Below are 139832 nucleotides of genomic sequence, written 5' to 3' on the forward strand. Positions count from 1 at the left end.
AAAAAAATTAATTTTGTAATGGGCAGTAACAACAAAAAAAGTACTCTTTGCCTACCTGAAAAACAAAAAAAAACCAAGAAAACATTTTGTAACAAATACCTAAAAGGAAGTGTGCGAGTTAATCACATGAAGGTAAAGAGAGGCTTGGAGGTGCCTTCCAGACAGAGGGAACCCGTCTGAGCAAAGGTTTGGAGGCTGAAAGACGGCAGCGTGCCCACACTATAGAATCGAACTCAGGGCTTCCACAACGGATCCCGGGCAGAGTCCTTGTTCGCCCCACAGGCCATAATAATTATGTAAAATAGCACTTTTCCCATATATGGTACTTAATTTCTGTTCTGGTAGGATGACATTGGACAGGGAAAACAGCTCGCGGGGGCGGGGTGTCAGAATCCCGGACCTTTCCAGTCCACTCCCGCCGGGCCTCGACCCCGCCCAGGCAATGCACCAAAAAAAAAAAAAAAAAAAAAAAAAATCCCTGCGAGCCTCCTCCTCCTCATTGGACTTTCTCTGTGTCAATCGTCCTCCTGGAACCTGGCTGTCCGTTGGACCCGCCCTAGGAGGCGGGGCTCCCGCCTAGGAAGCGCGGAGGAAGGTGGAGAGTGTGGTGGTGGGGGGATGATGAATCCCCACTTATTTGGGCCCATAGGCTCCGCCCATCCCTTTTTACAGGCTAACATATCTGTCCATCAAGAGTGGGAACAAGCTGGAGTGGGTGAGACAGCTAGGGGGCGGGGGCGTCCTTCAGGCTCCGCCCCGGAGCCGCGGAGAATGGGCGAGCGGCTGAGAGGGCGGGGCGGGAAGGCGGCGAGTAGCCGAGCTGGGTGCGGTGAGGCGCGCAGATCACCGCGGTTCCTGGGCAGGGCACGGAAGGCTGAGCCAGGTTGACCTGCTGCAGCTCCCGCCTCGCGCGCTCGCCCCACCCCGCCGTCGCTAGAGCGCTCGAGAAAGCCCTCTCGGGAGAAGCAGCGCCTGTTCCCCGGGGCAGATCCAGGTTCAGGTGAGCAAGCCCCACCGGCCGGTCCCAACCCGGGGCAGGCGGGCGGGGGCGGCGGCGGGGGCGGCGGCTACTGGACTCGCGGCGTGTGGGGCGAAACGACCGACGTGTGGTTCTCGGCCTCCGCGCGGCCGGCTACTGGCGCGGTCCGGCGCTAACGCGGCGGGGCTGGGCCGGGATACCGCATCCTTCCCTGAGGGGCGCCGGGACCCCTGCGTGACTCTCGGGGAAAGCGCCTCTGGAAGCGAGGCCTTGGGGAGCAGAGGAAGGCTTCGGGGCCAGCGTTCCCCGGAAACCCTCGGTCTCCCCCACCCCCGCCCGCCTCACGCCTCCGGCGGGGCACCCAGGAGCCTCGACCTCCCCCTGCTGCCCGGGCACGCGCCCCGCCCTCGCCTCGCCCAGTTCCCAAGTTGGGCAAACTTTTTAACCCCTTCCGGGGAGCCGCTGTCCCTTCGACCCAAACGGGTGGGGGCAAGGTGGGGGGCACGGGGCTCCGGCTGCTTTGGAAGTTTCCAGGCCTTTTCGAAACGGAGGTAACGGGCAGGCGGGGACCGTTTGGCAGCTGTCAGGGCGTCCTCCTGAGTCAGAATCGGACAATCTGCTGCAGACATTGCACTCGGCTCAGTTTCCGCCCTCCGCTCCCGACTTCCTCATTCGCTGGGCTGCGAGCGAGCGGGCGCGAGGGGACCGAGAGAGGTGCGGAGGGGTGCGCGGGGAAGGGCGACCCCGCGGGACCGGGCCGCCAGGCAGGACAGACTCCCCCGCTCTCCCACAACCCTTCCACCTTTGACTTCTGACTTCTGCCCCGAGAGGAGGGCCCGCAGCGATCGGCTGGGTCCAGGCGCGCACCTGATTGCGCCGCACCTGGGGGCGTCCGGCCCGGGTGGGAGTGGAGGGAGCTGGGTGCTGCTCCTCGAGGACGAGGCCTGGGCTGTTGCATGGTTGCTGTGTGGGCCCGATCCAGGGTGTTCTACACCCCCACCCGCACTTCCCTGTGCGGGGGTGCTCGCGCCGTGCTGTCCTGGGGCCACCCCCAGGGCAGGACCGCAGCCCCTCCCCCCCCAGCGAGCCCCACCGTTTCGCATGGAAACGGACGAGGAGAAGGTTGCCGGCTGTCTTGAGGTGGCGGCAGGGTGAGTGCCAGGGCTGCTGTCTGCGGCCCCACCTAGCCCGTGTGAGGAGAAAGGTTCCTGGGAAGTCCCACGTCCTGGGGACGGCGCGTCCTCCTCGGGGCGCTCGAGAGGCCTGGCCGCTCGCGGTCCACTGCGCCCTGGCCTGGGTTTTACAGGGTTTCAGAGGAACTTGGGTGACTGGAGGGAGAAGAGAGCCCTACGGGCTTCCTGCAATGCTGTGGCCGTTTCTCACCCCACTGTCTGAGGCCCGCCTGGTAACTCACCTGGTGGCTGACTTCCTTTTTGGGAAGGAGGGAGGCTGCTTTCAGGCCTGTTTAGACAATCGCTTGATTAATATTAGTCAATTTATATACCAGGCTGCTAGGGGTGAGAGGTGGGTACACAGATGTGTAACTGAGCAAATATTTAACTGGCTTCTCGGTGCTGGGGACTCTGCCAGGTGGTGGGGGTGTGAGGTTGAGTAAGACCTGGCCCCTGCCCTTGGACGCTTAGGAGAGAGCGGAGACAAATCTGTAGATGACTGTCCTGTGAGGTGAAGATGAGAGAGACCCCAGAAAGGTACTGTGAGTCGTTGGGATTGGGAGAAAAGAGCCAGCCCATCCTGAGGCTCGAGAGTTTACATTCCTCAAGGGGAAATAGTGGCCCAATGACTGAAGTACAAAGGCAGCCTGTGATGAGGGTCCCAAGCATGCCACAGACAAAGGACTCGAGGAATTCCGGAGAGGGGCCACTTCTGTCTGGGGCCAGGAGGGAAGCTGCTTCGAGGAAGTTGCACATTGCAAGTTTGGCAAACTGAGGGCAAGCACTGGGTGTTGGAAAGTGAGGACTCATTTAGTGGATAATTGAGGGGCAATTAAAAGCATCAAGAGATTGCTCGATGTAATTTGAGAGCCGCTGTGCCCCCCAGATGTCTGCGGGGTGACACCAAAGAGCTCTACTCTTCACTGTCAGCAAGTCCTGGCGGTGCTTATGGGCAGATCCAGGTGCCCCATTGGCAGGCTCTGCTTGGGGAGGGGCAGCCTGAGGGGTGTATTCTGTGGGGCTGCTTGTCAGAAGGGCGCATGAGGGGAGAGGAAAGAGAGGGTCAGGGCCCCGGCTTTCTGTTCTTTATTTTTAAACTTTTTAACCTAAGGGGCTGGAGATGGGACAACTTCCCTCTTGCAGGATGAAGGTCGCATGTTAATCACAGCCTGCCTTTCCGCCTGTTCTTGCTCCAGAAAAAACAAAACAAGGATCTGTTAGCTTTTTAAAAGGAGAAAAGCACATTCAAAAAATGCAGCATTGTTGTGTAGCCTGGTAGGGTATTGCTAGAAACCAGGCGAGCTGAGCTTTCTTCACTTCCTCTTGTAGCTAATCCTTCAGTAAAGTGCTTAAGACAGCCCTTACCAGCTTGACATCTTTATTTCAAAAGGAGAGGAGGGGTTGGCTGTTGTTTCCCTCGGAGGCGGGCCCTACCCTTCTCTTGGAGGGGGAGACAGAAACCCAAAGCAAAGGGGGAAAAAAAACCCTTGCTTTAACAGCTTCCTCCCAAGCATCGTGTTCCAGAAATATTTAGAATAACAAAATCTGTGTGTCGTCTTAATTAAACAAACATCCTAATTTGCTGAGCATAAAACAGCATCTCTGCCCGCAGGGGCAGGAAGTGCAATTTCTCTTTGTGCAGCCCCAGAGTCTCTGCCTCCCGGCCTTAACCCTTGATGAGCCTTAACCCTTGGTGCCCTGGGCCCCTGGGCTCAAGTCCTCTGGTGACAGCAGAATGGAACCCTGGCTGCCCCCGGGAAGCAGTGCTCCTGTGACTTACAGAATTCCGCTCTGAGAGCTGGGAAGAGTGGGGTCTTGAGCTTTGGAACTAGGCAGAGTTCCGATCCTGACCCCACCACTTCCTAGCTTTACGACCCTTTAGGTAAGTCACAGAACCTTCCCGAGCCTCAGGGTCCTCTGTGTCCTCCTATTCCTTACCCGTAACATGGGAATCGTGACATCTACCGTGCAGGGTTAGATGCGAGAACAAAAAGAAATAAGGTATGTAAAGGGCCTGATCTTTTTAAGAAAATATATAAATGTTCAGCTTTAACTCCGTGGGTTGTCAGGGGGAGGAAACAGTCGAGGAGGGGTAGATGGTTTTCCTGGCTCAGTGATCTTTCTGCTTCTGAAAAGGTGTGCTTGGGTGTGTGCAGAAGCCCAAGTGGTAACAAAAGTGGTTCTGGGGCCCATCTGCCGATACTTTTGGATTCACTTGGTGGTGAGCTCATGCTGAGCATCCTTGGTCCAGGGCCCTGGCCTGGGCAGAGGGTGTGCAAAGCAACTGCGGTTTCAGTTCTAAAACATGGTTTCCCATGATCTAGGACACGGCCAAAGGGTGGCATGGAAAGGTCATTGTAGTTGAGTATCTGGAGACCTGACTTCCAGCTCTGGCTGGGGAAACATTTGATTTCGGTAGCAAGTGCCATTATCGCGTATGAAGACATCACACCAGTTTATGTGCTCACTAGTTATGCACAAGAGCACGAGGGAACTGAAAAATTGAGGCGTGTTAATTTCTCCAAGTTTCTTAGGTACTCTCATGCCCCGTTGATGGGAGGAGCATACGTGGTAACAACTGTCTTTTTTTGCAGGTAGTTTGACAGTATCTGTCAAAGCATAGTCCTTCTGTCTGAATTCTAGGAATGCATCCCACAGATAAATGTGCAAAAGGTGTGAGGATATTGTTTGCAGCATTGGCGTAGACAAAGACAGGAAACAAGCTCACTGTCTATCAAAAGGGTCCAATAGATCATGGCACCCCTGTACAGTGAGAATCCTTACAGCCCTGAAAAAAATAAGGCTGATCTAGATGTAGTGATATGGCATGCTTTCCAAGGTATGTTGTAAGTGGAAAAAACTCGACACGATAAAGTAGTATAGATGGTGTTCCCTTTGTGTGAAATATGCTATGTCACCTGAGCTCTGCACGGGAAGATGCCGAGACCCTGGGAATAGTGGTTGTCTGTAGAAAGGACCCAGGAAGCAGGAGTGGAGGCCGGGGTGTGTGTGTCTGAGCATTTCATTTCACTAAATGCCTTTTTATACGTATTTCCCTAAAATAGTCAAAAACTTAAAAGTTTCGTATTTTTATTACTTATCTGGCCAGTCTCGTAGGTCTCAACTTTCAAATGCATTGCTCTAGATTCCAAGTTTCATATTGAGTGCTTACTGTATGCAAGGAAGGAGGAAAGGTTTTAAAAATGGACTGACTTGTTCTTGTGGTTGGAACATATTTGGGTACTGTTTTTTCCTCCATGATGTCATATCACCAGAGTAACCCCTTAAACAAATGTCTACTCTGATCTATTCCCTCATATGCTGGAAAATGGTAGATGGTTGCTTTTTCTTTGCTGTATGAGAAGAGGAAACCTGCAGTGTGTCTGGAAAGTATTTTGGGATAACCTTTTGCCAGGTTTCCCACAATTCCCCTGGCTCCAGATCCCCCGAGGTCTTTTCCTGGGGAGCCCACCCTGAACAGAAGTCGACACCAGGCCTTTATTCTCTTGGGTCCTCTAAACTTGGGGTCACTGCAACCACTGGTGTGCCCCTTCCCACTTTGTCCCCAGTTATCCGTCAGACATCTGGCCTGTGGTTTTTGTGTATTAAGAACAGTGGAAAAGCCCAAATTCCTGAGAAAATGTGATCAGAAAGGTATTTTGAATTGGGGGGGGCCTCCATTCTCTCAGGGAAGGCGGTCTAGTCTTGGTTGATGTGGGTGCTGGAGAAGCTGCCAGCTCTGCTGTCTGCTGAGTGGGCTGTTTTCCGTGGCAAAAGCAGCGGAAGACCCCTTTAGGGTCTTGGGCAGGCCTGTGTCCCTGCCAGGCTGCCTCCGGGCCTCCTGGAGGAATGGCATGAGTCACACATGCGTATACAGAATGAGCCTGGGTCTAAAATGGGCCTACCACCACATGGGTTTGAAGGCTGGAGGCTGGCTATACCCCCGCCCCCACTTCGTGCTTTGATGGTACCAAATATTTGGGAAGCAGGAGGGGAGCTGCCCTCTTGTGTCTGATGCATTTCTCTTTAAAAAGGAACTTAGGCAGGCCTCTGTTGGAATTTCTCAGGCCCCCATTCTGCTGACTAGTTTCTCCAGCCTGGAGTGATTCAGCACCCAGAATGGGGCACAGCGCGCTGAGCCCACAAGAGGCTCGTGGCTGGCCTTTGGCTGAGGACAAGGCCTTCTGGGGAGCTTCTCCCCAGCCTGAGCCTCCGGGTCTCGCGGTGGCGCCTTCTGTAGCTGCCTCCTTCCCCAGCTCTGGTGGCTGCTCCACCGGGAACCTTCCCCCTGAGGCTGGAGGGAGCTTTACAGGCCCTTCCGGAAGTTGCCCCTGAAGGGTGTGGCTTCCTGCCTGGGCAGGTTGGGCCTCGGCCTGTGGGGAAGCTGAAGGTGGAGCTGATTTCCCCCCACCTTCATCATTGCCTTGGTGCTTCTCAGGGGTCCTGGTCCTTGGGGCCCTACAGTACTGCCCGGAGGACTAAGGGAGGCCCCCCTATCACTTCCATGGGCATTTACATTTGGGAACTTGTGTCTTAGATTTCTTTTCCTTTCATTTTAACTCTAATTCTAAGTGATTTTTCTAAAAGAAAAATCAACAGGACAGTAAAACCCTCCCTACTGAATTTGCTTAGAATTAGGGAATGCCTGAGTTGGAAAGGATCTTAGGGATAGTGTAATTTTTCTCCCCCAGTTAGAGGAGTGGTTGCCCAAGCTCATCTGTTAGTTGGTAGAAGAAAGCTTTTGGCCCCTGGTTTCACTCAACCCTGTTGCCTTTCTTTCAAAATCATGTGGCCTTATTTAAAAGTGTTTTTGAACTGTTATCATCCCTTTTATATACTGTTTAGCCAAGCAAGACATACTCAACTCCTTTAATCTTTCCTCAAGAGTCTATTCTTCCACACCCTTAATCTTTTTCTTTTTTTTTGGTGGCGGGGCACGAGGGTTAAGAAATGGGGTGGGAGGTGTTTCGGGTTTCTCTGAACTCTTTCCAGTTGGACAGGGCCATTCAGGCTGAAAGTTCCCACAGCTCAAAAATCAATATTTCACATGGGGTAGAGCCAGGCACGGGGTTGGGGGGGGGGGCGGCTTACAGAGAGCGACCCTGGCTTCCACTGTCCAGGAGCCAGTCCTGATTGCTAGTAATTTTAAGTGATTTAATGCCGTGGATGATTGATTATTGTATTTTCAGTACAAAACTCATAGTAGAGGGAACCAAACACGGGCTTTGGGGTCAGGGGGACCTGGGACCAGATTCTTGCCGTTTCTCCTACCACCTGTTACACTGGAGCCTGTTTCCTCATCTGCACGTGGAGATGGCTGCTTTTTTAGACTTGTCATAATTCGCATAGAAATATATGCAAATTGTTCCAGTTCTTTTTTTCTCCCCTTCCTCTTCCTCCTTTTTTCATGTTATCACCAACATCATCAGGTGGTAGGAAATAGGTGTTCGGGTTTTAAGGATTTTAAATTTGTCTAATAACCCTGTCCCTTTGAGAACAAGATGTGGGGACTGAAATGATTGAGGGGCCTGCTGGAAGATTTCCTGGGCTTGGATGCTGAGGTTTTCAAGGCCTGCGACCTTTGCATCCTTCCCACCACACAGCGCAGTTCAACTTGTTTCGTCTGAGCTGGTTCAAGCCTTTGAAAAAAGGCTGTCCCCAAGCCGGAGAGAGAGGCACCTTTATTTAGAGTTGTCTGTGTTTAAAAGCTGCCGCATTTCCTGTGTTTTACAAAGTCACTGGGCTGGACAAGGCAGCTTCCTGTCTGATAAACATAAAGACGAAGCGTTTGGAACAGTCGGGGTGACTTAATCTAACTGGTCTGGAAGGGGGAGAAGATTGTAGAACCTAATGGACTGTGAGAACCTGGAGGTCAGAGGCAGCATCTTTTTTCCTCTCTGGCTCCCAGGTTCTTGCCTGGTCCTTGTTGAACGAGTGGTGTTTAGGTCTCATTGGCGCCATTGCCCGTAAACCTGGGGACTGGGAGGTCCCGGCAGCCAAAGCTTTGGAGTGACATTTAGTTAACGATCTCTCCCTTTTATAAACCGTGGATGCAAGGTACTTGTCTGGGAATCTCAGGGTGAGAAAGGTGGTGGCAGGGAACCATTTTCAAGTTTCTGCCTATTTTGTAATATTTAAGAGCCACCCCATTGCGCATGAGGGTGTTGATCCCAAATTTCTCTGCCAGGTCAATAACAAAGACTCCTGGGGTCCTGCTGTGTGGCCTGCAGGGGCCACGAGGAGGACGGAGAGCCAGCCCTTGTCCTCAGGAGCCTTACCCTCTAAGAGGGACACTGGGAGAGGGATTTGCCCCAAGAAGTAGGCCCGTGCTGCCCTGAGCGACTGGGGATTGCTGAGCACTCTGAGCAACCTTTCTGGGGGCTCGACCTGCCTGGGAGGCGGAGGAGGGAAGGTGGGCAAGGAAGGAAGAGGCTCAATGGCAGGGCGCTGGCCTGGGAATCGGGATGCCTGGGGGAAGTCCGCCGTGATAATAATAAAAACAAGTCAACTTTTGAGCATTTGCTAAGTACCAGGCCCTGTGCTAGCGCTTTTACAGGACTTATCTCCTGTCTTACCTCATTCTCATGAGGTAGGAAGTTATCGCTGTGTTACAGATAAGGAGCCTGAGCAGGGATTCAAACTGCAGTGTGACCTTATAGATGCCCTTCACTCCTGGGCTTGATAGTGAGGGGTTGGACCGGTCCCCGAGCCCCTCCTCCCTCCTCTCACCAGTGGCCGAGCATTAATGAAAGGAGGAGAGAGCTCGGGGCCGTGGTGGAAGGGGGCCTCCTGCTCCACAGTGCGGTTGGCTGCTCAGAGCCAGGCTGCCTGTTCCATAGTGTTGCCTCGGCTACGGACTTCACCTCTAACCTCCACTGGCCGTTTCTCCAATGTGTGGGGTTGGTCCTAAGGGAGGGCAGGTGAAAAGACCACGGCCGGGCAGTGTCAGTGTCGGCGGCTCTGCCTGCCTGGGCCCTGGTGGCTGGGCCCGGGCTGGTCTTCATTGGGGAGCCAACGAGCCAGAGTGCCCGCCGCCACCTGAACCAGGGGGCTCTTCTTGACCTCAGCCCACTTGCATCCAGCAAACTTGAATTCCTTCCTTCTTCATTTGTCCGTCTGTCCACCGTCATTCAGTAACTACTCCTCAGAGCTTATTCCGGGTGCTAGGCACTGGGCTGGGTGCTGGGAATATGGAGGTGAAGGAAGCAGGGGCCCTTGTTTCCAGGAGCTGATGGTATCCTGCCATCTACAGAGTGCCGGGGGCCCAGGAGGGTCTTAGAAGGCTTCCTGGAGGAGGCGGTATCTGAGCTGATACAAAAGCAGGGATGTGGCACAGAGATGGGCTGGGACCTTTTTCAGTCACTCAGACTCTGGTGGTGCTTTGTTCTGGGGTGATTCAGGTCGCTGAGGCCCTCTGAGTCACGGGCTGATAAAAGATATCCTCTCCTCCTGTGCCCAGCCCCTCTTACAGCCTCTTATATAGCCCAAATGACCCATTAAGGCCTGTGCCATTTCCTGGGAAATGTGGGAGTGTAGGATTCCACTCCCAGGATCTTACCCCCTGAGTGGCTGCTGGGGATCCTGCCTGTGCCCCCTGGTATGTGGTCAGCATGCTCTTCCCAACTGAAGGACTTGGGGTGAGAGTTTTTTCATCGAGTGTTGCGAGAGATAATTGTTACTGGAATGGTTCCCTTTTTAAAGTGGAAAAAAAGGGGGGCATTGTTTATAGCACCAATAGTATAATAACTAAGCTTGCAAGAAGCAAATTCACCCCTCAGCCTGTCTACAGTTTGCGTCCTTCAGGCTTCCTGTCCAGATCCATACATACATGTGGTACAGAACTAAGCAGAACAGGTACTCTTTCAGTGCTAGAACACAGTTTCCTATGTTACAACAATCTCCACAATTACTGTTTTAATGGCTATGTTATGGTACACAGAGGAGAAGAACCATTATTTACATTGCCAGAAAGTTCCCTGGGTTTTATTGACTCTTTTGGAAATTCACTAATTTAGCAAATATGTCCTGAGCATCTGGTCTAGGGCAGAAACTGCTCGGTGGTCGGATGTAGATGACTGAGACATCACAGGCCCTGCCTTCAAGATGCTCACCGTCCAGACCCAGGGAAAAAAACTGCTTCGCTCTGGTATTGTGGTTTGTGATAGACGTGAGCCCAGGAGAAAGTGGCAGCTCCGTGCCCAATTTGGGAAACAGGTCAAACCACTTTGTCATTTGGGTGAGAAGGCTTAGGAATGTGGACCTGGGAGATCTTTCTGGGCTAATTGGAAGATCTACAATCCCCTGCCCCCTTCCCAGTAGTTCCAGCAGGAGGCCTGGGCCGGAAAATGCCCTGGGAGGAAGTGAGGAGGCAGAGTCTCCCAGGGCCTGGTCAGCGGGGCGCTGGGGAGATGGGGACCGTGGGTGGGAGGCAGCTGAGGGTGGAGGCAGCAGGTGGCTGAAGTGGGGTGGGGTGGTCTCTGAAATGTCCAAAAGCCGCTGCAGGCTGCTGGGCCTCTGCTGTGGCTCATTGTAGCAACACGTTGCAACAGTATAGTTTTGTTGTAAAGAGGATGTTTCAATCCTAGTGGCTGCTTTGGGCCTAGGTATTTACCACAGTAAGGGTTATTTGCGGGTGGGCTGGGCAGCCCATGAGGGGAGAAGATGGCTGGTCAGGAGCCTAGAAACCCAAATGCAGTGTCTTTGCTCTCGTGTTTTCTTTCATTCCCGAGAAATGGCTTCCTTGCCGGTGTCCTTTCCTCGTTCCCACCCCCCACTGTCCTGTCCCCCCAGCCCCAGCTCCTGGCTCCAGGGAGCCGGACCTGACTTCTGCTGTCTTCCTAGAGAGCAGGAGAGAAGTCAGTTCTGAAAGGAGCCAAAAGCTGTTGTCACCCACCTCACCCACTGAAGGAATGCGAGGGCCAGTGGTGGACCCCAGAGGTGATCTCTGGGACACTTCCGTGGTCTTGTTTGTGTTTTGTCACCCTCGAGTCCCCTCTCCAGCCTGCAGTGGGGATTTGGTTCAGTCCCACCCAGGCCTCTCCGGTTTGAGGTTTGACTAGGAGAGCTCTGTCACTCAATGGCCCCCATTCAGTACACACTCAGAACACCGAAAACAAACCCTAAACCTTAACCTAGGCTTGTTTTTACATATTGACTTAAAATCAGTAATAAAACTAAAACAAGCTGGGGATGTCCGCAGTGGGTAGGTGAGAATGTTCCCTTGTAGCTGAGGTGAGGTCCTTTGTGTATCTTTTTAATTTGTGTCCTGTCCCCTTGTTTACATTACTGTTGGCTGGTGATGACAGGCTAGAGAGTGTCTTGGATTTTATACTATTTTTAATTATTTGCTGCTATAATATTGGAGGGGAGAGAGCTGGGTCTAAGGAATAGAGAATTAGATAAAGCAGAAGGAGGTAGCAGCGTGTGGGAAGAGAGTGGGTGACTTGAGGAGCAGCAGCTGGGTTTAAATTCCATTTCACACAGTTTATTCATTAAATATGTATCAAGTGCTGGGATACAGGATTGAGTAAAACCACCAAAGCCTCTGCAGTGAACATTCTAGTGGGGAGAAGCAGGCAGCAGCCAGAGAAGCAAGCTCACCGTGGCAGGTCCGTGTGGTGGTCAGTGCTGAGGATAACAGAGTCCCACAGGCATCGGACCGAGGACCCCAGACCCGGCGGCTTCCACATCAGCTTCAGCATCCGAAACGTGTTGTCTCACAGTCTGGAGGCGGGAAGTCCAAGGTCAAGGTGCCGGTGGGGTGGTTTCCTCTGAGGATTCTGGCTTTGGCTTGCAGAGGGCTGGCTCTTGCTGCCTCTTTTCAGGGTCTTTTCTTAGTGCATGAGCCTCTGTGCTCCCCACCTGTGTATCCAAATGTCCTCCTCTTATAAGGACAGTAGTTGGATGAGGGTCCATCTGAATGGTCTCATTTTAACTTAATTAAAAACGCTATCTCCAAATATAGGTCCTGGGGGTTAACACATCAACATAGGAATTGAGGGGGGTGGGGGACAACACAATTCAGCCCAGAACAGGGGAGAAAGGAGTGGGGGGGGTTTGTCAGTGGAGGATTCTCTAAATCCAGGGACAGTCGCCTGGTTCCTCCAGGTGTGAGGGATGAACTCGCCAGTATTTTGTTCTATTTTACCAGTTTATTTAACTGCTTTGAGCCCCAGTTTCCTCATCTGTAAAATATGGTGAATGAAACCTGTCTCTTGGTGTCCTTTGGGGAGCTAAGCCTTTCATGAACTCAGTTCATGGCAGACCCCCAATAAGTCAGTCCCATACCTTCTCCTTCTGCCCCCCTCCCGCCCCTGGCTCACCAGAGCTCCTCTTCCTTCTATCCCTCTTTCATCCTCTCTGCTCCCGAGCTCCACTTCTGATCAGGGTGCTTTAATAACTGGCTTCCTGGGATGGCTGTGCCCAACTCCCAGATGGCTCTGCTTTCCTCACAGGAGTGATGGCACCCCCACCCAGTTCGTGTGGGGCCATGCGTTCTTGGGGATGGCCTCTCCCCTCTGAGGAGCCCCAAACACTGTTTTCACACCAGCATGAAGTAAGATGTGGAGAAAAATGGTGCAGGAGTATACACGTAAAACACCCGTTGCTGGCCAGAGTGTGGGATGGCTGCAGGGAAGTCTTCCCTCGGACCGGTGACGCTTTCCACTTCCCTGTGCTGGTCTCGCTTCCCCTATTAGCGGTGTTGCCATGCCCAGGCCTTGCGCTTACTGTGTGCTTGGGAAATGGGTGAGGATGTTCATACCCAAGTGTGGGTCACATAGATCCTGCTTCAACATCAGCTCCGTCACTTAGCTCGATGTGGCTTCTGAGGCTTAAACACCATGGCGTGTGTATGCCTGGTACGTATGTAAATAGGCAGCGGGCGCTGGGGTCAGGCCCTCTGTCCTAATCCTGAATCTCCCACTTCCCAGATCTTTGACTTTGGGTACCTAACTTTTCTGCATCCTTTCTGTTTTCCTTGAGTGTAGAATGAGGAAAATGAGAACTACCACAGAGGGTTTTGGAACTCAGTAAAGTTGAGCTTGAATTGTTTATATGTTTTATTCGTACAAAGTGCCAGGAGGCTATTTATTATAAAAAAATCTATTTTTTTTAAAACCTATTTTAATCTTATTTTTTTCTATCACTATGAAGTTTGAAGTCACGCTCAGGTTATTGCAATTAAACTTTCCCAGTCCCATGAGGTTGGCGGTATTCGTGTTCCCATTTTATAGCTGGGAAAATTGAGGCTCAAGGAACCTAAGTGCCCCAGATAGCAAGTGAGAGATCTCAGATCTTCTCCGCTCCTCTGATTTTCAGGCCAATTAATTGCCGTGCATGTCTTCTCATCCCACTTCACCCATCCTATGGATAATGTTTGCGAAATTGGGAGGGAGTTTTGTAGACTTCCATGCTTTTGTACACAGTCTTAAAGCAGTGGTTGTTGAGGCCCGGTGCCCCACTGGCTCATGGTGCCAGGAATAAAATACAGCCCTCCCAGTTCCGTCCGAGACAAGTCAGTGGAGAGAGGTGGAGGTGGGTGGCCAGGTGTGCCTGGTACCTGCAGGGGACTTGAGCTGTTCTCCCTCAGCTTTCTAAGGCCTCCTTCTCCTAGCCCACCAGCATGCTGTTCTCAGCCTGCCTTCTGCCCAGTGCCGGCCGGGCCTGCCACCCACCGTTTCCTACGATTGCCAGGGTGAGGAGGAGGTGGCTGTGTCCTGCCAAGTACTCATGAAAAATGCCTCATTATGGGATTAATGACTTGCCACTGAGCACTGGAATTCACTAGTCCCCATCAGCTCTGAGACTTCTCACCTCCCACTGTCTCACCTCCTTCCTCCACACCTACCTGGCGTGCTGACGTCCTTGCCAGCTGTAAAGCTCCTGTCAGGGAGGAAGGACTTGAGTGCCCTCCCAGGTTCAGCATCCTTCCCTGCCACTTCCTAGCCGCGAGCCTCGAGCCTTGAGGACACTCTGGGGATACTGGGCCTGGGGCACTGCCAGGTTGTAAAGCCCTGTGTGTGCAGCCCTTCGTGGTATCACACACGCAGGCAGACCAGTGTGTTAGAGAGGCTGAAACAGGATGGCCTCCTCTTCCGGCGAAACGAGTCCCTGCTTTAATTATCCTTAGGTTGAAATCCTGGAGTTCCCCCCCTCCCCCCCCCGCCCCGCCCCACCCCCCTCTGGCTTTCAGACAAGAATCTGAAGAATGTGATACTCCTTTGTGGACCTGAGCAAAGATCAGGGGGCTGGGGCCGGACTCCAGCTCATCTGGCCGTTACCAGGCTGCCTTTGTTCTCCTGGACCTGGGACATTCCGAGTTGGTCGTGGTCAGGTCAGGAGACACTGATACACGACAGGGCGTTCAGTCCTGGCTCCTGGGTGGGATCTGCAGGGACAGCTGGGGAAGGGCGGGGGAGAAATACTCCTCTCCGACCCCCAACACTGCTGTCTTAGGGAAATCAGGTTAAAAAGGGTTTGCAAGGGAAGCGCCGTTGTGTTGCAGAAGGGCTTGCTGTCAGCCAGGAGGACTGCTTTGGTTCTGGTGACAGAAAACCGTGGGCCACCTTTGGCTCTTCCCTTTCCTGACCGATGGCTGCGTGCTGTTTGTCTGTCCTCTGCCTTTGCTGCCTCCCTGCATGTGCTCTGAGGCTGTGGGCCAAGTCCAGGTGCAGACCCTGGAGCTGTAGTGAAACCTCTAGGGTACACACCCACAGCCACTCCCTGTGTGCCCTGGGGCGAGTCACTCCAACATTCTGGGCTTCAGCTTCCTCATCTGCAAAATGGGCTGCTGCGAGTAGATACCTACGTCACAGGCTTGCTGTGTGGGTTAGTGAGCTCTCAGGTGAAATCACAGAACTAAGCGTTAGTAGCTATTATTTGTCCACACAGTGCTGCGGGCTTTGTGACTCCCAGTTTACAGCCGGAGAAAGGGAGGTTCAGAACATTTAAATAACGTTCCCAGATTCCCTCAACCCGTGCGTGGACACTCCAGCGCTCACATCCAATCAGCCCGAGTGGATCTCACATCCTCTGGGGGGGTGTGCACACGTCTGTGTGTACATGTCCGTGTGTGTGCACAAGTCTGGGGGGTGGGTCACACCCTGGGCAGGGTGGGGTGGCCCCTAATCTGGCAGTTCCCTGGGCAGGGGCTGCTGCTTCTTCCCTCTGTCGGGTGCAGCTGCAGCCTGGGCCCCTTTGGAACCGGCCTGTACTCTGGCACAGGAGGGATTCCTGGCGGGTGGTAAAGTAAGCAGCAGCTAGGTTCCTGGTGAAGGACGTGTGAGGTCATCCGTGTGGCCAGGCTCCCTGCTCAAGGACAGCGGGGTTCGCCTGCCTTTCAGACCAGGGGCCACCACACAGGCTGCTCTAGGAAACTGCAATGTCATTTTCTCTAAAGTGTGAAATAAGTGGTTTTCTTTCTTTTTTAAAATATTTATTTCTGGAACCGGGTGAAGGGTATTTGGGAGGCGCAGTAGAGCCAGGCGCTCTGGCCTCAATAAGTGGGTTTTATCTTCACTCCACGGATTGTATTGGGGCCATTTTCCCCAGGGAAGCTGAAGGCTCTGGGATGGTGCTTGACCACTCTGGCTTCTCTAGAGAGTTGGCTCTGCCCTACAGCCTGTGTGCCCAGCGCTGGCATTGGGAGAACAGGCCTGAGGGATGATAACGGAGGGAGGAGAGTTTTGGATGTCTTGTTCCTGCAGTCCAGGGTGATCCAGAGCCTGGGGAATGGCCTCCTGCCCCCCTCCCCCGCAGCCCGAAGCCTCTGCTGCCCACGCAAACTCACTGTTGGGTTGTCCTGACTGCAGCTTTGCTCCCCCAGGCCTCTTGTGAGATCCTGCTTCACCCTCTGGAGGGTAATGGAGGAAGAGACTCCTTTGTCTTTGTTCACGTGGAGAAGAGGCCACTCCTTTGTGTTTGAGCTTGTAACCAGGGCCTCCTAAAAAGCCCATGGGCTGAACTTGGGGGTCTCTGTGAATCCCCCTCGGATGGTATGCAAAGGGTTCACAGCCTTCAAAGGGTTCCTTGAAGGCTAAAACTGTTGAGAAACACTGATCTAGAGAGGTGAGAGCTTTGGGTTTCCTGTTTGTGGAGCGAGTACATGTGCATGTAGGTGTGTGTCAACATACGGATCTGCAGGGTATTATGGAGGCGTGAGGGTCTGCTCATCACAGCGGTAGGATATGCTGCTTGACCGATAAATACGTGGAGAGCACTTTCCCCAATCTCACCTCTGTAGCTTAGTGGTCTTCCTCTCCATCTGATACTTCTTTTTTTTTTTTCTCCCCTTCTTCCACCTTCTCTCCCACCCCCCATCCAGTTCAAGCCGTTGTTTTGCAGTCTAGTTGTGTAGGACGCAGCTCCCTGGCCCAGGCTGGTGTTATGGGCCTTGTGTTCCCCCGGCTGAGGCAGTCGATCAGCCACCGCTCACAGCAGCTCACGGCCGCTCACGCCGGCTGCCGGCCACTCTCGCTGGCTGCCGGCCACACATGGCAGCACATGGTAGCCCGTGGCAGCACATAACAGCCCACGGCAGCCCAGCTCCAGGGAGAGCCATTGTTCACAATCTTAGCTGTAGAGGGCACAGCTCACTGGCCCATGTGGGAATCGAACCAGCGACCTCTGCGTTAGGAGCACAGCGCTCCAACCAGCTGAGCCACCGGGCTGCCCCCCACCTTTTTTTTTTTAAGGAGGGCGCATCTCACAATGGCCCATATGGGGATTGAACCAGCAACCTTGGTGTTATTGGCACCATGCTCTAACCAACTGAGCTAACCGGCCACCCCTGTGTGATACTTCTTGTATTAAGCCTTTAATATATCTCTTCTGGGTATCTCTTCAGTGTGGGGCTGGGGCTGGAACTGGGGCTGGTGCTTGGAGAATGGTGATATTTTTGACCGTAGGAGATTTGATCTGTTCTAGAAACGGAGGAAACTCGGCTCTTCTTTCTTTCTGTCCTTGTGATTTTCTACCTGGATTCCAGGTGTTCCAAGGTAGTTTTCTCTGCCCCCACATCCGGGCAGGTTGCGCCATCCCCTCCACCTCTTAGCCTCTTAGTCTCTCTTTTTTAAGGAGGAAGGTAGGGAGCCATGGCTTCACTGAGGTTGGGATCAAATGATGGGAGCAGTGGGAGAGGAACACGTTCCCCACAGAGCCTTCCTTTGGCTTTGGCTTTGACCTTCTGCTTTGCCTAACCTGTTGTGTGATCTTGGAGGAGTTGCTGGACCAGTCTGAGCCTCATCTGCCCAGTGAAGGTTGAGTCAGATTGGTGTTTGTCAGTCTGTCAATTGAGACTCATTGGTGGGTCATAAAATTACCCGAGTGGGTGGCAACCAGCATTTTTAGAAATGAAATAAAATAGACTCGAATGGAAAAATAGAGTATCATTTTGTGAATTTCATTTTGCTGGACATGTTTTATATTTGTGATTAAGTTTTTAAATTAATTATTATTATTATTTTTTACTGTGGTTTGAGATGAATGAGAACATGTTGGCAACCCCATGATGAGACGCTCTGGCAGGTTGGCTCAGCTCGGACTGGTGGTTCCCGTCTGCAGATCTGAGCTGAGCTGGGTCTCTGCCACTCCAGCTGAGCCTGTAAATGGAGCCCCTTGCAAATCAAAGTCTTTAAAAAGTTCTTGACAAAATTCTGGGAAATGAGCTACATTCCTGGGGTGGAATAAATCATGTTGAGTTAGGCTAGGCAGGATGTGACTTCAAACCCCCCAAAGTGGGCTGTGTGAGGGCAGCGCTTGGGACTGACTCATTATGAGCTCAGTGGCGACACAGACTCCTTGAGAGAAGAGGCAAAGATTGTGGGGGAGGGGGGCTGGCGGGCCGGGGCACCACCAAGCACCACTCCTCGTTAGCTCATTTCGATCCTCACAATAGTTCTGAGTTGAGCAGTGCTCCGAGCACATTGCAGAGATGGGCCGGCTCTCGTCTGCTGCTCACAGCTGTCCTGGGGTGGGGGGCTGGTAGCACCTCCGTTTTACAAATGGAGAAACCAGCCCTGGGGGCCAAGTCAACTTGGCAGAGTGAGTTCTGCTAGTTAAGTGATGGGTCTGGAATTCCACAGCCAGTCTGGCTGCCTCCTGAGTCAGGTTCTTTCTAAGATGCTGTCTGTAAAAGTCATGAATAAGTTATTACCGTTTGGGAGGTCTCCTTTCAGTGATGAAACGCATTAGCAGAGCCACTTCAGTGGCCTCTTGGTCAATTCAGGAAGGTTGTTGTTGACCCCTGGCCAGTGGCATGTCTCTCAGAGACAAAAGGAAGATTAGTGAACCTCGGGTTTAGCTGGCAGGGTGGGTGAGCAGAGGGAGGGCGGTGGTGTGGTACCGGAGGGCTGCAAAGAGCCTCGGTCCACTCCAGGCCTTTGCTGCTCCCGGATGGCGGCAATGAACCCCAGGAGTGACGTATGTTGGGAAAGTAAGATGTGGGACTATTGGGTTTCACGTTAGGTGCTCGGAGAATGGGTGGCAGCGGGCCTGTTGATTCCATCCTGGAGTTTGGACCTCGTGGGAGACTGGAACCTTCCCCGTTATTTCAGTCCATGAGACATTATTCAGCACCTACATGTGGGGCAGTGGGCACCCAGCAGTGACTGGGGCCCTTGGAGCTCCCAGGCCGGTGGGACCAGGGTCAAGGTGGCTGTAAGCAGCTGCACTCTTCTGTTTTGTTTTGTTTTTGTAGTATTTAAATATCACTCAGAATAACGAGCTGCTGAAGGCCTCATAGGTTCTGGGCTGAGTAGTTTTCAGAAATTGTCTTTAGTTTCTGATGTCGCGTTGGGTTTCTCAGCCGTCACCATGTGGACGCGGGAAGCCAGCACTTTCCCAGCGAGACAGCGGCCGTATAATTAAGTCTTTGCAGTGAGGTTATTTTTCTGCGTTGGGTTTCAGCAAACTGTGCTCGCATGCTTGAGGAAAGGAAAACCGTGCTCTCAGCAGGACCAACGGGAAAGAATAACTTCGCTTCGGAACCTGAAGGGTTCAAGTTGCCCCTTGTGCGTGTGTGGGAAGCTCTAGTGGGAAGCTCTAGCGTGCTCCGGAGATGCTATCTGCAGGAGGGCAGGCTCGGGTGTGCTCGGCGAACATTCCTAACGGGCAGGCAGCCAAACAGTCGTCAGCCTTGTCAAACCTGGGGGCGAGTCTGAGGGCAGAAGCTGTGCCTCACTGTTCGGGAGGGGACATTGATTGCCCCCTGAAATGACTTGCTTCTCTTGGCAGTAGCTCCTGGGCCACTGCGTGGAAGCTCATTACCCGGTAGGTGAAGCACAGGTGTGATCTCACTATGCAAATATTGAGCCACTTAAGCGCCAAGTCAAGGTCCAGTGAGGATGATTTAGCCATGACTTAGCCGCTGAGCCCCAGGTCCAGCGGGCGGGGGGTGGGGGGGCACGGCCTCTTCCCATTGAGTGAAAGCTGCTTAACCTGTTGCTGACGTGCCTACCTGCCTGCCTGCCTGCCTGCCTCTCTCTCTTTCCCTCTACATTAGATAAGAGGGGTTTCCTTTGGAATGGTGATCTCTTGGGTAGCCAGGTGCCCGGATGACCCAGTGTGAGCTGTAAACCCACACATTGCAGGAGTTCACTCAACAAGCGTGACTGAGGACCCTCCCTCCGTAGTAACCAGGGCTCAGGCATCATTCAGCACCTAAGTAGGGAGACAGTCCCTGCCTTCAAGGAGCTGTAGGGCAAAGGTGAGGCAAGCAGAGAAGCAGTGGTTCTGAAACAAGGCAGCCTGGGGCAAGGAGGGACAGAGATGGATAATATACTGGGGTGTCGGGAAGGGCTGCCTGTGCCGTCCAGCAGCAAAGACTCTTTTCCCTCATGTAAAATCACTGGGTTTGGGAGTGGCTGTACTGTGAGCCATGGCTAGACTGCAGGGTGTCTGGGAGGCATTGCGGGAAGGACTTGGTGGGTTTCTGAAGGCCGCTCCCGGGGATCTTTCTCTTCACGTGGGAAGGGCTGTTGTTCTGAATGGGGCTGTCTTCAAGCTCTAACTGCTCTCTGCCCTGACTGATGAGTTGATTCATTCATTCATTATGAAATAGCTTCCGTGCCCCACGCCGTGTATCTGTGGCCCTGAGGACAGGGGTGGTATCTCAGTGGAGGAGAGAGACCCTGTCGGGCACTTTGGTTTGGGGGTTGCAGGAGAGCTGTGGGAGGAGAGTTCCTGGGAGAGTTGCTGGGCCACTTGTCACTCAGGAGGACACGACATTGTGGGCCACTGGCTCCCAGGATTCTCCCTGAGCCAGGCTGTTTGGGGTAGTAGATCAGAGGGTGAAATCTGTGCTTCGTTTGTCCCTCTCGTGGCATTTAATCATTTTGTCTCTAGCCTCCTCATAGAGTTCTCTTTCGTCCTCGCTTCGGTTGGCTAGTCCTGGTCCTTTCCAACTGCTGACCTCACCCCCTTCAACTGAGGGCAGGGAGGGTGATCCTTCTGAAAAAGAAATCGGATGATGTCACCCTGCCCACCTCCCACCTCTGGTGCTGGCCTCCCCACGTCCCTAGAATAAAACCCACTTCTTCCACATGGTGATAGATTGGGGTACGCTGTTGTGTTTATCCCCTCCAGCCTCATCTCCAGCTCCCTGCCCCATTCCTTATACACATAGCTGGAGGGGAATCTATGCCCCAAATTCTGGTGTCAGTTTTGAAGGTCTGGGTTCTTTGGGTGCAGGGGAAAGTCAGAATGACCACAGGCCTCCCCTTCTGTAGTCAGGCAACAATGTTTCTCAGTGTTCCCTCGGGCTTTCTCTTTCTCTTCGGAGTCCTGGGAAGCCCCTCCAGGGACCTCTGAGGAGGGAAGGGCAAAGAGGGTGGGTTCTGGGGCTCTGGTGCTAAATTCCTCTCTGGTCCTGCTCTGGTCTGGTTTCCTTATCTGTGAAGCATCAGCACAGGCTGGGGTTGGAATACTGCTAAGGGAAACAAGTCCCAGCTTCTTCTGTAAGCAAACAACATTCCTGAGGTCGGGAGGGAGGGGCCCTCTGCCCCCTCCCAGTCCTCTGGGCTCTGGGCAGCTGGGGGACCCTCCCCTTTCCTAGTCCTCAGAGAATGAGCACCTTGGGGTGGGGGGTGCTGTAAACTTGGCCCTGGATGCCGAGTGGCTGACTCTCTGCAGATAAGTGTCCTCTGATAGCCCTGGCCTTTATACTGGGAGGCTCCTGTGTGGCCATTACCGTGTAGGAGCCTGATAGCAGCTGATGGCTGCAGGTCACACAGCTGGTCAGTGCTAAGCCAGACTCAAATCCAGCTCTTCTTCCACTGACCTTGTGCACGTCCCACCTGACCTGTATTTCCCAGGTCAGTATCGAGAAATAACCTGCACAATATTCCTGGGCACTAAGCCTTATTGGACAAAGCAAAGGGGGTTTCCTTACCGCAGGCTTCAGGACCTTTCATGTGCGTCGTGACCCTGTGGGATGCCCTTGGGTGGCAGCGTGTCCAACTTTCCTTGGCCATGAAGCCCTTTTCCCTCATGCAAAATCACTGTTTAGTAGTCACCCTACTGTACCATGTTCGCTGTGGACTGACGTCACCTGGAGAAAGAGTCACCAAACTTCTGGAAGCTTTTCATGGGCCCCGGGTGTCATTCTAGGGAGGATTAGGACAAATGAGGTCAGAAGGACAAGAGAGGCGAGTTGGGAGGGGAGTTCCTGGTAAGTGTTGGATTCTGTGCTGGGAACATTCTAGAGCTCGGAGATTGAGGTGCTAACAGCTTCAAGGGCACAGGGATTGTGAGCGGGAGATTCAGACCCAGGTACGTCTGACTCCAAATTCATACCCATTCCATTCCATCATGGGGCATTCTAAACATTCATCTTGGGATTTGAAGGATCAGTGCCCCCCACGACAGTGATTTTTCTAAGGTCCGTCTCTGTTGAGTTGGTACCAAAGATTGGTGCCTGCAACACATGCTTGGTGTTTGCAGACCGAGGGCTCCAGGAGAGGCAGGAAGGGCAGCCTGAGGCCTTTCCATGGATCCCAACAAGGGCAGAGGCCCTGGCAGCCCACGCCAGCTGAGCTCTTGTGTGGCGTGGCAGGTGGCAGGGGCCTCCACCTGGGTTAATCAGGGGACACTTGAAGGTTCCAGAAAACTGAGTTGGTTTATTCAACCTTATGAAAAGCTTCTTGGGGACCCATAAATTATCTTTATTCCTATTTCTCTTTGTGGATTGAAAGCCCCAATATGCTGTTATTCCCTTCTTGTTTTGGAGGATATAAAAATGAGTTCATAAATGGCCTAGGTTCTGTCACACATTAGATAGTTGTGACCTGTGGTTGCTTTCGCCTTGGGTCTCTGTATGCACTTCAGCTTTCCAACTCTGGCCCTCTTGGCACAGCCCAACATTTCCCGGCATCTTACTGACCTTCTCCATCACTCTGCCTTCCTCGTCTTTGCCTTGTTCCTCACGTCTTCATTCAGGAGACGTTAAGGGGCCCTGCTCTGGATCGGACATTGTGCCAGCCATTTGCGTTCAGGATGGATGAGACCCCGGCCCGCTCTTCAGATCAAACTACACATGGTGACAGTTGAGCTGTTTGATTGTGGCAGTGGAGACAGCGCCAAGCGCAGAGGGGAGGAAAGTCGTTTTGCAGCCTCCCAGAGGAGAGAGCATTTGAGCTGAGATTGGAGATAGGGTTCCTGGCCAAGAGGACACACGGCTTCTTCCAAGGCCTGGAGGCACAAGCGGAGCGGGATGTGAACAGGAATCCTTACGTGGCAGAGAAGAAGGGCAAAGGGGAGAGGAAGGGCCGGGAGCCTGGGAGGAGATTAATGGGCCGACTCATAAAGGGCCTACTCATGCCAGGGTGGTTAGAGATTATTCTGGAGAAGATGTCGCCACTGAACTGTTTTGAACTGGTGATAATATCAATAAAATAGGAAATAGCATGAGTAGAAATGGAGCTGCCAAGTCATCCTGAAGGCACCTCGCGCTGGATTTGAAGCAGGTGGAAGGAAGCCTTAGGGGAAGGGCAGTAAGGAGGCAGCTGTGCCGTCCAGAAAGGGGCACGCGCGGGCCCAGACTGGAGGGCGCACAGTGATGGGGTTGGCAGAGTGCTTGCTGGTCGAGCAGGGAGCCACTTACAGGGACTGTGTTGGGTGACCAGGTGGACCGTCTGTCTCAGCGATCAGGACCCAGAAGAGCGTGAACGCTGGGGGAGGGGAGAGGAGGGTAGCAGGGGTCAGGTGTGACGGTGCGCGCGGTCCCCCAGGTGGAGGTGACGTCTGCTTCGCGCTCAGCGGCCTGGGGACAGTTCTGGAGGGAAACACTCATCTGGGTAGAATCCCTGGGATGAATTCTGATTTCCCAAAGTGACTCAATACATAGCATTGATGGCCTTCCCAGGTGATGACGGCGGAGCTGGCACAGCACGGGGCAAGGCCCCCCGCGCCCCAGAGCGGCTGCTGCATGCCTGTCTCCCATTAATCGCCTGGACCTCCGGATGCTGGTGAACTTGGCTGAGCTGCTGTGGTGGAGGCTCTGCAGGAGGGTCATGCCCTGCCTGGGGGGGCACATCTGCCTCTTGCCTGATTCTTTTCTGGAAAGTTGGGCATTTAAGAATCCTTCGGGCCGGCCCGGTGGCTCAGGCAGTTGGAGCTCCATGCTCCTAACTCCGAAGGCTGCCGGTTCGATTCCCACATGGGCCAGTGGGCTCTCAACCACAAGGTTGCCAGTTCAATTCCTCGAGTCCCACAAGGGATGGTGGGCTGCGCCCCCTGCAACTAGCAACGGCAACTGGACCTGGAGCTGAGCTGCGCCCTCCACAACTAAGACTGAAAGGACAACAACTTGACTTGGAAAACAGGCCTGGAAGTACACACTGTTCCCCAATAAAGGCCTGTTCCTCTTCCCCAATAAAATCTTAAAAAAAAAGAATCTTTCGAGTACAGTCCAGTAGGGGGTTCTGGGCAGACCATTAAAATACAGTGTGTTACAAGGGACAGTCTCTCCTTAGCAGCAGTACCACCCGTGATTGTCATTGTTTGGGAGTCATTGGGCTCTGGGAGTCATTTTGCTCTGAGGACATCTTTGCTTTACAGAGATTTGGCTTCTGCGCTTCAGAGTTGGGAGAGTGTTTATGAAGCAGAGGTCTGAGCTCTGTGCAACATTTGCTCTTACCGGGTTTCGCCGAAAATAAGACCGAGTTGGACCATCAGCTCTAATGCGTCTTTTGGAGCAAAAATTAATATAAGACCCGGTATTATGTTATATATTATATATAAGACCCGGTCTTATTTTACTATAAGACCGGGTCTTATATATAATATAATATAATATAATATAATATAATATAATATAATATAATATAATACAATACCAGATCTTATATGATATGTAATATAATTCTAGGTCTTATATTAATTTTTGCTCCAAAAGACGCATTAGAGCTGATGGTCTGGCTAGGTCTTATTTTCGGGGAAACACGGTAGTAACCCCTTCAATTAGTGGTTCTCCACCTTTGGCAATGTCTGCAGATACCTGTGGTGGTGACGCCCGGGGACAGGGTGCTTATGGAGTCCAGCCAGAGGGGCTCCTCAGTGTCCTGCAATGCACCGGCCAGCCCTCCACAATCCACAACAAAGACTTATTTGGCTCCAAACACTGATGGTGTTGAGGTTGAGACACTGTGTCTTATCTGATCGCATCATTTTACGGTTGGTGAAAACCTGCAGCATCTTCTCCCTTGGCCGGGAATACTTTCTACCATCTCTTCCCCTCCCCCGTCAGTATTCTCCCCATCGTCTAGGACCCAGTTAAACGTGTCCTCCTCCATGACACTCCCCCTTGAGCTTCCAAGTTTCCCATGAATGACCCCTTCCTCTGCGTTTCTGCAGCACGTGTTTGTTCTGCCTTCCTGCAGAGTCTGGCGTAGAGCTGGCTGTTTGCACGGTCTTCCCCCTGCAGGGAATGTTCCACAAAGACAGGTGTTCTGTCTCCTTGTTACATACTGTTGATGAGTGTATGTTGAGTTAAACAGCATACACTTGCGAGGTAGGGAGGGTGGCATATTACCTGCATTTAAGGGTGAGCCAGAGAGGTGGCATGTGCCCAAGGTCACAGGCTAGTATTTACTCTTAAGCCAAATGGGAAGTCTATCTAATGGGCGCCCACCGTGCTTGGTGTTGGGTGCAGCAGTGAACAGGAAAGAAAACCAAGGAGTTTGCTTGTGTCCACTCTGCACTCTACAGTAAAGCCCCCGATTGGCAGTTCAGTGCTATGCGTCATCCCAGGACATTGTAAACTCCCTGGGTTCTTTATACCTTTGTCACGGTATTTTTTGCATATAGATCCTCAGTATGATGTGGTTGATTGAATAAGTAAATCTACTGGGTTTGAAAATGTCTTTATTTCAGCAGCTGCTCTCATAATGGAATCCGGGCACCTTGGTAGTTTCGTTTAACTCCAACGCAGTGGCTGTAAGGAGAAAGAGAAGGGACATGTTCACCTGTACTCTCTGGGATGCGGGCATGAAAAAACAATCAGAAGCCTGCGTGCCTACATCAGGGATTAAGCTGGAGCAGGGTTCCAGGGGCTGGGTCCATTTAAGGTGGAAGCGTGAAGAGTCCGTTGTACAAACCTGTACCATAAGGAAATGGGCTTTGCAGCTTTGAGTTGGCAAGTGAATGTGTGTTTTACTGGTTTGCTAAACCAGAGGGTTCTCAGTTCTTTTTCTCCCCACAGCCCCAGATCTCTCCCAGGGAAGGCATTTTAATTGGAAACTGAGCAGGGCATGGGAGCTGAATGGGTCTGAGTTTGAACCTGGGTTTTGAGCCTCGTTTCCCTTACCTGTAAAGCGAATACGATGCTCTGTACCTTGTGAAAGGATTGAGGCGTGAGTGAGGAAACGGAATGCTTTTGAGCAGGCTCTCAGTTCTGGTAGCTTCAAGATGGGTTGGGCCGACTTGGAAGTTCCAAGCCTAGAACTTGGCCCCTGGAAGGCTTTACATAATCCTAGTTGTCTAGGAACGGGACCGCTCGTAGTCTTTGGACCAGTGGCTTGTCCAGTAGAATCAGTTCTGTCTTCAAGGGGCTGGCAGTTTCTCTGCAGACAAGCACACAGCTACTAAGTAAGAGGAGAACCGGAGTGGGGGAGGGAGGGAAGGAGGGAGGGGGTTCTATGGGAAAACAGGAAGGAGTAAAAGGTCCAAATGGATGTTTGGGGGGAAGGGGAGAGACAAATAATCTAGGAATTACATTTTGGGTTGAAAGCAGAGGTTTTTGGTTAACCTATTTACTGTCAGTAGTTTCATCATTTCCTGAGAGTCCTAATTTAGCCTCTGGTTGTGTCCTCCCGATTATGGCCTAAAAAGGCAACTACTTGGGTTTCTTGGAGTTGGACTGGTACCCGCAGGAAGCCGCATGGGAAGGGCCAGCTCAGCCTGATCTGGTCTCCAATGGGCGCTGCCTTCTTTCTCCTTAACTCCTTGCTGGCTGGAGTCCTGCAGAGTCCCAGGGCTTCCCGAGGGTCCCTCAGCCGAGCCACGGAGCTTTTCAGTGAACAGCTTTCTTAGTGTTGGTATGGTTGCTACCACGCGGATACCCTGCTTAAGTGGTGGTGCACGCCAGTCAACCCACATTTTGGAAAACATTTTGGTAACACACGTCAGGGCCATAAAAATGCTGGATGTTTTTTGCTCCAGTAACTCCACTTCTGGGAGTTTATCTCAAGGTGATCCACCAAATGAGAGGGGAAAAAACTAATAGCTAGTGTTTTGTTTTTAATCACTTTGGATTATCATGCAGCCATTAAAAATGGCCAACAACCAGGCCTGGGAGCTAGGAGTCCTAGGTTTGAGGTTCTGTATCCTTAGCTGTGTGACTGAATGGAGTCACTCTTACAGCCTCTGCACTGTCACCTGGAAAATGAAGCGTTTGGATAAAAATGATCAACAAGCAAACTATGGCCCTATGTGGAAATGGTCGTAAGAAGTGGGGAAAATACAAAAATGTGGAACTCCGCGCTCTGCCTCTGATAGTTAAAAATCCTGTGTTTCTATGAGCCAGGATTAGAAAGGACCATTAAAAAGAGACAGAGAGAGAGAGAGAGAGAGAGAGAGAGAGAGAGAGAGAACTGAGTATTGGAGGGAGAGGGTCAGGAATTTAGGGGGATATTTTTCTTTCGTTTTGAAATCCTTTATACTTGTATTACATGCAGTTTTTTAAAAAAACGTCAAGAGGCTATTTAGCAGCGGCCCAGGATGGGGCAGGGAGAAGGGGCTGCGTGCCGGCTGCTGCATTTGGTAGACTGCCTCCCTAGTATCTTTGCTCCAGTGGCCCGATTTCATTCCTCACAGTGCCTGGCAGAGGCTGCTGACTCCACTGGCATCCTTAGAGCTGAGTGGTAACCTGTCTGCATCCCTGGCTTCCCCACCGGGCAGCCCCTGGGGCCTGGCAGCCTCCTTACTTGCCGCAAGTGGAAACGGGAGCTCAGCTGCAGGCCAGTGGCCTTGACTGGACGTTCCTGTCCGGGTGGGTGGGGCTTTAAGGGCATCCCCACTGATTATCGTGACCTCTGCCGTGACCTCTGCCGGCCTCCCCATCAGTCCCGCTCATGTATTGATCTTGCTACTGCTGCTCCTCATGTCACTTCAGCAGAATTGCTGAAACCAGACGGTTTTGTCCTTGGCGTGGCCCAGCAGGGCCCCGCGGTGTTTAATGAAAAGTTCTGCTCAGAGAGGGCCGCTGAGGTGAGCAGAGACTCCTCAAGCCCACTGTCCATGGGGGCCTTGGCGCCCCTGGAGGTAGAGGGGTGCAGCCCTCTGTGCTAGTCCAGCTCTGAGGGGATGCAGTGTGTCCCCTCCCTTCTAGGAAGTATGGCTTGGCCCCTAGGCCTCTGAGAGCTGCCCCTTCCCTCCCACTGAGGCCTGAGGGTAGGTAGGGCAGGAGGAACAGGAGCTGAGCGTGGGGGGTGGGGGGGTTTCCGGTCAGCTGCTGCAGTGTTTGTGGCCTTCCCGCAGACCCACCCGTGAAAAGGCTGGGCGGTTTACCTGGATTTCCAGGGTCGGCCGAGCACCAGGGCCTGCAGCCTGAGGGAAGCCCAGGTGCTGCCGTGATGGCGGACCACCAGATGGGTTCTTTGCTGTGGATCCCACCAGGTTGGTGTTGCTGGGAAATGGAGTTTGACGAGGGCCAGCCCTTCAGCCATCCCTGCTGGCCATGATAGGAGCAGCCCTCAGGCCGGAGGAGGGAGAATGTGAGCTTGAATGTGCTCTGCTTTTTGACGGGCCACATGGTCCACACTGGGAGGCTCGTCTCAGCCTCCCCGCCTGCCTGAGAGGGCTCAGTAAATATTTGTTGGATGCTGTGGATGCCGCCCCTGTACTCCCCGTGTCCCACTCAACTTACCCACTTTCGGCGCAGCTCCAACGCCAGCCTGCCTGCTTTTGTGACATCCCAGACACAAGTGTGCCGGGCCGAGCCCAGGCCTGGGGGATTAGGACCCTGCGCCAGGACTGGCTGGGAGACAGGGCAAACGGCCTGCCATCTCCGAGCTTGTTTCCTCATTATCAGTTGGAGGTAATAAAAGCTCTTCCAGAGCGATTGATGGTTAAGTGAGGTAGTGAATAAAACGAGCCTGATGTTGGTAGGTAGGTACTTCGTACTGTCCCTTTCCCTCTTTCTCTTGGAGGGATCCCATAAAGGGCATGTGATGTCCTCAGGTGCCTTCACGGGGCTGGGGGAGTGGAGCTCTTAACCGGCAGCAGACTTAGGATTTGGGGGGACAGGGTTCAAGTGAATCCTTTTTGTATGTTGATGGGACATTGTCTAGTCCTTTATGGGTGTGAGGTCTGCAAACAGATTGAGAACCAGCAGCCTGTGAGACTCTGTGCTCTGCAAGGTCTGGAGCAGGGAAGAGACATGAGGGCGAGACTGGTTTTGGGAGCCCGGGGGCTAAGACTGGAGAGGCCGACTGGCGGTGGTCAGATGGGTGGCAGACAGGCAGGGGACAACTGGTATTTACTCCGGCACGGAGATGTCTTTGATTCGCTTGCATGGACTGGCCAGTGCGGAAGCAAGGACAGCCGGACATAAGCTGGTGGTGCCCTGGTGCTGCCGCCTGCCTAGACACCAGACCCCAGGCCCCAAATCCCCGCAGAAGACAAGGGCTGGCTGGGTGGTTTACAGCTGTCCTGTTCATGCCTTGTTTGCTGCTGCCGAAGTCTGGGCCCTGCCTTCTCTTGGGGGTGGTCCTTGCAGGTGGATGGTGCCTCTGTTGCTCCGAGAGGGGCTGCCAGGGTTTGCTTGTGCTGGGAATGTAAACCAAGCCACCAGCTGAGGGAGCTGGGGAGGCTGCCAGGCTCTGCTCCTTGGACTTGCCTTTCCTCCTGTGGCGGGAGCAAGCAGATTTCCTGGAAAACAGCCTCTCCTGGAGTGAGTCCAGGGGAGCCCCTCAGCCTTGATCTGGAAACCATTTAATGAGCCCAGATAAGAAGGCCTGGGCAGCCCAGACTTTTCCTTTTGTTCTCTCCCTCCCAAGCCTCCGGCCGCCTTGGCATCCAAGGCCCTTTTGGAATCTGGAAGCATGAAAACCTGTGTAACTCTGGGTTTGGATGTGGGGTCCTCCTGGCTTCCTGGGCCTGGGGGTGTGTGTGGGGGGACGTAGATCTGACAAGGGAAAAGCCTGCTTGTGTTGAGTTAGGCAGTGAGCTTCTGGACTGTGCCTCTGGTGGCCATGGGCTGGCTGTGTCCTAGACCAGGATTTCTTAGTCCTGCTTTTGGTTCACTCAGAGCAGCTGTCCTCGGAGCTGATCCGAGCCTCAGCCTTTGAGCAGGAATAAATTCTGTGGTTACACCATGGAAAGGCCACAGGACCAGGAGTCCGGAGTTTTCCCTGCGTGACTCGACAAGCTTTTTATTCCTCATCTGTAAAATGGGATGACAACATATACCTTTACCTACCTTACAGTTACGGGCTTGTCATGACGAGGATCTTTCCAGATATCGACATATGTGTGAAAGCATTTCATGAACGCCAAAACCACACAGGTGTAAGGGATTATTATTTCATCATCTTGATTTTGCGATTGAGTTTTCGAAAAAAGCAAACACACATGTGCTTAAGTTCTGGCCCACACATTGAGGGTTGCATTTTCACATTCGTGCCAGGAGGGAAGCACTCTTATTCTCCATGAGGTTTCCTAGAGCCTGACTTCTTTTCTTCTCGCCTTATTTCTTTGCGTTGTATTATCAAGATGGAATTAAAATCTATTGGCAACATATGGGTGTTTTATTTTCTTCTCTTGGTTGCCTCTGAAATAAGAAAAAGTTTTTTAAACTGGAAACTTCCATGTGTGGTTGTAGTCAGTTGCCTTTTTTTGGCTAATTAGAAACCTGTTTTGGTTGGAAGTTCTCTCTTTTTTTTTAAAGATGTTATTGGGGAAGGGGAACAGGACTTTATTGGGGAACAGTGTTTACTTTCAGGACTTTTTCCAAATCAAGTTGTTGTCCTTTCAATCTTAGTTGTGGAGGGCGCAGCTCAGCTTCAGGTTCACTTGCTGTTGTTAGTTGTTAGTTGCAGGGGGCGGAGCCCACCATCCCTTGCGGGACTTGAGGAGTTGAACTGGCAACCTTGTGGTTGAGAGCCCACTGGCCCATGTGGGAATTGAACCGGCAGCCTTCGGTACTAGGAGCACGGAGCTCCAACCACCTGAGCCACCGGGCCGGCCCAGAAGTTCTCTTAAATTGTGTGGTCACTTTTCCTGTCTTAGCGGGCATAGGATAGTGATGAATTATACCCCTATCTTTGGACTCTTAACGCTCATCATTTGGCATAGTAGTTGTTTATAGATTTGTTTGATTGTGTATTGATCCTAAGACACATCTAACCATTAATTTCTTACAGCCTTCCTGACACCAATTTGTTTTTTCAGGGATGTACATTTTTCTCCCAAAAGTAGTAGAAGCAAGAAAATTCTGGCAAATTGTACAGCCTGGTTATATAGTTTCCCTGCACTGGAATGCTATGCCGTTTGCACAGATAAGAGGAGAATGTTAACGTTCTTGTGTGGCTAATGGAGTTAGTTGTATATAATGTTCTCTTTTCTCTCTCAGGTCCTGGCTGTAAGTCACCATGGCGCAGCAAGCTGCTGATAAGTATCTCTATGTGGATAAGAACTTCATCAATAACCCGTTGGCCCAGGCCGACTGGGCTGCCAAGAAGCTGGTCTGGGTGCCTTCCGACAAGAGCGGCTTTGAGCCCGCCAGCCTCAAGGAAGAGGTGGGTGAGGAGGCCATCGTGGAGCTGGTGGAGAACGGGAAGAAGGTGAAGGTGAATAAGGATGACATCCAGAAGATGAACCCGCCCAAGTTCTCCAAGGTGGAGGACATGGCGGAGCTCACGTGCCTCAACGAAGCCTCGGTGCTGCACAACCTCAAGGAGCGTTACTACTCAGGCCTCATCTACGTAAGTGGGGCTCCGGGGCTCAGGGGCGGGAGGTTCCGGCGGCCCCACCCGCCTCAGATCCGGGGCGCCGGCCCTAAGGAATGCTGGGTTTTAGGAATGCCGGGCGGCGTCTTGGAATTTGAGCATCTCAACATCCTGATGGAATGCTCCCATAGCCTGACTTTTATTTCTTCTCTACGTAGCCAGAAACAACCAGAAGCCTGTTTTTGACCAGGTGTAGGGAGAACATGACACGTGTGAGGTGAGCTCACCGCTGGCCTTGGTCCTCAGTCTTGGTGGAGATAAGAAGAGTCAGGCCGCTGTGGGCAGTTCCTTGGCAAAGAGGGGAATGCCGTGACCTGATTCCCCATCTTCTTCCTCCTGCACTACCCCTGCCCTCCTCACTCCCCTCCCCCACACACCTGTGCGTGTGGCTTACTTCCCTGGGGATGTGCTTTGAGCAGAGGAAGACTTGAAGCGCCAGCCCATCCAACACGTTAGGCTGGTTCCATGCCAGGCTTAGAGTGCGGAGAACAGCACGTGCAAAGGCCCAGAGCAGGCAGAAGATGAGGCGCAGACTTTTCTCTTCCCTCGAGCTAGTGGGGCTGCATTTGCAGGAGGACGGCTCATCACTATTACGGAGACGTCAGATGAGCATTTTCCCGTCCCCTTCGTAATAGGCTCCAAGCTCTTATGGCCCTAGCGTCACAGAGTTCCTTCTAATGTCTCTCCCAATTTCTTCTGTTCAGTGTAAAGATGTTTCCTTCTGGTTTTGTTCTCAGTGGGGAAGAAATATATCTGGTTCTTATTATTCCTAAAACAGCTCGTTATTTAACTATTCTGTTGAGTTCACCCTGGACTCCTTGGTCTTGGAGCTGAATAAAACAGGCTCACCATTTTTTGTTTTTAAACCAGAGGAAGAAAACATCTCGAGATCATTATAACCCTCGCATTTTATAGGTGGGAAGACCAAGTCTTGGCCCCAGGAGTTTGCTTATGACCCTATGTGTCCTAAAGAGAGACGCCGGACTCATCCTGTTACGGGGTTGGGGAGCGGCTCCCAGAGAGTCAGCCATTTTATTTTCTATACAATTTCAGGGGTGACTTCAGCGCATGTTTCCCCAGGTGCTTCCCTTACCCCACTGGACTGGTACTTCTGAGTGCCCGGTAACGTGCCGAAGCCCTCTGTTGAGCCACGGGCCATTTTGGATCACCTGGCAGTCCTGGCCGGGCCAGACCGTGTGCTAGGACTGCGTTGTCTTGCTGACTGATGAACTGGTCTGCGATAATGAGGTCCTCATTTCCTGCCATTGATCGCCACCCTTTGGGGATGAGCTTGATACGGCAAGGGCCTATCAACAAGGAGATAACAGAGCTGTGTACCTTGAAAAGTCCTTCTGTAGAGACCAGCTTAGCCCAACCTTCTGATAGGGCCGGTGGGAAGCATGGAGGCCTGGAGAGGACGAGGGGCTGACGCAGAGTCACCCAGCAAGGTGTCGGCAGGGCTGAGATGGGCACGCAGGTTTCCCGATTCTCCACCCAGTTACCTCTGTTTCGCGGTGAGAATATTGTCTGGACCAAATTAAGAGCCCCTCCCCCTAGGGGTATTAACCATTGACATTCAGAACTAGTGACCTGCAAAAAAATGAAGGGCTTTAAGGAAGCATCCCCTGTCTCCCTGGGCTCAGCCTTTTACTGGTGTCACTGTTCACCGGGGGTCCTGTTAGAGCCTTGCTGAGCATGAAACAAGCGGGATGGCCTGCAATCGCTGATAACCGTTTGTGGTGGTCTCTCCCTGCCACAAATAGGCGTATTAGTTGTTCAAGCACATTCACTGTTGGTTGCTTCATCTTTTCTCTGAAAGTGTGGGTTCACTCAGTAGGCAGGCGTGGTGGGTAGGACCTGAGCTTTTTCTCTAGAACTCTAGCTGGAGGCATTAACTGCCATGTCTGCTCCTAGGCTGTCACCTCCCGTATGTAGTTCCTCCAGCCTCAGACCAGCTTCCTCCTAAGTGTCGTCACCAGAGGGAAGTTGATTGTCTCTGCAGTTGCCCTAATGGAGACCCTAGCAGGTGCAGAGCTCTGGGGAGAGGGAGATCAAAGCCACTCAGTGGGGTTGCCTAGGCAGGGGCTGCCCCCCATTCACAGTCCACCTCTCTGCACCCGACGTTCAAAATTGCGACACCAGGAGCCTTTGTGCAGCATGTTTGCCTGGCGTTGTGGGCGTGTGGCTAATTCTGTACCACAGCTGCTCTGTCTGTTTCTTCGGGGGGTGAGGCCCTGGGACGGGGCGGTCGGGCACAAAGAGCCTCTGTGGCCTGTGAATGGAGCAGCTTCCTGGCGTGGCCGTGTGGGAGCAAAGCCTCTTGCTCAGTGTCTCGCCTCCATGAGCATCCAGTGAGAGGGGCTCGCAGTGGAGCCTCAGTCCTCCCACCTGAGCTCCTGCCTACTCCCCAGGGCTCAGGTTGATCACATCCATCTGATTTGATGGCATTAGCCCAGAGAACTTTGAGACCCTACCGGACTCTCCAGGACCATCTGCCCACCCGGCTGTCCTAGTAACCTGTGCTACTAACCGCAGCCCCGTCTGCTGTCACCACCAGCTGTTCCCAAACATCTGGCTCCATGGCACGCCCTACATGTGTGGCCATGTGTTCTCAATGCTTTCATTGGGCTGCATTTCCTAGAGTGTGGGTTTTCTCAAACCCCAGGAACAAAGCTCGCATGTTTCTGAGCTCCTGGGGTGCCCTCGCTGCCCCCGGGCCTTCTGTGTCATCCCCACCCGATAGTCACAGACAGAAAACAGGAGTCTCGGCTATACGCCCCCCGTCCCTTCGTGCCCGAGCCGCAGGGTGCCAATTCTACGTGCAGATGGACCTCTGCTTCAGAGCTTTTCTGGTCCCTTGTGAAAAGAGTAGTTGGAGGGAAAACAAATGACTGATTATCCCAGGAAGGAAGGAAATTGAGGGCCCTGCATCCCCTCCTCCAAACAGAAGAGGCACCCGAACCCACTTGTTCATGTCCAAACTCAGCTGCGCTTCTGCACGCAGACCAGTGGATGGGGGTGGTCCCTCTGGAGTTCTGTTTTCGGTCTCACTGCGGCCGGGAATGTCCAAGTGCCATAGCCTTTGGCCTGTGCTGGGCAGAGCCTTTGTCCTCATGGCTGATTCCTGGGTGGACCCTGTCTGTGGGTTCAGCCACAGGATCCATTCTCAGTTCTGACGGGAATGGAGGGGGCAGGGTGGGTAGGGGCTGGGTTGACACACAGTGCAGCCCCTCACATGTTGGCTGCTATTAGATCGAGGGGTGAAACTGGACAGTGAGGGTGGAGGCCACTTTGTAATGAGGACAGCAAAGATGAGAGAAGCTCAGAGAGCTGGCCTCCATGATCAAGGGGGTCTGCACTGGGGGGCATGAGACCCGCTCTGCTCCCAGCTCTGCCGTTACTTGTCTGTGGCTGCAGGTGTGTGTGAATCACGGTGTGCGGCCACCTTCACGTGCCTTCTGGGCCGGTGGTGTGTTTTCCCCGGGGAGGGGGTTTGGGTTTTCCAGAGGCTTAGCTGTATCCCCCAACTGAACACTGTCATCTGGTTGGTCTCGATGGTCTCTCCCAGTTGTTGGGACTCTGTCATTTCTCTTTTGGTGGGCAACAGGGATCTTAGAAGAAAACATAGCAGGAACATTTTAGAAAAAGAATGAGTAGCCACAGGTTAATATGGATTTGTCTGGACTGATCTGTCTGTACCGTTGCCACCGGAAATTGCCCTCCTGATCTACTTGGAGCTCCCCTCCAGGCTACGCTGGGTGCTGTGCCAAGCACGTTGGCCTCTGGGTGAGATATAGGCATCTGCCTGTCCCCATTTTACAGACTAATACATGGAGGGAGAGAGAGGTTAAGAAATCTGTCCTTGTTGGGACTTGAACTCAGGACACTTGACTCCAGGGTCTGATTTTAACATGGTCAAGTCAGACTTGGAGTCCTGAGTGTATATTTGGGTGCCTTGTATGAAGGGTGTTGGGTGTTGATTAATTGGATTTCCCTTAACAGAAGACCTGAGTCTTGGAGAGGGCTCACAGGGGACATAAAAGTGGTCTTTATGTTTTTGAGAGATTGTCACGTGAATGTCTCTAGAAGGTTCCAGGGAGGGAGTTATCTGTCCGTGATCTTCTAGCCCCCAAAAGATCTAGTTGGTTGTTTAAGGAGCACAGTGAGTTCTCAAAGCTGGGAAAAGTTAGGCTTGAATATCTCCGAGAGTCCTTCAGGATAGAATAATTGGTGTTTCTACACAGCTTGTTCACTGCAGCTGAATCCTTTTGTCTTTGTGCATCTGACGATGACAAACACATCTCTTATTGTCCTTGATCCAAGTTTTGTAACTGGACTTCTGTCCGTGAAGCTTGCCACAGATCTTGCCCGATGCGTACGCTCATCGACAAGCAAAGCTGGCAGCCATCATGCCGTTGGGGGAAGACCCTCCCCGAAAGAGCAGACATGGTTCCAATGCCCCCACACCTGCAGCAGGGTCGCTGGAGCAGGGCCGGAGAGCGAGGGCTCCAGGGAGCGCTGTCTCATCAGGCTGACAGCCTCCGAGGCCGCAAATACTTTGCCACCGAGTTTGCATGCCACGGAGAATCAGACTTCCTAACCCATTCGCATCTGCTGCTCTTTTCTTTAGACCTATTCAGGCCTGTTCTGTGTGGTCATCAATCCTTATAAGAACCTGCCTATCTACTCGGAAGAGATCGTGGACATGTACAAGGGCAAGAAGAGGCACGAGATGCCCCCTCACATCTACGCCATCACCGACACTGCCTACAGGAGTATGATGCAAGGTGAGTGGCCTTCCCTGTGGCTGTCTTCACCTGCAGCCTGCTCGAGGCCTTCCTGGTCGGTGCCCGCTCGCTGGTCACAGCGATCCAGTGGCTGGATCCGGGCTAATGTGCACTGCGGGAAGTGACCGCGGGGTCCCTAAGCCGTCGTGTGAGTCAACGCCAGAGGCTGGCAAAGGACTTGTTTAGAGACGCTTTCATTGTTTTCCCAGTTTCTCATTCTTGTCAAGAGCTCCTGCACCGGTCCTCTCATTTCTGGGCCCCTTCTTCTACTACTAGTTACTCCCTTTCCTCCTTGGTTTTCACCTCTTTCTGGTTTCTCTACAGTCCGGAAACACGCTTGAGTTTTTCCAATTGGAAAAAACAGACACAGACTTTCCTGAATTCTGCCCCCCACTCTAGCTCGTCTCTGCTCTCTCTGCCCTGTCACAGTGGAGCTTTCTAGAGGAAGTATCTGTGCATGTCTGGCCCCACTACTTCTCCAGACTGTCCCACAAAGGTCACCCTCACTTCCGTGTTGGCGAAATCCATTGTACTCATGAGTTGTTCATTTTACTTAATCTCTCCCCAGCATTGGACAATCTCGACCACTCCCTTTCGAAAGCCCTTCCTTCCCGTGAGGTCTGCTTCCCCTAATCTCTGTCCTCCCCATCTACGCGGTTCTCTCCTGTTACTCCCCCTCCCCCACACATTGGTGCTGCTCGAGGTCTTGTCCGCTCACTCCAGTATTCTTCTGGGTGGTGGTCCCATCTACTCAAATGGCTTTAGCATCACTTTCTTGCTGAGGCCCGACACACTGTCACCTGATCACTTGCTCCCAACTGCCGTTTCTCCATCCACTCTTTCATCTAAGCCTGGAACCTGGCTCATCTTATGTTCTCTCTCTTTTTCCTCACCCCTTTTCCAAAGCCAGTCAGCACTTTCTATAGATTTTTCTCTCTTCATATTCCTGATCCTCTTATCCCCATGGCCCCACCTTACTTAGTTCAGGCTGCCACAATTTTTTGTCTGCATGATTGCTGTGGTCTCTTTATCTTCACTCTTAATAGACCCCTCCCTCTATGTCTCCACCAGACGGTCATCTTTCTAGAAGACAAATCTGATCAAATCCCTGTTCAAAATCTTGAAAAATCTTGAGAAGATGCCTCATTGCCTCAAAGATAACACTCAAACCCTCTGGTTGCCCATAGTGACCTTTGTAACTGGCCTCCTGCCTCCTCTCCAACTTCCCAGCTACATGGACCTCCTACGTCTCTAACTGGCCTTTCTGCTTCAAACCACGCACCTGCTCCATCTGCCTGCAATGACTGGCAAGTCCCTACTCTTTTAAAGTTAAAGACACAACTGAAGCAACACCGCCCTTCAGGGAGGATCTCTGAGCTAGATTTGCATCGGAGCCCTGGTGATATTTTATTCAAATATTTGTTTTTCTCTCCTAGACATTAGCAGGGCTCACGTTGCCTTTATAGTCTCAGAACTTAGCCAGGCACCTGGCATATGGTGCCATTTCCTGTAATTTGGAGTCTAGCCTGACTTCCAGGCAGGGCTATATTCTCACATCTTCTATTGATAGTGGTTTTTCATGTCCTATTCCATGTGTATTCTTTCCTTCTGTAAACTTTATAATCAATCTAGGCGGTGATGGTAATGAATTTTGTTGTATTAACTACCTTGTCTCTGGTTTAGTGGTTTAAAATGGCAGCATGTGGGTCTGTCTTGTACCATACATATAATGCTGTGGAGAAGGTGTTTCATTGCCAAGCTTGATGAAGTATGTAGGATGTACAGGTTCCGCCTAGCCTTTGGGTTACGTTCACGTCTATCAAAATTCCTTGAAGCCAGCCAGCCTTCTAGTTTTAAAGTAGGAAGCCTTTTTCAAAGTGCTAACTCAAGAACTCTGGTGGAAGGACATTCTGTGAGATTCCAGAAGAGCCTGTCCTATCTCTGGTGGTTCTGAGTCAGTTTTCTCCTGACTCTCTTAATTGACCAAATGCAAGATGTGCATCCTGGAGTCATCTTGAGCTCTGCCCTGCTGAATCAGGGCATGCTCCCAACATTTGGGTGGTGGCCTTGAACGAGCGGGCTTTCTTCTCTCTTAGGTGAGCTGTTACGAGAAGAATAAATGGCAGCGATGCAAAGCACGGCACCAGGAGTTGTTAGAACTGGACTTCATATTGAGGGGCAAAAGTTAGCTCTGTGGGTTGGAGATAATTGGAAAAATAAAAATAAAAGGAATATGCAGAGGGCTAGAGCTTTCCTCTGTGTGGACCAGGAGGTGTTGGCCGTAACAGAATGGCCTTGGTAGCAACCAAGGAGCTGCCCTAAATTATGAGGGCAAGTGAGCGGGTCTTTTCATCTGGTGGACACCAGGGGTAGGAAATTCATTTGCAGGCATGGTGGCCTAAGGTCCTGGTGCTTCTTTCTAACGTTCTGTGCAGGTGCTGGGTCCATGTACTTTCTAATCCCCAGTCTGAGAGGTTTTCACTCGCATTCAGCGTAATGTTGGACTTATGGCAGCTCTTTACCTCCCATGTTGACTGACTGAGGATATTTGCAACCCCCCTCTCGTCGTACACAGTTGACCTGCAAAGCAGTTAGCAACAGCTGTCTCGTTCTTGGGGCAGGAGGAAGTTAACTAACAGAAGTTGCCCCTGTTGTGACAAGATGGTTCACTAGTAAAGAAAGTTCCTGATAGGAGTCCTTGGTTCTCGCCTTGGGCAGGTTTCAGCAGTGGAGCCTCAGGGTCACAGGCTGTTAGGACGAGCTCCCCTCTTAGCACACGCGGCCCCCATGGCTTGGCGGCTGGGGGCGGGGGGACAGGTTTGTTCACTCACATCTTAAAAGGTACAACCAGACAGTTCCTTTTCTGCTTTTTCTGTAAACAAGAAGTAGAAAAAGATTTCTTCCCTGAGCTGACTGGCTTATGACATACTAACATTCTGGCAAATAGGGAAGTTGGTGGCTTTGGGGACTTTTATGAAATGAGTTTTTGACCCTTCTGAGGGACCTCCCTTTGTCTTTCATCTCTTAAATGTTCTGGTTTATCCGTAAGTCCTGATTTACGCCTGTTGTCCTGGAGTTAGTATTACTAGTACCCTCTTTCAATTTCAGAACCATTCTGGTTTGGATGATAAATTATGTGGTTACTCTGTGTAGGTCAGGGTTTCTCAGATTTGACACTAGTTACATTTCAGGTCAGATAATTCTCTCTTGGGGGGCATGGTACTTGTCCTTTACATTGTAGGATGCTAAGCAGCATCCTGGCCGCTACCCGCTACATGCCAGCCCACCCTCCCTCTCCACTTGTGACAGCCAAAAATGTCCCCAGACACTGCTGCCACATGTTCTCTGGGGGGCACAGTTGCTCCCACTTGAGAACCACCGGACTACGTTGCAGATTGGTTTTACTCTGAGTGCTGACTCCCATCCCTCAGTAGTGGCCTGTCTAGCCCTGTCCTGTGTTGGTAAGGATCTCAGTGCCAAGGAATGCTGGGATAGATTAGTGCTGTCTGCCATGGGCACAGGATGGGGCATGGCAGCGTATGGTGCCCTGGATTAGGCCAGGGAGATAAGAGATAGAAAGTGCTAGAATACCAAGAGTTCTAGTACATTATCCTGGCACTGGAGGCCCTGGCAATCCAGATGGGGAGACGGGACATTTGTTCACAGAGATCTGTGGCCGTAGCTACCGTGTTTCCCCGAAAATAAGACCTAGCCAGACCCGGTCTTATATTACAGTTATACCTCAGTTTCCGAACGTCTCTGTAGACGAACATTTCGGTTTACGAACGCCCGTAAACCCGGAAGTAAACGCTTCGGTTTTCAAACACGCCTCAGAAGTCGAACATGTCACGCGGCTTCCGCCGAGTGCAAGATCCTGAGGTCTAGCTGTCGGCTGTTTTCGAACGTTTCAGAACTCGAATGGTCTTCCGGAACAGATTACGTTCGAAAACCGAGGGACCACTGTATATTGTATAAGACCCGGTCTTATATTATATTAAAATAAGACCAGGTTTTCTATTAATTTTTGCTCCAAAAGACACATTAGAGCTGATTGTCCGGCTCAGTCTTATTTTCGGGGAAATACAGTATGTAACAAGACTAGTTGCTACCTACACCTGGCGCCAACACAACTGCAGCAGGTGTCTTGGGAGTTCAGAGGTGAAGGTGTGGCCACTGAGGCCCGGGCTGGCCGGAAAGGTACCGTGGTGGTCAGATCCTGTGGAAAGGCTGGCAAGTGTGTGTCAATAAGTGGTTACAGTGCAGCCCAGTTGTACCCGGCAGTTTTGTTTGTTGTTTTAATCCTCAGCCTTGGGTTTAATTAAAGTTGCGGTGACATAGTTGGTTCACCCTCCCAACCTTGGCTTTCCCGTTTGGTTAATTTGTTGTCATGGCCGTTAATGGGTCTTCCTGTCTTGGGGATTGAACTGATTCTTAGGATTCTGTAACGTGCTGAAGGCTTTGAATTGTCTGATGCCAGGAGGCTGAGAGACCATAAACTCTGTGGTTGTCCCTTCTAGGTAAACATCAGCCCTAGTGGGGAACAGGGATTGTCCAGGGCCAGTACGAGGGGCTGCCTGTGGAATGTGGGGGAAGCAGCACATGGGCTGTAAAAGGTGTGACTGGGCCGCCAAGTGACGCTCCTGGCTTCCTGCGGGGCCAGGCCTTCGGGGTCTCCCTCTGGGGATAAGAAAGTGTATGTTCTTATAGAAATGGCCAGTTATAAAATTTGACTTGCGCCCACTTATCTTTGGAGTAAGAGCAAGAAAGAAAAACACTCTTCTGTGTTAATTAGTTAGAATGCCAGGTTTGGTTCACTTTCAGTGGCTTTCTGGTATTTTAATGAGCTCCCAGGCTTCTGGGGGCGTGGCAGCAGGGCCTGCTTCCTTCCAGGCCTTAACGCACCCAAGAGCTATTTAACCCTTAGCTCTGTGCTAATCCTACCTCTGCTTCTCAGCGGAAGCGGCACCAGAAGTGGTTGTCCCCGCGCAGTTGCTCAAAGTGCCCCCGTGAGTGTCCACATGCCTCTCCGTGGTTGCCTAACCCTTTTGGGTAAACAAGGAAGGGTAGAATTTTCGCACTATCTTCACATCTGAGTATGACCCTTCTAATTCACAGGGAAAGGGACAGGCCCAGAAATGTTAACGGACTTGGCCCGAGGCCTGAAGAGAGCGCCTGCAACCAGGGTCTCCTGACCCGCCCTGGTGCCCATCCCCCACGGGTGCTGTTCTGTTGCCCCTCGTTTCTCTCCTGGTGTGTGGGGAGGAATTCTGCCTGGCCCTCTGGTGTGGAGGAGAAGAGGCCCTCCTTCCCCTCTCTCCACATTCTTCCTGCCCTGGTGCTCCGGTGGAGCTGTCTGCTTTCCAAGGTCTTTGCGAGAAAAAGTGCTGTGTTGGTGAGAGCCTGGGAAATGCTTCGAGGGTACAGTAAAGCATGACTTTGAGCAGACTCACCCGGCCAGGCGGCTGAGGAAGCCACAGATGTGATGACTCCACTTAGGCAGGAATGTGCCAGCCAGGAGGCTCGGGCCCTGCCAGTGAGCCCGACCAGCCGTCGGCTCACAAAGGCCCGCTGTCTGCAGGGAGGTCTAGCCGGGCCGTTCGCCCATGTGCAGGGGAGGTCACGTCGGCTCCCCCCGAGGGCTGTGCTCTGTGCCCGCACGTGGTACCCGTGGAGCTGAGTACCTATTTGCTAGTCGTAACCCAGTCTGGAGGAGGGTCAAGGGCCAGTCTGGAGAATCAGGTAAATAAACTTCAAGAAGAGAGTGAGCGTCCAGGATACAGGGGCACCCCACGTAGCCTTGAGGGTACTGGATAGCGATGGGCTTTGATAATGACATAGCCTTCTGTGATACGTCACCAAAAAGGGTCTTAGCTTTAGGAAGAAACTGGCCGTGTGAACAGGAAGTGTGGGGTGGAGAATAGAGCACGGGATTTGGGCTGGACTTGAATCGGAGTCTGGCTCTGTCACTTCCGATCGTGACCGGGGTCCGACAAGTCCACTTACTCTGACTGGGCTTTGTTTTCTCATCTACCTCCTGGGCTTAATGAAACGTACTTGGCTAGGTTATTATAAGAATGAAACAAGGTGCCTGGCCTGTGTAAGTGCCCCTGAGAAGGTAGCAAGAGGAGTCCGACAATGCAGGTTCTGAATTGTCCCCGTCTGCAAATCACGTGTTCCTTCAGTCCACGCTCCCACTGCTCATGAAGGTGATAACCAGACGCTTCCTCCGGCGGGCCTCTGACTCTCCTCAGAGAGCGTCCTCTGAGAGACTTCAGGCTCTGGGTAGCAGCACGCACAGGAAGTGACTTGTCAAAGCTGCCTTCCCTGCAGCGACCACGTAAGACACAAGCGTGTGCCAGCAGATACGGTCTCCAACTTGTCTGATCTTGTCCACGGACCCGGAGCGGGCAGCGGGAGGCCTTTGGGTCGACGTGGCCTCGGTGGGGCTGTAGGAGAATGTCGTGCGTGCTCTGGAGATGATTCTTAGCGTTACTGGACAGCGTCCTCTGTTGATAGACTGGTAGGGAAACAGAGGCTCTGTGACAAGCAGCCCCAGACCCACCCCCCAAACACCAGAGCCTGGATCAGGAGGCGCTTTCCGAGGGCTGACCCAGGAGGCTGTTTGTCATGCCGCCCAGAAGGCAAGACCAGCCCCCGGAATGCGGCTGCTTAATTATAATGCGGTCATGCTTGTCAGTCTCATTTCTATAAAATGGTTTTTCTAGAAGAGGAATTTGTGCTTAATGGATCCTTTTCAAGAATTCAGCTTTGGGCTTGTTTTTTTGGTTTTGTTTTTAATTCAACCCAACAGGCCTACTGTGCTTTTCTCTGGGCCGGCAGAAGTGGGAGATAAGAAAGAAGTGCCCTCTTAGAACCCAAGAGGGGGTGGTTTGGGGGTGGTTGAAAACTTGGCCCATGTCTCTTGTTACTGCTCCCCCAAAACAAACAACAAAAACTCACCTGCGAAGTGTAATGACTGAGCTGCTCTGGGCTTTCAACCTCCCGGATGCGTTCCTCTCGCGGCCTGGTGCACGCTGCTTACCGGCCCATGTTTCCTGTTCTCTCAAGTACTGGCTCTGAGACGCGAGGATTGTCATGTGTGTGGGATGTCAGGGCTGCCTTTGGAGAACAGGGTCGCTTTCCTCCCTCTGTCTGATTTCTGGAACTCAGATGAGATAAAAAATAAATCCCTGAAACTAAAGAGAGAAAAGAGAGCTGAAAGTTGCAGGGGTAAAAGTCAGGATTCTGTAAGTGGCTTCTGTAAAATTCTTCTAGTCTTGACCAAAGCTCTGGCCCCGTGTCCCTCTTTGTAATAAACTCTGAGGGCTCAAGGTGTTCTTTTGACAGACGAGCAGTGCTGGTTGAGGCTTAGGCTGTCATTCCAACCGGGCTTTGTGACTCTTGATGAAGATCTGGTTTCTCAAGCCGGGTCACAGATACAGTAGAGCGGAGGTCTAAGCTGAAAACCAAGAAAGGAAGCCATGCGTTCTCCGGGAGCAAATTCTGGCTAAAAGTCGCTAACACGCCTTTCGTTTCATTTGATTGCCCCTTCTCCAAGGCAACTGGAGCCCCTGGCTTCTTCAGGAAGCATCTTCATGTGCCAATATTGTTCATCTAGAGTGAAAGTTCCTGCTATTCTCCAGCAACTTTGACCCAACTCGTCAAAGGGGCATTTGCAAAGCCCATTATTCTGTTTGCAGGGCTCCAGCGGAAGCCAAGTTTGTCCTGAGCTTGCCTGGCCGTGTCCGTCTCCTTCCCTGTTCCCTGGCCGGTTGTCCTCCCCTCCTGCCTCCCCTTTCTCCCTGACTGAGAGCCCAGCCCTCTGCAGACCTGTGATCCCAGCCTTAGTCCTCTCTGCGTGGGACTCAGCCAGGGTGCCTCCTGTCTTGTCTTTTCCCCAAGGGGAATGTTGAAGAGCTGGGCAGAACTGACCTCAGGGTATCAGGTCCCTCCCCGCGTCCTGGTGGCATTTGCTGTGGGCCATCAGCTCTCACGGAGGGTTTGAATTTCCCTCCACCCTGACAAACCTGTCAGAGCTGCCTCAGCAGCATCCCCACACAGAGAACATTCTCGCTCCTGGCCCCGCCCATGGGAAAGGTGGATAAACAACCAGCCATGGTTTCTGGCAGGTTTGCCTGTGCCCTGGGCGCTCACCGGTGTGAGCTGCTGGATGCATTTTGGCTGGGAGACATTGGGGCCTCGTTTGCCCTCCGACATAATGAAAGCTAAGATCAGTCCTTTGGGCTTCTTTCTAATTATCAAGGGTGCCTGTTGGGGAGGTCTGCCCGTTCTCTGCCTCCTGTAACTGGGGCCTTGGGCCTCCTCAGCAGAGTTTAGACCACAGCCCTACCTGCAGGAGCGCGTGGGTGGAGGCGCTGGGCCAAGTCCGGCTGGCTTCTGGCTTGGGTTGCCGCCGACTGAGCGTCTCCCTGTGCACGGCCTGCCTTGTGCCTTGGAGAGAACGTTACTGGTGACCACGTTGTGTGCTGGGGCGGGGGGGCAGGCTGCCTGCCAGCAGCTTCATGACACAGGCCCCTGAGGCCCAGCATCCACCTACAGCCTCTGCTAACACGGAACATTATTTTGTACCTGCTTTTTCTCACCTCCCTGCTTTCCAAGTGCTTGTAACCCAAGCTCGTGAATTGGGCTGGCTTTGGAGAAAGGAGCAGACAGCTTGTAAGGCCCCGTGTGACACTGTGGGTGTGGATGCCCGTTCTGTGCGGCACTGAGGCAGCGCTGCAGGAGGCACAGCGCCCTGCCCTGGAGGAGCGCTGTGCAGAAGCCCTCGGTATCCAGAGGTTTGGGTTCTTGGCCCAGCTTGTGTGACTTTGATCAAGTAATCGGGTTTCTCCTGACCTCTAGATACCGCTGGTTGAACCAGGCGCTCTCTAGAGCCTTCCTAGCTCCCATGTTCTGAGCTTGAACCCATAGGTCTCTCCACATCTTATACTTGGTTTTGGCCCAAGTGCACTGGTACTTTGGCCCGTTGAGATCCTGAAGCTGTCCACGAGAGGCCCTTGGGAGAAGTGACTCTAGGCCAGGAGTTTGCTGCCCGTCCCAGGCCACAAGGAGCAGGGGTTCCCACAGTGAGCCACCCAGGCGTCTGCTCTGCTGTTGTCGTGAAAGACAGAGCCCTTTGGTGGTGGAAAGTTTCAGGCCCGTTTGTCTTGGGTCATCCTGTCAGGCTCACCCCATGCAGGCGTGTTGCCCAACCTGAATCGGCCCTTTGCAGTCATTTTTTTCTTGTTCTCAAGAAACTCGGTTGACCTGAAGATGGGTCTTGGGGGCAGGGCGCCCTTCCCGACGTGTGCCCAGAGAGTGCAGCTCTGTCTGAACCTCACTCAGGAGGTGTTATCTCAGCCAGCGCTCCGATGAGTCAGTCCTGGGCCACGGCTGTTGGTGAGCCAGGCCCGATCTCTTCCTTCTGTACTTCCTGTCGGGGCTGATGTCACCACTCTGTGAGCCTCGTGGCCTTTTATGGACAAAGAACCGGCAGCTCCTCTCACAGAGGAAGTGAGTGATAAGGCCCCCAGCATAAGGCTGCACCTGGGGTGAAATACCTGTGGTCAGGTGTTCCCTCCGCCCCCTGAGCTGGGGCCTTCTGAGTTAGCGGGGAACACCTGTCCATTAGGACCTCTGCTTCAGCTCGGAAAGGCCTCGGGGCATCTGGGGTTTCAAATCAAATCAGGAGAGGGAATGGCCTCTTCATTGAATATGGAACTTAAAACCTTTCTTGTTGTTCTGAGGAAGGTGAGCAGTGGAGAGCTGCAGGTGCAGGGGGCTCAGTGTTTCCAAGCACCTGTGCTGTGCCTGTGCATCAGGCACGCCCTCCCTTCAGTCGTGGGAGTGGCCCCGCCAGGGAGGCCTGCCCTCTATTCCCCAGAGGCCCAGGAGCCAGGCATCACGAGGGGGCGAGCAGCGTGAGGGCTGGACCCTCAGCTCTGGAGCAGGCAGCCCATGGCTGTCTCCCTCCCGTCTGCTCCAGACACGCGGACCAGTGGTTTCCACGTGTGCTCTGAGGAACCCTGTCTCCACCAGCTAAGCAGCTCTGGTTTTTGTCTCCTGCTTCATATTGGGGATTCGGGAAGATAGTATCTGAGGAAAGGCTGCTGTTTATTTTAAAAGCGTTGAAAACCACGGCAGAGAGTAATAATCTTGGCTGTACCCCCACCCGTAGCGAAGTAGAGCCTGGGCGGAGGGGTTCAGGCTCCGAGGTTAGGTGAAGGACCTCCATCCCGGCAGGGAGCCTGTTTCACAGAACAGGGTTGTCTCTGGAGGGTGCATTCCCCTGGTCCGGCCTGCAGGGTTCCTGTCTGTGTGTCTGCCTGCTCTGGTGTGGCGGAAGGAAGGGCGTTTTCAAATAAGCTGCAGTTCATATGGGTCCAAATAAGGACTTGAGCCAAAACAGCGGACTGGGCTGGACTCTTGGGTGTCCGATGTCGTGAGAGGACTGTGTAGGGAAGGGCTCACCGAGTGAGTGATAGGGGGTCTAGAATGCATCAGGGGTCTGGCAGGGGAAACTGAAGCGGAGAGCCGATGGGTGCTGAGAATTGTAACCATGCGCCTGCCAGAAGAGATGCGTCTGAGCTCAGGAACAGAACGGAGGTGTGAGAGGCGGCTTGTGCGAAACAGAGCAATGCCTGCCCTGTGCCTCCTAAGGTTACTCTGAGGCCACAAGGTACCAGACCCAAACCTACTGGAAAGAAAGCTCTTTCCGGATGAAGGGGCCACGGTGTCATTCATCGCAGGCAGGTGGATTTGGGGCACCAGGTGGTGGGGACACGAGGCGAGGCTCCCATCAGTTCTCTTGGCCAAAGCATGAAGTTTCTGGCAAAGCGATCAAGCCTTCTTTAGTGAAAAATGGAAGTTTGGAAGTGTTTCCTTTTAGGCTGTGTTGACAGTGCTAACTGGTCTTCAGGAATTAGAGGTGAAAGGTCAGAGGAGAGGAGGAGCTGGGGGGGAGGTTCCATAATGAGTCTGGTCTGGAATTAGAATCTGAAGTGTGTACAGGTCTGTGTGCATCTCTGTACACGTACCTGTGTGTGCACACGTGTGTGTGCCTGTGCTCGTCCACGCCCATGTCTGTGTTTATCCGTGTGCGTGTGCCCATGCGCACGCGTGTCCATGTAGCGTGTCCACGTGCTTGTGTGTGCACACGTTTCCGTGTGTGTGCCCACACGTGTGTTTGGGGGCTTTCTTTACTTCCTGTTGTTCAGCAGCACAGCATCTGACTCCTTTTCACACAATTAGAGGAATTCCAGCCATCCCAGCGGCAGTTCTGGGACAACGGTTCCTTCTGGAAGGGATGGGAAGGTTTCCTTTTATGGTAGTGTCAGCCACCGCTGCCCCAGGACTCACCAGCACGTGCAGGTAGAGTCTTGCCCGCTTGGGAGCGATGACTAAACATGTCTGTAGGCGGGGCCGGCCCAGGAAGGTGCAGTGAGGGAGGCTGGGGCCCTGGATCACCCTGTGTGTCCCAGATCCTGTCGGTCCCCACACTGCGCTGAGGGCCAGGCAGTGGGGCCTGCGCGTCTGCCCAGCCTTTGTCCCCGTGCTTCCTTCCCTCTGCCTCCTGCTGGTCTCGTCCAGGCTGTCTCAGCCCTGGCTGCGGCCACGCAGGACTCTGCTATGTGGGAAAGTCGAGACGGGGGCAGCAAGGTTGCTCCTCTGGGGCCTGCTCTGAGCGGCTCCACAGTGGGGCGGGGAGGGGTTTGTGTGAAGACGAGTGGCCGAGTTCCCTCTGCACTGCACCCCATTATTTCTTGGGGAGGTGGGGGAGGCTGCAGTAGAGGGCAGGGCAGCTGCGTCAGTGGGAGGTTTAGTTTCCTCCACCCCCAACTCCTTCCTTCCCTCCCGAGTGACCTGCAGATGGGAGAAGACCTGGTAGTAAATGCCCAGCCCGGGGTGCTGTGAGATCAGGTACCCCGCAGGCTCACCTTGCCAAGAGGCAGGTGACAGAGCCTTGTGTCTGCAAATCCGTCTCCTGAGGCCACGCACACAGGGAGCCATGAGTCACCCTCCCGGTGCCCGTCCTGTGGGTCTGGCTGGGCCGTGGAAGCCAGGGTGTCTTCTGGTGGCCAGCGTCGGTTTCTGTCCAGAACCAGGGCTACTGCCAACCACTGGCACTCCTGCTGCCCTGGCAGTGCCGCTGCCACCCGTCAGGGCGACTTCCTGATGGGCAGGGAACAGGCAGCAGCCGTTTGTGGACTGCCTTCTGTTTACAGGTGCCACGCGGGTCCGTTTATGTGTTATTTCTGTTCTTCAAACTGCCAGGGAGTTAGAAGCATATGTAATTTATGGATAAGGAAACGGAAACTGGGGAATTAAATACCTCTGTACAGCTCAAATATTAGTTACCGGTCAGGAGCCCAATCCTGGATTCAGGCTGATTTGACTTCAGGTGGGCTGGGGGGTGTTACGTGGGGTGGGATGAAAAGGGGGACAAATGAGTTCGTATTTTCAGCTGTTGCTTAAAATTAGACACTGACACAGGTCAGCCCAAAGGTCTTAAAGCATTTCTGTCACACTTAGCTTGCACAGTGTGGGTATTTCTGTTCCTCCTGGATCCAAGGGGGGTGAGTCCACAGAGCTGGGGGTAGGTGCCCAAAGTTCCCGACGGTCCGGCCTGGAGACCAAGTGGTCAACCACACTGGTCCGAAACTGATTCTGACGAGCTTCAGAAACTGATTCTGACAAGCTGTCTTTAAACTAACATGACTGAGTTTTTTCCACGTCACCACACTGGTGCTTGTTATTTACACCTGTGCTATTAGCCTTCATCCCAGCAGGAGGCTGGGCTCCAGGAGGCTGGGCCTGCGGCCAGGGCAGCATCTCGCCCCACGGCTGGCCCATTAGAAAGCCAGCCTTGTCTGCCACACCCCTCACCCAGCCTCTTAACTGACGCTCCTCGCGTAAAGGGGGACAGTATTTAAAACACCTGCCCCAGGCCTGCTGAATAGCCCGAATCCCCTGCTATAAACACACAGGGTCAGGTAGACTCCTGGAGAGCTTTACACAGATTGACTTTCTCGGAGGTGGGAGAGAGAACTATTCCTGGTGTCACGGGCGAGGCCGGCGGGCAGGCGGCTCCTGGAGGAGGGAGCAGCTGCCCGGTGGTGCTGCCACCTAGGGATGGCCCTCCTCGGAGTGAGGCGTCGGGCCAGCAGGTGCCGGCCTGGTGTGGCGCGTCCCCTGCACGGGCAGCGTCCCAGGCGGAAACGGGCCACTCTTCAGAAGCCAGAGTGGGAGGCTTTCACATGGAGTGGAAGTTAACGCGATGTGTCCTTTGTTTCAGACCGAGAGGACCAGTCCATTTTGTGCACGTAAGTGTTTCTGTCAGGGTGGCGGGGCCGGGTGTCCCCCTGATCCGCTCTTATCCTTGAGGAGTCCTGTCAAAACTGAGCTTGATGAGTTTGGGCCCCACTGCATGCCCTGGCCCTCCCCTCAAGGGATGGGCTACTCAGGCGTCCCAAGCATGAATGAGCTTTATTTCATGGGCAAAGATTTAAACGCCTTCTTTAAAGGAGCCGGTGGGCAGTGGGGTGGGTTTGTAGCAGAGGGAGAAGCAAGCGTTTTCTCAGCAGAGCGCAGGTGGCGGCTGCGGGCCCCTCCGGAACGCATTCCTTCTGGCTCGGAGCAGGTTGGCAGAGCAGAACTTGGGCAAAGGGACTTCCTGGTGGTTGTAGCCCAGTCAGAAACACCACCCAGTGAAGCCCTTCAGAAACCGGATTGGGATTTCCAAACTTCACGAGCTCACTCTGCCTACAGAACCTCGTAATTTCATATTATGCAAATTCCGTTGAAAAATGGATTGCCGTGGATGCTGGGCCTCCCACCCTCACCCTCTGAACTTAACAAGGAGATAACTAAACCCCGTTGCTGACGGAGTTAGTGGTACAGAGCACTCCTTCAAGTGCAGTTTCGAAGGAACATGTATAAGTGCCTTTGACCCCTGAGTTCACATCGCCTTAAGTGATTCCTAAGACATTTGGATGCAAAGGCTGCCAAGGGCTCAGGGCCAGCACTGGATGTAAGTTTACTGTCAGGCCTCTTCAGGGCCCTGGGAAGTGGCCCGAGTGCGTGAGGATTCCAGCACTAGCTTGTCCGCTTTGCCACCAGGTGTTGGGCCCCTCACTGGCGCCCAGCAGAATGGTGGGCAGTAGAGCCTGCAGTGGGGAGGGGGACACTTCGAGGATTTGGCCACATCTCCCTGAGAACTTCCTTGGCTCTCTTGGCAGGGGTGAGTCTGGAGCTGGCAAGACAGAGAACACCAAGAAAGTCATTCAGTACCTGGCTCACGTGGCCTCCTCACACAAGAGCAAGAAGGACCAGGTGAGTGTGGGCCTCCCTCCCCGCGAGGACGAGCGTGATTCATGACTTGGCTTAAAATGAGAGTGTTCGGGGAACGAAGCAGAGGCTGGGCCCGCTTTCATTGAGGCTGCAGTGTGGCTATCTTGGGAGTGGATCTGGTGGTAGCCATCCCATTTCTCCCTGGGCCTCCCAACTTTCTGAGTTGCTATGGAAACGAGACCACTGGGGGGTTCTATACAGCAGCACTCCTGGTGTTTGCAGCTAATTGCTGTGTGGCCTCCACCTCTGAGGTCGGAAGAGAGATTCCAAAACTTGGTTCTCAAGCTGATGGAGACTTGGCAGGACCTTGGGCAGGCCTGCATTTGACTCCCTGCTTCTCTTCCCTGCTGTTGAAATGCCTCTGGGTGGACAGCCCCCCAGCGAAGAGAGAAAGGGCAATCGGAAAGCCTTCTCACATCCCTTTTTCTCCCCTCTCCCTCTTGGTGGATTGTGGTGGAACTCAGCAGTGTCCTCGCTAGGTGAGCTGCACGTTTACTGCACGTTCTGCACCAGGAATGCGTGTTTTGATCATCGTGTGCCCTTGAATTATGTATTTTTTTCTAAGCAGCTTTTCACTCTACACCATTGTCACTTTCTGCGCCTAGAACTGTTCTCATAGGCTCGGCTCACTGACTGTCTTGGGAGGAGGAGGGGGGCTGGGTGTGACACACAGTGACCTCTCGTGCACTCTGAAATGACAACTCCTGCGGAATGGTTACGGACCTCCTCACCTAGCTGTTCTCAGAAACTCCGGTCCTGCCCGGAATTCCCCAGGCACATAGCAGCTGTCGTGCTCGGTGCAGAACCCTGACCAAGGCACAGTGGGCCGGGAATCTGCTCTCCGGGAACCCCACACGCTCAGTGCTCTAGACCCGATGGAGATGGCCGGCCCCTCACCTGCCACCACTGTGCTGGTCCCAAGCAGTGCCCAGAAGGCCCCCATTGGACTTCCCAGAGCTGGGGGTGATTGGTCAGAAGCATGCCTGTGTAGTGGTCTCTCTCTGTCTCTCTCTCTCAAGCACACACTCTTAAATTTCCCTGCGGAATCTAAATGTCCGTGGTGTCCCCTCAAGCTGCCAGGGGAAACTGTGCCATCTGGGTGGCTCCCCTTACAGGGGTGCTGTGTGCAGCTTCATATAAGTAAGTAGCGGTGTGTGTCTCTTTGCATGCAGACCTGGGGCGTGTCCTACAGAATGTCCTAATGAGCACAGTCTTCTGGAATGGAACCGAAAGTCATTTTTTTATGTGCCACATTTCTTAAGACATTCGGAATCTTTTTCCATGGGGCGTCTGGAGTTATATTTAGAAACTAATAAAGTTTATTTTGCTCCCTCTCTCCACACCCCATTTTCCATTCTTTTTAGGAAGCCTATTTTAAAAAAACAGGACTGTGAGGTTAGGAGTTCTCTAGCTGTGGTTTTCCATCTCTGAATTTGCAGTAAAATCCATTTCCCAACTATTTATTGGATGCCTAGTATGCGCCTGGATCTCTGGAAGGTGACCTTGGAGTCCCTGCCGAGACAGGAGCACAGTTACAGACCCATTGCCTTATTTCTGGGGCTCCATCTGCAGAGGAGAAGGCAGGCCCCCCACATTCAGACAAGATGGCATGTGGAGGGGGGTGTGGAAAGTGGGAGCAAACTTGTGACATCCTCTTTCTCAGGCTTCTGTGTGTGGTGGGCCCTTGTCCCTGACTCTCGTCCGGGGCTGCCTCTGGTTTCCGATCGCCGCTCAGGCCCTCCTCAGGCGCTCCCGTTGCAAAGGCTGTTGACTGGGTTGGTTGATTTCCTGCCTTAAACTGTACTACGGAGATTTCCCACACACAGCTGGACCATGAGACACTCTTGAACTTGGTTTATTGCTCTTGTATTCTGAGGCCCGTCATGGCATGCTGTGGCAAAGAGTGCTCTCCCCTTGCAGCGACTCAGTTGCTCACCCAAGACCGCCTGCCGGGACGTCCCAGACCTCACCTTGCTGTGGGAAGACTGGGCTTTGGCAGGGCCGCAGGTTGGCAGGGCAGAACTTGGGCAAAGGGACTTCCCCGGTGGTTGTAGCCCACTGTCAGAAACACCACCCAGTGAAGCCCTTCAGAAACTGGATTGGGATTTCCAAACTTCACGAGCACACTCTGCCTACAGAACCTCATAATTTCATATTATGCAAATTCCATTGAAAAATAAGACGCCTCTGAGCCCAAATAGGCATCAGTAAAGAAAAACCCCTAGGTTAGTCATCACCACTGTCAACAGGGAGCTGGGCTCTGGAATCCCAAATGGTTGTGCCCGAGTTGGTCTGGCAGGCCTGCGTCCCGTGGCAACAGCCTGTGGTCCCTGGACAGAAGGGCAGTGGCAGGCTCGGTCGGGGCCACACTCCCATCTGTCTGCGGGAATGGGAGCGGCTCGGCCAGGCTGGCCGCCTCGCCTGTGTTTGGAGAGGAATGTTTCCGTGGGTGGGGAAGGAGCACTCATCCAGATATGGCCCCGAGGGCTGCCTTGCTGACTTCCAGGCCCACCCGAGCCCCGGGGGTGGCAGCCCAGTGCCCTGTGACCACTGGTGCCAGGAGAGCCTGCTCTGTGGGTGTTTGACCCCTGCCCCTTGACCTGGCTGCTCTGACCCTCCACCAAGCTGTATGGTCTGAGATGAAAGACTCCCCAGCCCAGGGGCGGGGGGCGAAGGGGTGGCGGATCTGTTGGGCCCTTTCCGGTCTCTGGTGGACTTCCTGCATCCTCGGTGCTCTGCAGACACATCTCGTCTGCGGCAGGTGTGCCTGGAAGACAGTGGTCCCTGGCTCTCCTGCTACTACCAGCCGTCCTTTTCATCACTCAGGCAGCCTTTATTCCCGTAAAATCCTGGCTTGGCTCCAGCCTTGCTAATAAATACAGAACCCTGCCTGGCCCTCATGCGATCTTCTTTCCCCCTAGTGGGTACCCAGGTATTAAGGTGAACGAGATCTGTATTTTCCTCAGCCAGTGTCAGTTATTGTCTGGTCTGCTGGGAGGACAAGGGCTGCTTCCGAGGTTGATCTGACCTGACAGGTAGAGTCCCCAAGTGGGGCTGGGGCAGGGCGGGAGAATGGCAGTGACTGACAGGCGTTGGTAGAAGACTTGAAATCGAATTCCTGCTTTGCTGGCCGACAAGTACATAGCCTCAGGCAGGTCATTCCCCTTCCCTGAACCTGTTTTCTGTGAAATAGGGTTCCCTGTTTTGCTTACCCTGGGGATCATGAGTACCCTGGCATGGGATGTGCTTTGTCAACCACAAAGCATCGTGAGACCACAAGCAGAGTTTATCGGTGTTACCGAGAAACAGTTCGGAACCCACAGTGGGCGTTGTCGATCCCATGCTCAGTACCTGCTGTGCTGGGAGCAGGTTTGGGGGGTGGCAGGACGGGGCCAGCAAGGAAAATGCAGTGTTTGTTAGGACACGGATGAGAGGAGCTTGTGTCTCTTGTGGGTCTGTCCTATGGAAAGGAAACAAAATGTGGGTGTTGGGCAGGGATTCGAGGCAAGGAGGGCAGAGGGAGGCCAGTGTACCTGGGATGGAGACTGTCCCGAGACGGAGTGGTGTCTCCTCTCTTCTGGGTGCACGTGCTGCCCTCCAGCGTGTCCTTCGGGGTGGATTTGAGCCTTTGTGCAGGTTCCTGGAGTTGGGGGAGCTGCCCACTTTCTCTTTCTAGGGTTGCTGGTCAGTCAGTCCAGGGAAGTAAGTTCAAACCAGTCAAGGTCTCTGGAGGCTGGGCCGAAAGGTCGCTCGTGAGTGACACAGGGACCAGGCCGAGGCCATCGGAAGCCTCCGTTCCAGGCATGTCCATCGTGTAGACACGGCTCTGTCACCGTTCCCTCCGCCTGGAGGAGCAGGTTTGGCAGCCTGAGCCGCTGCCTGGCCTTCACTGCACCTCTGGGTTCCTTTCCAGGGGGAGCTGGAGCGGCAGCTGCTGCAGGCCAACCCCATCCTGGAAGCCTTCGGGAATGCCAAGACCGTGAAGAACGACAACTCCTCGAGATTCGTGAGTAGCGGCCGGCCACGCCCCAGCTTGAGGGCCAGAGGCTCCTACCCAGAGCTTCGGCGCATGTTGCCTTCCAGCTGGGTCCTCTCTCTTTCAAAGTGAGGAAGGGTCAGGCTTGGTGCTTCCTGGGCCTGCTGCGTGGAGCAGTCTGGGTCGTACCACAGTAGGTGGGCACCTGCATAAGTAGCTTATTCAAGGTGGCAAAAAGCCAGCAAGGGAGTGGGGAGCCCCAGCTGGTCTCCTTGATTGTCCTCTCGTAGCCAGTAGCAAGTTAGAGCTATAGTACCCCAGGGCCAGATCAGGCAGTGGGGATCACTTCTTCCCCTGTTCAGAGGAGTTTGGGCATCCCTGGGCCTTGTCCTGGTTCCCGGCTTAAAGCAGTGTGGCACTTCTGAGCCCTGAGTACCTGTGCGCTGTGGGTTGCGGGGCCCCTGGCTGCCAGACACATGAACACAGTCGCTTGTTTTCTCCCTCCAGGAGAAAAGGACTGGAGGATGGGGCATCTCATCTCTTCATTGTCTTTCTTTAGGGCAAATTTATTCGCATCAACTTTGATGTCAATGGCTACATCGTGGGAGCCAATATTGAGACTTGTATCCTTCTGGTTAATTGTAATACGAGTTGTTGGTCTGGAGGGGAGGGAGTGACCTTGATGGAGAAGCAGCGGCTTCCTGATTCCGGCGGCTTCCCCTTTGTGGGCCTGTTATGACACCTCATCTGTGGCATCAGAAAAGTACCAGGAGATGCTCATTGAAAACCCAACTCAGAGCTAGGTTTTTCTTGATTGGCAGGATAAAGTTCAGCCTAGAATGGGATGGAACTATTGAAGGTTACCCAGTGTGGTTCCCAGAGGGGTGGAGTTGGGATGGGTGCTAATTTATTTCTCTTCTACGCTGGCCTTATTGCCATTGCTGGTGGGAGTCTTCTGATCTCCACTGGCTCATGAGAAGGGGGCCCTTGGAATAGACAAGGCTTCCAAGAGTGAGAGCTGCTCTTTGGACAAGCTACATACACCCCTGGAGCCAAGAGAGTTTGCTCTTATTTTATTTAGCCATTTTGTGCCGTTCTTTGTGCCTGGTGAAGTTCAGTTGCTTTTCATGGGCATAGAGGAAAGTGGAGGGGTTGCCTTCCCTCCAGTTTGCACAACTCCTCAATGTTTGCAAAGATCTTTTGGAGAAATCTCGTGCTATCCGCCAAGCCAAGGATGAGCGGACCTTCCACATCTTCTACTATCTTCTGTCCGGGGCTGGAGAGCACCTGAAAAGTGAGTCCTGGGCCCACTGTCTGACCCAGGGGCTGCCGGGCACAGAGGTGCCCACTGCCATCGGGCTTCACGTTCCAGTTGGGAAACTAAAACACCAGCCTTGGGTGGGGGAGGAGAAGCCAGGATGAGGTCTGTTCTCTGGGCCATCCTAAGGACTTGGCCTTTTGTTTCTGAGCGCCCCCGAGAAAAGCCAGGGCAGGTCGCATGGGCAGCTGTGAATCATGGCCCCTGGGGCTCCACGCGTGTCAGTCTTGCATGCTGAGGAAGTCAGCGTTCCTGGCTACTCTGCAGCTCCTGGGGTATCCTGGGCTCAGGGGTGCCGCCCAGCCCCCCAAACGTCCAGTGTTTCAATGTTAACTAGAACCTCAGGGTTCAGCACGGCGCTGACTCGCCCTTGCCCTCCGCCCTTACAGCTGACCTCCTGCTGGAGCCGTACAACAAATACCGCTTCCTGTCCAATGGGCACGTCACCATCCCCGGGCAGCAGGACAAGGACTTGTTCCAGGAGACCATGGAGGCCATGAGGATCATGAGTATCCCAGAGGACGAGCAAATAGGTACAGGGCTGGCCCTCCTGTGGCTGAGGGGGGACGCGGGAGGCTGGGCATGGTGCCCCTGGGGCACCACAGCAGCCGACAGGCCTGGGGGAGCTTCCTGCTGGCTCTGACTCTTGGGGAGCCCTGGGGCCGGGAGGAAGGCCTTGAGTGTGTGGGAGACAGTACCCCAGGCTGGAGTTTCAGGGTTAGTTGTTCCCTGTGGTACCACAGGCGTTTGGGCAGAGGGGAAGGAAGGACAGGTGTCTACTGTCCAGGGCCGGGGCCCACGGCTGCAGCACCTGCCGTCTGCTGACAGTGGAATATCCTGCCCTGTCTTGGCAGAGTGTGGAAGGGGCTGGGGCTGGGGTCTTCGCCGCAGCGAGGCCTGATTCAATAACGTGTGGAACCTGCCTGTGTCTTCCCATTTCCCTAGATGGAGAATGAAGGGGCCTTGAGGCTTTGTCTTAGAAAGTTGGGGAGAGTACATTCGGGTTGGAGTTGCCTTTGCTGGGCCACAGACAATACGTAAATGGACGTTGTGTGGCAGTGTTGCGGGAAAACTATCAAACAAGGCTGTGCCTGGGCTAGAGGCACGTCCTCCGACCGGTGTTAGAAGTGTTGGGAGTATTAACGGAGCCCGTATCTGAGCATAGGGCTGCCCGAGCCAAGGTCTGCCGGAGGCCTGGGGACAGAGCCTCCCGGCAGGGAGGTGGGGGGCCCTCCACGTGAACTAGACCGAGGCCCCGCTCAGGGCTTCGTCTCCCCTGCCTGTTCTGAGCCACCTTTGCTTGCACCCCAAGGCCTGCTGCGGGTCATCTCCGGAGTTCTTCAGCTCGGCAACATTGCTTTCAAGAAGGAGCGTAACACCGACCAGGCCTCCATGCCCGACAACACAGGTAACCCCGTGGTCCCCGCCTGAAGGACGGGGCAGGTGCCGGGGTCGGGACGGGCTTGGGTGAACGTCTGGTAGGAGTCCCCGGCTGTACTCTCTAGTGTTGTGTTGTTTCTGACTGGCTGTCACTCGGTACCTTCTGTGAAACACACACGAGCTTCTTCATAGAGCGAGCAGCAGAATGAGTTAGAAAAGCTGTGATCAGAGGGACCAGGTTTCCTTCCTTCATTCATTCCTGAGACCAGACCATCGTCTGTTAGTCAGACAATGATTTCTGCTGTCGCTCCAGCCCAGTCAGTGCACACCTTACCTGTGAGCACAGTAGGGCCCTGAAACACTGTCACCGCATGTGCCTCGGCCACGGCTGTTCCTCTGGCTCGCTGCATATGACTCCATGGAAGTGATCAGCTGTAATGTGCCCTTCTTCATGGCTTTTCAAAAAACTTTACGGGTGGGTGTGTGGATTAAAAGATACTTCTGTGGGACGTGTGCTGTTCCGTCCCCTCGCACTGGCGCCAGGTGGGGCCGCCTCCTTTCGGTCCTACCTATGGGTAGGACCCACTTGCACTCGGGCGGATGTAGCCAGGACTGTGCGGGGAAGCAGTGCTGGGCCCCTTAGGACATGTCCCTCTCTGCCTTGCCCCTGGCCTGCACATGGCCGTTGGGTCGAAGGGGTGAGCTGGGTATCCGCCCTGTGCAGGAAGTTTCTGAGTCAGTTGTCCTGGTAATGATTGCTCAGTTGTCAGCACACATTTCTTCTCCCTTCCCAGGTTGAGCAGAGAAACTTGTTCTCTTAGGTTTAATTAAAACTTTTTATTCCTTCCTTCCTTACTGTTTGAAAAATATTAGCTGCCCAAAAGGTGTCCCACCTGTTGGGTATCAACGTGACCGATTTCACCAGAGGAATCCTCACCCCGCGCATCAAGGTGGGACGGGATTATGTCCAGAAGGCACAGACTAAGGAACAGGTACGCGTGCCCTCTGACGGGCCATCACGGTGTTGGGCACTGTCCCGTGGCTTCCCTCATTCAGTCCTCACAGCAGCTCGGAGAGCAATGTGGTGTTTACCTCATTAAGAACGTGAAGCTGACCCTGAGAAGTTCCGTAACAAGGCCAAGGCCACTCACCCAGAAAGGGCCATCCCTAGGTGGGGCCTCTTTAGGCTGCATTGGGCCTCTTGGCATCGAGTTGATGTTTAGACTGATTGGTTGGCAAGGTCTAGGCCCCGTCCTGTCTGGTCTAAAGAGAGAACTTGTGTTTCTATAGCACGGCTCGTCCTGTGCCAGGGTGGCGGCGGCACCTGCCATCCTCGAGGCCCATGCCAAGCGGCTGTGTCTCCACCACCTGCTGTCTTGCTGCCCGTGGTGAGAGATGAGCAGGAGCCTTTCCCTCAGCTGTGCTGCGCAAATGTGCCCGCCTCCCCCGGTAGCTGAGGTCCCTCCTGGCTGTTGGCCACTGTTCCTCTCGGTTTCTAATTTCTCTCGTGGCGATGGGCGTTTTTAAGGTGCTACTCAAAGGTCTCTCAAAAGTACTTTGAAGTTCAGGTTGATCAGTCCTAATTCCAGAGGGTGCCGTCCTCCTTTCCTCGTGCTGCTTTGCTGACATCCCGCAGGTGATTCTCTGCAGGGCCATCCCACCAAAGCCAAGAACACTGTTTTTGAAAGACAGCATGCATAATTATTACCAACTGTTCATTTCCCTAATAGTTAAAGAACCTTTCTTTTTTCCTTATGAAAATGCTGCACTCAACACTTAAGATTTGGAAAATACAGAGAAGTCCAGAGAAGGGAAGAAAATTGCCATACGTTCTCCTAACCCAGGGACAACTATTGGGCAGCCTTTTATTTCCTGCACAGGCTTTTCTTTCTTTTTTTTAAACTTTGGTGTCACCCTGGCTTTTTATTATGGAACCTGTTGAACATTTGCAAAAAAAGGAGAGAGGCTGGTGTAGTGAGCGTCACGGGCTCATCACACAGGCAGCTCCCAGGGTGACTAACTCACGGCCGTTCTCGGCTCCCGTTGTTAACCTTATCTACCCCCACCCCCTCACTGCATTACTTGAAGCAAATCTCAGGCGTCTTGTTATTTCTTCTGTAGATACTGCACTAGGTCTCCATTTATTTTAAAAAGGTCTTTGCAAATGTCTGTCTATGTCTACTATGCCCGAATTGTTGGCTCTTTAGGTTTCAGCTTTTCATAAATAACATAAATAAATAACCTTAAATAACATCGCAGTGAACGTATCCGTGCACGAAGCTTTTTTTCCAGCTTTAGGGCTGTTTCTCTGGGGCAGGGCCCCCCAGGGACATTACCAGCAAAGGGTACCGGTTGAAGGGCTCCTTGTATCTGACACTGCGCCCTCTGGGTCCCTCCCCGCAGGCCGACTTCGCCATTGAGGCTTTGGCCAAGGCCACGTACGAGCGCATGTTCCGCTGGCTGGTGCTTCGCATCAACAAGGCTCTGGACAAGACCAAGCGGCAGGGGGCCTCGTTCATCGGGATCCTGGACATCGCCGGCTTTGAGATCTTTGATGTGAGCGTCTCCCTCCTGCCCTCACGTCCCCCTCGCCACCTCCGCAGCCCCTGGGCTGCCTGTTCCTTGTCGTGAATGCTTTCCGGTGGTCCCACAGCAACTCGAGCTGTCCACCTCCTTCCCTGCACGGAGACAGGAGACATCCGCTGGGCGTATTTTAAGCTTAAACAAGTGGGCCCATTGCCAACCAGAAATGCTGGAGAGAATGGACTTGGTTAGATGGTGTTCTGGGTGGCGTCATGTGCAGGTGCTTTCTGTGGATTTATTCTTCCAGCAAAGATGTACTGAGGGTTGGGCCAAGGTGTCATAAAGACTTTGAGCTCTCGTAGGAAACACTGACCATTATGGTAAATCAGTGGTTCCTAACCTGGGGGTGCAGGGAGGTCCATGGTAGATTTCCAGGGGAACCATGAACTTGGGTGCGGGCAAAATTATTTTTTCACTTGCCTCATTGAATTCATGTTTTTTTTTTTTTTTCTATTGTGAATTGAGCAAACAATGCAAACCACAGTTGCACTAGTGGTGCTTGTGATGTGTCCCCAGTAGAAATCAGAGGTTTTCATATCATGTTGGAGTTGTGGCAGAGATGTTGTGACATCATTTATGCTCATCTTTAGTTCAAAATTTTGCAAGTTACTAAGTCCATAGCTCGTGCTTGTTAATAAAGAAGCACAATGTATCACTCTGTCTCAGTATTTTGCTGTTACAGTTCAACATCTTTCCTTTGTAATCTGTTTTATTCATTTTAAAACATTATTCTGAGAAGGGCTTTACTGGCTGCTAAAGAGGTCCATGGGCCCAGAAAGTACCCTGCTGCTGGTGTGATAAGGGGAGGCCCCTAACCATCCCAGTGCCCTCTCCAGGTTCCCCAGGAGGGAACCCGGGGTGGGGGGGCGGCAGCATCCAGGTGCCCCAGGAGGTCCTTCCTGAATCTGGGTCCCACTCCTTCCTCAGGGTGCTGGGTGTGGCCTCGGGCATCTCCCTGACGTTGTTCACTCTCCTTGTAGCTGAACTCCTTTGAGCAGCTCTGCATCAACTACACCAACGAGAAGCTACAGCAGCTCTTCAACCACACCATGTTCATCCTGGAGCAAGAGGAGTACCAGCGCGAGGGCATCGAGTGGAACTTCATCGACTTTGGCCTGGACCTGCAGCCCTGCATCGACCTCATTGAGAAGCCAGTAAGAGCCAGTTCTGCTCTCCCTTCCGGGGGCCTTCTCCTCACTTCCCGCTCCATGGTGCTTGTGGGTGTCTAGCTCCTCCCCTGTCGGTGCCACCTGGAGAGATAAGTCCTGGGGCTTAGATCTGGTGCCTGGGAGCCTCCGGCAGCTGCTGACCAGGTGGGGCTGTGGCTGGCACCTGTGGGTATCCGGTCTGCAGTCCCCGAATAGTACCCAGCGTCTACCTGAGGGGTGGGCTCAACAAGCCTTTCTTTGTCCTGAAGAAACAGGCATGCTTTTGTGTAGTGAGATCCAAACCTCACAGGCTCTCGCTGTAGCGTGGGATTGTGTGGAGGACCCGGGGTGTTGAACGCTGTTCCTGGGGCACGTGCTGAAGTACAATCCGCCCTCCCTTAGGACCAGCACAGCACCTGGGCTTCTGGCCCACAGAAGCTGGTGGTGGATGGTGGTAGCTAGAAAGCCCTTCCCTTTTTCCATCCGTTCGTATTGAAAGCTCTTGCCAGGTGCCATTTGGGTCACCTGTTTGCGCTGTAGGTTTAGGGGGCTGTGCTCTCTTGGAATCCGAGCTGTTTCTCTTTTTGGGTTACTTCTTGATTAGAGTTAAATGCACTGAACTCACATTTTCCCAGAATCCTGGGCTGTTTGAGAATGTGTACACAGGAGTGACACTGAAATGCTACTTGATCAGAAGGCCCAGGAAGAAGTTTGTGCATTTTTAAAGTATTGCTCAGGGTCGGGGGGCGGTGTTGAAGTATCCATGATACTAACATGAAACAGTTTACTTTTGTGATGAGTTTGATTTAATCAGTTGAGGTTTACAACGAACAAGAACCCATATGGCTTTGAGTCTTGTCAACCAGTCTCCATGACGTCTGAGTCTGCTTTCTTGTCTTATAAACTCAGTATGCGGAAGGCTCTGGGGAACCTGCCGCCCTCTTTTCCTTGAGGGGCTTGTCCTAAGTGTCACGTCTCACCACATAGCTGTGCAGACAGTGCGTGTGGGGTGGTGTCACAGAGTGATTCAAGGGGCAGGGCGCTTGTTGAGGGCACGTGGGTTGGGGGGGTCTACATGGCCCATCCAGCCCAGCAGGTGATCTCAGAGCACTAACGTTGGAGAAGTACGTGACGGATCATTGGGTTAAGGTGTGTTGGCCACAGCCTAGACCCCAGAAGTTTCTTTTTAACTAGAATCTTAAATTGAGTGCTTTATGTTTTTGGTGGTGGTGGGGGAAGTGCCACCCACCTTCTGGTGAGATTCGGGGGGTTCTGCAAGCCAGGCTTTGGCTTTGTGAGGGCGCAAGTGGGGTTCCCGGGTCACACTCACCTGTCGGATGCTGTGCTTCCTCCAGGCAGGCCCCCCTGGCATCCTGGCCCTGCTGGATGAGGAGTGCTGGTTCCCCAAAGCCACCGACAAGAGCTTTGTGGAGAAGGTGGTGCAGGAGCAGGGCACGCACCCCAAGTTCCAGAAGCCCAAGCAGCTGAAGGACAAAGCGGATTTCTGCATCATGCACTATGCTGGCAAGGTGAGGAGAGCACACACAGGAAGGTGCCAGCTGCACCTTCTTAGGAGAGGTGCAGGCGATTGGAAGACCACGAGCCAGGCAGCCCCAGGGCCGGGGATAGAGGCGAAGTGTTTCTGCTCAGGGGGCTCATCTGAGAAGGTGCCAGGGGGCCGTCGGCAGCATTCACACAACTCTCCCTCCTTGCAAAGCGGCATCACACAGTCCATTTCATTAGAAGCTTGCAGCAATCCTGTTAGGTACTCAGACAGGTAGAATGTTGTTTGTATTATTATTAGGTTCATTTTCCAGGTACAGAAGTGAGGTGTGTGTTAAAGGCACGGGCTCTGGAGTGTGAATTACAGCTCTGCCACTGTGTGAATTTGGGCTAGTTACTTAACCTCGCTGAGCCTTAATTGCCTCATGTAGAACAATGGGGGTGACCACCCTGTACAAGATTACATGTGTTCAGTTAGCTTTCAGCGCCCAGTGCTGGGCATAGGCCAGTGCTCTAGGCAGGGCCTGGCCACCCCCGCACTACGACGTCATGGGCCCACCGGTCTTGATTGTCGGGGACTGTCCTATGCACTGAGGGATGTTCAGCAGCGTCCTGGCTTCTACCCACTCGTGGTCAGTAGCACCGTCCCTAGTGTGACAGCCAGACATGTCTCTAGATATGGCCAAAGAGCTCTCGTGGTGGGCGGTAGGGGTGGGGTGGCACCACTGCTTGAGAGCCACCGTCGTAGGTAACAGCTTTGTTAGTGCCGAGGCTGCCCAACCATGAAAGAGCAGAGCCCCCTCACACCTACCTGGCACACGCCTTTCAGTTTGCTTGGTACTGGGGCTTACACCTAACTGAGCAGGCGCAGCCTGAGTCTGGAGAGGTCCATGCTTAGACAAAAGCTGGTTTTCTCAGCAAGCTGTTCTCCTTGCATGAGGTATCTAACATAATTGATTACGACATGAACGTGTGATCAGCCGGGCTGAGCTCCGTCCTCGGGCAGAGCCAGGAGCTTTCACAGCACTGTTGCCGAGCCACACGTGATCTGCGCCTGCTGCTCCTGCACGTGGCCCCACACTGCCCGGCCTCCAACTGCGCTCCTCTGGTTCCTAATGCTCCTGAAGCAACTCTTGATTATAAACTACCCATTAAAAAAACAAACGGAAAAACCCTGTTTTCTATCGTTACCTAAAGTGATGCTCTCTGAGCCTGCGTCTCCACTTCTACCTGCGTTAGAGACGCACGTGCACAGAGACCTCACGAGAGGGCTTTTGCTGCAGTGCTGTTTGTAACACAAAAGACGGCATACCTGAAGCCCAGGTGGGGGGGGGTCTGGACGATGAAGTGGCTGTGCGTATCCACACCGGGGCTGTGCTGCAGCAGCTGAAAGGACAAGCATCCTGGCTGTGCCCCAGTGGCCAGGATACCAGCTCTGGGGCTCTGTCGTCTCCCAGGAGGTAACTCTGCTTCTAGGAAAAAAAGCCGATGGCATGTATGTTGTCATTGATAGCAGGGCTCGTGAGGACCACTGGCCAGAGAACAGCAGTTACCTCTGGGGCGTGGTGAACGTTAGATGGAGGCCAGGGCGCCTGCCGCTCCGTTTGTATTGTTCTGGGGTCTTCGCAATAAAAATGCTACGTGGTACTCGTATTAGTAAGAACGTGTTTTTAAAAAGATGAGAATAATACATGCTTACTAGAGAAAACAGGCATCCTGAAAAGACAGATCAAAAATTACTTGTCCTGTTATTAGAAAGAAATATTAATCACGTTTTGGTGTATGTCTTTCTAGGATTTTTCCTTTACGTTCATATTACCGAAAAAACATCAGCGTTCTGTTGTGTAGCTGGCCCGTAATTTTCGTAGTCCCCTGTTTGCTGGGCATTTGCACTGTTTTAAATGTTTTGCTGTCGACGTCACATCACAGAGGACATCATTTTGCCACTCCATTGCCCGTCACTCGTCATTTCCTTCTTAGGGATGGAAACCTGGGTCTTGGGGTGTTTGTGTTTTTTAACTTCTCCGCCTGTGGGATCAGTTTGTCCTCCGAGAGGCTGTGAGCACTTATGTCCCCAGCGCAGCCTGAGATTTGGGATTCTGGCTCTTGCAGGTGGATTACAAAGCCGACGAGTGGCTGATGAAAAACATGGATCCCCTGAATGACAACATCGCCACGCTTCTGCACCAGTCCTCGGACAAGTTCGTCTCAGAGCTGTGGAAGGATGGTACGCCCTTTGCCCTCCGCCCTGGTCTCCCTGTGGCTGTGGCTGGGCCTCTCCCCACTTTTCAGCACCAGGCCACAAAACAAGGGGCCTGTCTCCACCTGACACAGGCTGGGGGATTTCCATCTGCTGTAGCTCCCACGACTGTCTCCTCATCCCGAAGGGGTTAGGCTGCCTTGAGTGTCCTTGAGCGTGCCGTGTAGCCAGAGCTTCTCTGGCTTTGTTGGCCACAGACGAGCCACAGCGCTTTCCACACGTGGGAAGTCACAGGCAGCCCGAAGGCTGGCCGTGCAGGTTCCCATCCCCATACCGCTGCACTCCCACCTCTCCTTGGTAGGCTGGTGGTGGCTTTTTCAGTTTCTGTCACTTTCTCCTCCTCTCTGCCTGGGTTTTGCTTTAACCTCTCTGTTGCAGAGATGCAGAGCACTCAGAGAGCCTATTTCTATCAACGCTTTCCCATTCTCCACCTAGAACCAGGTGACTGGCCACCTGGGTGGCGTCCCTTGTGTGTGGTGCATCCAGGGCTGTGCGACAAATGCTTCTGCTGAGTTTTTCTTACCGCTGGCCCTTCCTGCCTGCCTGCCCCTTCCCTGGTCTGCCCCTGGCTTGTGGGCAAGCACCTCCCCGTCGGCCCATCGCAGCCCTCCTGTAGAAAACTAGGGAAGTCGGGCTGTGTTTGGGTATTTGGGGACTTCATGTTATAGACCTTAAAAGGAAAACATTTGTTTGAAAACCCACATTCTCTTCAGAGCTCCACTTGCTAAAGGCGGCGTCTTACTGCTTCAGTGGCTGTGGGTGTCTCTGCATGAGGTTTACGTGCTAGCATGACGCCGTGGGCTTGCACACCTGAAAGCTAACATGGCATTTGTGTGTTCGTTCAGCAAGCGCCTGCTCGTTGGGGGCCGGGCCTCCAGGGGCCAGGACAGGCTCACACAAACAACGAGTTGTTATGGGGCACATTTGACCTTCCTCCCGGCAAGCGGACTGGTCTTCACAGGCCACCTCCCCACTCCCAGAAACCTTTGGTGGCCAGTAAATGGGCCCTGGGTGCAGAAGGTCAGAAACGCCCCGTTTTCATCGGTTCATCGGGTCCATCCTCACTCCCAGCTCCTGTCTTAAACATCTGTCCTTTTTGCTGTTTTCAAATAAGTAATCGAGATCAGGCCACAAAGGAGTAGGAAACAGACTGTCAACAGAGTTCTTAGTCTTAACATCCAGCAGTGGAAGTCTTCAAATTCAGTGTCGGCTCCCACTTAAAACTGACCTTAAATCACTGGCTGCTTTGGCTTTGTTTTTTTTGTTTTTGCCTTGGAGGAAGCAGTTCATTTTATTGCTCTGGGTGTGAGCTGCGCTGACGAGGGCGACTTCCTTGGAAGGTTGGTTTAGATGATAAAGACCTGTGAGCAAGGAGACAAAGTGAGACACAGGGCGTGAGGGGTCCTTGGACCCTGAAATAGTCACGGTTGGTTAGTGGTTCTTTTGAACACTCTGACACCACCACGTGCTGCTCTGGGTCCCTGGCTTAGAGCTCTGCCTGGGGCATCTCAGGAGAGGGGCTCATCAGTCCTGGACACGATGGCAGAGTAGCTTTCGCGCTCTGGCCTTCTGACTCCTAGCCCCACGCTCTCAGGTGAAGGACAGTGTGAACGCAGGATACGAGGTTTTCTTTTAACGGTGACCATAGAACCACAAGATTCTGTAAGAGAAGTTTTACCACCTCCTCAGAGCCAGGCTGGTGGACTAGCTAGGCTCACTGTTCCAAAATCTATTAGTAGCTTCTCTGTGTCTCTTTGGGAATAGGAGCTTGCAAAGTGCGCTGAAGATAGGTGATGTGAACGTAGCCCAAGGACCGCTCCCCGGGACACCTGCCTTAGCGGCTTTGCAGCCTTTCCCCTTCCTGCTTCCTGCTCTCAAGGTCAAGTGGCCCTCCACCAGCATCTGGAGATGACGGTGTGGACTCTAAGCAGAAAGGGTCCTGCTGCTCCGTCGCACGTCTTTCTCTGTCCAGATGTCTGTCTCTTTCCTGTCCTGCCGCCCCCGCCGGGAGAGCTGGGTATTCACATGCTCTTCCCTGGTGTCCGCAGTGGACCGCATCATTGGCCTGGACCAGGTGGCCGGCATGTCGGACACGGCGCTGCCCGGGGCCTTCAAGACGCGGAAGGGCATGTTCCGCACCGTGGGGCAGCTCTACAAGGAGCAGCTGGCCAAGCTCATGGCCACGCTCAGGAACACCAACCCCAACTTCGTTCGCTGCATCATCCCCAACCACGAGAAGAAGGTGCGTCCACTTGGGCGCTGGACATGGGCAGGGCACGCGTGCGGCGTTCGGCCCTTGTCTGTCCCGGCCGCCGCGGTTCCTCCCCCACAGCACCCAGAGCGCCCTCAGTGCCGTGCCTCTGCAGGCCGGCTGCAGGCACTCCCGGGAGAGGCTGCATTGGTAGCCCGCGTTGCCACTTGGTTACACTGTCTCGTGGCCTCTCCCAGAACCTGCAGGTGTAACTTATGTTACACCTGCAGCCTATGGGCTGCAGCGAGTGCCGGGAGCTTTTGCCCTGTTGAGTCCAAAGGGACCCACCCAGCCTTTCTCACAGAATTTCTAGGCACAGAAGCAAGACCACACACGTGTGTTTTCTCCTTCAGGCTGGCAAACTGGATCCCCACCTGGTGCTGGACCAGCTGCGGTGTAATGGGGTCCTCGAGGGCATTCGCATCTGCCGTCAGGGCTTCCCCAACCGGGTGGTCTTCCAGGAGTTCCGCCAGAGGTGAGCAGGGCCTCAGCCCGCCTGTCCCGGCACAGGGTCCTCCGGCGAGGGACCTCAGCCATGGCCAGCGGACATCTGACCAGCTCCACACACGTTCCTTCCATGCTCCACCCACTACGTGAGATGGGATTCCCCCCTTTTGTTACTGAAGCGAAAGTCATCTTGTTGACTTTCACGCCTAGTGAGCGCGGGGCCTGGGGCCGCCTGCCATAGTTAGAGGAGCTGTGAAAAGAAACTCCCCGAAGATCAGCCAGAGACTTGGGTATTGGAGGCGCTTTCCGGAAATGGAAGTCACAGAACACTGCAGCCCTGCCCCACCCTGTGGTGTTTTCATTACTTCACGATACTTTCCACATGGTTTATTTGCTATAAGCTTCAATTGAACTTTTACTACCATGGTGAGCACTGCAGCTCTTTGCCATGTGTACAGAGAGGAAGATTAGTGACGCTCCTATTTGCCTAAGGACTGTTTAGTGTCAGTTGCCATCATGACTCAGCCTCTATTTCTTGGACCATCCCGTTTATCAACATAACAGTTACCTGCGTTACCTTGGGGAAGAGTGGCCCTCGGGGGTTACAGACGCTGATTCTGGGCAGGTAGCAGTGAGAAAGCCCAACTTAAAGCTCAGCCCTGAGTGAGTGCAGTAGTCCAGTGTGAGTTTCTATTTGCTTTCTGGAAAACACCAAGCCTTCCTTGTGTCATTCAGCCTAAGAAAAGAGCAGGTTGAGATATGCTGAGTGTGTGATTTCCTTAGACTTTGTGAAAGGAATCCCACGTCTGCTGCACTGTAGGGATGGTCCTTTCTCAAGTACATTCCGGGCCATGTGGAATTGAAGCAAGGGGTGAATTGACCCAGCTTCCCTTTTTTCCCTCAGATATGAGATCCTGACACCAAATTCCATCCCTAAGGGCTTCATGGATGGGAAGCAGGCGTGTGTGCTCATGGTGAGTTGAGCTCCCTCTGTGTGGGAGGACCTTTGGCTGGTGCGCACCCACTGGATGGGTGCCCTGTGCGTCAGCTGACGCCCGTGCCCTGTTGGCCATCCACTGCTTCGGTTCTGATTCTGCCAGGTGTCCTGAGTGGCAGCCCCCTTGGCCCTCAGATAGTGAAGGGTGGCGCGTGGGACTAGGGTGGTGTGGAGACGAGAGCTGCGGTGTGGCAGAGCTCTGACGTGAGACAGTTCCTTCCTTTTGGGGCACACTCTCCTACTGTCTTGCTCACGTTCCCAATATTCACGCTCAGTGTGGTTGGTAGGGCAGCTCGCAGCCAGGGCAGCAAGGCCAGAGCACCGCGACTGGCCTGAAGCCGCCAGGGTCCACACTTACGGGCCTTTCCTCTCGCTCTTCCTCCTCCCCTGGAGCAGTGCGCACTGGCAGTGAGCACGCTGAACTCTGCTGAATGAACAAAGACCCCGCGGTAGCTCAGCCGCCAAGCTGGGGCTGTATTCTGCCCTGTCATTTTCTGAGTCCTCTTTCTGAGGGGTCCAGCGTTAGCAGCCACTGCTTTTGCTTTTCCCCGCATTCTTTCCAAAGAAGATGGGGGAGACGATAGGCTGGGGGGTGGGAGGTTGGTGGGAGGAAAGAGAAAAGGGAAGAAAAATTCAACACCTACTGTGTGCAAAGCACTGAATTAAGTGATAGGGAGAATGAGGCCAGGAAAACGGAGGGAGAAGACACACTCAGGTCCCTGCTCTCTGATGCTCACTAGCTGATGGGAAAGAAGGCGTGGTGGACGGGGGTGGGGAGCATGCCTCCCACTGGTGTTTGGGCCACACTTTCTCTAGGAGACTTGGTTGGTTGCTGGCCAGTGAAGGGTGTCCCTCCTTAAGACACAGGCAGTTCCCCTTCTCTCCCCACTGTGCATGGAAGATGGGACGCGTCCTGGGGCTCATTGTGCAGGGAGGGGAGATGCCACGTTGGCTTCACCTCTCCTGGTTTTCACTTCTCCTCCCGGGGCCTCATCCAGGACTGCCAGAGCCATTTATGGTCTCCAAGGGTCCCTAGATTCCACTTATCCAAGTCAAGGCTCCACCTTTTCGGAGCTTGTCCTAAATCCCTTCTCTCCCAGGCTGACAGACCCTTCCCCGTGGGCTCCACAAGAGGGCCTCGTTATTGTTCTGAAATTTCTCACAATGGCGGCTGAACTGTACTCAGTGCTCATTGCTGCTTGAGCCTATGCTCGGCACTTCCTGCATTCTCCCGTTGCGTTCCCAGACCTCTACTATATTATTATTTGCTTTGTTAACGTTTTTCAGTTAAAGCATTCCCATTTTATAACCGAAGAAACGTGGGCTCATAGAGGTTAAGGCCCGGGATCACCTAATTAGTGTTTGATCCTGGGCCTGGCCTGTTCTGGAGTGCGTGCTACTCTCAGTGACGACGATGATGACGCTTAGCTACCTTTGGTTGGAGGGTGGTGGCCTGGGTGTTTGAAGCGCATGACTACAGAGTGCAGAGGCGGGAGGCGGAAGAAAGAGGAGGACCTTTGAGTTCCCTTTAATCCTGAGGTCCTGTGTTTTTCCTCGATTCTGACTTGTCACCCTGCCTCGTGCTGGAACCCGTCTGCCCCTCTTCCCAGCACCACCCCCCAGAGCCCCGGGAGACAGTCTGCCCAGCAGAGAAGCAGTAGCTCCAGGACTGAGCCTGTCTCTCAGCTGCTACCCTGGCTAAGGCAGGCTCTTGGTGTTGGTTGCGGGCTGCGGGGTGGCACACGACAAACGGCCTGCTCTCCCCTGTCTAGATCAAAGCTTTGGAGCTCGACAGCAACCTGTACCGCATCGGCCAGAGCAAGGTCTTCTTCCGGGCTGGCGTGCTGGCCCACTTGGAGGAGGAGCGGGACCTGAAGATCACTGACGTCATCATCGGGTTCCAGGCCTGCTGCAGGGGCTACCTGGCCAGAAAGTGAGTTCCTGGAGTCGCCAGCCTCCACCCAGCCTGGCCCGCACTCAGGGCCTCCTGAGCTCTGCTGGTGCAGAAGGGCACTTAGGAAGCTGTGGCCTCGGTCGCCCTAATGCCAGTCAGGTGTCTGCCCGAGGGAAGCCCATATGGCTCCCTGCCCTCCTGCTTCCTGGATTTCTGCTTGATGTTTAAAGTGACCACGTGCACAGGTGACTGCGCTTGGATTTGCCTGCCCTGAAAGCTCCTGTGCACTGGTATTCCTTGCTGTGTCCCTTGTGTGGGGAGCCTGGCAGTCCCCAGAGTACCCCAAGTTCCAAGGAGCAGCTTCTTTGGTAGTCAGGGGCTCACCTGCTGCAGGAGAGTGGGTGTGGCAGCTGCACCTCAGTCCTCGGAGCCCCTGTGACTGTGCTCGAGCTCTGGGGGTGGCCTGAGGGTGGGAAGCTGAAGCCGGGAGATCGATTGAATGACCAGCGATCACGCCTGACTCGCATCTGTACTTAGTGCACAAGGGGCTTTCAGCCCCTGAGCTCAAGTGCTCCTCAGTGAAGGAGGGTTGTCTGGTGATCTTGGTCCTTATCACCCTCTGCCAGGTCACCCATGGGACTCAACCCCAAGGCCAGCTTCTTTCCCTACACCTGTGTCTTGAGGGGCCCCAGGCAGGGGTTGTCTCTCCAGAAAAGCTTCGGGGAATGAGGGCAGGACTGACGGGTTCGAGGTCTGCCGTCCCCTGGCCTGAGTGCTGACCGTGTCCCTCTTCGCAGGGCCTTTGCCAAGCGGCAGCAGCAGCTGACAGCCATGAAGGTCCTGCAGAGGAACTGCGCCGCCTACCTCAAGCTGCGCAACTGGCAGTGGTGGCGACTCTTCACCAAGGTGGGTGCTGGAAGGGCCCTCCCTCGCCATAGCCCGGCTGCAGCTCTGCCAGCTTCTGTCGTGGCACAGAGCACGAGCAGGCCTCACGCTGGCCTCCATGCAGGACTCATGCCCCCTGGGCGGGGCACGTTGCCTCCTCCCCTGGTCCCAGCAGCGTGAGCCCGGGATTGTCCTGCCCTATGGGGTCGAGAGGCACGTGAGCCATGGCTTTTGTCCGCTGTGTATGGCCATCCATGGCCTGCTGTTGGGCTGGGCTAGAATGGCTCAAACGGCAGCTTCCAAGATGTAAAGGCCTTGCCTGCTACTTCTCACGTGTCATGGGACGCTGCTACCCCCCACCCCTGGGCCACCATGGAGAGCCAGTCAGAATCCTTGCACACAACTAGACAGGTCCTTCCTAGCTTAAAAGAACCCCTTTGTTATTGAAGTTGTCTGCTTTTGTCTATAATAGTTTGTGGTAATTGTGAAAAGTTAGGCTTAACCAAAAGCATAAAGGAGAAAATAAAAATTCCCCCATAATCTCTTCAACCCCGAGCCAACATCAATATTGAATAGCTGTTTCAATATTTATTCCCGCTGTCTTCTTTTTTAACTTCCTGTAAGTCTCTGCTATGTAAACTATATACATTCATACATAGCTGAGCTCTGACTTGTATAAACAGTCTTGTATTTTGCATTTTCTATTTAAAATTCTTCATGAGTATCATTAAGAAAAAAGCATACTGTTTCCTAGAAACGTTTCATAATTTATCTGGCTACTTTCCCAGTGATGGGTCTTTTTCTGAGTCCTAATTTTTCTCTATAATAAACAATGCTGTCATGAACACGCATGCAGATATAGAGGGTCAGAAACCTGTGGCATATGGCATCAAATTGATTTTCAGAAAGATTGTACCCGTTTGCACCCCACAGCGTGCCTAGTTACCCCTCATCCATGAACTCGCGCTTCCACAGGTGAGGGGACAGCTTTATGACTGTTGACTGGGACACACTTTCAGCCGAATGTCTCTGTCTCCATCTCCTGTCCTAGGTGAAGCCGCTGCTGCAGGTGAGCCGGCAGGAGGAGGAGATGATGGCGAAGGAGGAGGAGTTGGTGAAAGTCCGGGAGAAGCAGCTGGCTGCCGAGAACAGGCTCACCGAGATGGAGACGCTCCAGTCCCAGGTGTGTGTGGACTCCGCCCAAGTAGTGCGGCTGCTCCAGTGCTGCCACCTGCTGGCCCCTTGTAGGCGAGGCACGTTTGGAGTTGGAGCTATTTTACTGTAGAAAAATGATTAATTTCTCTGTAGACTTCATTCAGGTTGTGTGATGTAGGGAGAACTCCCGATGGGATGGGAAACTCATCTTGTTGGGTTCAAGGCCTCTCTGAGCCTGTTTCCTAGGGTTCTTGGTGTACAGCTCATGCAAAAGTGGTAAAGGACAAAGGACGTGATGGTTAGAAAGTGCCTTCTGGAGCTGACACACTCTTGAGATGGAAACTGCTCTCGTCAGGCTGGTCCTCTCCCTCCGGAAGCCGGAGCTAGAGAACGTCTGTCCTGGAGTGGCTTGAGCAGGTTGCAAGGAGATTGCATTTTCCACATGTTCTTTGCAGCTCATGGCAGAGAAGTTGCAGCTGCAGGAGCAGCTCCAGGCGGAAACAGAACTGTGTGCCGAGGCCGAGGAGCTCCGGGCCCGCTTGACCGCCAAGAAGCAGGAACTGGAAGAGATTTGCCATGACCTTGAGGCCAGGGTAGAAGAGGAGGAGGAGCGCTGCCAGCACCTGCAGGCAGAGAAGAAGAAGATGCAGCAGAACATCCAGGTAACCCCCTCCCTCCCCTCTGGAGAACAGGGCAGGGCTGGACGCCAGACACAGGGTGCAGGGACGGGGTGCGATGAGGGGCCGGAGCTGGAGAGAACACAGCCAGGGAAGCGCCATGGGAGGTGCGCTCTTCATCCCTGCCCACTGGGGCAGCCTCGGGGTGCTCTCTGTGGGGCGGTTGCTTCTCACACGTGTGTGTCAGACCTCCATGCGCTCTGCCCAGGTGAGCACCGAGGCCAGCTTACTGTCCCTCCCTCGGTCCTGCTCCAGCCGGCCTGAGGAGCAGGGACAGTCAGCTGTGCCCTCTGTCCACGTCATTGCTGGCGGGAAGTTTGCCAAAGGAAGTACCTCAGAACAAGCGACTACATGATTGGACCAGGGTTCTTGTCCACACACCCCCGTTTTAAATGTGGGACCCCATGAATAGGCGTTGGGCCATTTCTCGGCCACGCCGCCACGCTGGTTGGGCCTGCGCTCCTCACGGTCTCTCCATCTTGGTGGTAGGAGCTAGAGGAGCAGCTGGAGGAGGAGGAGAGCGCCCGCCAGAAGCTGCAGCTGGAGAAGGTGACCACCGAGGCCAAACTGAAGAAGCTGGAAGAAGACCAAATCATCATGGAAGACCAGAACTGCAAACTGGCCAAGGTGAGGCCTTCGGCGTGAGAGATGTGGGCTGTGCAGAGCAGGCCGTGCGTCTTCCCACGTCTCCTTACTGCAGCCCTGTGGCTTCTGCCCCCGAGTGGTATCTTCTTCCTGGGTGTCTCGTGGCCTCGGGGTTCCGGGGTCGTCGTATGTGAGGGGATGTTTCTCATAACTGAGTGGGGCCCGAGGGAAAGGTTTGATATTTCTCCTGAGTAAAGCTCTTCACAAGCTTCTGAGACCTGAGACTTGGTAGAGCTGAACCATCACGTATCAGTCACCGCTCGGATTTGGGCATCTTGGTGGCTTGGTGTTAAGGTAGAGACGCCTCTCCTTCAGCTGTCTCCAAGGTGGTGACTCTCTTCTGAGAACCAGGTTGGCTCCCTGTCAGCTAAGTGAGCAGATGAAAGCTGGGAGTCGTGTTCAAGGACGAGGAAGGGCAGGGTCAGAACACCGTCCTTGATCCCCCGAGGGTAGGGTGTTGGGGGTTGAAGTGGCAGGATGTCTGTCCGGAAACTAACTCAGGGAGGGAGCCGCTCACGCTGAGTGACGGCGCGTATTTATTATGGATGCTATGTGGTCGCTGTTGTTGGAGGGGGGTCCCTACTGCGATTAGGACTCTAGTGGTGGCCACACAATGCAGTCAGTGAGGAGAGCAGCCTAGGGCACTTCAGGGGCATGAAGAGGTCACAGCCCACTGGGTGGGCGAGACGGGGCGTGGAGAAGGTGGTGCCTTCGTGCCTGAATTCCCTCACCAACACTAGCCGCTACCTGGAAGCCTTTCTTACCTGAGTCCAGAGGGGTAACAGGTCCAGGGGGCTTGCGTACCTACATTTATACAACAGGGAAGTTTATCCAGCTATCTCAGGGGAGCTAGTGACCTTCCAAAGGGACTCCTTTGACCCACGAAGTCCTACTGAATCAAGTATTTAAGGCCTTGCCCCTCCAATCCTGATTTCTGGGGAACTCATACTTTGAAGAGAGCTGAAGCGTCTGCTCAGCTGACCTAAGCTCTGACCACCTCTCCTCACCCCCAGGAGAAGAAGCTGTTGGAAGACAGAATAGCTGAGTTTACCACCAACCTCACGGAAGAGGAGGAGAAATCAAAGAGCCTTGCCAAGCTCAAGAACAAACACGAGGCCATGATCACCGACCTGGAGGGTAAGAGGGTGATGGGAGCCGAGGCGTCCACTGCAGGGCCAGCCTGGGTCTCGCTGTCAGGAGAGGGAGCACCAGGCTGGTTTCATGCTTGCTCTGCATGAGCGAGGCTTGGGGTCTGCAGCAGCCAGCTACCGCCTCAGACCTCGGGTTCAGCACCTGGTCCCTATGGGGCTCTGGGCCGCGGTGAGGTTGGGGAGGTTCCCCCAAGTGAAGAGTGTTCAGAGAATGGCTCTGGCTTTTCTTTTATCTCTGCGGGGACACAGTGAAAGAGCATTTGTGAGGACTACACTGTATAATGCATGTTGATACACGGTGCATACTGGAAAATTCTAGACTGATATTGTGAGAGGTCATTGCTTGACTTGGGGCATGGTGACAGATCGTGTCTTCATCTCCCTGTGCCCTGGGGATCGGTGATGGTGAGGGCAGGGTAGACAGACAGGTGTGTGGTTGTCTGTGGACCCCTCGCTCCTGCCCCTTGAGAGGAGTGGACCAAGTGGGAGTAGGGGAATTCCCAGAGCTCTGAGCTCCTGCCAGAAATCACTGCCCCCTCTGTGGAGACGCGGGGACCCTGGTGTGTCCAGGGCACTTGTTGATGCCCAGTGGATGTTGGGCTGAAATGATGCAGGCTGACTGCCAGGGAGATTTTCCCAGATTGGTTTCATGGCCCCGCTGGGCCCCTCACATTTGTGTGGGATGAGGTGAGTCAGGTCATCAAGGGGAATGGAGGTCCTGATAGAGATCTCCTCCCACAGACTTGTTCTCTCACCTGAAAGACTCTATCACCCAAGAGGTCTAGCAGTGGCACGCCCACTGGACTGGCACACATGAATTTTGACACTAGCAAGGATTAACAGAGATATAGAACAATCAGAACACACACACACACACACAGACACACACACACATTCTCTCTCTCACACACACACACACACCACACACACACACACACACACACACACACACACTCTCTCTGCTGGTCGGAGTGTATGCTGGCAGACGACTTCGGAAAACGATCTGGCTTCGCCTGCTGAGGTTGAAGCTTTGTGTGCCTACGACCCAGTGCTCTCATCCCATCTCTAGTGGGAGTCGTGGGCAAGAACTCTTACGGCAGCCTGGTTCGTGATGGGACACAATGAACACAACCAAAATACCCGTCAGTTACAGAGTAGAAGATAAATCCACTATTCACACAGTGGAATGCCAGACAGAAGTCCAAAGCGATCAATTGCAGTGACACTTGTTAAATCTCAAGATCATATTGAGTGACAAAGGCAAGACCAGGAATGAAAGGCACTAACCCTTACTGAGCGCGTGCTGTGGGCCAGGCACTGGTCTGAGTGCTTTCAGATACTAACTCATGTGAGGCTCGCCACCACCTAAGGAAGTAGGTTGTCTTTGAACCTTGTGATTCGGGTGAGGCACAGAAAGGGTAAGGAGATGACCTAAGGGACGTCATAACAGGAATTGTACAGCCCACTGGACCCTGACCCCAAATTACCGACTGCGTATAAGTTCATATTCACACAAAACTAGACATGTTTTTTAGGGATACAGATAGTGTAGCCTTCAAGGAAAACGAGGGAATTATAAACACAAACTTCAGGAAAGTGGTTCCCCTGATGGGAAGGTCAGCAGGTGGAGAGACAGGAACCAGGTAGCTCACTGGTAGGTGATGTTCTTTTCCTTCATCCAGGAGTTGGTGCGAGTGTCTGTATTGAGAGTCTTTAAACGTCACATGTTTTAGAATAAATACACGGTATTTGTGTAAGAATGAAAACCAAAGACAGCAAAGTCTGACCCCTGAGGCTCTTTTGGCTTCTCCCCGTCCGTCCTTCCCAGAACGCCTCCGGAGAGAGGAGAAGCAGCGTCAGGAGCTGGAGAAGACCCGCCGGAAGCTGGAGGGAGACTCCACGGACCTCAATGACCAGATCGCTGAGCTCCAGGCTCAGATCGCCGAGCTCAAGATGCAGCTGGCCAAGAAGGAGGAGGAGCTCCAGGCTGCCCTGGCCAGGTGAGGTCCAAGCATCAGCCTGCCGACAGGTGGCCAGTGCCAGCATTTCCTGACACTTCCTGCCGTGGTTCTCGGTGCATCAGTGAGCTGTGAGCCTTCACTCTGCTGTTGCCTTAGAAGCCATTTCACAGCAAAACATTTCCTGCCCATTAAAAGCACAGTCTAAGGCTTTGTCATTTGTTTGTAATCCCCAAAAAGTCATCCCCAATATTACCCAACCATAAAAACCCTTTCTTTTCCTTTTTTACTTTATTGGCCACTGGCATGCCTTTTCTTTTCTTTCTTTCTCTTCTTTTTTTTTTACTAGACTTTATTTTTTAGAGCCGTTTTAGGTTCACAGCAAAACTGAGCAGAGTATGAGGAATTCCAATAAACCTCCCCTCCAGCGCCCCCAGCCTCCCCCACTATGAGCATGTGCACCAGAGTGATACATTCGTTACAACTGAGGAACTGATTGACACATTATCACCACAAATCTGTGGCACATTTGTATTTTTATTTTGTTGCAGTCTCATGGACTGTAGCACTTTATTTCCTTTTTGTTTGTTTAACATTTGTGCTCCTTTTTATGTTTAAAGCACTGAATTTTAATTTGGAAAGTGAAATGATTCCTGTATGAGGTCTGCCAATTGTCAAAGTGCTATTGCCCTTAAATCTGTACGCCTCAGACGTTATATTTGCTGAGTGAAGCTCCTAGGGGCCGTGGCTGTGACTACCAGAAGTGGCTTTGGCTGCACCTCTCTAAAAGCTTTAATGCGAACTCTGTTCCTTGAAGATGAGATGGCCTCGTCCTGATGTTGTTGGTTTCTTTGACAGAGTGGAGGAAGAAGCCACCCAGAAGAACATGGCCCTAAAGAAGATCCGCGAGCTGGAATCTCAGATCTCTGAACTCCAGGAAGACCTGGAGTCTGAGCGTGCTTCTCGGAATAAAGCTGAGAAGCAGAAGCGGGACCTCGGGGAAGAGCTGGAGGCTCTGAAAACAGAGTTGGAGGACACCCTGGATTCCACAGCTGCCCAGCAGGAGCTCAGGTGTGCCGCGGGGCCAACTGGCTGAGTCAGACAGGGAAAAGGAGGCTATAGCCTGGAAAGGGTGGGTCCGTGGTGTCTGCACGCCCACCGTGGCCTTATTATCACATACCAGAAGGCATGGAAGCGGAAGGGTCCTCAGCATCTTCTCTCTACTGAGTAGAAGACCTATTGAAAAACCTGGTGTGGGTGAGACAGGATGGGCTTTCAGGGTGTAAGGGTACAGAAGCCTCTCCAAAGGAGGGTCTTCGACCTGGGCTACAGGATGGATAGCTGGGGAGGGAGGCTCACAGGCAGAAAAACTGCCTGGGCGGCCAGTGTCTCTGCAGGCAGGGACGAGCCCCAGGGGAGCATCACTCCAGGGTCCCTGGCCTCCATTCTGAGGGTGTTTCTCTCCAGGTCCAAACGTGAACAAGAAGTGAACATCCTGAAGAAGACCCTCGAGGATGAGGCTAAGACCCACGAGGCCCAGATCCAGGAGATGAGGCAGAAGCACTCACAGGCTGTGGAGGAGCTGGCTGAGCAGCTGGAGCAGACAAAGCGGGTGCGTGGGCTTCCCCCAGAAATGGGCTCCGTGACTGTAGGTGGGGGCCGTGCTGCTTTCAGGAGAGGGTCCCTCCTGGAGACCAGCTGCCAGTCCCGTGGAGCTGAGCGGCTCCAGCACCGGGCTGCCTGGGTCAGAGTCCAGCTCCAGCCCTTAGCAGCCGTGCGACTTGGGCAAGTACAAACCTCTGTGCCTCAGTTTCCCCATCTGTAAAGGAGGTTAATGCTAGGTCTGTCTTACATGTTTATGTGAGAATTGGAGTTGATGACATGTAAAGCACTTAGATAGTAAGGGCTCAGTAAGTTCACGTATACGTATTATTCTATTCAACAACCTGCCAGGCCAGAAAGCTTCAAGGAATTGGAGTGACCCTGAAACTGAGTTTCAGAGGGCCTGAGGGTCCCCTTTCGGAAGGCTGGGTCCTCTAGAACATCCCCAACAAGTGGTCAGCTGGAGTCTTCCTGGGAAACCCTGGGGATATTAGTCCCCCCAGCTGGTTTCTCTGCCAGGCAGCTGGTGCCCGGGCACTTCCTAAACGTCCTGCCTCTTGTGGCTCCCAGCTCACAGCCACTCTTGGCGGCAGCCCAGAGTGGTCAAAGGCTCTTCCGTGTGGCAACCTATAAAATATTTTTGCCCACCTGTCTTCCTTAAACTTCCACCTGGTTCTGCACAGGATGAAGCCTTTCTTTATCCTTTAGCTGTTTTTACCCAACATGCCTTTGCATTCACGCGGGTTCTGGTTTACCTTGCCCATGACCTGGGGGCATCTTGGTGCAGACTAGAATGGGGCCGTCCCCTTTGTTCCGTAAACTCCACTTTACTCTTTTGGAAGAGCATTATGTTAGTACTTTTGAATATCACATTTCAAAGAGGCTTTACTGGGTGTCTAACAATAATTACAATTTTCCTCATCCAAGAATATTAGCACTAGAATCAAACATCGGCAATGACGTTGGGCACTTGAACGTTCCCTGTACCCATGAGGGAGGCTGGGCCGGGGTTGTGTGAGAGGTAGGGAAGCTGGGGTCCTCAGAGGTGAGGACACGTGCTGGGTGTCACATACCCGTTGGGTGATGAGGACAGATCAGGCCAGGGCTCTTGCTGGCACCTTGTCCCCTGAACGTGCCCAACATTGTTTTGCTGCAGAGACAACAGTTTCTGGATCTGGACCCAGTGGTTCTTCCAGGAATATTAGAACAACCAGCCTCACGTCAGGGCACAGGGGCCCCTTTTCACACCTTTGCTTCCGTCCCTACCAGGTAAAAGCCAACCTTGAGAAGGCTAAGCAGACCCTGGAGAATGAGCGAGGGGAGCTGGCCAACGAGGTGAAGGCCCTGCTGCAGGGCAAAGGGGACTCAGAGCACAAGCGGAAGAAAGTGGAGGCCCAGCTGCAGGAGTTGCAGGTGAAGTTCACCGAGGGAGAGCGAGTGCGCACGGAGCTGGCCGACAAGGTCACCAAGCTGCAGGTGAGGCCTCCCTCGCGACCCGGGCCTGGGCAGCGGTCCCTTCGCAGCTCTTCTTCAGTCTTGGCCCACATCTTCAGGGCTCCTGCTCTCTTGCTTCACTAGTTCCGCAGCAAGCCTGCTGGGTTCAGCCTGTGACTCGGGTCCAGCTTTGCCTAAAAGCGCCGAGGTGGCGCCGGAGCAGTCATGGTCGAGCTTGTGGGCTTTTGTCCCTCCCGTCCCTGTGCAGGTCGAGCTGGACAACGTGACAGGTCTTCTCACCCAGTCTGACAGCAAGTCCAGCAAGCTCACCAAGGACTTCTCCACACTGGAGTCCCAGCTGCAGGACACACAGGTAAGGGCAGCGGGTGTTCCTGCTGCTGGACCTCTCCTGGGAGGGAGGACTCTGTGTCCACACAGTATCAGCTGCCAGACTTCTGGGTTTTCGGTCCCAGAGCTCTGATGTCCCGTCCTCCCCTGCATCCACGGGGTCTCAGTCCTGCTGGCTCACCACCAGGTCTTTACCAGTGGCTCCCTCCTGCCAAGGGTATGGGGATCATGAGGCTCTGACGCCACACTCCTGAGCCTTGTACCCCTCTCGTCCTTGGTGTAGGAGCTGCTGCAGGAGGAGAACCGGCAGAAACTGAGCCTGAGCACCAAGCTGAAGCAGATGGAAGACGAGAAGAACTCTTTCAAGGAGCAGCTGGAGGAGGAAGAGGAGGCCAAACGGAACCTGGAGAAGCAGATAGCCACCCTCCAAGCCCAGGTTCGGTGTTGGCTCCCCCACGAGACCCCCCCGCGCTTCCCAATGGCTCCGGGAAACTGGTTGGATTCTGTTGGCTGGGGCGGGCCCCTCCCAGACACAGATACCGGAGGCATAGCCCTGCCCACTGAGTGGCCTGCCTCAGAGCTGGGGGAGGTCTCCTGTACTCTCCAGCCCAGGGCTCTTATCCCCGAGTCCCCAGGTGGAATTCAGGGATCCATGAACTTGGAGGGAGGAGACAGAACATCTTTCTTTTCACCAGTGTCTAGCTGACACCTAGCATGTCCTTCCTTATGAATGGCGGCAACGAGCCTTGGCAGTTGCGGTTACTTATGGCCTTGTTCACTAGAAACCACCGGTCACCATGTCCCAGCCACGGCAGGGCTTTGGGAATGTTGTTAGGAGGCTGCTATGTGATGTGCTAGTAAAGAAGCACCTGGGTTTCTGATCCACAGCTTTAAAAAATACTTGACAATTTTCCTATACCGGCTTTCCTGGCAGTCCTATATGTTTTGTCTTGTCATATCAGAAGGTTATTATGAGAAGGAGTCCATGGTCTGCTCTAGACTGTCACTGGATCATGGCCAAAAATAGATCAAGAGCTCTGTTCTGGCTTCTGTCTTGGGACTTAAATGCCCCGGGCCAGAGGGTCTGCCCCAAGTCAGGACGGGCTGGGTTTGCTCCGTGGTCTGGGCCAGAGTCGGCAGCGTATGCGTGTGGTGGCAGGAGGGGCTGTGAGATGGACCCTGTGGTCCTGCCTCCAGCAGGCAATTTCCCAGAGGGCACTGGCTCTGCTGCCTGGGACCAGGTGACGAGGATACTCCCCCCTCTGGGCCTCGGTCTTTGTAAACGAGAGCCTGGTGTAGGGCACGATGGAGAGGCCCCCCCCAAAGTTGACCTGTGGCGTCAGCCTTCTCCTGGGCTCTATGCACTAGGCAGACGCCCTCTGCAGAAACTCCATTTTCCTCGCCCTGCTGGAAGAAGGAAGGCTCCATCACTGGGTTGGCTCCCTGGCCTTCTGTTCATGGGGGTAGCGGCCCAGGCACAAGTGTGTTACCTGAATCTTCTTGGGTTTCTCCTTACTCCTTGTTCCTGCCCAGGTGACCGACATGAAGAAGAAGATGGAGGACGGCGTGGGGTGCCTGGAGACTGCTGAGGAAACCAAGAGGAAGCTCCAGAAGGACCTGGAAGGGCTGAGCCAGCGCCATGAGGAGAAGGTGGCTGCCTACGACAAGTTGGAGAAGACCAAGACGCGGCTGCAGCAGGAGCTGGACGACCTGCTCGTGGACCTGGACCACCAGCGGCAGAGCGTCTCCAACCTGGAGAAGAAGCAGAAGAAGTTTGACCAGGTGTGTGCCGTCGGTGGCTCGTTCCCCTTATTTCCTCTTCTGCAAACACCACAGCGTCAGGCCAAGGCCGCTTACAACCAGCGAACCCTGGGATCCCATCATTTCCTCGCTCGGGGGAGGCCCTGAGCGGTTTCTGGTTTGTTGATGGGCCTGACAAGAAAGTGCTCCAGCATCTTCTTTAGGGGTGACTTTCCCCTTTCTGGTTTCTCATATTCACATTTTCTATGATGAACCGATGTTGCTGCTATTTAGAATGTTTATTCATGTGTTCAGACCTCTTGCTCATTCTAAAAGATCTGAGGCAGCTTACAGAGGCATAGATGGTGGGCGGGGATACATCACACCAGCCCTGTGCCGCCCGCCGCCCATTGGTGTGGATGAAGGTGTATTGGGCTCAGCCACACTCCTTCCTTCGCTGTCACCTCTGGCTGTTTTCATGCTGTCAAAGCAGAATTGATTAGTTCCTACATAGACACGGCCTGCAAAGTCTAAAGCACTTACTCTCTGGCCCTTTAAGAAGTAGGTCCATGGAATAAATTAGGGATTGGGACAAAGGGAATGGGAAGGTGAGAACATAAGACCTAGTGAGGGTGGGTCCACGCAGAGAGTGGAGACCAGAGGAATTAAACTCACATCCTTAAAGGAGGCCACAGATGGGCTTTGGGCTTCTAACGTGCCAACGTCACATTCTTTTCAAGGTAAATGCCAACCAGTTGTTAGGAGAACCAGAGCCTTTCCTGTGGGTTCTCATGGAATGGGCGCTGTGTGAAATAAAGAATCCTTATTAAGTGATAAAAACGAGAGACTTTAAAGCATGGTTGCAGAGGCAACCTCTCCCCTCGTCCAGTTATGAGGACACACGCTGGACAGCACATGTCACCCCTGGAATCAGCTGGGTCCCCCGGGCAGCGGCCTTGTGCTTGGTCTTCTTGGTCCCCCGCCCCTCAGAACCAGCACCTGGGGACCTTCATTGCTCAGGGAGTCTGGGTCCAGACACGTTGTCTGCCTGAGGTCAGCAGGCTCTCAGCTCTTGCTGGAGCCTGTTGCCCGAGCCTCATGGCGCCCACCTCTTTCCCAGCTCCTGGCTGAGGAGAAGACCATCTCCGCCAAGTATGCAGAGGAGCGCGACCGGGCTGAGGCAGAGGCCCGCGAGAAGGAGACCAAGGCGCTGTCACTGGCCCGAGCCCTGGAGGAGGCCATAGAGCAGAAGGCAGAGCTGGAGAGGCTCAACAAGCAGTTCCGCACGGAGATGGAGGACCTCATGAGCTCCAAGGATGACGTGGGCAAGAGTGTGAGTACCGGGCGGGGCTGAGGGGACAGCACAGGATTGATTAGCTGGTGAACAGGCCCTGAGGCCGGGACCTCAGGGTCCTCTTGTCCTTCCGCTCCTGACTCGGGTTCCTGTGGGCGGCAGGTCCACGAGCTGGAGAAATCCAAGCGGGCCTTGGAGCAGCAGGTGGAGGAGATGAAAACCCAGCTCGAGGAGCTGGAGGATGAGCTGCAGGCCACCGAGGACGCTAAGCTACGGCTGGAGGTGAACCTGCAGGCCATGAAGGCCCAGTTCGAGCGGGACCTGCAGGGCCGGGATGAGCAGAGCGAGGAGAAGAAGAAGCAGCTGGTCCGACAGGTGCGTGTGGCCCTCCCGCTCCTCCTGGGGAGAGCCAGGCAGGGACCCTGATTTCTGGCAGGCTTCCTTTCTCTCTTTTCTCGACCTGGATCATAGAAGGCTCCTTGACCATTCTTTCCATGTCCTTACGTTCCAGTCCTCTGTCCTGGGGGGTCAGTGACTCTGTTAGGGTTTTTACGGTCAGTATTTCTCATTGGCCCCTGGAGGCCCCAGGGATCCCCCAGGACTGGGCCAAGCCCACCTGGGCTCAGAACTGGAGGTGGGTCTGTGTGAGTCCAGCCTCTCGAGCTGTGGGCGTCTCCCCAGGTGCGGGAGATGGAGGCAGAGCTGGAGGACGAGAGAAAGCAGCGTTCATTGGCAGTGGCTGCTCGGAAGAAGCTGGAGATGGACCTGAAGGACCTGGAGGCCCACATCGACTCGGCCAACAAGAACCGAGACGAAGCCATCAAACAGCTGCGGAAGCTGCAGGTGAGGCCTGGCCGTACTCGGTGGGGCTGGGACACTAGTGGGATGGCCGGTGAATGCTGGCAATTGGCTCCTTCCCCTCGTTTGTCTTGGGTGCCCTTAGCTCCATCTCACAGATGGAGAATCAGGCCCAGAGGCTGAGTGGACAAAAAATAGTCTGAAAGCACTCTTGCAGAAAGATCAGTGCTTTTGAGTACATTAAACAAAGACAGGTCTAAACCTAGCTGTGCAGTGGAGTTACGGAAGATAGTCATTTAGTGGCAGATTTCCAGAACACATTTGATACGGCCCCGCACTGACCCAGGCCAGCCTAATGGCCGATGAGGGAAGAAGGTTGGAGCTGGTGCTTCATAGGGGCGGGGACACGACTTGGGAAGTTTTCACCTCACCAGTAATTAAAGAATAACAAATTAAAAACAACTCTGAGATGCCACATCACACCCAGCACTAGCGGCAACAAGAACAAATTCAAACACCTGCGGTTGCCAAGGTCAAAGGGCACAATGCCTGGTGCTGGTGGCAGCTCTCCCAGTACCATCTGGCTGAGCCCAACAAGTCTCACCCTTTGACACGGGGAATCCCAGCCTGGAATTTTTCTGCAAGAGAAAAAAGAAGCTTTTTGACCAAGGTCTTTAGGATTGAAACAATGACAGGAGAATAACAAAGGAAATGTGTCCTGCCGTGCAGTCGGGGCTGACCTGGCACAGTCGCCGGTGTCGGGAATGGTGCCGGACCACCAGATTCAAGTCAACAGGGAGCTGTAGAAAGTACAAAACACACGCAGCGTGGGCTGATATGTACACGGTGACCGACACTGCCGAGAGAATGCTTTTTAGATATCAATAGTCAATAAAGGGTAAAACTGGTGTAAGATAGAGACATTTTGTCCTTAGTTACTATTCTGCCCTATTAGTGAAGCTGGTAAACTATGCCATTGGGTGAAAAGCAACCACAAGTTCCAGTTGGCGCTTGTCCCTGTCAGGGGTGGGAGGGCAGATGGTGGGGCAGGTGGGACATGGGTGGCCGCTGGGGTAGTGGTGCCAAGCGTGTCCTGCCCACCCCCAGGCCCAGATGAAGGACTACATGCGTGAGCTGGATGACACACGCGCGTCCCGTGAGGAGATCCTCGCCCAGGCCAAGGAGAACGAGAAGAAGCTGAAGAGCATGGAGGCCGAGATGATGCAGCTGCAGGAGGTGGGCGGGGCCAAGCGGCGTCAGGCTGGCTGTCCTCTGGCCAGCAGGTGGCAGCTCAGGGCCTCCACCTGGCCAGCCTGAGTCCCCCGGCAGGGCTGAAAACAAAGTACCAAACTCCAGGAATGAGTGGAGGTGGTTTTTATGAAAGACTTCCCTGCAGGCTTTCATTAAGGAGCGAGCCTCCCTGGTGTGATGAAAACAAGTGTGTGAATTAAATTGTCACCATTTGGGGCCAGCTCCTGGCGTGAAATGAGGCTCTGTGGTAATCACCACCTCCTGCCGTGACCTGCCTCCTGGTGGGGAGGGTCCTTCCCGGCACAAGTGCACAGTCCCCTTGGCTGCCTTGTCTGTCAGACGTGAGGCACATGGAAGCCTTCCCAGGACCTGCTCCTAGCTGGGCCAGACAGCCAGGCACGTCCTCGTCGCTCTTGCCTGACTGGCCGTGCTCTCCTGCCTGGGCTTGGGGGTGATCCCTCCCTCCATGGTCACATGTGGTCTCTGTCTAGCCCCCATCACCTGGGGGTGAAGCCGCTCTCCTCCACCTGGCTTTCAGGGTCCTCACACCCTGGTCCTAACTCACATCGCTAAGTCCTCCTGACATCTGGTCTACCTGGGACGTAGAGGGACCAGCTTGCCCTATTAGGGCAGGACAGTTTCTTATTTATCTCTACATCCCCGGCCAGGCCTGGTTCTTAGCAGTTAGATGTGGGGGCTTTGTAAACATGAGGTGCCTAAGCTGTGACCTCAGAGGGAGGAATCAGCCCTGTGAGGCAGAGGGGCTCATGAGAAAGGGCTTCATGGAAGAGGCAGGCCCAGGAAGCGGTCAGAGGAGAAGGCCAGGGGCTTGGGGAGGCTGGCAGTGCACAGGACCAGGGATGGAAGAGATGGGCTGCCAGGGCTTGTGGGCTGCCCCAGCGGTCACACGTTGGGCTCTCCCGGCAGGAACTGGCAGCTGCCGAGCGTGCCAAGCGCCAGGCCCAGCAGGAGCGGGACGAGCTGGCTGACGAGATTGCCAATAGCAGCGGCAAAGGGTGAGTGAGCCATGCGCTGGCACCTTCAGCTGCGTGAAGGTGGGTGTCAGGGTAGGGGCACCCCACCTCTGGGACAGGCCCCTTCTTTCTCACTCTTCCCTGACCTCGCCCAGAGCCCTGGCGTTGGAGGAGAAGCGGCGCCTGGAGGCCCGCATTGCCCAGCTGGAGGAAGAGCTGGAGGAGGAGCAGGGCAACACAGAGCTGGTGAACGACAGACTGAAGAAGGCCAACCTGCAGGTGGGTGGGCGCGGGACCTGAGCGCCCCCTCGGCAACGCCGGCTGCTTCCTGGTTGCTTAGGGGAGGATGCCATGGCACCTTCTGATGGGTAGCGCCCTGTTTCTGGGAGGGCGTAGAAGTTGGACCCCAGTACCTGGTGTTATAGGGGCTCTGCGGTCCGGCTGTCCCACCTCTGTTGCCGTCTGGGCCCCCAGCGTTCCTCTTGGTCACCAGCCTTTCTTCCCATAGATCGACCAGATCAACACCGACCTGAACCTGGAACGCAGCCATGCCCAGAAGAACGAGAATGCACGGCAGCAGCTGGAGCGCCAGAACAAGGAGCTCAAGGTCAAGCTGCAGGAGATGGAGGGCACGGTCAAGTCCAAGTACAAGGCCTCCATCAGTGCGCTGGAGGCCAAGATCGCACAGCTGGAGGAGCAGCTGGACAACGAGACCAAGTAGGTGCCCCTCGCCTGTCACCTGGCAGGGTGCACAGCCCCTCTGCGGTTCTGTCCCCTGAGTCCCAGAAGCCGTTTCCCCTCCTCCTGACTGGCTCTCCTCCGTTTCACTGGGGCCTAGTAGAGTTCACGTGGGAGCCCACTGCCCACCTCTGAAGTTGGGGTTTTGGTGACGGTGTCAGAGGGCTGCATCAGAGAGAGGTGGGGGTTCCCCTCCACCTGGGCAGACAGTCTGTGGGCTCAGCAAGACAGACTTCTTTGGAGGTCATGGGGGGTCATACTGCACCCCAAATCTCAACTTTCCCTTTTCCCAGCTGCATATATGCTCTTTGAGATGTGTCATTTCCCTTCCCTGAGCCCCAGTTTCCCCATCTGTGAAATGGGGCTGATCACAGTGGCTCCCAGAAGAGACAGAGCTCATGGTGGGTGTTGAGTAAAGAGGGTCTGTCCGCCTTAGCATCAAGACCCCCCTGTGGGGGAAATGCCAGCAAAGCCCCGGGAATGGATGGCCCGGCTTGTGGGGTGTCAGCCAGACCCTCTGAAGGAGGCTGACGCCCTGAGCCGCCGTGTGTGTGCCTCACAGGGAGCGCCAGGCGGCCTGCAAGCAGGTGCGTCGGGCCGAGAAGAAGCTGAAGGACGTGCTGCTGCAGGTGGATGATGAGCGCAGGAACGCCGAGCAGTTCAAGGACCAGGTGTGTGTGCGGGCGGGCAGCGCCCCAGGGCTGGCCAGGGGCCGGGTGGGCCCCCCTCGCCCAGAGCGCCTAACCAGGGCCACTGGCCACGCGTCTCCCCGCAGGCCGACAAGGCGTCCACTCGCCTGAAGCAGCTCAAGCGGCAGCTGGAGGAGGCGGAAGAGGAGGCCCAGCGGGCCAACGCCTCGCGCCGGAAGCTGCAGCGCGAGCTGGAGGACGCCACCGAAACCGCGGACGCCATGAACCGCGAGGTCAGCTCCCTCAAGAACAAGCTCAGGTGAGCCCGGCCTCCCCGCCCCTTCCCGCAGTGACTTCTCCGTGAACAGTTAGTTTGTCCCGGAAACCCCCATTCCGGAGACTGGGCTCCCGTGAAGTGAAGTCGGTTACGTTCGCAAGTAGACGCCAAGGAGCAGAGAGCGCATGGCAGGAAAGTGCCCCTCAGGGAGCCGCTGCCCCTCGGGGTCTTCTTACCTCCAGGGCTGGAGCCCACCCAGCCTTCTGAATGAACACTCAGCCCCAGGGAGTTTATTCCGCCCACCTGAAAAGTCTGTTCACAAGGCTGCTCCAAGCAGATGAGAACACCCCGGTGCTGGGTGTTTTCAGCGGGAAGGTGCTGAGGCAGCCTGCTGGCTTCCCCGGCCCCAAATCCGTGCCTACTGAACGCCTGGGAGCTGCTGACATCTTAGGGTGCCCGTGGGGAGCGAGAGGGCTTCTTTGCATTTCTCAAGGGCAAGATAACACTTAAGAAGTATTCAGTGGCTGAGACAGAGGGTGTGTTTCTCCAAAATTCTCATTTCTTTCCTGCTTTTCATGGCAATCCCATTTTAAAGCTGGAAATAAGCAAGAGCAGACGTTCTAGTCAGGGTGTAATACCAATTTTCTTACGTGTGATGGGAAGAAGAAAACCCTGTGGAAACAGTCGTTCATGTCTCACTTGGTTTCACCTGTTTCGTACTAAGTCTGAGCGCAGGGTGGCATTTTGCAGAAGTTGACTCCATCTATTCTTGTGTCTGTCCCCTTTTCCTCCGTTCCGGCTTCCTGGTGGTTTTTGCTTAGTGTGTTGGCTTATAGCGGAAGCTTTGATCACTGGCTCTCTGAGAGCCGTCCTGTCCTAGGGGCCCCGCCTGGCTTTTCCCTGAGGGATGTTAGGCGCCCAGTTTCCCTGTAGAGACCACTTTGGGACGTGTGAGCTGTTTTGGGGCCATGCTGCCTCTGACTCTCTACCTCTGCCCCCAGGCGTGGGGACCTGCCGTTTGTCGTGCCTCGCCGAATGGCCCGGAAAGGCGCTGGCGAATGCTCAGACGACGAGGTGGATGGCAAAGCCGAGGGGGCTGAGCCCAAAGCTGCCGAATAACGTCCTTCCCCTGCTGCCCGAGCCGGAGGAACAGACCCACTGACCGCCGGATGGCTCTGCCTCCCCCTTCCTTGCCCGGCCCGGCCTCCCCTCTGCCTCCCCGCGGCACCCCGCCACCTTCTTGGGACTTCCCCCACCAGGCCGGGGGACCTCGGGCCTGCGCCTCCCTGCCCCCCAGGCTTTGTCGAAGGCCTTCGGATTCCTCTGCTGCCGCCCCTCCCGCTCCTCTTCCCCCAGAATTTGATACCAAAGAGTCAGGGTCCTGGGCCCCAGGCTCAGGAACAGAGTGACCTGCAGGGTCTTCGGCCCTCTCTTGCCAAAAAGCACAAGATGGTGAGGCAAGGACAGGCCCCTGGGGATGGGCAAGAGTTTTCTATGAATCTATTTTTCTGCAGACAAGGAGTTTTGATAGCCTCGCACCCCAGAAGAGTCGTCTCCTTCCCTCCTCCGCCACCAGCTCTTCCCCAGCCTGTTGTTGCTGTTGGCAATCACACGCAGTGACCTCACACCCTCTGCCCCATTGGCCCCCCTCCCATGGGCTCTGGGTGGTCTGGCAAGAGCAAACCCAGGGATGCCCCCGCTGTGCAGGGCACAGAATGCTGGGGGCGGGGAGGGGGGCAGTTCCCACCCACCCCCACTGGGCAGCGCCACTGTCCCCTTCCTGAATCTGAAACGTCTCAAGTGCAATGATGACCCCGTTCCTCCTTTACCGAGGGCAGCCTGCCCTGTCACACAGGCCGTTGGGCCCAGCAGGCAGGGCCTAGGGGCCACGCCAGATAGGCCAGCAGTGGCTTCTCCCAACACTCTTGGGGACCAAATATATTTAATGGTTAAGGGAGTTGTCCCAAATCTGACAGCCAGAGAGCATCAGAAAGGGCCTGTGGCCCTGCCACACGACCTAGGACCGGCCTGAGGTCAGTGCGTCTGCACCGCTGACTCAGTAGAGATTTCAAATCTGCACAGATGTTTTTGAAAGGAGAAGAAAAAGGTATTCTTTTTCCCCCTTCTCGGAATAAATGATAAAATCCCCAGTCTTGATCACTGCCTTTCCTTTGGAACCATGTTTAGAAGAGAGCAGCGTGTCTTACACTGGTGTACACTGGTTGCTGAATTTACCTGTATTCCTAACTGTTTTGTATATGCTGCATTTAGACTTACTTATGGCAAAGAAGGCATTTTTTTTTAAAGGAAACAAACTCAACAAATCATGAAGATACGTAAAAGCTACATATGCCTAAAAAGCGCTGAATTCAGGTCCCAGTTGCTGTCACAAAGGAGTGAGTGGAACTCGCACCCCCACACTTTTTTATATAATAAAAGTGCCTTAGCATGTGTTGCAGCTGTCACCACTGCAGTGAGCTGGTTTACAGATGTTTCCCACTGAGCGTCACAATAAAGAGTATCATGTGCTATGAGCCATGTGTGGTGCTGTCTGTCTGCTGGAGACGGTGGCCTGGAAGGGACTTTGTTTCTGATCTTTGTTTCTGATCTTCTGGAAGCTTCCAGGAGTGTGGCACGGCTGGGGCACAGACTGGGGTGAGGATTGAAAAGGAAAGAGAAGGGCAGGCGGGGCCAGGTTTAAGGATGCTGAAAGCCTCACATGGAAACGTGGTTCGCTATTTATGGAGCACCTACTCTGCTTGACACTGAGCTGGACCAGGAGCGGGACAAGGCTCAGGTACTGACTTCTGGGGCTCCCTTAGTCATCAGACAGTGCGAAGCCTGCCCTCCAGAGGGTTGTCCTACAGCAGGAATGGGGAGGCGCTGAGTAGGCCTGGGGGCATGGGAGCAGGACTGTCGGAGCATTTGTTCATTCATTCATTCTCTTAACAAAGGCTGCCATAAATCAGGCCTCTTGCCAGTCCCCAGGAGTACAAGGGCAATGAAGGAAGACAGATGCCCCTGCAATTGCACAGGGAGGGAAGGAAGGAAAGACTTTCCTTCGAGAGGGGCTAGGGCACCCACAAGACACGAGGTGTGGACGCAAGCAGCAACCCGTGGGCCATTGTTCGGCCAGCATGGCTGCTAAGGAAAGCTGTGTGCTTCTGGACACAACACTCCCCTGGCCTCCACAGCTGACCTGTCCAGCCTGTGAGCAGGAGATGCCGCGAGAGGGAGGTGGGGCCCGGCACTGGAGGATGCGCATGGGGGGCTGGGGCTCCCTCCACTCAATGACATGGGGGCTGTCAGACTGCAAAAGTCCACGTTCGTTGTCACCTCACACCCACCTGGGCTGGGTTCCCGCTTCACCGCTTTATTGCAACCTTCAACAACGGTTGTTGAAGATTTCTGACTCATCTCAAGTCAACATGGAGAATTTAGGGAAGAAAATCGCATTTTTTGAATACTTGAGGTTTTAAAGGATTTCTCTTCGTCTGCGGAAGTGGCACGGTCCAGGAAACAACGAAACAAGAGTCAGACCAACCCAGCCTCCCCACTTCACCCCATCAAACCTTAGTTTTATCTTTTTTGAAAGAGGGATAATAAATGTTTTCATCACAGGGCTGTTGTCACATGTACGCTTATGTGTGTGAAAATCGTTGCAAAGTGTGAAACGCTCATGTGCTGGTTTTTTTTCCCCAAAAAGGAGGGGCTTTTTAAGAATTTGCTTAAAATTTTAAAAATTGTGATAAGATACGTTTTTAAGTGTACAGTCAGGGGCATTGGGTTCATTCCCATTGTGTCACCATCCCCGCCCTCCATCCACAGAACTCTTTCATTTTGCAAAACGGGAGCTCGGTCCCGTAAGACAACCCCCATTCCTCGCCTCTCAGCCCCACAACCGCCCTCCTCCTCTTGTCTCTGAATCCGACTCTGTAGGCCCTTCACAGAAGTGGAATCATCAGGATTTGTCTTTTTGCGACTGGATTATTACCCTTAGCGTAGTGTCCCCAAGGTTCATCCGTGTGGCAGCACGTGGCAGACTCTCCTTTGGAATGTGAGTCAGATTCCCGTGTGTGTGTGTATATCAGTTTCCTCACCCGTTCATCCACTGAGGGAAGCTTAGGCTGCTTCCACCTTTGGCCCTGGTGAATCACGCTGCTAGGAGCTTGGCTGCACAGATACCTCTCCAGACCCTGCTTCAGTGCTTCTGAGAATGCCCCCGGGACTGGAACTGCTGAATCATACGGTCATTCTGTAGCTAATGTTTTGAGGCCCTGCCATACTGCTTTCCACAGTGTCTAGATGCTGTTATTTCTAAGGCCATACTTGAGCACAACAGTGACGCCTGACGAGAATCTCCTCGGTCTCCCGACTGCCTGGAGGAGGAAGGTGGTGCCCAGATGCCCGAGAGCCGTCTGGGGTGCAGCTCTCAGAGGCCCCTCCCCCCCACCTGCCACACCTCACCCCTCCTCTTTCGGGGTCCTGAACTTGAGGGTGCTTCCTGTCTCTGGGCTGCAGTCCATCTGCAGCATCCCCAGTACTTAGCAGAGGGCCTTTCAACTTGAAATCATCAATCTGGATCAATTGCTCCATTACCTGTTTTAAATGGGAACCCAAATCTGTTAACTCTGAGAATGCGTCCGATTCTCTTAGCCGTTAACCATTCATTAAAAGTAATCCCACAGTATTTGTCGGGACTTCAACATAAAACTCTTAAGGTTACAGGTTGGACTTACTTGCCATCCTTATACTTTTCCTCACCCTTCCTGAAGCCGACAGTTGTTGCTCAGGCCCGATTCTATGACCTGTGGAAAGACAGATAGGATTGTCCGGGGATGATGCTGACAGCCTGTAGTGAGTGGCCGGGACCAGTGGCCACGTCTCCTGAGGTGACCAGGTGCTGTCAGCATGGAGTGTAATTCCCAGGGCTCTGCAGCCTGCGATGCCTGTCTCTGCTGCCACTCCGAAGACTGCAAAGGTCCCCTTAGTTCCGTGCTCAGTGTGAAGATCCCTACCCACTCCCACCGCCCCTGTGACAAGGGGGACAGCAGGGAGGTGGGTCCCTGTTCTGGAACACACAACTCATACTGTCCAGTCTGTCTGAGCCAAGCACACCTCCCCAGGGGTTGGAGAGGCTGGGCGGGGCAGGGGTGGGGCGGGGGAGCTGGCTGTGTGCCTCTGGCTGCTGACACCTCCCGTCTCCACCAGGGGATGCTGGTGGCACATACCAGATACCTTTCTAAGCCATTTTGGGGGCTACTTTCCCACTGAGGTGGGATTGCCTTCACAGGGGGCTGGGATTGCTTATTGACAGAAAGTTTTGGCCAAGACCCCAACTCTAGAGCTGCAGTCATCATAGGTGACCTTTCTTGTGACGCTGGGGGTCAAGTTGAGCCCATTTAATAGTCACTAGATATTCTGGGTCTCTAAACAGGGGGGTCTCAGCTCATGTCCCCGGGGTTAACAGATGCTGGCCTCACTCTCGCCTCAGTTTGACTCTGCAGCCCCATTCCTGTCACTTCACTGGACATCAAGTTCATGGGTGTCGTCTAGAGTCACTCTGCATTCTCATCAGGGGAACCCTATGTGCTGTCTAAACCAGGACCTGCCCAGGGTGGTGCCTGCTGGTTAGTGTATTTGTATCAAGTAGAAGTTAGAAAATGTGGGAGGAAGAGGAGGGGTGGGAGGGGGTCCACAGTGAGCACAGGAAAAGCTCATACATAACTAGCTTTGATTAACTGCCTCCAGCCACGGATCTGTGTTTACACGAACAGATGACGAGGTGGGCTGCAGCAAGGTTAGGATATGAATTAACAGACCCCCGCCCATCCTAGGAGGTCACCCCCTCCCATGGGAGAGCACGCACCACCTTTTTTTTTTTTTTTTTTTTAACACAACACCTTTTTGCACCACCTTTTTGTGCCAAATCTCTATGCGACTCCCTCACCCCACCCAGCACACTACAAGACTTCAGGACAAGGGGACCGGGGCCTATGCCTCTCGCGCTCATCCCAGCAAGAGCCATTCTCTTTCCTGAGAACATATCACTAATAAACCGTGCTGCAGTCTAATCAGCTTGCTGACCTTTGATTCTTCACTGCGTTGGCAAGAAGAACCGAGCCTCCCATATTTGTTTGATCTTGAGTTTGTCAGAAGGGGGGCCTTTTGCTTTCACTTTTGGTCCCTGATATATCTGGGTTGGAAGATGTGTCTGGTCATTGTGCAGACACACAGCCAGTGACTGGATCTGCAGAGCTAAGAACAACTGGGTCTTGTTCCAAGTCAGCCAGAGGAAGACTCCTTGGTAAGGGGCGGGTAGAAGGCCCCCACTCATCTCCTCATCCTCACAACCCTCTCGGAAGAGGACTATTCTCACAAGTTTATAGAGGCAGGAAACTGCAGCTCAGAAAGGTTGGGCAAGCGGCCTGAGGGCACCCACGGAGCAGTGGCAGAGCAGGCTCTGAACCCAGGTTTATCTGACTGCTCCCTCCCCCTGAGGTCCTAAACAGTGGAGGGGGAGGGAACATCTGTTCAAATGGGTTCACAAAGCTCCCCGGGCTTAGCTCAGGTTCGGGGCTATCTGAGACAGGAGCCGGTGACCCCAGGAGGAAGGTGGGTGTTGGGGTGATTTGGAGGAAGCAGAGCAGGTGGAGGAGGGCAGGGGAGTCAGAGCCTCTGCTCCTTGTGGCTTGGCTGCCCTGAGACTGTCCCCAGGGGGCTGCTGGTAGGCTGGGGGGGACAAGGGATTTCTCCTGAGATGGGAGGAATCAAGAGGTTGTTTCACCCACCCTGTCTCTGACTGTGCTCAGTGCCAGGCCCTGTGGGGAAACTGAGGCCCTGAAAGGGGAGTGACTTGGCCCAGGTGCCAAGATGGGAGACACGGGAAGATGGCAGGGCTTTGGGTCCCCACCCTCCCTGGCCCTCAGTGCATGAGTGGGGGGTGGGGGGGGATGGAGAAGCAAAAGGTGGTCTGTGTCCTGATTCAGAAAGATGGCCCGAGGTAGGGAGTGAGAAGGGCGCATCCCAGGACGTCTGCTGCATGATCCCAGCCTCGTCTGATAAACACCAAACTGTAGCCGTGAGTGTGACTGTCCAGTGTGAGCTCACATCTGTGTGTTCACTCAGGCAGAGGCAAACCTGGAAACGTTTATATAAAACCGCATTTCTCCCCTGAAATACCGGTGTCGGAAGCTGTTGGCCTCCACTCTGCCCTCCGAGAGCTGTGTGACGCTGAGCAAGCCACTTCCCTAGGAATTATTTGCTCCTAGCTCTTACCCATTTTTAAAATTGGTTTCAGTCTTTTCATGTCGATTTGTAGACTCTTTTTTTTTTTAAAGATTTTATTGGGGAAGGGGAACAGGACTTTATTGGGGAATAGTGTGTACTTCCAGGCCTTTTTTTTCTTTTTTTCCCAAGTCAAGTTGTTGTCCTTTCAATCTTAGTTGTGGAGGGCGCAGCTCAGCTCCAGGTCCAGTGCTATTTTCTAGTTGCAGGGGACACAGCCCACCATCCCTTGCGGGACTCAAGGCGATGAACCGGCAACCTTGTGGTTGAGAGACCACTGGCCCATGTGGGAATCGAACCGGCAGCCTTCGGAGTTAGGAGTCTGGAGCTCTAACCGCATGAGCCACAGGACCAGCCCGATTTGTAGACTCTTCTGTACTGTGGCTTGCCGGACACCTTTGCCTGCAGGACGAGCCCCACGGGGGTGGTCCTGGCCTCTCCTTGAATTCTGACTTGTTTTATGGCATCCTTTGCAGTCTTTCATTTTTCAGAGGTCAAATCAATCAAAGTTTTCCTTTAAGGCTTCTAGGATTTGTGTCTTGATTAGAAATGTTTCGTCAGCTCAACATTTGTGTTACCATTTGTTCTATTCCGTTTGTCGTATTTTTCTTTCTGGTTTACATTTAGATCCTTTGGGATTGATTGATTGATTCATTTTGTGGAAGCCGGTTATTTTCCCAACTCCTCCTCCTCCTCCTTCTTGTCCTCCCTAATGCAGGACATATTTAGTGAGCACCCACAAGAGTGAAAAAGGAAATGACTTACTGTGTGCCTTCAAAGGGGCCTCCAGTGCAGTGAGGGACCTGGTGGCAGTTTGTGAACCTGAGAGGGAGGGGCTGGAGGGGGCGCCAGAGCTCCAGCCCTGGGCCCAGCCACCCTGGGGGAGGGGAGGTTTGGAAAGTCCTGCTCAGGCCACAGGCCTCATTCGGATTTTAGCCAGGCCCATGTTTTTCCACATTTCTCTTTCTCCTCATATAAAAATGTTACGGCTGCGGTAAGAAGACAGGAGGAAATGAATGGAACTCTCAGAAATCAGGTAGAACCGTCTAAAGTAAAAACTGAGTCAAGGTTTTATTTGCTTTTTGCCACCAAGGGCTTTTCATCAAGAGCGACAAGAGAAACAAAAGGAATGACTCAATGGCGAGTGAAACTGGGGAGAGGCTGGTTGCTCTCTGTCCCAGTGATGGCTCCCACACTGTGGGTTGTGGCCAGGCTGTGCCAGGAGGGCTCCCCGGGAGCACTGGGACGGGAGGGGGGACCACAGGGGGCGGTGACAGAGAATAGACAGGGCCCTGTGTTTGTAGATACAAGTAGTATACACCTCAGAGGCGACAGGGAGAATACGACTTACTATTTGTAAAGTCTTAGAGCATCACCGGGCCAGAGCGAAGCCCACAGATGTAGGCCACTCTTATCATTAGCTGTTACCACACCTGTAAGCGCCTTTGCTAACCTTTCAGCCAGGTCTCGCGAGGGGTACTTGGTAAACGCTCCTTCTCTTTCTAAGTGTCTAAAGGTCATCAGCATTTGCATCCTTCCCTCATCTCCCAAGGCAGGATAATCACAAGCAGAACTGAGAGAAACTCTCCCTATAAATAGATCTGTTTAAAAACCTAGTGAGAACGGGTAAAATGGGAAAGATGGGTGCCCTCATGTACTGTGCGTATAAACGCAAATTAGTACAATTTGTTTGCATAACAGTGCGGCTCTAGGTATGAAAGAGTTTTTATATGTTGATACCCTCTGACCCAGTTATTCTACTTCCAGAAATACCTTAAGGGAAACGATCTCAAATACAGGCAGAGTTCTATGCAAGGAAAATGTCTTTTGCACCATTACTTACATAGATTTCGAAACAACCTCAGGTCTAACAGTTGGGTGAGGACAGCAGAGAAGACCCGGCAGCGTCAGGAGGGCTCGGAGCCCACAGCAGGGCTGCAGGGCTGGTCCAGGGCGGAGGACCCCAGGCCCTAGGGGCTGAAGGCTCTTGCAGGAGCAAGGAGGGCGCAGCTCTGAGACGATGCAGCACCAGGAGACTTATCAAGACAGAGGTGTGGACACTGGGTGCGAGACCTAATTTTGGAACGAGAAGAGTCACTTACAAGGAAACATATACACATAAATAAAGGGAGAGGGCCAGGTCACCACGCATGTGGGATTTGGATCAGAAGCCTTGGGCTCAGGTCTCGGCTCTAGCGCTACTGTGAAAACTTGGGCGAACCTCATTTTACGTGAAAAACTAGACTTTGCGATGGTTTCCTCCACTTTAAAATGGGAGACACAAGAGCCTGTAATGAGGGAACACGGAAGGAGCCCTGCCATATGTCTTGGTGTAGAATAAACTCCTGGTCGTTTGCAGAATGTAAAAAGAACTTCGGAGATTCTACAAGAGTAAGCAAAGATTTACTCAAAATCAAAAAGAGACAGAGCTCTGTCTGGAAGTGGCAGAAGTTTGGCCAGGGTAGTCTGAGAGGGAGAGCTACGAAGACAGAGGGTGAGACAGATACTGGCAGGAGTTTGGCAGGGCAGAGTCCAATGGGGACAGCTGCCCCCATAGAAGGAATGCTGGGGTTTTATATATTTCCATGTAGGAGGTAGGGTGCTTGTCAGCTTACAGGGGGGCTGCCGTTACAATTGTCTTCTCCTGGGAACTGTTCTGTTCCCACCTATGATGAATGTAAGGTGCCTGCAGGTGTCAGCCTGCAGGTGCAGTGCTAGCCAGGGGATTCAGAGCAAAGTGATTGATGTTTAAGCTCTGTTTAAGCTTATTCCTGTTAGCCCACACGCTCGCTCCTGTTAACTCTTTACTTGTCTCATCAGCATAGACACTGGATCAATATCAGCTCTATCAATGAGTGAACTCAAATGTTCCCAACCTCAAGTAATTTCCGAAACGTTCCCTGCCATGTTATATTCTGTGTTTGGTTTTATTGCTTCTTTGGTTGTATTACTTCTCAGATGACAGTCTCCTTGTCTGATTCTCTTCCCCTTGTGTCCCAACAGGACTACAGAACTCTGACTTGGCTTGGAGGGTGCTTGAATGAAGTGAGGAACGTTCCTTAAATAGCAGCTGGCAGAGCCCAGCAGACAGAAACACCCTGGGTCAGGTCTATTTTGGCGTTTGCGGCCATTCCCAAGGGAGCCACCAGAGACCTGGCCCTCGCTACTTCCTGTTGCCACAGCTGGCTCAGCTCCATCCCACAACTTGTTTTCTCATCCCCAAGGGTGAAGCAACACCTCTAGCAGCCGGGCTCAGACGGAGCGCTGAAGGGAAAAGTCTGAGACCACATTGCTGACACCATGACCTCAGGAGCCCGCGGGATCGGCCCAGGTACTCAGCTTGCTCTTCTCTGGCTGGTTCCTTCTCGTGACTAGAACTGGGGGTGGCACCTCCACACTGAGTTAAGCTTCACAGGAATCAAGAACCTGATGAGTGTCCTGGAGCCCCTAAGAGGGGCCAAGGGGAGTCCCTCACCCCAGAGTCTATGGGGGAGCCTGCTTTCTGGTCCTCTCCTCAGCCATGGTGAGCTGCTCACTGCTCCCTCCCCTGCTGCCCATCCAATGACTCAGAAGTGAGGCCAGGCCGGCCACAGGGAGGTGGGGGCAGAAGAGGGGAGACTCTTGTCCCCTCTACCCGGAATCTGATAATTCCAGGTGGAGAACCTCCCACCTCCCCAGTATCTGCTGCCCCCTAAGGCTGTGTTAGGGCCCTGCCCTGTGTTCCCATTATAAATACCTGCTTGCCAGGTGTGACTGCCTCAGGCAGGAACTACTTCTGTTGATCTCAAATACCCCTGCTGAAGCCCAGCTCTGTTATTCTCAGCCTCCCACCACACCCCACCCCAAACAATATGTGCACCGATTTAGTGCTGTGGGTTCCCTCCATCTAATTCCTGCTTTCCTTTCTTCCTTACTAAAGCAGGAAAAGAAAAAACAATGCTGCACCCACCTAGCATATCAACACTAGGACTGCATTGACTTGGCAACAAATGACCCTCCCAGGAGCTCCTGGGAGAGGAAAATACTGTCCTGTTGCAGGATAAGGAAGGGGAGGACAGATCAGAAGCCAGGACCCCCCGGGCAGGCTCCAGGGTCCTCGATGGGAAGATGATCTCTTATTTAATAACGGGCCAGCGTGGGTTCAGAGGTACTAACGGGGAGCTGTGTCCCCTGAGACCAGCCAGGAGGGCAGCGAGGGGATGGCAGAGTGATCACAGGGTTAGAGCTGAGTGTCCAGCCCCCCACCCATCTGAAGAGCCCCTCCACCACCATTGTGGAGCATCTGTGAGTAGCAGGAGGAATCCTCTTTACATGGCAGTTTTACTCAGTGGTGTGTAGTCTGGAACATTGGTTATGGATGCAAAAAACCCCATAGGTACACTATAGGGGAGAATGTACAAATCACAGGAACTTTTGAAACAAGGAGGCTTCAAAGTAATGTCAAAGATGTGTCTGACAGTTGGCTCTGGATTCAGCCTCTGAGCTTTCTGCTTGCTGGTTTGGGGTGGTCACTTATCCTGAGTTTTGCTTTCTTCTTCTGTGAGATAAGAATAGTATCTCTTTGTGTGTATATAGCAGGAAACAGATTTTACATCATGTCCCAGCACACACAGAAATACACACTAGTCCCCAGTCTCTTGTCTGCAATTCCATAAACCCCACATCCCTGAAAACCCCACATAGTTTTGGTAACTCTTTTGGGCAGTAGTCTTGCTCTGTACTGACCTGTGACTATAATCATTATATTATTTATCCCATTTAATGTGAATATTTATTTGTTTCATGTCCAACCATCAAAGCCTTTGTTTACAGGGTGGTGCCCAGCCCCTCTTGGAAGGTGGTAAGTAATACGTCATACATGTCCTGTACTCTCTCAAGATTAAAACTTCTGAATTCCTAAACACACCTACATCCAGGAATTAGATAACTCATTCTGGAGGCTGGAAGTCCCAATTCAAGGTGCTGGCAGGTTGGTTTCTGGTGAGGCCTCTCTTCCTGGTTTGCAGACGGCCACCTTCTTGCTCTGTCCTCACATGGTCTTTCCTTTGTGAATGGGGGGGGGGGGAGAGAGAGAGAGAGAGAGAGAAAGAGAGAGAGAAGAGATCTGATGTCTCTCCCTCTTGTGAGGACACCAATCACATTGGATCAGGGTCCCACACTTATGACCTTATTTCACCTTAATTACCTCCTTAAAGGCCCTAACTTCAAATACTGTCACGTTGGGAGGGTCAGAGCTTCAACATATGAATTGGGGGAGACACAATTCAGTCCATAACACCAGGTGACTCTATCATGGTACATCAGGTGACAGCTGCTCAGGAAGATTAACATTTAAACACCTTACCCTCAATACCATTTACAGTTTACCACAATTTCTTCTAAACTTATATGTTTTCTTTCCACTAGACAGCAAAAGCTTTCCTGACGACATGGAGTTTTTACTGGAACCATCGAGCACTGAGAAACTGCTGAAAGAAGAAGATTGGGAGAGATATGTAGCTGAGGCCGGATTTTCCAGGTAACCTCCAGGGGAGTCCCCAGGACTGTCACCCACATGTCCCCCCGTGCTAGTTTGCTCTGGCAGGCACACCTCCTCCAGGCAGTATCCTGTGGTTGGGGTTGTAAATGTTCCTTCTCAACAATCCATGAGAAATGTTTCCTCCATAGCACTGCCTGGCAGTGAATGGCTCGGGTTGAGAAAAGATGATCTGCAGGTGGAAGGTCATGTGACCTTGGGCAAGTTATGTAACCACTTCGTCTTCATCGGTTCAATTTTACTGTGAGGAAAATAAGATGCTTGTAAGTGCTTAGCATAATGACTGACACATAGTAGGTACTCAACTAACATTAACTTTGAAAAGGATTGCTGGGAAAAGACAGGGGCCAAGGGTCTTCTCCCTCAGGATAGAGCCAGGCAGGACTTCCTTTGGGACAACCCACAAAAGTCCTGACACAATCAGTGTGTGTCCCAGGGGACTGGGGTTAGTGCCCTGTTTCTCCCTATGTAAAATATTGCACAAACATGCAGGATCCTGCTGGCCCAGAAGGCGGAGTCTTTTTCAACCCACGCTTCAGTGTACAGAGATGTAGTGGGGCTCGATCACGTGCTTCCCATATGGCTGACCTGTACCACCAGCCGCTCCTGGAGCCTTTAGTTTCTAGTCCCTTTGTAGGTCAGGACTGATACCATATAACCCAAGGCCTCCATCTGATACATCAGTGTGTCACACTGCCCGGTGACCAAGGCCAGACAAACAATGACACTCCTATTAGTTGGGACATTCTAGGAGCTCAGAGATCACTTCCCAGCAGCTACAGGCAGAGGGCACACCTCTATGTGGGTCAGCTGAAGTCCTCACCAGACTCTAAGATTGTCTGCATGAAGGTTTTGCTGCTCCAGCCCCACGTCTCTCTGTTCATCTACGGGGTTCCCACTCTACAAACACTTTGGTCGTGACGGCCTTGACCTTCCCTTGAGTGAAACGCCATCTTTGTCAGAGACTTACCACTTCAGAGCTTCCTCAGAGGAACTTCCTTATTCATCCCCCGGTTGAGTAAGTCCTATGGAGCATCTGCAAGGTAGAACACGTGTGTTGAACATTGAAAGAACAATTCTTTACATTTGTAGAATTGTTTTCTCTTTGATTTCTAGAAAAGCTCTGTGATTTCTGCCAGGTGGACCTGATGGGGCCCATTGGCAATGAACAAACTGCCTTTCTTAAGCACGTGGCCGTCTTTCTTCCAGGGAGGAGGCAGAAGCACTATATGAAGTCTTGACCCAGCGGAAAAGAGGCATTGCCACGCTGCGACAAGACCAGCTGGACAGGGAGAGTTTTCTGCGTGCGTTTCCGCAGGTGAGACAGGAGCTTGAGGAGCGCATAGGAAAGCTCCGCACACTTGCAGACCAGGTTGACAAGGTCCACAGAGACTGTACCATCGCCCAGGTGGTGGCCAGCTCCACTGGCGCTGTGTCTGGCATCCTGACCATCCTTGGCCTGTCCCTGGCCCCCGTGACAGCAGGGGCCAGTCTGGTGCTTTCGGCAACTGGGATGGGACTGGGGACGGCAGCTGCTGTGACCAGTGTGTCCACCAGCATCGTGGAACATTCAATCAGCTCATCAGCAAAAGCCACAGCCAGTCACCTCATGTCAACTGACAGCAACAAAGAGAAGGTGGCTGTGGAGATTCTACAACACAGCACACCCAAAGTTGCTTCCTTAACAAGTAATTCTGTTGAATCAGTGCAGGGCATTGTGAAGAATGTCAAAGCCTTGAAGCTGGTCAAAGCCAAGCCTCTCTTAGCCGCCGAGGCCAAGTCCTTCATGACCGGAGGGGCAATGTCAGTCAGAAGCGCCGAGAAGGTAGAGAAAGCTTTTGGGGGTACTGTTCTGGCAATGACCAAAGGCGCCAAGATCGCGGGTATGGCCACTGCTGGTTTTGGCCTTCTGCTAGATGTGATCAACCTCGTGGAATCGTCAAAACACTTACATGAGGGGGCAAAGGCAGAGTCGTCTGAAGAGCTGAGGCAGCAGGCCCAGGAGCTGGAGACACAGTTGGAGACTCTCTCCAAGATCCACAAGATTCTGCAGGAGGCCTGATTCTGTGACCCCAGACAGCGCAAGGAGTGGGGACGTGTACGGGACAAAGGTGTGGAGATACCTTGTTAGTGGGGAATAGAAGGCGGGATGAAGTCTATGTCAGTGTGTCAAGGAGAAGGAGGGATGTGCAGCTGGCAGTAAGGGAGGAGCGGGGACTGGACAGTGAGGGGAAGGGGCAGAAACAGTGTCTTTTGGACTAAAGAAGACGTCGGAGTCATGAATAGAGAGACGTGGAGGGATAAGCCTCGAGCAGGCCAGGAATACTAACAAGTTGAAAATGGGAGGAAGCTAAATAGTTTGAATTGTTGGAATAGGTAGGAAGGAACAGCAGCTCCTTTAGACCCTCCTCATGGTCTAACGTCCCAGCAGGAATGGAGTCGTTCCCGGGTGGTGGCCTTTACCCTACTTTCTGCTGTCACTCACCTTTGTCTTCCAGAAGGGTACTCTTGGTTAGACAGTGACTTCTTGTTTTCTAATTTTTTTCAATTATAGTAGACATATATGTTAGTTTTAGGAGTACAACATATTGAGTAGACATTTATCTATCTTATGAAGTGATCACCCCAATAAGTCTAGTACCCATATGGCTCCACGCATAGTTACTGCAATATTCTTGACTATAGGCAATGGCTTCTTTTTCTATTTTATAATATGACAATATTATAGTAGTTTCAGATGTACAGCACAGTGATTTGACATTTATGTACCATACAAAATGATCACCACGATACGTCTAGTACCCATATGACACCACACATAGTTATTACAATAAAATTGACTATAGTCAGTGACTTCTTCATGATGCTGATGACGACGCTGGCAGCCCCTGGTGGAGATGGTGGTGCTGCTGGTGATGGGGATGGCAGGAGGGATGCTGATGTTCACGGTGGGGGTGATGAGAGCAAAGTGGGTGGGACATTTGACACGTTGCTGGAGCTCTTTGGGGCCAGGCTGATCTGAGAGACCGAAGAAGCTCCATGAAACTCCAAATGCTGTGTTGGAGCACTGGTTGATTTGATAAAGAAAAGGAACACGAAACCCAATGGCAGCAACAGGTCAAGTCATCTTGTGAGGTGTCAGGGAGATCTACCAGCGTGGGGCCAAGAGACATAGCCTCTGGGAGCCGGAGTCTTCTCATCAGTTGTTGGGGGGAAGGTGCTGGATGAGATGATACTTGCGATCTCTCTGGCTCTCCCCATCCTGTGTTCTATAGAGTTGGTTCAATAAACATGGACTGATACTCTGAGCCTTTGTTGTGTTGATGGAGGGCTCAGCTGGGCTCTGGAGGCCTGACTTCTCTTCCCCATGAGTCTGTCTTCCAGGATCTGAGGCAGCAAGTCTTCCATTGCTCGTCCTGCTTGCTCACCGGCCCCCGCTTTCCCATCCAGTCATGTCCCCCAGATTTCGGTGCCCCATTGGGACACCGGCGGGAAGCCTGTGCACATCTGGCTGGGGGCTGAGCTCGGCATGTTCCTCATCCAGAGGCTGGGACCCAGGACTGACAGGGAGCAACCAGGCTGATAAGATCAGAAGGGCTTGTGTGCAGGTGTGAGAAGGTCATCGAGAAATAGAGGGAGAGGGCGAGGCAGCCAACACCAAACATCCTCTCTGTGGGGACAGAGCCAGGAGTGCAGTTTCCAGGCTCTCGGCCTCACGTGGAAAGGTGCTGGCTCAGGTAGTAAATGGCCATCAACTGTGATTGGATGGCCATCAGCTGTGGCTAGTTGGCTGTCAGCTGTAACCAGTGAGCCATTGGCCACTAATATAACTGCCGTGGCTACGCTAGCAGAAGAATGGGGGGCTAGCAAGTAGATGGTGGCTGAGCTAGCAAGCGCGGATTGCAGTTAGCACGGCGGATTGTAGCTAGCAAGTGGGGTTGGTTGGCAGAGAGACGCGGACGGCTAGTTGCAGATCATGTGGCTCCTGTTTCCTGTGTCTCCAACCCAGCTGCCAGCGAGAATGTAGTGGTATGACTCCCCTACCTATGGCTCCGTGGGTGTTCCTTTTTGGCCTCACCATGTCCTGCGTTCTTATGTGGGGAACGGGAGCTGAGACCCTGCATGACACCCTGCATGACACTCGCCCAAGCCATCCTCACATTTCACCTAGACTGTGAGCCTGTTCATGCTGTCGCTGGTGTGTCTGCAGCTGTACTGACCTGAGGACAGGAGGCTCTTCTGTTCTTTGAGATGCCCTGGGATCGGCTGCCGCCTGGGTTCACAGGGGGTTTCCTTCCTGTGAAGGGACAGTTTCTCTGCTGCCCCTTGAATGGTTTCTTGGAAGATGGGCCTGCTCTCGCCTGGAGATGTGGTCACTGCAGGTGGAGAACCTCAGCCCGGCATTGAAGGGAGTCCGTGAACGGCATAGAGGGCAGTTCTTTCCTCTCTGGGGAGGCCGTTCAGAGAGCGGGCTGCTCCAGGCCCGGGGTTCCACGGTCACCCGCCTGGGAGGACTGCGCTCTGCTCTGTAGGGCACGTTCTCCGCCTTCAGTGCTCGGGCTGGGAAGCGCTTTGCTGAAGCTTTGGGCAGCTGCTGTCGATCGAGCACACACTCAGGGGTCCAGCTCACTTGGGGTGGGGAACTCAGCTTGACGGCCTCCCAGGGGTGGAAGGTGGGCCTCGCATTCAGGGGCGGTGGGCTCTGGAGACGAAGCCATCGCCGGCACCACCTTCCCGAAAGGCTGGTGGTGCCACCCGCCCTTGCCCCCTGATTGTACCCCCGTGCTTAGGCCTCCTGTGCAGTGGTTCCTGGGTCATCCCACCCAGGCAGTTATCTCAGAGCTGTGGCTGGGTCTCCATAATCCTAGAAATTGGGGTCAAGTGGGGCAGCAAAAGCAAAATGGTCAACACCAGGTATCAAATTCTAGCTTAGGAGCAACGCAAGTAAACAAAATGTGTGATCCCGGATGGAGAAAAAGTTGCGTACAGGTCAATATTGGGACAAATAGCAAAACTCAAATGTCGGCTCTGCATTAGATAATAACATAGGGCTGCCAGATAAAATAAGGCTGCCCGGTTAAATGTGGATCTCTGATCAACGACAAATAATTTCTTACCACAAATACATCCCATGGAATAACTGGGATATACTTATACTGAAAAATTATGTGTTGTTTACTGGCACTCGACATTTAAATGGCTGTCCTATGTTTTAATTCACTAAATCAAGCAGCCCTATCATATTATTGCATAATGTAAAACCCCCTGAAAGTGACAATAGCACTAGAGTTACCCAGAGCGATGTCCATCTTCCTACGAGACACCCCGGGGAGCATTAAGGGGTAAAAGGCCCAAATGCCTGTGATTTCCTCTCAAATGGTCCAGCAGAAATATGAATGGTAATAATGAAATTAATAACAAACAGTGATACAAAACATGTGGCAAAATGCTGACCAATGGTGACTGTAGAGATAATGAGGCCAACAGTTGGTACTCGATAGATGCCGCACCTTTAACATTTGCATGAAGCTGCACAGCTGAGCATGAAGCGCAGGACAGTTTCCCCACGACCTGTCTTTGTGGCCTGATGTTCTATGACTCCCTCCATGGCCGCCGCACCAACGCGCTCCTGTGTGCCCATCTACTCTTGGGGGCTGGTGAAGTACGTTGTGGCCCACCCTCAGGGTGGCACACCACGTACCATTAAGGAGAAGGGGAGGTACATTTGAACCCACTGATTAAAAAGACGCCCAGAATGTTATTAATTGGGTTGAATGTCCCATATAGTGTTATTAATATGGAACCTGTGTAAAGTAGGACGCTTTCATGCCACATTTCAAAGGATATTGCTCACCACGCACGTGGGCACGCACACACGTATGTTAGGTGTGTGCATGAGCTCTCTCCTGCAACGACCCCCGGGGAGCTGTTAACACATTTTCCCTGGGGACGGGCCCAGTGGAGCAGGTAGGCTTTTGCTTTCCCTTTGACTCTTTCTGTGTAATTGGCATTTCCTACCAACACGGATTCAGTGCAGTTTGGCGTGGCCCCGAATCACAGTGCTTTTCATGGCTCAGCTCCACCTCACACCACCCCTGTGCAGAAGGCTGCAAAGTTTGCATTTTACAGGAGACAAAGGTGAGGCACAGAGAGATTAAGTAACTTGCTTGAAGATGAACAGCAAGTAAGGAGTGGCATGCCATAGTGTATTGCAGGAGTCGACTCCTGGAAGGTTCTTGGATTCGTGAGGCTGAAAACAGACAACGAAGCCGTAGGTAAAGGATTCATACCAGAGTTATATTCTCAAGGCAGCCGGTTGAGACACAGGAATTAGCATCTGCAAGATCTGCAACATCTGCGCTTGCTAACGTAGCCACGCAGTTATACAGCATACAGAATAGTCGCTTACAGCCAGCTGGTTACAGGGGAGAGGGGGCGTCCGGGGGTCTGTGCATGCACGAGCTACAAGCCGAGCCAGTATTTTCCCACGCGAGGCCGAGAGCCTGGCTCCACTGCTCTCCTGGCCCTGTCCCAACACATAGTCCCCACTTTTACCTACTATGTGACACTGTCTCTTCATTCTTTATTTTTTTTTAAATCTATTTGAAAACTTCACAGCAGTTTTCTGTTACAGGACACTTCTTTACTTCTTTATGTACTTTTTTCTTTTTAACAGAAAAAACAAATAACCTACGAGGAATTGTTTCATTATCCGTAATTCTTATAGGTCGCCTGTTGCTTCCATCCCTCACTGACCACAGCCTGTTGGGAGGCACAGGTGAGGGAAGAACATGCCTTTGGGAATCACGTGACCCCATTCTCATCCCAGCTCTGCATGAATGGCAGCGTGACCTCGGTCAGGCCCCTCAGCCCTCCTGGCCGCAGCCTCTGTCTGCAGAGTTAGGATGGTGCTGACCTCCACAGCCTCCTGCACAAAGAGCTTTGGCTCGCTCCAGTCTATTTTTGCCTGCCACCTCTCCCAGGGACCCGTGGGCCTGAGCTAATTTCCCGGGCTGGCCCCAATCCAGGCACTCAGGTGCAGAGGACCAAGCTAATGAGGCCACGGTCATGGGCCAGTTATCAGTTCTTGGAGGAATCGTGGCTCTATGGCCGGACTGCAGCTCCCCCCCAGTCATCGGGCTCAGCACAGGCGGGTCCCGGGGATGAAGAGACGAAGCTGCCTCCTGCAAGGCATCACGTCCGTGGGAGTCGCTCAGTGCCCGGGTCCCAGTCACCCTTTGTGGCTGCAGTGTGTCCCCAAGTCACACTGACAAGCAAGGGACTTGAGGAGTATGTGGAGTGGGGGCAAGGAGAGGACCAGGTGGTTTATCAGGTGCGTCCCCTGCCCGCAAGCAGACCCAGCCCTGGGCAAGCCAGGAACATGGGAACCGATTCTGTTTCTGTAAAGCTACAGTGGAGGGCACGTCCCCATTCTCCCGGGGTGCCCACCGCGCGGCTTCCCTCTTGTGAGTCATGTTCACCTTCCTACACAGGGGTGACGTACAGAGGCCTTCCCCTCTTACAGTTCTGTCAGCCACAGGTCTGGGTTGTCTGTTTTGTTCACTGCCGCACCCCTGGCACCTAGATCACTGCCTGGCGTACAAACAGTAGGAGCCCAATAAACACTGTTTGAGGGAATCCGTTCACCTTTGTCCTAGAGAGAGGCTTTGGACTCTGTGAAACAGCATCACCTATGAGGTCTCCTTGGTTGTGTCCAAATATCCCTGTTCCAAAGGGTCAGGAGAAGCTTGAAACTGAGTGAAGGCTGTAGGAAGAAGGAAAACTTCCTTTCACAGTGTGCTACCGCCCCTCGATTTCAACATTTTTGAAACTTGGAGATTTTTTACTCCAGGGTTTTCTCAGTTCGGTTCAGTGACTGCTTGCTACTAATTATTATATTATGTTATTAATTTTTAATGAAGTTCTTACCATCAGCCAGGCTTGGAACTAAGCCCAAGTATCGATTCATTAAATTTTCATAACGGCGCTATAATTGGACAGTACCATTATTCCGATTTTGCAGGTGAGGAAACAGGCGGACCGAGATGCAGCAATTGGCTGAAACTTACATGGACAGGACACGCTCTGGCTCCATCCACCACCAGGCCCGCCTCCCTCCTCGCAGCTGGTGGCGCTCAGGACCGCCTATGCCTGCCAGTGTCTGTCTCCCAGGTGCTGCTGCTTAAAGAGTCAGGGATTAACCAGGTGTGGGTTATACCGTCTGGTGTGGCCACACCACCAATCCTGCTCAGCAGTGACAGGGAACGAAATATGGAAACAGGCAGCAGCCTCAGCGAGGCTCCTGCGAATCGTGCTGAGTGTAGAAAGGCCATCCCCCAGCGCTTCGTACTGGGTGAGTCCATCACGTCACATTCTTGCAAGGACCAGGTCATAGACCTGAAGCTTAGATCAGGAATGCTGAGGGCTAAGGAGGCGGGGAGGTGGGAGGGAGGGAGGTGTGCCTCCATAGGATCCTGTGGTGCAAGGCTTGTGTCTGGACTACTTCTGTGTCAACGTACTGGTTGTGCCATGGACGGGCAGGCAAAGGAAGCAGCATTTGGTGCAATGAAATATAAGTAGCCGCCAAAGGCCCAGAGGAGGAACTGGCTGGTTGTGGCTAAAGGTGTGTGTGTTTGCATATATCACATTTAAATGTTTACTTTATCCGCCACATTTGAAGTTTTTGGGAGGTGCCCCCATTGAGGGAAACTGGGCAGAGGCTACATGGGATCTCTCTGTACTTTTGGGGACAGTTGCAAAATAAAAGGCTTATTGTACAAAAGAAGGACGCAACTCCTGTCCTCAGGGATCTCATGTCTAGGGCAGGAGACCTCACCCCACGTGCCCAGGTCACTTCTGGACATCACAGTGGGGTGACAGGGGAGACCCCAGCCCAGCAGACACGGAGGGCTTCCGATGCAGCCACGTGGAGCTGAGTCCTCAAGGGTTAGCAGGTGAGAGCAGAGGGAGGCCCTCGCAGGCAGGCAGGACAGCATGAGCAAGTGGGGAGCTTGGGTTCTCTTCCCGCAAAGTCACCCCCGGGGCCCACAAGATCTCAGACCATTCCAGATCTCAGACCATTCCAGATCTCAGACCATTCCATTGCAGAAGTGCATAATGCGGGCTATTGCCCAACTGGCACATAAACATTATAGGTGATGGACACAATTATCCTCCTTCAGTTCTTTTTCAACCTGTGGTGCCTGCTGCTCTTATCTGCAGAGGCCCCATCAGAGGAGTAAAAGCCTGAAGATTCCTTTGTGAAACATCACGCCAGGGGGCGGGCGCCTTTATTCAGCCTGACAACATCATCTTTCACGTTCAATTTAGTAAAAAAGCAGATGTCAATGCTCTTTCTGCTAAGAGACCATTTCTTTCTAAAACACCGGGGTTCTTTTCTTCATAGGCCTAGTGCTACTTTAGGAGTATATATAATGGCAGCTTAGTGGTGGAAACAGTGAGGGTTTGGGGGTCAGAGAACCCTGCATTTGAATCTCAATTCTACCACTTACTACCTGTGGGCTTGACCTTCAGTCTCTGAGTCTTAGTCCCTTCATCTCTATGATGAGACTAATTGTACTAAACAGGCCAGTGATACCAAATACACACGACTATGGTGGGTATAACGAGGAGACATTTGCCAAAGAACCTAGCGTAATGCCTGACGCACAGTAAGCACTCGATAAGTGCCTCGTTATTGTCAACAGTAATTCTAGCTTAGGTAAGAAATTAGAGATATGCACCCTTCGCTGTGCTCTGGGAATAGTATCATGATTTCCGGGGCTTTGCTTGGATCAGCCAGGATAGTCTAGTGTTGCTGCAGTAACAAACACCCCCAAAGCTCAGTGCTTTCCGACAACAAAGGTTACTCCCTGGTATTGATACGTGTCCACCAGAGATCTGGTGCAGTTCTGCTCCTCCGCTTCCTTCCTGAACCCAGGATAATGGAGCGGCCCCTCTCTGGAACACAGCTGGCAGAGGAAAAGGGTCTTGTACCAGCACGAAACGCTGTGGATTAGAATTGACCCACGTTACTGTCCGTGTGTCACAAGTCCGTGGTCAGAGCTGGTTACACATTCCCACCCAACCATAAGGAGGACGGGAAGAATAATCCTCCCAGGGGTCTACATGCAGGGAAACCAGGAAAACATAGCCAACAGCCCCAGGGCTACACCCTACTTTGAGAACCACGGCACAGCCCAGAGGGAAGGCTGCACAGTGGGAGGGAGGCAGGAGGCAGAGGGGGGCCAGGAGGACACAGAGGGCCTGGCATGGAGTGTGATCCTAGGTGAACGTGCAGGGCTGAGGCTGGAGGAGCACTGGGCACCTTTCTCATCAGAACCCGACCCAAACTCACCCTGGCCCACCTGTTCTGCAGGCCAATAGCCAGCCCTGCTAGGGTGGGAGTCCCCCCTCTCAGTGTGGATGGTGAAGCTGGATGTGACCTGTTTTCCTGGCCCTCAGCTGAGGGGCAAGGCAGAGTCACACAACACTGTTTCTCTGCGCCCACCCCTTGTGCCCTGCTGGATTCCAGGACCTACTGACTCTTCTAATAGCTTCGGGAGTCCCCTGGGAGCGTGTGGTGTGCTCTTACCCTGGCCCTCTCCGCTCCTTCCTGGTGCAGCCACCGGCGTCTCCCTGCTGTGGCTCGTGTATCTCCTGTTACTGCTGACGTCAAAAGCAGCAGCCCTGCCGGTATTGTCCTCAAGGTCCCTGGGCTGCAGATGTGCCGCTCCAACCCCAGTGATGTTTGTGCTGACAGTGCCACCTCCCATCCCGGCACAGCCTGCTGGCCACGGCCAAGGCACCGACTGGAGTCCTTGCCAGAGGATTTGGCGTGAATCCTAGCCCAGGGAAGCTTGCTCGAGTGGCCGACACTGCAGTTCTAGCAGTGTCCTTGGTAACTCATGCTGGCCTTCTTTCCGATTCTGGACTTCAGATCTGGTTTGGACCTCCCTCCCAGCCACAGGACTTTGTAGGTATGGTCCTCTGCCTCAGCTACTCTCAGCCCCGTCTTCATCAACGCTTGGTGAACTCAAGTGCCCCCTTTAGTGAAGCCGTCCGTGACTCCTCCAACGAAGCCAAGGCCCCCAATATAAAATCTATCTCCTGAATGTTGGATGGGCAGGTAGTGATGGATGGTGCGGAACAAGGACACTCACTGGTCAGAGCATTTGCAAACAGCAAACCAATTCTTCATGTTCCTCGTGAGAATTGGTACCTCACCCTGACAAGCTGCTTACACATCCTTTGTGATCTTCAGGGGGAGAGATACAGGCCTATTACACACATTGGCCTTAGTGAGAAAACCTCTGCGGGCTTTCTAGTTTGTCCCCTAAGCTCATGTAAGTCAGTGTCCACACTGACCTGTGTGGCTGGAAAGGCACCTTCTCCTTCCTTCTATTTGCCACGGTTGACTCACCTTCCTGTATCAAGGAGCCAGTGTAGATCTGGTCCTCATTGGAGACCACGGAAGGCAAACTCCATCAGTGTTCTGAGCTGGGTAGTGTCCCAGGGGGCCTGTCATCCCCAGAACTGGTTGCCAGCCCACCATTGTTCCTAATAAAAAAAGAAATTGAGGAAACCTGGTAATAGTGTTGTCCTTCAGATATAGCAGGTAAACCAGGGTCCATTCTCACTAGGAAATACTATGGAGGTGTTGAAGAGAAGGAAGAAATGAAAGAAACAAGCATTTGGTATAATAAAATACAATTGGCAAAAAAAAAAAAAAGCCCACAAAAAACAAAAAAACAATTGGCAACTTAAACCCCGAAGTAGAAAATTGGCTGGTAGCTGTGCAATGTATGGGACCAGCCACTGTGTGTGTGTGTGTGTGTGTTTGCGTACATATCATTGTACCTACATCATTTAAAGATTTATTTGCCAATATTTAAATTTCACATCAAATCATCTATAATTCTTTAAACATGAGATGGGCAACAGGAGCCCCTTGAAACAGGAGGGCAACTTCCTGCTGTTGAGTTAGAAAGGTCCGCTGCTGGAGCCTGACCAGGTTCACAAGAAGGTCCGTCCTAGGTTACCACCGGTCAGCGTCAAGGAGCCTTGGGAGGCAAACCACAAAGATCCTCATACCAGCAACAAGGACGCTCTCTATCACCGCACATGCACAGGGAGGCCCAAGAGTGTCCCTAAGGAGACCCTTCCCTAATTTAAGTATTAATACTAAAAATCACACCTAGGGGTGGAGAATTACTGTGCTAATGACACATGCGACAAACGAAGAAGCATATGTCACACTGCGCAGGCGCCAAGAAACCTCCGCCTGGACGTAACTTTTACCCCGCCCAGCTCCCTTGAATACCCTGCCCCAACTTCTCTCAAGGAGTCACCCCAACCTTTCCTTTCTCGGTGCTGGTTCCCTTGTGCACAAGCTAGTAAACTTTTGCCTCTTACCTGAACTGTCTTGTGGTGATCGCTCTGGGTTTCCATCCTGGGAGATCGCAGGAACCCAGAGCGCCTCACATCTGCTCAGCAGCCTGAGCTGGGTCTGGGTCGCCAGCTTGAGATTCCAGTTCACCCCACTTCCTGTCTGGTCTCTGTGTTCGCAATCCTGCTTTGCCTCCCTTCACCTCTCACACCTACTGAGGCACTCCTTCTCCTGCCACTGCTCGGATCCTCCTTGGGTGCTCAAGGTCCGGCAGGGTCCAGCAGGGCAGGATACCCTACCTTCATTTATCAGGTGTAAAACAGAGGCCCTGAGAGGGCAGTGACTTGCCCACGGTCACACAGCTCTCACTGCACAGAGTATGGGTCATGAAGGACAGTGATGGAACTGCAGTGTCGGCCACTCGAGCAAGCTTCCCTGGGCTAGGTAGGACTCACGCCGAATCCTCTGGCAAGGACTCCAGTCGGTGCCTTGGCCGTGGCCAGCAGGCTGTGCCGGGACGGGAGGTGGCACTGTCAGCACAAACATCACTGGGGTTGGAGCGGCACGTCTGTAGCCCAGGGACCTTGAGGACAATACCGGCAGGGCTGCTGCTTTTGACGTCAGCAGTAACAGGAGATACACGAGCCACAGCAGGGAGACGCCGGTGGCTGCACCAGGAAGGAGCGGAGAGGGCCAGGGTAAGAGCACACCACACGCTCCCAGGGGACTCCCGAAGCTATTAGAAGAGTCAGTAGGTCCTGGAATCCAGCAGGGCACAAGGGGTGGGCGCAGAGAAACAGTGTTGTGTGACTCTGCCTTGCCCCTCAGCTGAGGGCCAGGAAAACAGGTCACATCCAGCTTCACCATCCACACTGAGAGGGGGGACTCCCACCCTAGCAGGGCTGGCTATTGGCCTGCAGAACAGGTGGGCCAGGGTGAGTTTGGGTCGGGTTCTGATGAGAAAGGTGCCCAGTGCTCCTCCAGCCTCAGCCCTGCACGTTCACCTAGGATCACACTCCATGCCAGGCCTTCTGTGTCCTCCTGGCCCCCCTCTGCCTCCTGCCTCCCTCCCACTGTGCAGCCTTCCCTCTGGGCTGCGCCGTGGTTCTCAAAGCAGGGTGTAGCCCTGGGGCTGTTGGCTATGTTTTCCTGGTTTCCCTGCATGTAGACCCCTGGGAGGATTATTCTTCCCGTCCTCCTTATGGTTGGGTGGGAATGTGTAACCAGCTCTGACCACGGACTTGTGACACACGGACAGTAACGTGGGTCAATTCTAATCCACAGCGTTTCGTGCTGATACAAGACCCTTTTCCTCTGCCAGCTGTGTTCCAGAGAGGGGCCGCTCCATTATCCTGGGTTCAGGAAGGAAGCGGAGGAGCAGAACTGCACCAGATCTCTGGTGGACACGTATCAATACCAGGGAGTAACCTTTGTTGTCGGAAAGCACTGAGCTTTGGGGGTGTTTGTTACTGCAGCAACACTACACTATCCTGGCTGATCCAAGCAAAGCCCCGGAAATCATGATACTATTCCCAGAGCACAGCGAAGGGTGCATATCTCTAATTTCTTACCTAAACTAGAATTACTATTGACAATAACGAGGCACTTATCGAGTGCTTACTGTGCGTCAGGCATTACGCTAGGTTCTTTGGCAAATGTCTCCTCGTTATACCCACCATAGTCGTGTGTATTTGGTATCACTGGCCTGTTTAGTACAATTAGTCTCATCATAGAGACGAAGGGACTAAGACCCAGAGACTGAAGGTCAAGCCCACAGGTAGTAAGTGGTAGAATTGAGATTCAAATGCAGGGTTCTCTGACCCCCAAATCCTCACTGTTTCCACCACTAAGCTGCCATTATATATACTCCTAAAGTAGCGCTAGGCCTATGAAGAAAAGAACCCCGGTGTTTTAGAAAGAAATGGTCTCTTAGCAGAAAGAGCATTGACATCTGCTTTTTTACTAAATTGAACGTGAAAGATGATGTTGTCAGGCTGAATAAAGGCGCCCGCCCCCTGGCGTGATGTTTCACAAAGGAATCTTCAGGCTTTTACTCCTCTGATGCGGCCTCTGCAGATAAGAGCAGCAGGCGCCAAAGGTTGAAAAAGAACTGAAGGAGGATAATTGTGTCCATCACCTATAATGTTTATGTGCCAGTTGGGCAATAGCCCGCATTATGCACTTCTGCAATGGAATGGTCTGAGATCTGGAATGGTCTGAGATCTTGTGGGCCCGGGGGTGACTTTGCGGGAAGAGAACCCAAGCGCCCCACTTGCTCATGCTGTCCTGCCTGCCTGCGAGGGCCTCCCTCTGCTCTCACCTGCTAACCCTTGAGGACTCAGCTCCACGTGGCTGCATCGGAAGCCCTCTGTGTCTGCTGGGCTGGGGTCTCCCCTGTCACCCCACTGTGATGTCCGGAAGTGACCTGGCCACGTGGGGTGAGGTCTCCTTCCCTAGACATGAGCTCCCTGAGGGCAGGAGTTGAGTCCTTCTTTTGTACAATAAGCCTTTTATTTTGCAGCTGTCCCCAAAAGTACAGAGAGATCCCATGTAGCCTCTGCCCAGTTTCCCTCAATGGGGGCACCTCCCAAAAACTTCAAATGTGGCGGATAAAGTAAACATTTAAATGTGATATATGCAAACACACACACCTTTAGCCACAACCAGCCAGTTCCTCCTCCGGGGCTCTTGGCGGCTACTTATATTTCATTGCACCAAATGCTGCTTCCTTTGCTTGCCCGTCCATGGCACAACCAGTACATTGACACAGAGGTAGTCCAGACACAAGCCTTGCACCACAGGATCCTATGGAGGCACACCTCCCTCCCTCCCACCTCCCCGCCTCCTTAGCCCTCAGCATTCCTGATCTAAGCTTCAGGTCTATGACCTTGTCCTCGCAAGAATGTGACGTGATGGACTCACCCAGTACGAAGCGCTGGGGGTGGCCTTTCTACACTCAGCACTTTTCGCAGGAGCCTCGCTGAGGCTGCTGCTGGTTTCCATATTTCGTTCCCTGTCACTGCTGAGCAGGATTGGTGGTGTGGCCACACCAGACGGTATAACCCACACCTGGTTAATCCCTGACTCTTTAAGCAGCAGCACCTGGGAGACAGACACTGGCAGGCACAGGCGGTCCTGAGCGCCACCAGCTGCGAGGAGGGAGGCGGGCCTGGAGGTGGATGGAGCCAGAGCGCGTCCTATCCATGTAAGTTTCAGCCAATTGCTGCATCTCGGTCCGCCTGTTTCCTCACCTGCAAAATGGGAATAATGGTACTGTCCAATTATAGCGCCTTATGAAAATTTAATGAATCGATACTTGGGCTTAGTTCCAAGCCTGGCTGATGGTAAGAACTTCATTAAAAATTAATAACATAATATAATAATTAGTAGCAAGCAGTCACTGAACCGAACTGAGAAAACCCTGGAGTGAAAAATCTCCAAGTTTCAAAAATGTTGAAATTGAGGGGCGGTAGCACACTGTGAAAGGAATTTTTCCTTCTTCCTACAGCCTTCACTCAGTTTCAAGCTTCTCCTGACCCTTTGGAACAGGGATATTTGGAAACAACCAAGGAGACCTCCTAGGTGATGCTGTTTCACAGAGTCCAAAGCCTCTCTCTAGGACAAAGGTGAACGGATTCCCTCAAACAGTGTTTATTGGGCTCCTACTGTTTGTACGCCAGGCAGTGATCTAGGTGCCAGGGGTGCGGCAGTGAACAAAACAGACAACCCAGACCTGTGGCTGACAGAACTGTAAGAGGGGAAGGCCTCTGTACGTCACCCCTGTGTAGGAAGGTGAACATGACTCACAAGAGGGAAGCCGCGCGGTGGGCACCCCGGGAGAATGGGGACGTGCCCTCCACTGTAGCTTTACAGAAACAGAATCGGTTCCCATGTTCCTGGCTTGCCCAGGGCTGGGTCTGCTTGCGGGCAGGGGACGCACCTGATAAACCACCTGGTCCTCTCCCTGCCCCCACTCCACATACTCCTCAAGTCCCTTGCTTGTCAGTGTGACTTGGGGACACACTGCAGCCACAAAGGGTGACTGGGACCCGGGCACTGAGCGACTCCCACGGACGTGATGCCTTGCAGGAGGCAGCTTCGTCTCTTCATCCCCGGGACCCGCCTGTGCTGAGCCCGATGACTGGGGGGGAGTTGCAGTCCGGCCATAGAGCCACGATTCCTCCAAGAACTGATAACTGGCCCATGACCGTGGCCTCATTAGCTTGGTCCTCTGCACCTGAGTGCCTGGATTGGGGCCAGCCCGGGAAATTAGCTCAGGCCCACGGGTCCCTGGGAGAGGTGGCAGGCAAAAATAGACTGGAGCGAGCCAAAGCTCTTTGTGCAGGAGGCTGTGGAGGTCAGCACCATCCTAACTCTGCAGACAGAGGCTGCGGCCAGGAGGGCTGAGGGGCCTGACCGAGGTCACGCTGCCATTCATGCAGAGCTGGGATGAGAATGGGGTCACGTGACTCCCAAAGGCCTGTTCTTCCCTCACCTGTGCCTCCCATCAGGCTGTGGTCAGTGAGGGATGGAAGCAACAGGCAACCCATAAGAATTACGGATAATGAAACAATTCCTCGTAGGTTATTTGTTTTTTCTGTTAAAAAGAAAAAAGTACATAAAGAAGTAAAGAAGTGTCCTGTAACAGAAAACTGCTGTGAAGTTTTCAAATAGATTAAAAAAAAAATAACACATGAAGAGACAGTGTCACATAGTAGGTAAAAGTGGGGACTGTGTGTTGGGACAGGGCCAGGAGAGCAGTGGAGCCAGGCTCTCGGCCTCGCGTGGGAAAATACTGGCTCGGCTTGTAGCTCGTGCATGCACAGACCCCCGGACGCCCCCTCTCCCCATGTAACCAGCTGGCTGTAAGCGACTATTGTTCTGTATGCTGTATAACTGCGTGGCTACGTTAGCAAGGACAGATGTTGCAGATCTTGCAGATGCTAATTCCTGTGTCTCAACCGGCTGCCTTGAGAATATAACTCTGGTATGAATCCTTTACCTACGGCTTCGTTTTCTGTTTCGGCCTCAGGAATCCAAGAACCTTCCAGGAGTCGACTCCTGCGTTACACTATGGCATGCCACTCCTTACTTGCTGTTCATCTTCAAGCAAGTTACTTAATCTCTCTGTGCCTCACCTTTGTCACCTGTAAAATGCAAACTTTGCAGCCTGCTGCATGGGGGTGGTGTGAGGTGGAGCTCAGCCTTGAAAAGCGCTGTGATCCGGGGCCACGCCAAACTGCACTGAATCCGTGTTGGTAGGAAATGCCAATTACACAGAAAGAGTCAAAAGAAAAGCAAAAGCCTATCTGCTCCACTGGGCCCGTCCCCAGGGAAATGTGTTAACAGCTCCCCGGGGGTCGTTGCAGGAGAGAGCTCATGCACACACCTAACATACGTGTGTGCGTGCCCACGTGCGTGGTGAGCAATATCCTTTGAAATGTGGCATGAAAGCAATCTACTTTACACAGGTTCCATATTAATAACATTATACGGAACATTCAACCCAATTAATAACATTCTGGGCGTCTTTTTAATCAGTGGGTTCAAATGTACCTCCCCTTCTCCTTAATGGTACGTGGTGTGCCACCCTGAGGGTGGGCCACAACGTACTTCACCAGCCCCCAAGAGTAGATCGGCACACAGGAGCGCGTTGGTGCGGCGGCCATGGAGGGAGTCATAGAACATCAGGCCACAAAGACAGGTCGTGGGGAAACTGTCCTGCGCTTCATGCTCAGCTGTGCAGCTTCATGCAAATGTTAAAGGTGCGGCATCTATCGAGTACCAACTGTTGGCCTCATTATCTCTACAGTCACCATTGGTCAGCATTTTGCCACATGTGCTGTGTCACTGCTTGTTATTAATTTCATTATTACCATTCATATTTCTGCTGGACCATTTGAGAGGAAATCACAGGCATTTGGGCCTTTTACCCCTCAATGCTCCCCGGGTGTCTCGTAGGAAGATGGACATCGCTCTGGGTAACTCCAGTGCTATTGTCACTTTCAGGGGGTTTACATTATGCAATAATATGATAGGGCTGCTTGATTTAGTGAATTAAAACATAGGACAGCCATTTAAATGTCGAGTGCCAGTAAACAACACATAATTTTTCAGTATAAGTATATCCCAGTTATTCCATGGGATGTATTTGTGGTAAGAAATTATTTGCTGTTGATCAGAGATCCACATTTAACCGGGCAGCCTTATTTTATCTGGCAGCCCTATGTTATTATCTAATGCAGAGCCGACATTTGAGTTTTGCTATTTTTCCCAATATTGACCTGTACGCAACTTTTTCTCCATCCGGGATCACACATTTTGTTTATTTGCGTTGCTCCTAAGCTAGAATTTGATACCTGGTGTTTACCATTTTGCTTTTGCTGCCCCACTTGACCCCAATTTCTAGGATTATGGAGACCCAGCCACAGCTGTCTGAGATAACTGCCTGGGTGGGATGACCCAGGAACCACTGCACAGGAGGCCTAAGCACGGGGGTAGAATCAGGGGGCAAGGGCGGGTGGCACCACCAGCCTTTCGGGAAGGTGGTGCTGGCGATGGCTTCGTCTCCAGAGCCCACCGCCCCTGAATGTGAGGTCCACCTTCCACCCCTGGGAGGCCGTCAAGCTGAGTTCCCCACCCCAAGTGAGCTGGACCCCTGAGTGTGTGCTCCATCGACAGCAGCTGCCCAAAGCTTCAGCAAAGCGCTTCCCAGCCCGAGCACTGAAGGCGGAGAACGTGCCCTACAGAGCAGAGCGCAGTCCTCCCAGGCGGGTGACCGTGGAACCCCGGGCCTGGAGCAGCCCGCTCTCTGAACGGCCTCCCCAGAGAGGAAAGAACTGCCCTCTATGCCGTTCACGGACTCCCTTCAATGCCGGGCTGAGGTTCTCCACCTGCAGTGACCACATCTCCAGGCGAGAGCAGGCCCATCTTCCAAGAAACCATTCAAGGGGCAGCAGAGAAACTGTCCCTTCACAGGAAGGAAACCCCCTGTGAACCCAGGCGGCAGCCGATCCCAGGGCATCTCAAAGAACAGAAGAGCCTCCTGTCCTCAGGTCAGTACAGCTGCAGACACACCAGCGACAGCATGAACAGGCTCACACAGTAAGAAACCACTTCACACAGACTGGACAAAGGGAAGGATTCGAACAAGGCCGGCGTTGGCCACAGAGTGGAGAGTGGGAACTCCTTTGCCGTCCACGCGTGGGTAAGTCGTACAACCGTCCTGCAGAATTTTTGGCATAACTTGGCAAAGTGAATGGGAGCATACTCTCCTCCTATGAGTCGTAGTGCTAAGTACTTACCCGAGAAAATGCTTTCCTACATACACCAGAAAAATGTATCCGAGGGTTCATAGAATCGTAGTTCATAAGAAACCTTAGAAACAATCAGTCATTCCTCAACAAGCCAGTGGAGAAACAGATCGACAGTTACACTCATAAAATACAGAATGCACAGAAAGGCAGGAGCATGGTGACAGCCAAACCGCATCAACATGTATGGACGTAAAATCCATAATACTGGCCCAGAACATGAAATTACGGAAGAATGTGTTCCGCATGTCTCCATTACCTAGGATCACAAGAGATAAAATGGGGCACATAATTAGGGACACATACCTCAGGGGTAATACAACAAACAAAGGCAAGTGGTAACAAACATGACATTGAGAGTAGTTGAGACCGCCACCGCGGAGAGGAGAATGCCATCAATGACACTGCAAGGTTTTCTTTCTTGAACTAGTGGTGTGTACGCTGGGGGGCATTGTATTGTTCTTTATACTATTTTTATGGATTATATACTCACTTTTTCTGCTATGTTTCTGAAAAAAAGCTTAAAAAAGAGTTCAGGTTCGTAACCCTTATTAGGAGAAGGACTTAGCTGCATGTTTCTGTAAAGACAATCCCCCCACCCCAACCCCCACCCCCAGAGAAGCACACTCTCCAGGATGGAAAACACAGAAGGGATGCTTGAAGCTTCTGTGCACCCCCTCACTCCCTCCCGCCTTCAGATCTGCCTGCCCTCCAGTGGGAATCCCGTCGGTCCTGCCCCTCAACAGGCCAGGAATAGGGAGTTTGTCATCCCTGAACCAATCTCTCCGGCTGGGAGCTGAGGATGAGAGGGATGAAATATGCAGATGGCGAGACCTGGGTCTTGTGTGAATCCATTCCCTGGGGTCTGGGAAAGTCTGTGCTCTGATTGGCCAGGCTCAGTTCAGGAGCCTGGAGTCAGGAAAAGAGTGAGCTCCACTGAACCAAGGGGATTAGAGTAGGGCAGGGTGATCCCCCACGGAGAACGGAGGCTGTTTTAGCAGCAGAAGAACTGGATGCTGGGCTGGAGAAATTAACAATGTCCTCCAGTGCCAAGTCACAGGAAGCTGAACTCAACTGCTTTAATCAGTTATAGGATTCATTATGTCACAAAAGGTGAGGTTTTTGAGGCAGAGCCGCTGCAGGGTGTTTTCTGTGTGCTGTGCATCCACGCCATCTTCCTTGTTAGCTGTTCCCCTCGTGGTCACAGGATGGCTGTCACATATTTGGGCACATGTCCCTACATAAGCCAATCATAGGAGAGAGTAGCAGTGCCATGATTGGTTAAAACAGTTTGCACCCCCTGGGGCTGCAGTTGGGACCAATCAGATCTAAATCACACAGCCCTACAGGGAACATGGCTGTCTGAATAAAATTTGGGTTCTGTTATGGGGAATGGGAGTTGGCCACTGCATTAGCTCAAAGTAAAGCTTTGGGATTTTTCTTTAACATATCTCAGCTGAAATTGGGAGCAGAACAGATGTCAAGAGTAGCATATTGTGCTTCTGCCATAGATAATTGTGTACCAGTTATGTACTGGTGTGTAACTCACCACCCCAAAATGCAGTGGCAGAAAACATCAGTGAATTTATATGTTCCCACGATTTTATGGATAGGAACTGAGCAGAGTTTGGCTAGGGTCACTTATGCAGCTGAGTTCAGCTGAAGGTTGGGCTGGGCTGGGCTGCGCTGGAAAGTTCTGGAAAGCATCTTACAACATTGATGCTGGCTGTCACTGGGGTGTCTCGTTTCTTCTCTGTATTGCCTCCCTCCCCACATGGGCTCTCTCTCCTTCATATGTGGCCTCTGTCTCCATTAGGATAGCCCAGACTCCCTTAGTGTAGGGCGGCTGGCTTCCAAGAGGGCAAAAGCAGAAATCACCAGGCCTCCTGAGAGCTAGGACTGCATCCAGCATAGCAACACCTTGGCTGCATTTGATTGGTCAGATTATGTCACATGACCAGACCAAGACCTAGACTCTGCTTTTTTTTTTTAAGATTTTGTTGGGGAAGGGGAACAGGACTTTATTGGGGAACAGTGTGTACTTCCAGGACTTTTTCCAAGTCAAATTTTTGTCCTTTCAGTCTTAGTTGTGGAGGGCACAGCTCAGCTCCAGGTCCAGTTGCCGTTGCTAGTTGCAGGGGGCACAGCCCACCATCCCTTGTGGGAGTCGAACCAGCAACCTTGTGGTTGAGAGGACGTGCTCCATCCAACTGAGCCATCCGGGAGCTCAGCGGCAGCTCAGCTCAAGGTGCCGTGTTCAATCTTAGTTGCAGGGGGCGGAGCCCACCATCCCTTGTGGGACTCAAGGAGTTGAACCGGCAATCTTGTGGTTGGGAGCCCACTGGCCCATGTGGGAATCGAACCGGCAGCCTTAGGAACATGGAGCTCCAACCGCCTGAGCCACTGGGCCGGCCGCTAGACTGTGCTTTTGATGGGTGGAGCAGCATGCACTTACAGGAAGGGACAAATTGTTGGTGGGCGTCTTTGGAGTCCTCACTAGACCTTTCCTCCCAGTCGGCTCAGGAAGCAGAAGTCCAGGAAGGCACCAGAACACTGACCCAAGGCGTTACCGCACTTCTTTCTTCTCATGACACGTGAGATCTGGATGTTCACTGGGGCCTTGCTCCTTAGTGTCGCTTGTCCTTCCTCTGACAAGCAAGCGCACGGTACCGCATAGTCACTGAGCATCTGGAGAAGACGCAAGGAGTTGCTGCCCCTGGGAGGGAAACCTGTGGGGCCAATGAGGAAGGCTTGGAGAGAGATTTATTCATTTTTATACTTCTGAATTATGTAACGCGGACTTTTATTACTCGGTCAAAAATGTATAGTTTAGAATTGACCTCACCAAGGACACTCAGTACCAGGCAGCAAAGGCAGGACTCATCCCAGACCTGCAACCTGCCGGGTGTTTAATTCTCTACCTGAAGGATGGTGGGGACGACACAGCACTTGAGTGATTAGGGCCCCTGCCTCCTGGGCTGTTCACTGGTGCAGCCCACCTGTCCCTGAGGCCAACCCAAGGAACCCTCCAGATCCATGTTCACCCAGGTGGTGGGAGCGGGATGTGCCAGTGTCCTGGGTCTTCAATCTGAAAAGTTGATCGCAGCCCCTTCCCTGACGGAAGATAACATTCAAAGAAGACGAAGAACAGAATTTGGGGTTGCTGATGTGTCTCCACCTAGCAGCACCCAGCACTCCCTGTGAGGAGGCCCCAAACCTCACATCTGAGTGCTCTCTTGCTGTGGTGGCACACCGCAGAGGTTTTGCAGGTCAATTTGGGTCTGACCGGATGGGTGGCAGGAAAAAGAACAAGTCCTGGAACCAAGAATCCTCCCACTCACTCCAGATGAGGAAGCCTGAATAACAATACTGCTTATTTCGAGTAGAGCCTTTAATAGCCAGGACCAGTCTCCTTTCACCATAGTTACATACCTGCCTTGGCCCCAGGCCCGGCAGCTTCACTATGGGCCTTGGAATCTCCACGATGTCCGTTGGTGCCAAAATCCTAGCCCACGGTGGTGCATCTTCTCAGCCCGAGACGTGCTCCACTGTGTGTGGGGGGGTGTGTGTGACTCTGAGTATAGTTTGCCCCTTCCATTCTTCCAGCCCCTGTCCCTCCCTTCCTCGGTTTCCTGTGTGGTCACACGAGAACACACAAGAACAATAGGCACGTGGGAAAAATGTAAGAGCTGGGTTACTCATTTTGGGAAAACATTTGACAAATTCTCTTCCAATCCCAATATGGAAATTCTCTGGTAATTAATCCTGGAGTGAAAACTAGGCCCGCAAGCTAGGTGAGGCTTTTCTCTCCTTCCCCTAGAGTCTAATGGCTGGGCCAGTGGAGTCACATAACAACCATTTATTCAACTAGCCACGTGACAAGATGGCCAGTGAGGCCACTGTCCAGTACTGCCAGATTACGCTAGAGACGCAGGATGAATGGGCGTGGGGTGAAGAGGAATGGGGGGTACTACTGGGAAGAAGGGAAACCAGGGGGGTCTGGGAAAGGAAGAAGGAACAGAGCATCACATGAGTCCTTGGTGAGGGAGGGATGGCCTTCCACGAGGTGGGGAGTAGGGTGAGGTCTGGGGCTCTTAAGGCTTGGTCCTCATGCCCACTAGGAAAACACAGCCATCCATCATTTCAGGGGCTGGCCCAATGGTAGTGGCTTCCCCTCCCCTAATGAGCTACTGCTGAGGGACACGGGTAGGGGACAATGCTCCCACTTCTCCACACCCCCTCCGCTGACAATCAGAGTCTCTCCCCTGGAAATCAGAAAATGGGCTCTGTGTGTGTGTGTGTGTGTGTGTCTGTGTCTGCAGGCACTCATGTTTCTTATATTCTGGATCATTCCAATAAATACCCCTCTTCTTGAGTTAGCCAGACGTGTTATTTTTAATTTTTTTGTTCTCGCATTTGCTTCTGTCTTTGTTTTGCTTTGTTGGTATTGCTTTGCCTGCAACCATAGGATGTTAAGTGACACAGAAATTGGTACCTGAGACTTGGTTGCAGCTCACAGACCGTCAGGAGAGTTGGTGTATTTAGACCTGGATTTTCGCCTGAGAGGGGCCAGGGTGGTGGTGAAGCCCCACCCCCAGCATCCTGAGTGGCGGTTGCTGACCTCATTCTCAGCTTCTGTCCAGTTTTGCTGGACTTCCTGCCCATACAGTGGCTTCAACCCCAATGGGACTGCTGGGGAACTCCTCTCTAGGGTGTTCCCAAACAGCAACAGGGAACACCTGCTAGTCCACTCTGCCTGGAAGGAGAGGTGTCCTGAGGTCAGGGTCTGCATCGTCTCCTGGGCAACAGCTCAGGGCCTGGCTGGAAGGCCGGAATGTTAGAAGGAATGAATGTGGAGGCTTGCTGGCAAAGACATTGAGGGAAGAGATATATGGATGGGGCTCTCGGAAGGAGATCAGAGCTGGAAATACCCCTGTCCCGTGTCATTGCTCACTAGAAGGCCCCCACTGTCAAAAAGACTTAATACTCCATGAAGATAGCGTTTGGGGCGGCATGTCACCCCCTTTCCCCAGGCAGCCTAGCTTTAAAGGGGGACCCTGTAGCCAAGTGGCTGAGAGAGAGACTGCGTCTAACTACAACACAGTCCGCCCCTCATTAAGGTTCACTTGGCCCCTGATGAATTCTAGCCCCAGACTGATCGCCTGCTATATCCTTCAAGTGTCCTGGAGGGGACTCAGCTTCACGTCAGCTGGGAGAAGGACCTTGAGAGGTGGCGTGCTGCCTCATCGATTGTATGATGCTCGGAACCCACACCCAGCATTTAACGCATTTTCTTCCATAGCCATATTTGATGGATCTGGGAATTAAGAAGCTAAGATGAAAGTGAGAGCTCGAGGTTACACCTTTCAAAACTTTTGTTTTCCATACCCGTGACTCTGGGGTCTCTGGTCTCGGAGTGTTAGTACCAAAAAGGGGACGTCTTCCTGAGGGCAGAGAAAACCGGTCCCATTGACTTGCCACATCTGGTCCCTCATGTTCCTGGCTGGCTGGATAACAGTGAGGGCACTGGGTTGGATGTGGTCGTGGATCGTGATGAGCAGGAGAACTTCATATGGTTGCTACACGATAGAGCAGGAGAAGGGGACTAGAACTCGAGAGTCCCCACAGGATCCCTTCTTGTACTACCAGAGGAAGTAGTGAAGGTTAACAGAAAACTCTAGTCTTACTGAGGCAGGATCACCAAGGCGTTCAGGCTTCACAGAATGAATTTGCCCAGAAGTCAGAGGAGCCCCGAGTGGGATCAGCACCGCAAGGCTCGTATCCGTGGCCGCAGTAGTCAGTGGTGGGTGTCGTCTCTACTTCCCCTCTTTGTTTCATAAATGTACATACATGAAAAAGATTGAGAAAGGAGCCCAGTGAGGCAAAAGAAACACGGACACCGTGCTGAGGCCCCACACTCCATGTCATCGTTCAAGATTCAGTGGGTGGGAACTCTTTGAGTTTGTCTCCCACTGGGGAAGTGGTGAGCGCACTTGCGGTTGTAGATGGGAGCGTGGGATCCATCACAGGTGAGGGAAAGTCACTTTTGTTTGCCTGAGAAGAAGAGTGCATGTATGCGTGTGATAGGCAAGGGGGTGACCGCAGACACGTGGCCTCTTGACCTGAGACTTTCCCCCAGGGTTCATGTTCCTCATGTCCCCATTCTTCCTCATCCCTTGGCCTGACTGCTTGGTCCAAGCATATAGTCACCTGACCCAAGCTAATCTGTCTCCTGAGAATTTGAAATGTTAATCAAAGACACTAGGATTCTAGGTGTTTGGATCTAAGCCATATAATGGCAGGGACCTCAGTGGGCAGATCAGAAACTTCTGAAGATGGACCTGTTCTATTTCCTGCCCTTCCTGAATTGTGTAGATTTGGTGATTCTTTCCATTCTCCGAACTGCCCTCCCAATGCACCCTCTTTTTTGTGTATGTTAGCCAGATTCAGTTTCTGTTGCTCATAACCAAGGGAACTGATACAAGTATTACAGTGGAATGTATTAGATGCACATTTAGCAAAACGGAAATCAACTCTCAGGGTTCAGGGGGAAAAGTGTTGATGGACTGCTGACTGGCTCATTGACTCAGTGCCTGCAATATTCAATGCACATGTGAAACCTATGAAAAAAATGTGAATCATCAAGAACTGATGAAGAATGACAAATAAGTGAAACGTGCTGTTGTGGCAATCAGGCAAGTGGGCGGCCATGACTGTGTTGACTTCTTCAGGAAGAAATGGCAGAAAGAATTGAAGGCTGATAGACAGTTGGAGGGACTGAGATATGTCCTCTGCAAGGTGGCATATAAGAGGGACATAGAAGACAGTGGATGCACTTTGTGAGTGACTAAGGACATTTTCTGGGTCGTTAGGCATGTTCCTTTGCTTCCTGTCCTGACCCCACTCATGGAAATGCAGAGAATTACTGCCTACTAGAGCAAGCCCGTGGAGCATGGGAGCAAAGGTCCAGAGATTTCCTCTTTCCTTCCTGGAGAGGATGGATCTGAGGCCATGCCATAAAGTCGCCTCAAAAGGTCCATAACTCACTCATGCATGTGGGCGACTAAATGAAGAACATGTCCTTGTATCGACTGTCCTTCCTTCACTGACTCACTTCCCCTGGGGCCTCAGTGCTGCTCCTGGGGATCCTTTCCCAAATAAACACTCTTTGAGTGAGCCTTGCCTCCAGCTCTGCCCTCAGGGGCCCCAGGCTACAACAGGGTGCTTTAGGCTGCATGGAGGCTTTGGGCCTTTGTGCAAAGAGTAATGGGAATCCATTGAAAAGTTGGAAGCAGGTCCTGGATGAGGTCTATATTCTTAAGCGATTCTGGCTCAGTGTGGAGAATGGGTGGGGTTGGGGAGAATGTCACAAGAGTAACCACAGGAAGACCATTCTGGAAGTTCTATGCAGGAGTCGAGGTGAAGTGTGAGACTGGCTTGGGCGAGGACGTTTGGTGTTGGCTGCCTCGCTCTCTCCCTCTATTTCTCGATGACCCTCTCACACCTGCACACAAGCCCTTCTGATCTTACCAGCCTGGTTGCTCCCTGTCAGTCCTGGGTCCCAGCCTCTGGATGAGGAACATGCCGAGCTCAGCCCCCAGCCAGATGTGCACAGGCTTCCCGCCGGTGTCCCAGTGGGGCCTGTGGGGCACCGAAATCTGGGGGACATGACTGGATGGGAAAGCGGGGGCCGGTGAGCGAGCAGGACGAGCAATGGAAGACTTGCTCCCTCAGATCCTGGAAGACAGACTCATGGGGAAGAGAAGTCAGGCCTCCAGAGCCCAGCTGAGCCCTCCATCAACACAACAAAGGCTCAGAGTATCAGTCCATGTTTATTGAACCAACTCTATAGAACACAGGATGGGGAGAGCCAGAGAGATCGCAAGTATCATCTCATCCAGCACCTTCCCCCCAACAACTGATGAGAAGACTCCGGCTCCCTGAGGCTATGTCTCTTGGCCCCACGCTGGTAGATCTCCCTGACACCTCACAAGATGACTTGACCTGTTGCTGCCATTGGGTTTCGTGTTCCTTTTCTTTATCAAATCAACCAGTGCTCCAACACAGCATTTGGAGTTTCATGGAGCTTCATTGCTCTCTCAGATCAGCCTGGCCCCAAAGAGCTCCAGCAACGTGTCAAATGTCCCACCCACTTTGCTCTCATCGCCCCCACCGTGAACATCAGCATCCCTCCTGCCATCCCCTTCACCACCAGCACCAGCATCTCCACCAGGGGCTGCCAGCGTCGTCATCAGCATCATGAAGAAGTCACTGCCTATAGTCAATTTTATTGTAATAACTATGTGTGGTGTCATATGGGTACTATGTGTGTACCCATATGGGTACATATGGGTACCATATGTATCATGGTGTGGACATTTTGTATGGTACATAAATGTCAAATCACTGTGCTGTACATCTGAAACTACTATAATATTGTCATATTATAAAATAGAAAAAGAAGGCATTGCCTATAGTCAAGAATATTGCAGTAACTATGCGTGGAGCCATATGGGTACTAGACTTATTGGGGTGATCACTTCATAAGATAGATAAATGTCTACTCAATATGTTGTACTCCTAAAACTAACATATATGTCTACTATAACTGAAAAAAATTAGAAAACAACAAGAAGTCACTGTCTAACCAAGAGGACCCTTCTGGAAGACAAAGGTGAGTGACAGCAGAAAGTAGGGTAAAGGCCACCACCCGGGAACGACTCCATTCCTGCTGGGACGTTAGACCATGGGGAGGGTCTAAAGGAGCTGCTGTTCCTTCCTACCTATTCCAACAATTCAAACTATTTAGCTTCCTCCCATTTTCAACTTGTTAGTATTCCTGGCCTGCTCGAGGCTTATCCCTCCACGTCTCTCTATTCATGACTCCGACGTCTTCTTTAGTCCAAAAGACACTGTTTCTGCCCCTTCCCCTCACTGTCCAGTCCCCGCTCCTCCCTTACTGCCAGCTGCACATCCCACCTTCTCCTTGACACACCTGACATAGACTTCATCCCGCCTTCTATTCCCCACTAACAAGGTATCTCCACACCTTTGTCCCGTACACGTCCCCACTCCTTGCGCTGTCTGGGGTCACAGAATCAGGCCTCCTGCAGAATCTTGTGGATCTTGGAGAGAGTCTCCAACTGTGTCTCCAGCTCCTGGGCCTGCTGCCTCAGCTCTTCAGACGACTCTGCCTTTGCCCCCTCATGTAAGTGTTTTGACGATTCCACGAGGCTGATCACATCTAGCAGAAGGCCAAAACCAGCAGTGGCCATACCCGCGATCTTGGCGCCTTTGGTCATTGCCAGAACAGTACCCCCAAAAGCTTTCTCTACCTTCTCGGCGCTTCTGACTGACATTGCCCCTCCGTTCATGAAGGACTTGGCCTCGGCGGCTAAGAGAGGCTTGGCTTTGACCAGCTTCAAGGCTTTGACATTCTTCACAATGCCCTGCACTGATCCAACAGAACGACTTGTTAAGGAAGCAACTTTGGGTGAGCTGTGTTGTAGAATCTCCACAGCCACCTTCTCTTTGTTGCTGTCAGTAGACATGAGGTGACTGGCTTTGGCTTTTGCTGATGAGCTGTTTGAACGTTCCACGATGCTGGTGGACACACTGGTCACAGCAGCTGCCATCCCCAGTCCCATCCCAGTTGCCGAAAGCACCAGACTGGCCCCTGCTGTCACGGGGGCCAGAGACAAGCCAAGGATGGTCAGGATGCCAGACACAGCGCCAGTGGAGCTGGCCACCACCTGGGCGATGGTACAGTCTCTGTGGACCTTGTCAACCTGGTCTGCAAGTGTGCGGAGCTTTCCTATGCGCTCCTCAAGCTCCTGTCTCACCTGCGGAAACGCACGCAGAAAACTCTCCCTGTCCAGCTGGTCTTGTCGCAGCGTGGCCATGCCTCTTTTCCACTGTGTGAAGACTTCATATAGTGCTTCTGCCTCCTCCCTGGAAGAAAGACGGCCACGTGCTTAAGAAAGGCAGTTTGTTCATTGCCAATGGGCCCCATCAGGTCCACCTGGCAGAAATCACAGAGCTTTTGTAGAAATCAAAGAGAAAACAATTCTACAAATGTAAAGAATTATTCTTTCAATGTTCAACACACGTTTTCTACCTTGCAGATGCTCCATAGGACTTACTCAACCGGGGGATGAATAAGGAAGCTCCTCTGAGGAAGCTCTGAAGTGGTAAGTCTCTGACAAAAATGGCGTTTCACTCAAGGGAAGGTCAAGGCCGTCACGACCAAAGTGTTTGTAGAGTGGGTACCCCGTAGATGAACAGAGAGACGTGGGGCTGGAGCAGCAAAACCTTCATGCAGACAATCTTACAGTCTGGTGAGGACTTCAGCTGACCCACATAGAGGTGTGCCCTCTGCCTGTAGCTGCTGGGAAGTGATCTCTGAGCTCCTAGAATGTCCCAACTAATAGGAGTGTCATTGTTTGTCTGGCCTTGGTCACCGGGCAGTGTGACACACTGATGTATCAGATGGAGGCCTTGGGTTATATGGTATCAGTCCTGACCTACAAAGGGACTAGAAACTAAAGGCTCCGGGAGCGGCTGGTGGTACAGTTCAGCCATATGGGAAGCACGTGATCGAGCCCCACTACATCTCTGTACACTGAAGCGTGGGTTGAAAAAGACTCCGCCTTCTGGGCCAGCAGGATCCTGCATGTTTGTGCAATATTTTACATAGGGAGAAACAGGGCACTAACCCCAGTCCCCTGGGACACACACTGATTGTGTCAGGACTTTTGTGGGTTGTCCCAAAGGAAGTCCTGCCTGGCTCTATCTTGAGGGAGAAGACCCTTGGCCCCTGTCTTTTCCCAGCAATCCTTTTCAAAGTTAATGTTAGTTGAGTACCTACTATGTGTCAGTCATTATGCTAAGCACTTACAAGCATCTTATTTTCCTCACAGTAAAATTGAACCGATGAAGACGAAGTGGTTACATAACTTGCCCAAGGTCACATGACCTTCCCCCTGCAGATCATCTTTTCTCAACCCGAGCCATTCACTGCCAGGCAGTGCTATGGAGGAAACATTTCTCATGGATTGTTGAGAAGGAACATTTACAACCCCAACCACAGGATACTGCCTGGAGGAGGTGTGCCTGCCAGAGCAAACTAGCACGGGGGGACATGTGGGTGACAGTCCTGGGGACTCCCCTGGAGGTTACCTGGAAAATCCGGCCTCAGCTACATATCTCTCCCAATCTTCTTCTTTCAGCAATTTCTCAGTGCTCGATGGTTCCAGTAAAAACTCCATGTCGTCAGGAAAGCTTTTGCTGTCTAGTGGAAAGAAAACATATAAGTTTAGAAGAAATTGTGGTAAACTGTAAATGGTATTGAGGGTAAGGTGTTTAAATGTTAATCTTCCTGAGCAGCTGTCACCTGAGGTACCATGATAGAGTCACCTGGTGTTATGGACTGAATTGTGTCTCCCCCAATTCATATGTTGAAGCTCTGACCCTCCCGATGTGACAGTATTTGAAGTTAGGGCCTTTAAGGAGGTAATTAAGGTGAAATAAGGTCATAAGTGTGGGACCCTGATCCAATGTGATTGGTGTCCTCACAAGAGGGAGAGACATCAGATCTCTTCTCTCTCTCTCTCCCTCTCTTTCTCTCTCTCTCTCTCTCTCCCCCCCCCCCCCCATTCACAAAGGAAAGACCATGTGAGGACAGAGCAAGAAGGTGGCCATCTGCAAGCCAGGAAGAGAGGCCTCACCAGAAACCAACCTGCCAGCACCTTGAATTGGGACTTCCAGCCTCCAGAATGAGTTATCTAATTCCTGGATGTAGGTGTGTTTAGGAATTCAGAAGTTTTAATCTTGAGAGAGTACAGGACATGTATGACGTATTACTTACCACTTCCAGGAGGGGATGGGCAGCACTCTGTAAAGAAAGGCTTTCACATTTGGCCACTTGTGGGGCTAATTGGGCAGTTGTCTGCTGTGGTCTGAAGCCAACCTCCCAGTATGTTGGTTCTGGGGCCTCGTGGGAGGAGCTCCAGTGCAGGCCCAGGTCACCCACTGCCTGTGACTGGCTGGGGGCTAGCTGGTAGGAGCTACAAAATGATCCACAGTTGTTTGCTGCCTGTGCTAAACCTGGAGATGCGTGGGAGAGGCCATGCTGCGAACTGAGGACAGCTGCCATCAGTACCAGGTCTGGGGTAACTCTGCAAAAAGCCAGGACACCTGGAGGCCTGCTGCCACCTGCTGGCTTCCTTAAATTCAGCCTCTGATAAAGCCTGCTGTGGTATAAGAGTTGGGTGAGGCAGGTCGTCAGGCAGTCACTAGAGCGGGAGAATTGTGATCACCAGGTTAATATAGACTCTGGTTTGGTGCCAGTGCTGAGCCTGGAGTGGCTCAGCAAGTCTCAGAGCACACTGAGGCCAGTCACAACCTGCCTGGGGCCTGGGGATTCTGATAGTTTTCCAAGAAAGAGTGCAATGTGGGAGGGATTGGTTGCTCACAGAGAAACTGCCTCCAGCAGTGTGTGAGTTGGGTGGTGTGGGATCCTAGCTGAGTCAGCAGGGTGGAGCAGTGGAGCTCACCAGGCCAATCAGATTGGAATTTGGCCTTTGGGGGTGGGCTCAACATTGGAAAATGGCACCCTCCTGCTGGCTGCATGGAAGAAGGACGCTTCACTGGGAAAATGCCGACTGTCCTCCAGTTGCCCTCCTGCAGCCACACTCCTCCTCAGTCTGCCCCCTGTATGTCTGCAAGGTCACCTGTGTCACCTTCCCTCCATTGGAGCCCAAGGTGAGTGCCTGAGAGCAAGTGAGTCTGCGAGCAGGCCATTTAAAAGGACGTCCGGGTTTCACACAGCCTTCTGTCCCACCTGAATGGTTGGAATCCCCATTATTTTTCACAGCCACATGTGGGGGCTCTTCTTCCCGGCACCAATGCTCTGGGCTGGGGAGTCGGGTGTGGGGGGATGGGGTCACTTGCTCCTCCAGGGAGAGCCTGCATGGCTGAGATATACCTCCTGATTCTCAACTGCCACAGGCAGGTGTGGGGCCTGTTCTGCGTCGCCCCTCCCACCAATCTAAGTGTGGCTTCTTTATATTTTCAGTTATAGGACTTCTGTTTGGCTAGACATCAAATGGTTCTCCATGTGGATTGTTCTATAATTTAGTTGTAATTTTAATGTGTTCGTGGAAGGACATAGGTAGAGTGTTTATTTACTCCACCATCATGAATCTCAAAGAGACATTATTTCATAGAAAAATAAGCAAAACTCAAGAGGATAAGTGACCACCCCAAACCAGCAAGCAGAAAGCTCAGAGGCTGAATCCAGAGCCTGTCAGACACATCTTTGACATTACTTTGAAGCCTCCTTGTTTCAAAAGTTCCTGTGATTTGTACATTCTCCCCTGTAGTGTACCTATGGGGTTTTTTACATCCATAACCAATGTTCCAGACTACACACCACTGAGTAAAACTGCCATGTAAAGAGGATTCCTCCTGCTACTCACAGACGCTCCACAATGGTGGTGGAGGGGCTCATCAGATGGGTGGGGGGCTGGACACTCAGCTCTAACCCTGTGATCACTCTGCCATCCCCTCGCTGCCCTCCTGGCTGGTCTCAGGGGACACAGCTCCCCGTTGGCACCTCTGAACCCACGCTGGCCCGTTATTAAATAAGAGATCATCTTCCTTATCGTCAGGATAAGGACCCCAGGGCCCCTTCGAGGACCCTGGAACCTGCCCGGCGGGTCCTGGCTTCTGATCTGTCCTCCCCTTCCTTATCCTGCAACAGGACAGTATTTTCCTCTCCCAGGAGCTCCTGGGAGGGTCATTTGTTGCCAAGTCAATGCAGTCCTAGTGTTGATATGCTAGGTGGGTGCAGCATTGTTTTTTCTTTTCCTGCTTTAGTAAGGAAGAAAGGAAAGCAGGAATTAGATGGAGGGAACCCACAGCACTAAATCGGTGTACATATTGTTTGGGGTGGGGTGCGGTGGGAGGCTGAGAATAACAGAGCTGGGCCTCAGCAAGGGTATTTGAGATCAACAGAAGTAGTTCCTGCCTGAGGCAGTCACACCTGGCAAGCAGGTGTTTATAATGGGAACACAGGGCAGGGCCCTAACACAGCCTCAGGGGGCAGCAGATACTGGGGAGGTGGGAAGTTCTCCACCTGGAATTATCAGATTCCGGGTAGAGGGGACAAGAGTCTCCCCTCTGCTGCCCCCACCTCCCTGTGGCCGGCCTGGCCTCACTTCTGAGTCATTGGATGGGCAGCAGGGAGGGAGCAGTGAGCAGCTCACCATGGCTGAGGAGAGTACCAGAAAGCAGGCTCCCCCATAGACTCTGGGTGAGGGACTCCCCTTGGCCCCTCTTAGGGGCTCCAGGACACTCATCAGGTTCTTGACGTCTAGGCACTGTCTTAGAAAGGGAAAGAGCGTTTATCAAGTACCCCTCTCGAGACCTGGCTGAAATGTTAGCAAAGGCGCTTACAGGTGTGGTAACAGCTAATGATAAGAGTGGCCTACATCTGTGGGCTTCGCTCTGGCCCGGTGATGCTCTAAGACTTTACAAATAGTAAGTCGTATTCTCCCTGTCGCCTCTGAGGTGTATACTACTTGTATCTACAAACACACGGCCCTGTCTATTCTCTGTCACCGCCCCCTGTGGTCCCCCTCCCGTCCCAGTGCTCCCAGGGTGCCCTCCTGGCACAGCCTGGCCACAACCCACAGTGTGGGAGCCATCACTGGGACAGAGAACAACCAGCCTCTCCCCAGTTTCACTCGCCATTGAGTCATTCCTTTTGTTTCTCTTGTCGCTCTTGATGAAAAGCCCTTGGTGGCAAAAAGCAATAAAACCTGACTCAGTTTTTACTTTAGATGGTTCTACCTGATTTCTGAGAGTTCCATTCATTTCCTCCTGTCTTCTTACCGCAGCCATAACATTTTTTATATGAGGAGAAAGAGAAATGTGGAAAAAACATGGGCCTGGCTAAAATCCGAATGAGGCCTGTGGCCTGAGCAGGACCTTCCAAACCTCCCCTCCCCCAGGGTGGCTGGGCCAGGGCTGGAGCTCTGGCGCCCCCTCCAGCCCCTCCCTCTGAGGTTCACAAACTGCCACCAGGTCCCTCACTGCACTGGAGGCCCCTTTGAAGGCACACAATAAGTCATTTCCTTTTTCCTCTTGTGGGTGCTCACTAAATATGTCCTGCATTAGGGAGGATGAGAAGGAGGAGGAGGAGGAGGGGTTGGGGAAATAACCGGCTTCCACAAAATGAATGAATCAATCAATCCAAAGGGTCTAAATGTAAACCAGAAAGAAAAATACGACAAACGGAATAGAACAAATGGTAACACAAATGTTGAGCTGACGAAACATTTCTAATCAGACACAATCCTAGAATCCTTAAAGGAAAAGTTTGATTGATTTGACCTCTGAAAAATGAAAGACTGCAAAGGACGCCATAAAAACAAGTCAGAATTCAAGGAGAGGCCAGGACCACCCCCGTGGGGCTCGTCCTGCAGGCAAAGGTGTCCGGCAAGCCACAGTACACAAGAGTCTACAAATCGACATGAAAAGACTGAAACCAATTTTAAAATGGGTAAGAGCTAGGAGCAAATAATTCCTAGGGAAGTGGCTTGCTCAGCGTCACACAGCTCTCGGAGGGCAGAGTGGAGGCCAACAGCTTCCGACACCGGTATTTCAGGGGAGAAATGAGGTTTTATATAAACGTTTCCAGGTTTGCCTCTGCCTGAGTGAACCACAGATGTGAGCTCACACTCGACAGTCACACTCGCGGCTACAGTTTGGTGTTTATCAGACGAGGCTGGGATCATGCAGCAGACGTCCTGGGACGCGCCCTTCTCACTCCCTACCTCAGGGCCGTCTTTCTGAATCAGGACACAGACCACCTTTTGCTTCTCCATCCCCCCCACCCCCCACTCATGCACTGAGGGCCAGGGAGGGTGGGGATGCAAAGCCCTGCCATCTTCCATCTTGGCACCTGGGCCAAGTCACTCCCTTTCAGGGCCTCAGTTTCCCCACAGGGCCTGGCACTGAGCACAGTCAGAGACAGGGTGGGTGAAACAACCTCTTGATTCCTCCCATCTCAGGAGAAATCCTTGTCCCCCCCAGCCTACAGCAGCCCCCTGGGGACAGTCTCAGGGCAGCCAAGCCACAAGGAGCAGAGGCTCTGACTCCCCTGCCCTCCTCCACCTGCTCTGCTTCCTCCAAATCACCCCAACAGCCACCTTCCTCCTGGGGTCACCGGCTCCTGTCTCAGATAGCCCCGAACCTGAGCTAAGCCGGGGGAGCTTTGTGAACCCATTTGAACAGATGTCCCTCCCCCTCCACTGTTTAGGACCTCAGGGGGAGGGAGCAGTCAGATAAACCTGGGTTCAGAGCCTGCTCTGCCACTGCTCCGTGGGTGCCCTCAGGCCGCTTGCCCAACCTTTCTGAGCTGCAGTTTCCTGCCTCTATAAACTTGTGAGAATAGTCCTCTTCCGAGAGGGTTGTGAGGATGAGGAGATGACTGGGGGCCTCCTACCCCCCCTTACCAAGGAGTCTTCCTCTGGCTGACTTGGAACAAGACCCAGTTGTTATTAGCTCTGCAGATCCAGTCACCGGCTGTGTGTCTGCACAATGACCAGACACATCTTCCGACCAGATGTATCAGGGACCAAAAGTGAAAGCAAAAGGCCCCATTTCTGACATAAGTGATCAAAGAAACAAAGGCACCACCCTAGACTCGTCCCACCCTCCTTGCTGAAGCGCTGAATCAAGCAACCCCAGGCCTGACATCCAGTCCTTCTCCGCTCAGCCCACTCTGCCTCTGGCTTCTGGAAGGAAGACCTGCCACTGACAGAGTGGAACCCCGGCCAATTACTCCCCACCCCTTGGGCTGTTCCCAGCCCCCTGGCTCCTCATTCCTCCACACACTCTCCCAAATGTCTGCCCCAATTTCCTTTCTGTCACCAGCAATGAGCACACGCCCCGAACACACAACATGCACATCGCATACTTGGGCTATTGGATCTCATGCCTGCTGCTAGTGAACGCCACACCCATGCGGCTCCCACACATTGGCTTACGTAGGTCCTTCTGCCAGAGCACCTGCTTCTACCACCTGGAAAAATCATGCTCGTCCTTCAAAGCCCAAACCTGGTATCACCTCCTCTGGGAAGCCCTTCAAGTGCCTCCCCCCACAGAGCCCACTGTCTCCTGCTTGCTCTGTTCCCTTGGCACCTGTTCCCTAAGGCCACTGCTCAGCCACAGTGTTTTGTGTCTGCCCTGACCCCTTCTGATCAGGTCTCTCTCTCGGCTTGTCCTGGTGGCAGGGAAAGCACCCATGTTTTTGGGTTGTGGTGAGGAGGCCATCCCTGGTGGTCCATGCTGTTTGGGTGGACCCAGGCGTTTCTGGGAGAGAAACTTCTCTCCCAGGGAAAACCCTGCTAGTTTCTCCCCTGGCTTATTTCCTCTTGGTGACAGATGTTTTTCTCTCCAAACGGAGGACTTTTTTTGTAGGAAGGTCACTGTCATGGTGAAACAGAAAACTCTGAAAACAGAAAGCACGTCCTGTTTCCTGCTTGGTTCCTGAGCAGAGCAGCCACCATGGACGAGGGAGGAAGTGCGTGCCACGCACTGTGTAGGCACCTTCTATGCATTTCCTTTTTCTCACATCAGCTCTAAGAATTATCAACTCCGTTTACAGATAAAGGTCTCGTAGCCTGTAGCCTGTAAGTCGTGGGGCTGGTGGGCTTTTCTGCTTTGCCCCAGGCAGGAGGGGCTGGGAGTGGACCAGAGGGGCCAACCTGGCCCTCCCATCCGGGCCTTGTTCATCCCGAGCTCACGTGCATGGTGGCATCAGGGACACCCCCCCCTCCATTTTTTCCAGGGAGGGACTGAAGAGTGAAAGATATTATTGCATAAGGACCACACAACACTATAGTCTTAAAATCACCTTGTTAAGAGAGCCAAGAATATGGTCTGATTTTGCAGAAGAGAAGCCAACGTGATGGGACAGGCAGTGGTTTTCACCAGGTAACTCAGGGGAGGGGCCCAGGCTCAACGCAAGTTTCATATTGGACCTTTGACACTTGTTTAAAGTTCTTTATTGTCATTTTCCTCCTGTAAACTTTCATCCTGATTCTTCTTCCTTCATTAGCATGACCGCAGCTTGTCATCGAAATAAAACGTTGTGAGAAACACAACTCAATTAAACATTCACATGGCTGCGGTTGTCATAAGGATCTCTATGAGAATGCAGAGTGACTCCAGACGACACCCATGGACGCGATGTCCAGTGAAGTGACCAGGATGGGGCTGCAGAGTCAACTGAGGCGAGAGCGAAGCCAGCATCTGTTAACCCCGGGACATGAGCTGAGACCCCCTGTTTAGAGACCCAGAATATCTAGTGACTATTAAATGGGCTCAACTTGACCCCCAGCGTCACAAGAAAGGTCACCTATGATGACTGCAGCTCTAGAGTTGGGGTCTTGGCCAAAACTTTCTGTCAATAAGCAATCCCCAGGCCCCCTGTGAAGGCAATCCACCTCAGTGGGGAAAGTAACCCCCAAAATGGCTTAGAAAGGTATCTGGTATGTGCCACCAGCATCCCTGGTGGAGCAGGAGGTGTCAGCAGCCAGAGGCACACAGCCAGCTCCCCCACCCACCCCTGCCCCGCCCAGCCTCTCCAACCCCTGGGGAGGTGTGCTTGGCTCAGACAGACTGGACAGTATGAGTTGTGTGTTCCAGAACAGGGACCCACCTCCCTGCTGTCCCCCCTTGTCACAGGGGCGGTGGGAGTGGGGTAGGGAGCTTCACACTGAGCACGGAACTAAGGGGACCTTTGCAGTCTTCGGAGTGGCAGCAGAGACAGGCATCGCAGGCTGCAGAGCCCTGGGAATTGCACTCCATGCTGACAGCACCCTGGTCACCTCAGGAGACGTGGCCCACTGGTCCCGGCCACTCACTACAGGCTGTCAGCATCATCCCCGGACAATCCTATCTGTCTTTCCACAGGTCATAGAATCGGGCCTGAGTAAACAACTGTCGCTTCAGGAAGGGTGAGGATAAGTATAAGGATGGCAAGTAAGTCCAACCCGTAACCTTAAGAGTTTTATGTTGAAGTCCCGACAAATATTGTGGGTTTACTTTAATGAATGGTTAATGGCTAAGAGACTCGGACACATTCTCAGAGTTAACAGATTTGGGTTCCCATTTAAAACAGGTAATGGAGCAATTGATCCAGATTGATGATTTCAAGTTGAAAGGCCCTCTGCTAAGTACTGGGGATGCTGCAGAT

The 139832-nt window shown here is 52.9% G+C and overlaps 3 protein-coding genes across 5 annotated transcripts; 2 read left to right on the forward strand and 1 right to left on the reverse strand.

Moving 5' to 3' along the window:
• The first annotated feature begins 815 nt into the window (after positions 1-815).
• Positions 816-90575, forward strand: MYH9 (myosin heavy chain 9). 3 transcript variants are annotated; one of them, XM_033118729.1, is made up of 41 exons: positions 817-1000; positions 31217-31568; positions 36223-36379; positions 49674-49701; positions 50617-50710; positions 54642-54734; positions 55264-55327; positions 55900-55998; positions 56412-56555; positions 57335-57430; positions 58276-58394; positions 59806-59958; positions 60966-61139; positions 62489-62662; positions 64749-64863; positions 66945-67138; positions 67501-67622; positions 68499-68568; positions 70364-70524; positions 71283-71391; positions 72422-72553; positions 72981-73187; positions 73692-73829; positions 74861-74984; positions 76827-76998; positions 77815-78027; positions 78424-78568; positions 79828-80034; positions 80261-80365; positions 80624-80776; positions 81874-82122; positions 83201-83413; positions 83537-83749; positions 84056-84217; positions 85280-85408; positions 86351-86439; positions 86553-86676; positions 86906-87114; positions 87698-87806; positions 87911-88083; positions 89043-90575. In XM_033118729.1, exons 2-41 carry the CDS (start codon positions 31236-31238, stop codon positions 89158-89160), a joined length of 5883 nt encoding a protein of 1960 aa, XP_032974620.1. In that variant the 5' UTR covers positions 817-1000; positions 31217-31235; the 3' UTR covers positions 89161-90575. The 3 variants fall into 3 exon arrangements, with proteins under 3 accessions (XP_032974623.1, XP_032974620.1, XP_032974621.1); XM_033118730.1 differs by lacking the exon at positions 817-1000 and adding an exon at positions 1586-1693; XM_033118732.1 differs by lacking the exon at positions 89043-90575 and having other exon boundaries at positions 816-1000; positions 87911-88087.
• A 3947-nt stretch (positions 90576-94522) lies between these two features.
• LOC117028700 (apolipoprotein L3-like) lies at positions 94523-104074 on the forward strand. Its single transcript, XM_033117566.1, has 4 exons — positions 94523-94656; positions 98332-98659; positions 100735-100846; positions 102074-104074. The coding sequence occupies exons 2-4, from the start codon at positions 98629-98631 to the stop codon at positions 102924-102926; spliced, it is 996 nt and encodes a 331-aa protein (XP_032973457.1). The 5' UTR covers positions 94523-94656; positions 98332-98628; the 3' UTR covers positions 102927-104074.
• Positions 104075-129566: 25492 nt separating this feature from the next.
• On the reverse strand, positions 129567-131832 carry LOC117028692 (apolipoprotein L2-like). The gene is made up of 2 exons (XM_033117555.1): positions 131744-131832; positions 129567-130516 (listed from the first exon to the last, which is right to left on the reverse strand). The coding sequence occupies exons 1-2, from the start codon at positions 131830-131832 to the stop codon at positions 129664-129666; spliced, it is 942 nt and encodes a 313-aa protein (XP_032973446.1). The 3' UTR covers positions 129567-129663.
• Between the last annotated feature and the right edge of the window lie 8000 nt (positions 131833-139832).

This window comes from Rhinolophus ferrumequinum, chromosome 10 (assembly GCF_004115265.2).
Source record: "Rhinolophus ferrumequinum isolate MPI-CBG mRhiFer1 chromosome 10, mRhiFer1_v1.p, whole genome shotgun sequence".
NCBI lineage: Eukaryota > Metazoa > Chordata > Mammalia > Chiroptera > Rhinolophidae > Rhinolophus > Rhinolophus ferrumequinum.

What these genes read in the sequence shown, in the direction of transcription:
- MYH9 (XM_033118729.1), top strand. Translation starts at nt 31,236, where the DNA reads ATGGCGCAGCAAGCTGCTGATAAGTATCTCTATGTGGATAAGAACTTC. An exon ending in GGGAGCCAATATTGAGACTT is followed by an intron (nt 55,328 to 55,899) that starts GTATCCTTCTGG and finishes ATGTTTGCAAAG; the next exon opens with ATCTTTTGGAGAAATCTCGT. An exon ending in AGAACTGCAAACTGGCCAAG is followed by an intron (nt 73,830 to 74,860) that starts GTGAGGCCTTCG and finishes CCTCACCCCCAG; the next exon opens with GAGAAGAAGCTGTTGGAAGA.
- LOC117028700 (XM_033117566.1), top strand. Translation starts at nt 98,629, where the DNA reads ATGACCTCAGGAGCCCGCGGGATCGGCCCAG. An exon ending in AGCCCGCGGGATCGGCCCAG is followed by an intron (nt 98,660 to 100,734) that starts GTACTCAGCTTG and finishes TCTTTCCACTAG; the next exon opens with ACAGCAAAAGCTTTCCTGAC. An exon ending in GCTGAGGCCGGATTTTCCAG is followed by an intron (nt 100,847 to 102,073) that starts GTAACCTCCAGG and finishes TCTTTCTTCCAG; the next exon opens with GGAGGAGGCAGAAGCACTAT.
- LOC117028692 (XM_033117555.1), bottom strand. Translation starts at nt 131,832, where the DNA reads ATGGAGTTTTTACTGGAACCATCGAGCACTGAGAAATTGCTGAAAGAA. An exon ending in GCTGAGGCCGGATTTTCCAG is followed by an intron (nt 130,517 to 131,743) that starts GTAACCTCCAGG and finishes TCTTTCTTCCAG; the next exon opens with GGAGGAGGCAGAAGCACTAT.